The sequence below is a fragment of the Myxocyprinus asiaticus genome, chromosome 15, assembly GCF_019703515.2.
Source record: "Myxocyprinus asiaticus isolate MX2 ecotype Aquarium Trade chromosome 15, UBuf_Myxa_2, whole genome shotgun sequence".
NCBI classification, from domain to species: Eukaryota; Metazoa; Chordata; class Actinopteri; order Cypriniformes; family Catostomidae; genus Myxocyprinus; species Myxocyprinus asiaticus.
Window position 1 is genome coordinate 27,037,690 of NC_059358.1, and position 141,722 is coordinate 27,179,411.

General features: G+C 38.9%; 2 protein-coding genes across 7 annotated transcripts in view; one reads left to right on the top strand and one right to left on the bottom strand.

Moving 5' to 3' along the window:
* The window catches only part of LOC127452603 (uncharacterized), a 13,316-nt gene extending 9,452 nt beyond the window's left edge, over nucleotides 1–3,864 (bottom strand). For 2 of the 4 annotated variants that reach the window (XM_051718199.1, XM_051718200.1), the window contains exons 1-4: nucleotides 3,699–3,864; nucleotides 2,456–2,788; nucleotides 877–1,146; nucleotides 341–376 (exon numbers count right to left, since the gene is read on the bottom strand). In XM_051718199.1, coding sequence (XP_051574159.1) covers nucleotides 341–376; nucleotides 877–1,146; nucleotides 2,456–2,788; nucleotides 3,699–3,792 — 733 coding nt within the window. In that variant the 5' untranslated portion in view covers nucleotides 3,793–3,864. The remainder of the gene's footprint in view (nucleotides 1–340; nucleotides 377–876; nucleotides 1,147–2,455; nucleotides 2,789–3,698) is intronic. The other 2 variants (XM_051718201.1, XM_051718202.1) reach the window with 2 other exon arrangements.
* A 1,867-nt stretch (nucleotides 3,865–5,731) lies between these two features.
* On the top strand, nucleotides 5,732–119,909 carry LOC127452606 (nectin-2-like). Of its 3 annotated transcripts, XM_051718206.1 has the most exons (10): nucleotides 5,732–6,179; nucleotides 49,547–49,656; nucleotides 49,794–50,046; nucleotides 52,235–52,531; nucleotides 52,956–53,073; nucleotides 54,698–54,846; nucleotides 116,223–116,352; nucleotides 116,495–116,552; nucleotides 116,799–116,873; nucleotides 117,080–119,909. In XM_051718206.1, the coding sequence occupies exons 1-10, from the start codon at nucleotides 6,107–6,109 to the stop codon at nucleotides 117,275–117,277; spliced, it is 1,461 nt and encodes a 486-aa protein (XP_051574166.1). In that variant the 5' UTR covers nucleotides 5,732–6,106; the 3' UTR covers nucleotides 117,278–119,909. The 3 variants fall into 3 exon arrangements, with proteins under 3 accessions (XP_051574166.1, XP_051574167.1, XP_051574165.1); XM_051718207.1 differs by lacking the exons at nucleotides 116,223–116,352; nucleotides 116,495–116,552; nucleotides 116,799–116,873; nucleotides 117,080–119,909 and adding exons at nucleotides 73,834–73,890; nucleotides 74,385–74,701; XM_051718205.1 differs by lacking the exons at nucleotides 116,223–116,352; nucleotides 116,495–116,552; nucleotides 116,799–116,873; nucleotides 117,080–119,909 and adding an exon at nucleotides 62,533–66,387.
* Nucleotides 119,910–141,722: the final 21,813 nt, after the last annotated feature.

Consider the following 141,722-nt stretch of genomic DNA (forward strand, 5'->3'; position numbering starts at 1 on the left):
GTATTTTAATGTTTTTGGACTGGCCCCATTCACTTCCTGTAAGTGCCTTACTTTAAATGTGATTTTTGCTTTTGCCTTTTTTTTTTTTTTTCCTATTTGTTTTTTTTTTAAAACAAGGCACAAGTTGAAAATATTTTCTGTGGTATCAACATTATACATCAAATGCTGTCCAATGACCTTCACTTGTATTGAACCTGGAGCATTCCTTTTCCTGGGGCTTTTTTCTCAGGAGAAACATCTGAGAAGCAGGAGACTTAAGTAAATGAAGATGAGCCCTTCATAGTCTGGTTGTTGTCTAGAAGACGAAAAAAAATATATTAACTAATCAAGACTCTATTACCATGTGTCACATCTGTAAAATTAAACACAGTCCTCTCTGAAAAAGAAAGGAGACAGCAAGAATAAGATAGATAGATAGAGAGAGAGAGAGAGAGAGAGAGAGAGAGAGAGAGAGAGAGAGAGAGAGTTAGATGCTGTTTATAATGAGGCTGAGATAAAGCCAAGTATTAAAATATTTAAAAAATATTCACCTTAAAGGGAAAGTTCACTCATCATTCACTCATCCTTATGTTGTTCCAAATCAGTATGACTTTCTTTCTTTCATGGAGCACAAAATGAGATGTTAGGTAAAATGTCTCAGTCACCATTCATTGCTTTATTTTTCCATACAGTGAAAGTCAATGGTGACTGTTGCTAAAACATAAAAAAAGTCATACAGGTTTGGAACAACGTGAAGGTGACTACATGAGAATTTTTCATTTTTGGTGATTTTGAGAGTAATCTAGATTCTGTTACATCCCTTTAGACCAAAAAGACAGTATTGGGAAAGCAACTTATCTGACTGGCGTGTTTTCGAGAAGTATCTCCAAATCTCACCATTCACTGTAACGTTCACCCTGTGCTCTGAGACAGACGTGCCACTGTTACCATGGACACAGATTCTGCAGGTATAGACTCCGCTGTCTTTAATAGTGATGCGAGGCAGCTTGCTGAGCAGACTGCCTGTGGCATGGCTGATTTCTGTGTGTAGCTGCTCACCCGAGGGAGACACCCACATTCCCCAGGCAACCACAGAAGGGGGAGACACCTGAGCTGTCAATCTCAGAGTACTGTCCACTGTGACAGGGGGTGTAGGAGTAACTGATACTGAGAGAGAGAGAAAGAGATAGGGAGAAAGTGCTTGGAGATTTCAGTAACATTTTCCACACTCAAACAAATAAATAAATAAAAATTCTGGCAAAATTAAGATTTAAACAAATGGTTTAAATAAGATTTATTCAAATATTCTTAACTTTGTTAAGTTAAATGAGTTCAGTTAATTCCAAAGCAAGTGTACAGTAGTTGCTTTACAATGTACCAATGTATATTGTTTAAAATGTCTGAATTTTGTTTAACATATTTTAAATGTTTTACTGCATTAATTTACTTAAATACTACATATTTCTTCTGAGTTTGTAATATGTACATTAAATAAAGACTATTAAGTTCAGTTTGATGGAAACTTGTCATTGAACTAAAATGCATAAACCTTAAAATCAGACTGAAATATCTTTTGAATGCATCAAGGTCATAATATTTGATCTTGGTTAATATTAATTTTGACTATACATAAAAGAAATTAACTTTTCCATTAAAGGGCAACAATATTTTCCTCCTGGATTTGATTTTCAGGGGCAGTGGCATTTTATACCTTTATAGGCCATTTTATTCTAACCAAATAAAATATATAAGGTGAAGTATAAGTTATGACATAATCCTTTTATGTCAAATACAAAAATCAATCAATCGAGTAACATGCATTTTCAATATGAATAACTAGATTGAGAATTTATGAACTCTTACCCATAAAATTCTATCAACATCAAACCATACTTTATACAATAATATGCATCATTAGGCTTAAAGAGAGGATGTGCCATTTTTGCTCAAAGCCCCTGTAAATTTCTGACCCTGCTACAAAGGTGAACTAAAAATAAACAATGGTATATTTATAGATTTACATTAAACAAGATTAATAAAGTATTGTTCATTGTTAGTTAATGATAACAAATGCATTAACAAATGTTAAAGGGAAAGTTTATTCAAAATTAAATTCTGTCATCATTCCCTCACCCTCATGTTGTTTCAAACCCGCATAACTTTCTTTCTTCTATGGAACATAATAGGAGCTTTTAGACAGAATGTTAGGACTGGCAAGCTCAGTCACCATTCACATTGTATGGCAACAGAGCAGCATCAACATTCTTCAAAAATTATTTTCTTGTAAATTATTATTCACTTAAGAAAAAAGTAATACATGTTTTGAACGTCATCTGGGTGAGTAAATTATGACATAATTTTTATTAACTTTTATAACTATTTGACGTATAGAATTCTATTGTAAGTGTCACCGAGAAATGAGACACATTGAGACAGGTAAAAAGAATGTGGTGTTGTTCTGTAGCTTGCACTCTACATTTAATCAGGCCAAGCAGAACAATCCTCTCCTGTAGCTTCTTGTAACCCTGTTTTATCACACAGGAGTACAGGCCTTGAGTGGATGCTGTAGCGTTGAAACTTAGTGAGGCATCGGCACAGATCTCAAAGGTTTCACCGCCAAACACTGCACTATTTTGTCTATCTGTCTGCCGCTGGTTACAATTGGCTGATATCAGATTTGACCAGGTATCCTTTCCTGCTGACATCACATTCCAGATAACCATTACAGAAGATGTGAGCGGCGAATCAAAGCAGGACAGGGTGACAGATGTGCCCTCACGTACCATGACCACATCGTTCCAAACATTTCCTAAACAGACCAGATTTCTTTATGCAAGATGAGTCAAAAACAGGTCACAGACTCTTTTCGTGAAAAGCATGACATTTTTATTATAAAATATTGTATACTCAAAAAATGTATTTTAAGATTTCAATTTCATTAAAAAATTCCATCAAACTGAATTGAGTAGTCTTTAACAAAGTAAAACTAAATATAAAAAATAATAATAAAAATAATAATGTTAAAAAAATAATATAAAAAAAACATAAAAAAAAATAATTTTAGTTTTATTCATTTAATTTTGTTAAACATTTTACAATTCAATTTGATGGAATTTTTTTTTTTTTTTTCTGAAATTGAATTTTCTAAATTGAAATGAGTAAATCTTAAAAATATGCTAAAATATCTTTTGAGTGATGGAATGTTTAACAAGAGAGGTTTTTGAGAAACTTCTCTCATGTTAAGTTTTAGTACAGTGTAAGCTGCAGTTATCAAACATTAATCAGCCCTGGAATATGAAACCCAATCCAATTTGCCTCTGTGGTGCATTTGGATAATACAGAATTCCCTTTAAGCGCTTCTAATCCCTAATGTATTTTTGATTCCATTTAATTGGTTATACTAAGAAATGTAACTTTCAAATTAAACTTTTTAAACCTTAAGTGAAGACAGAAATATTCCAGTGGTGCTGTACAAATGAGCTTGTTATCTACACTTAGATATATTAGATCAAACAAAAAACTGTGCTTGAATGATTTAAGGTACAACTGTTAATAACATTCCAGTAAGAACGCAATTATCCAGTTATTATTTAGTGATTGCTGTTATGGTATTATAACATGCTTATAACCTAGTAATATTGCCTAATAGCCTGTGATTGTGACTAAAGTTTTAACCTCCTGCAGACTGGATTATATCATACTAGAAGAAATTTCCATACCTTTATCTGCCTCAAATGGAGAGAAACATACGCCAGAACAAATGAGAATGAAAGCAAGAGAATGGCTTCCCATGGTGCTGTTACAAAGCAACATATTCCTACATTCCTCAGTGTGATATGTTTATGTTTGAGTTTATTAGCTAAAGTGCATCAGTAATATGTCTTCTTTTCATGCATTTGACCACAAGGACAAGGCAGGAAAAGAGCCTGACACTCAGAGCAGAGAACAACCATGTGACAGAAACTGATAAATAAAACAAATGTCAACTCACACCATCATCTTCAACACACACAAACATAAAACGGAAGTAGTATCACAAATATGGAGGCTGATAAAACAGAACACACACTTATTGACATGCAGCCTTATAATGATGGCAAGATAGGTCAGTTCCTGCAGTCGCAGAACACAGACAGTAGTACAACTTCTCGCTTTTACAAGGAATACATTTGACCAAAGTAACACTCTATCATAGGAAAAGCTGATAACAAGCCATAAAAGTGAACAGTGCGGACTATTAGCCCAGAGTGGACAGTGGGAATGTAATTATGTGTGAGAGAGAGCATTCGAGAACGGATTTTGCGATGTAATCAGAAACGGACCTAAGCTTAGGGCTAAATGTCTTTACATCCCTGTAAATGTCTTTAATTAAAGCTAACAGACTTATCAGCACCTCCAAGTCCCATTACCACCAGCACAGCTTCTAATCACCTCAGAGCAAAAGAATGAGAAAGGGTCTAAAGAATGAAGATAAAAGTGAATGAAGAAAACTGAAATGGAGAAAGGATGGTCGGCATAAATGAGCAGTGGGAAGAGAAACATCAGAGAGAACAAACTAGGGCAGAGCAAGTAATGAGAGTCATTCTGTACGTGTCATTCTGCCAGCGCAAACAATCAGACAGATACAGACAAAGAGAGAGAGAGAGAGAGAGACAGAGAGAGAGAGAGAGAGAGAGAGAGAGAGAGAGAGAGAGAGAGAGAGAGAGAGAGAGAGAGAGAATGGGTAAAAAGATAGATGCTTTAGCTATGATTTAATGGGGTGGCAGAAGTGACAGGCAATGAATCTACTGAGGTAGAGTCAATCACTTCTGGTCATTAGAACAGGTCTTTCAGGGTTTAGTTTTAGGGTACCTATTTTTACTCATGTTCTTTTCATTGTGATTGGATTTTGTTTCCCTTGTCAGGATAAAATGCCTTCCATAGGATATACAATGAACACAATCAAATGTTCAGTAAGAGATATGGACATACAAGATGTGCACTGTGCTGGTTTTGAGAACTAAAACGTCACAGAAGCAGCACAGGAGTTTCACAGATCATCTGTAAACTGCAGTAACTGACTGTAGTGTACGGATGATACCAACAGGGGGAGCACTGGAGCTGCTTCTGTGTGTTCACCAACAACTCGACTACTCGTAACTAACTTTCCCAAAATAATTTCTTATTCCTTTGCATCATTTGCAAGTCAATGAAACTACTTATCATGTTAAATAACTCGATCTCTGTGCTTAAATTGGAAACTGAATATCAGATACAAAGACAAAGAGAGTGATTTTTTTTGTCATAATTATGTTTCAGACAGCCAGTATTTTAATAAGGCATGTAAATGTATTCGTTTCGAATTAGGAGCGTGCGGCGTTAACAAATAACATAATGTTTTGCCTTTTTGAGAAGGTTATTTGTTTTACATAAAAGTTTATGACTAAAATTTTAAATAAGCAGTAAACCAGGCGTTTATTAATTTATTCATGACGAACAGAGGACACAGCGCATGCGCGCGATGACATGAGCTTCAATGAACCTAACCTAGGGACTGTTCAAATAACATAAGTCGTTAGTTATTTCATTCTTGATAACACCAAATAACATTTCAGTAGTCTGAAACTGTTAAAGTAGTGGTCAAAACGCTCAAGGACTTTGGAAAGTACCGGAGAGTTCAATGCTTTAAAAGGAGCGTGACGTCGACGTGACATCACAGTTTATGTCCAATGAGCGCAGCTCCTCTGATAGAGTTTCAACAGAGTGCAAAACCACAGAGACTGGTGAAGAGACTCAACCGTCAGCGAAACCTCCAACTCATTTAACGGATATTTATACACCTGTAGGGCGCTCCTCGCCGACAGCTAGACCCCTCGGTGAAATTCTGGAGGACTAAAATCGGTTTATACGATTTATTAAGCGAGTTTTGACCCCACATTATTCATTGAACTCAAAAGGAACGCGCTGAATTCAGAGAGGCGCACGTAAACCTGAAGTTTTTGTACTCGCCGAGTCGATCAAGGGAACCAGAGCTTGCTCGTAACAGTTTTATCTGAAGTGATTGTCAGTGGACTGTTTCGGTAGATTTTTCGCGATCCTAAGCTGACCGAGTTAACAAACGGACAACAGACAAATTGGTCAAGGCAAGATGGACTGTCCTCCCTTCTCCCTGAAGAACATGTCAAGACTGTTTAGCGCACTCTTTCTCCTATTTGTTCAAGGTAAGAGCGTATTGAAGTAAACAGTAAAATAAATCACTAATTGTTGCGGGTTATAAAATCGCCGTTCTCTCTTTCAGTTTCATTTTAATAGATTACGCGCTGGCACAACTCGATACCATGACAGAAATATCCTTGTATACAGTCTTAATTGTTTAATGGCATGTGCTCACTTAACCCGCTGATCTCCAGTGACTGTGTTCTTCTTCGCATTTTCAGTGGGGAAGTGTTTGATAGTATGGAAAATAACTTTGGCGATTTGGTCCTTCATCTCGTCTCTTTACCCTGTAGATTGTACGTATGAGTTTGGTTTCGATAAACGCCATGTTTTTCTAGGTGTGGTCTTGAAGTGTGTTTGCAGGTGTGTTTGTTTGCGAAACTTATATAGGCGTCCTTCAATGCCCTCTCTCTCTCCTCCCTGCTACATTTCTCTCTAGTCTTAACGTCCCTTTGCGTCTTTTCATCCCCCACTCTTTCACATCATATCCTATTATTTCCAGATGAAAGGACATAAATGAATGTAAATGAATCTATTACGCTACATAAGCAACAGCGTGTTTCCAACATTGTAGGTTGTAGCTTAGTATATTGTTTCAATCATTTTTTAAGCTGTACAAATCACTTTTTTAGGCTGTTTTGTTTTTCTTTTGAATTTTAATCAACAAATTAATTTCAATAACAGTAGATTATTAATTTGCCGGAATATCACAAGAGCTGTGTTCAATTGGCTTTCGTCACGGCCTATTGTTTCGTCATAAATATTCACTCCACGCCTCGCTTTACCAGATATATATCGTTCAGCAGCTCCTCTCGTCGTAGATTCAAGTCTCGTTTCCAGAATGGCTCTTAGCAGTCTTTTTAATAATTCATTGGCCATGTCACGGTTCGCAGGTGCCTTACACCTGACAGAGCGCGAGCTGGGCTGGTGTGGGCGTCATGAAAAAACTGGTGCTGGAGTGTCCAACCGAGCGCATGTAATATTGCTAAACAGATCTTTATTCAGTTTATTTAATCAGTGGTATTTTGAATGTAGCCAAATGATCACCCATTTGTTATTTTGAAATGGATCTGACATGCTTCAAAGTTTTGTGACGTGATGGATAGCAGCCTTATTTGTTTACGTCACAATTTATTAACGCTATTTGTGTATTCGTTCAATACAACTAACGCTCAATCGACAACATTTATGGCATAACATCTTCTCGAGTGGTCTCTTGTTTATTTAAATAATAATAATAATAATAATAATTATATGTGTGTATATATATATGCGCTGTTATAGTAAGGCACTTACAATGGAAGTTAATGGGGCCAGTACATAAACATTAAAATGCACCCTGTTTCAAAAGTATAGTCACAGGACGTAAACACTGAGTGTTGACATGATTTTAGTGTGATAAAATCATGCATTTCTAGGCGTTTTTTAACTACCATGTTTACCAGATTACCAGTGTTACATTGTAATAATAACGAAGTTGTTATATCGGATTTAACTTTACACATTTAAGGTTAGTAAGCAATTTTATCGCACTAAAATCATGTTGACATGTAAAATGTTTATATCTTATTGCTATACCTTTGAAACAGTGTGTATTTTAATATTTATGAACTGGCCCCATCCACTTCCATTGTAAGTTTTTGTGGTAATAAACATTATGCCACAAATGCTGGAACATTCCTTTAACTTATTCATGTACTGGACCTCTTCTGCCTTGGCCCATTTCACAGTACATCAGCTGCACTTCAGGAGGAAAACTAGAATAACGAAACAAAGGATTTGTTTTATTTATGAATTGAGCAGCAGAAAGAAAGGGCCATGATTGCTTCACTTTACAGAACAGTATAAACAGGCATTTTCTCCCCCCACCTTCCTCTTCGCATCTGTTCAGTGTCCTGGAAGCTTTTGCCTTTATACACAGCAGTTGTGGAATATTTTAGGGGTCAAAGCATTGTTTTGTGCTCTTATTGACCCCTGCTGACACCCTTTACTGTGTGTTGGCTACAAAAAAGTCAGACCAACCTCAAGCCCATCAGGATTGTTTTTAAATAAAGAGAAAGGAAGCGGGTTTAAGCTAGTTTTTTGATCATATGATAAAACTTAAGCCCGTTTTCTGTTTCAAAATGGCTCCAGAGAGAAATGTATTCTGAGAAAATATCTGCACAATAACAGTTACTGATTGTGTGATAATACCCTCCTAGTGAACACAGGTTAAAAAATGCTTTAGCCCGTTGCCATGGAGATGCTGTGTTTTCATTGAAAGCGAGGGTAAGGGGGTCCTACTGTAGCGGCGACTATGGCTGAAAGCATGCAAGTGGTGTATATTTGAGTTTGAATGAGAGCGAGAGAGAGAAGGGGTTAGAAAATGTTAGGCTACTATAATGATGCGGCCTAACATCAGGAGGCCTGACTGACCTTATTCTAAACTGTGTGAGCACTGCAGTTACCAACACACATTGACATGTGCGCACAGTGATTGCGACAGTGTTTGCTCAAGTGCATATGGAGCTGGGTTAAACGGTGAAGAAGTGGTGAGAAAACAGGTGGGAGTGTCTTGCCTTCTGAGCCAGTCTCTCAGCTGGCTGAGCTCCATTGTCCACGGCTTCCACGTCTACACACACACACACACCAAGTAACAACATTGATTAAAAAGCAATACAGAATACTGTGTAGCTCTGTGAAAATTCATACATGTTATCAGTCAGTATATGTGTGGTCTTTCCTCTGAATATAGTTGTCCATGTTAATAACAGACCAATTAATTGGCCAAGCTGATAAATCTGCCAATTAAAGAGGTCATGAAATGCTCTTATATATATATATATATATATATATATATATATATATATATATATATATATATATATATATATATATACAGGTGCATCTCAATAAATTAGAATGTCGTGGAAAAGTTCATTTATTTCAGTAATTCAACTCAAATTGTGAAACTCGTGTATTAAATAAATTCAATACACACAGACTGAGGTAGTTTAAGTCTTTGGTTCTTTTAATTGTGATGATTTTGGCTCACATTTAACAAAAACCCACCAATTCACTATCTCAAATAATTAGAATACATCATAAGACCAATAAAAAAAAACATTTTTAGTGAATTGTTGGCCTTCTGGAAAGTATGTTCATTTACTGTATATGTACTCAATACTTGGTAGGGGCTCCTTTTGCTTTAATTACTGCCTCAATTCGGCGTGGCATGGAGGTGATCAGTTTGTGGCACTGCTGAGGTGGTATGGAAGCCCAGGTTTCTTTGACAGTGGCCTTTAGCTCATCTGCATTTTTTGGTCTCTTGTTTCTCATTTTCCTCTTGACAATACCCCATAGATTCTCTATGGGGTTCAGGTCTGGTGAGTTTGCTGGCCAGTCAAGCACACCAACACCATGGTCATTTAACCAACTTTTGGTGCTTTTGGCAGTGTGGGCAGGTGCCAAATCCTGCTGGAAAATGAAATCAGCATCTTTCAGCAGAAGGAAGCATGAAGTGCTCCATAATTTCTTGGTAAACGGTTGCAGTGACTTTGGTTTTCAAAAAACACAATGGACCAACACCAGCAGATGACATTACACACCAAATCATCACAGAATGTGGAAACTTAACACTGGACTTCAAGCAACTTGGGCTATGAGCTTCTCCACCCTTCCTCCAGACTCTAGGACCTTGGTTTCTAAATGAAATACAAAACTTGCTCATCTGAAAAGAGGACTTTGGAACACTGGGCAACAATCCAGTTCTTCTTCTCCTTAGCCCAGGTAAGACGCCTTTGACATTGTCTGTGGTTCAGGAGTGGCTTAACAAGAGGAATACGACAACTGTAGCCAAATTCCTTGACATGTCTGTGTGTGGTGGCTCTTGATGCCTTGACCCCAGCCTCAGTCCATTCCTTGTGAAGTTCACCCAAATTCTTGGATTGATTTTGCTTGACAATCATAAGGCTGCAGTTCTCTTGGTTGGTTGTGCATCTTTTTCTTCCACACTTTTTCCTTCCACTCAACTTTCTGTTAACGTGCTTGGATACAGCACTCTGTGAACAGCCAGCTTCTTTGGCAATGAATGTTTGTGGCTTACCCTCCTTGTGAAGGGTGTCAGTGATTGTCTTCTGGACAACTGTCAGATCAGCAGTCTTCCCCATGATTGTGTAGCCTAGTGAACCAAACTGAGAGACCATTTTGAAGGCTCAGGAAACCTTTGCAGGTGTTTTGAGTTGATTAGCTGATTGGCATGTCACCATATTCTAATTTTTTGAGATAGTGAATTGGTGGGTTTTTGTTAAATGTGAGCCAAAATCATCACTTTTAAAAGAACCAAAGACTTAAACTACTTCAGTCTGTGTGCATTGAATTTATTTAATACACGAGTTTCACAATTTGAGTTGAATTACTGAAATAAATGAACTTTTCCACGACATTCTAATTTATTGAGATGCACCTGTATATTAGTTTTATTATCTTCCCTGAGGTCCACTGATACTGTATACCCTGATACCCACCAAAACAGTCATAATTTAGTAATATATGATCATTTTCCACCCTGTTTTTTGGACTCTGTCTAAATGCTCTGTTTTGACTGGAGCTCCTCCTTTAATCATCAATGTAAATGGCCACTGTTCTGATTGGCTAACATCATGCAGCCCCTCAAATACAGCCATATTTTAAATTCAATCAGAAGAGAATGAACAACCCCACAATATTATAAAACTACATATCAGGGTTTACACAACACAGATCCAGCACATTGCATCCTTAATATATTAAACTGATCGTCTCAAGCATAACTGCACGTGAGAGGCAATAGAACCCATTATGTTCATTGAAGCTGTGTACCATGGAAGCGTCTGTTGCAGTAAACAGTTAACAGATCTACTGTTGTATTTTGCACTGGCGCTACTACTGCCAACAACAACACAAATAAACGATTTAGAAAGTTTACGTCGACGCGCCCGGTGTAGACAGCCTCAAGCCGTTGTGTCGCATCAACGGATGCGCCTGGTGTAGACAACAACATTTCAGCACCATAAACTTTCAAACAGTCATGGCATTTGAAATATTCATGAATGGAAATGTTAACTTATGTTTTTGATCGGGTCCAATTGTGTTTTTAACTGCCCCATCCTTCAATGACAATTCCTTTGCAAAGCTTGAATCGTTTTGTGACTGGTTCACAAGCAATCCACACTGAAATACGCTGAAGATACATTCAGATGATGCACATTGATAGTCCAAAGCACAATGAAGACGCACACATCCAGTTTCCAGTATCATACTGTACTGAGGTGCACATCGCCAGAAACGCATCAAAATGGTTAAAGACGTCCATTTAGTGTGTGTTTAAATACGCCAACAATTAAAAATAGCACAGATGGGCGAAAGAACAGTATGTTGAGCAGTTGTGCACACAACAACAAGTGGTAGCAGCTGAATGTAACCGAACATGCCTTTTAAAAAGCAACGCCAGAGACATGACAACAGTCAAAGATGTCTGTGTAGTCCATGTTTGTATACAAAAATAATTCAAAATATTCGAGATGGGTTCCATTTGATGTTTAGGAATAGTTATACCACACTAGGCCACACTGTTTTCCCCTGCTGTCTCTCTCTCTCTGTGTTTACGAACTGAGTCCCAGGGCCAGTGGGTGGGGCCAAGGGTGCAGTGGTGTAAAGTAGTCATTGATGTTGTTGCTGTAGAGGCAGTCATGAATTAATGAGTAACCCTAGTGACGTAGGGAAGTCGCGGAAGTGGAGAACGAGGTGTTTTGGCAGCTTGGTTTCAATAAATGCTTTTATTGCTTTGGGGATAAAGTTTTCAGTTCTGAAATTTACAGTAGGTTTTTATAGTAGAAAGGCCACTTATATGTCAAATATCAAGGAAAATTTGATTCTTCATGACATGACCCGACCCCTTTAAAATCTGGTGATTTTGAGATTATTTGCATTGGCTGATAACCATGGCATAACTTGGCCAGTTAACTGAAAAGTCTAAGTGTCAGTTCCTAAGCCTACCGACAGCAACCTGGTCTCATAGAATCATGTTACTATACCTGCATTTTTGTGAAATGGTTTTTATGTGTCTTGTGTTATGTATCGTGGCAGTTTCCTGGTGAAATAAACACTAGAGACTAAGGCTGCTCAATTATGGCAAAATCATAATCATTATTATTTTGGTCAATATTGAGATCACGATTATTTAACACGATTACTCATTGACTTTGGAAGCATATGGTAGTCAAATAAAGGAAAGCCTCCATTGCCATCATTTACAGCAGGCATGCTCACACTTCTGTGGAATGAGATTTACTTTTTCATCATGTTATTGCAGCAAGATCTACCATGTACAATAAAGGCTATACATTATCACAATATCAAAATGTCAGTAGTCTGTAGTGAAATTTAATGATTCTCAATACCAGCTTTAAAACCACAACAAATAATAACACTTAACTAATATGTTGATTATGGAAGAATGGTTTACCAATTTGGAATGCCCAATTCCCAGTGTGCTCTAAGTTCTCGTGGTGGTGTAGTGACTTGCCTCAATCCGTGTGGTGGAGGTCGAATCTCAGTTGCCTCCGCGTCTGAGTCTGTCAATCTGTGCATCTTATCACATGGCTTGTTGAGCGCATTGCATCCACATACAACTCACCGCATGCCCCACCGAGAGCGACAACCACATTATAGCGACCACGTGGAGGATACCCCAGGTGACTCTACCCTCCCTAGCAACCGGGCCAATTTGGTTGCTTAAGAGACCTGGCTGGAGTCACTCAGCATGCCTGGATTTGAACTCGCGACTCCAGGGGTGGTAGTCAGTGTCTTTACTCGCTGAGCTACCCAGGCCCCCTGGTTTCAAGTTCTTAATTATTCAAGACTAGTAAACAGCCAGTAATAAAATAACAATAAAAAAAGCAATGAATAGAAATAGATTAAAAGTAATAGAACAACAAATACAAATTAAGAAATGTCAGTGCTTTTTTTAACAGCTTTAAAAGTTTTTAACAGCAGTAGGCTATCAAGTATTGAAGTAAACATTCAGAATGAAATGCAACATAAAACTAGTACAGGTCTTTACTGTATGATTATAATACATTAATACTTTTTAAAGCTACTAAAGTTACCCAGTCAAGAGCAGTGACTCTTTTTTTTTTTTTTTCTCCGCTGTTTACGTTCACTTTATTTTTAAAATATAGCCAGTTATTTTTTCGTTATTGACGTTTTAATCAGTCTGCTTGTCCGGTTGGGCAAGTAAAATTCTTTCGCTTGCCCCTTCAAAAAACCACTTGTCCCGGACAAGCGTTAATGTCGAGCCCTGATTAAATATTGTATTCAACATTCTCTGATAACAATTTTTTCTTTTGCAGTATAGCTCCTAAAGTAAATGTATGTTGTTTTAAAGGAGTTTTAGATATTATTTTGAAAAACAAGCTAAAAAAAAGACTAATCAAAAACGTATTTTGTTCCAGTGTATAATGGGCTAAGACTACACTCTCTCACCTTTATGTTCACTTCGATCCTTCTTTAACTCACAAAAAAAACCAGCTTTCTCTTCTTAATAGAGCTGCGTATCGCTGACTTTCTTCATAAGATACACACAGCGAACGTGACATATATTGTGATTCACTATGTCGCAAGCCATCACGTTATAATCTAGCTGCAGCAAACGCGTGTGAGTGACGAGCATCCCGCGCCAGAGTGTGCATCAGCCAGGAGAAGATTATTTTCATAACCTACTTCCTTATTATTTGAACTTTAATAAAGGATGCTTTAAAGATATAACGCCAGGGTGTTTCATTGCGAAACGGAATGCGGCACAATAATGTTTTATTTTGATTATATTGTCTTCATAATTGTTGGAAGCCAAAATTGTAATTGAAAATAAAATTCGATTAATCGCCCAGCCCTACTTGAGACACAACAACAATGACAATTTTTATTCCCTTTCACGCACATCATGGGCGAATTCCAGACAGAAGTGAGCATCCCTATGCCCTACTCCCTCCGAAGGGCTGAACCCTTGAAGTGGGAACTCTGAAGGGAGCAGGGCACTCGCATCTCATGTGTGGCCGTTTGGAACACCCTTGATGGAGGGAGTAATGAAAGACATTTGTCACTTCCACTTTATCTTCCTCTGAAACGTTACCATGACAACGCAGTGCAGCTGTTCTAACAACAAGAATCTCTTATTTATCGCTGTTAATTTGTTGTTGCAAATAAATATACTTTTTGTAATAGTTTTTTTTAACATTACCTTTTGTGTCTTATGTAAAATTGCTTACTGTTGCTGTTTTAATAATAATAATAATAATAATAGTAATATATCTGTACATAAATGTATATAAAATACATGAATGAACGTTTCCCGCCAAAAGTTATTTGGTGCATGAGAGGTCTTAATAATAAATAAATTTAGACTAGGTTTAGACTAGCCTGCAGGAAAAATTGACCCTGTTTTTGGAGTATCTCTCTGTTTATGGCTGTCTACTATCTTATGTATGAGGATGAATGTAAACTGTGGAGGAGGAGAAGTATCTGTTATAAAAGGGCTATAGCGCTTGCCTGAGCGTTTGAACATGTAATATGTTCTGATCAACAACCTTGCTTTAAAATATACCCCAGGGTCATGTGATCATGAATGGTAAAATTACTTCCTCGAAGTGACCATTGCATGTACCCTTCGCTAACGGCCTTTTGGAAGGGCCCTTCGTGGAGGGCTTGAGTTGCCCAGTTTCGTTTGGAATACCCCTTCGTGTGATGTCCCCTTCCCACAGAAGAGCACAAAAATGCCGTTTGGAATTAGCCCCACGTGTTAACGGCTGCTTATCAGTTCATAAACACTTTTTGCCCTGTTCCACACATAATGCTATCTAAGGACATCTAGACGCTTTTACTAAAGTGCATGTCTTAAAGGTAATACATTTTAACGTTTGTATTAGATAACCAACTTCATTTACAAGCTTGTTCAAATGCAATCCAATTGTGTGGTAACTCGCCTGATAGTGTTGCACTTGCGATGCAAAGGATTGGGGTCCAGTCTTGATGAGCGAGTTGAGATGTTAGCTGAAAGTGTCATAAGCAGCACCTCAAAATGATATGGTTCCTTTAGTAATTGCTTTTTTCGTCTCACATTTGCTTTTATAATACTATGTTAGGTTTGGGTTTAGGGTAGGGAGGTATGGTTTGTTAATTTAAACTTGATAATGCATTAACCTTAACCTCATCTGTTTGGTTGAACATTTAACTCTCTGTTAGCACTACACAGTGGACATTTCCCCACAGAACTGCCGCAATACTTGTAAGGAAGCATGTTATCATTTTGCAAAAAAGGTAGTCACAGGCAATTTTCATGAGATATGGCTGACACACACCCTTGTCTTTGGATAATGTGCAATTTCTGATTTCAGATTTTTTTTGTGAATTGCGTAAATATTGTGTACATGATATGTAATTTTATTGTATGGGCCTATATCAATATGTATTGCCTATATCACATATACAATATAATGACATTACATCAGCCAACCTGCTCTCTAGTTTTAGCTATTAAAAGACCCATATCGGTTGACAACAAGTCCAGAGGCTGGTAAAAGGCTTTTCGGGAACTTGTGGCTGTGTATGCGGAGAGAGCCGTCAGTGATTTTGGATCTGTCGTTCTGGTTGGTTGTAAAGATAAGGGCAGGTTGGATGAGTGTAGGGGGAACCAAAGCTTTTAACACTTGTCGCAGAATTGTGTTTGACATGCAGCTCTGGGAATGCACTCTGCTCAAATCAATGACTGACCTTGTAATTAACATCAACCTGCACTACTGCTGTATAGACACAGGAGGGTTTCCCACCAACTCTCATATGATATTCACTGCAACGAAAAAAGTTTCATCTAACTTATAAGTCTGAGAAAGAGTAGTGACAGGTGAAATATGATAGAAGTAACTTGGTTTGTGGTCAGGGCCATTTTTGGAATTGCTTTTACTCTTTTTATTCATTTAGAAAATGGAACTAAAATGAATCTTGACTGGTCCTCAGAGCACTTAGAGGACATGGCTCTTTCAAGTATCTCTCTCTTTCTGCCTACCTCGCTCTATTCTTGTCGCTTTCTTTCTATTTCTCTGCTCTCTGCACTCACTGGTTCAGCAGATGTCAGATCGCAGAATGCTTTTACAGTTTTAGAGATTCATGGGGTTGACATGTCCAGTTAATTGGTCCTCATATTTTAGTCTTTTGGCTGGTGATGGTAAGTCAACCAACCAGTGTGTCTGTGATGAGAGGGTGAGAAGTGAACAAAAGTGCTACAGAAGGAAGAGAAAATGGGCTTCTCCTCTTGCCGTGGTTTACCGTAAACTTCAACAGTGCCATGTGATCTTGTTGTGGAGGAAAAGTTCACCCATTACATAGTAATCCTCTTATCATTGCAAACCAGTATGAATTTATATTATCCAAAAAACATAAAGTGAATTTTAAAGAATTACCTGGAAACTTTTTACATATAGGCTAATGAAAATGGACGTGGACTGATGCTGTGAAGTGTCAAAATGGAAAGGAAAAAAAAGCCTCATAAAAGTATTATAAAAGTGGTCAATACAACTTGAGTGTATATTCCAAGTTTTTTGAACCCATACGATAGATTTGTGTGAGGAACAGACCAACATTTAAGTTATTATCATGGAAGAAAAATTGTCATAATGGTGTGGAAGACAGGAAGGTTAAGTAGCCTGAATTTTCATTCATGTGTGAACTATTTCTAAGAATTGTAAAATAAAGACCCAATTTAATGAGATATGCACAAACGGATGGCAGCATGTCTTGCGCCACATGCTGGCTGAATTTGCCCCCTGTCTCATTGCATGCTGGGAGATCTGTAAGCCTCCAGGGGCCAGTTGGTCTTAATAGTGATATGTGGTTGCCAGATTGATGTGGGAATGGTGAGGGTTGCCAGATTCCTGGAGTAGGCCATGTCTACTCATAGGGAAAATGACCACAGATCTGCCCTCTTAAAAAGCAAGCCAAATGACATAAAAAGAAATAGGACATAATGAACGTCTATCCCATGTAGACAGAATGCCATCCAATTCGTTTTGATAAATATTGCAACCCTGAAGGTTTTTGGGATACTGTAACTATACCTTTAACAATGGTTCAAGGGTGGGAAATATCAACATAATCACCTCAGAATTTGGGGAAACATCAAATTGTCAATTTTACAATGAATATCTTAAAGAAAATTTCCCTTTCTTTTTTGTCCCTCTTAATTAGATCTACAGTGGTTTTTAAACACGCAGATAAAGGAAGGTGATGCATACAATTTTTAACGTCAGAATTTAAGGTTTATATAAATGTATCCAGAGAAGTATAGCCTATATTGTATAGGTCCTGTCAAATTTTTCACCATTTTTGAGCACTTTTTGCTTCTTAAAGTTCATTCATATAGTCCTTTTGGTGTGACAAATGTGTTTTAAAAGTAAAATTCTTAATGTAGCTGAAAAAAAAAAAATAGCTAAAAGGTTAAAAGTACTATTAGATGGAGTATAGCATGTCACAGTGCAGGACATGTTAACTATTTAATGTCAGTATCCCATAAATCAGATGATAAAGTAACTAAAAGAGATCTTTTTTTAAGTGAAATGAGCATGTGTGTTCCAAGAGGTTCAAAGAGGGAGGGAAGTGGGTGGGTGTAAGTGATTTTGATTACTGAAGAGGATTTTAAAAGCACACGTGCTTTCTCATGAATTTAACATGCTGGTGGTTTCAGGGACTATACTTTTTGCTGTTGCCAGTACCACAGCTTCACACAGCCGAGTGATGAGAGACATGGTTGTGTGAAAGGACGCGCTCGGCTGGGGATGTGGTGCCTCCTAATAAATGCGTAAGGATGACTTGAAATCCCCAGCAGAGTGTTGGATTATAGTGTGACTAATGCTAAAAGGGTCTCTGTCCGGCAGTACCATGCTCCATTTTATTATTTAATACTAGGGATGGGATAATATGGTTATCTCACCATTTGGTTCAATATACGATATGAGGTCCACAATTCAATATGATAACACTTAAATGACAAAGTATAGCAGAAAATAGTGTTTATTTTTTGAACATTTTTTTGCGCAAAATGCCCATTATAATTTCTCATCAAAATAAAGTTCTTTAATACAAAATATAAATGCTCAAAATTTGAATGATAAGAGTTTCTCATATACCTTTCATTACAAGAAAAGACCACAGACAAATGAGCCTTTAAAAAAGTGGGCCACTTTCAGGCTTATCAGGTGCAGAACAAGCAATAGAACTGAACACAGCCTGTCCTGAAAAATATGTGAAAGTGTATATTTATTTTTTAATAATTTATTATAATTAATCAATTGATTATAATAATCACATTTTAACTTTTTAAAAATATAAAAATTCTTCTTTCTATCAATTAATATTATATCTTGAAATCATATATATATAATAATGATATGAGCTGTCAGTGTTTGAAATAATGTAATAACATTAAGTTTACATTCATTTGTGTAACATGCGCTATAATGGTACTGTCACTTTAAGAGTTTAACGTGCATCTCACAGACTTGCACAGCTGTTGCGGTTCATTTATTAATGAGAGAGAAGTAGCATATATTTTTAGCATATCCATGCTATTTGTGATTAAAATGAATATTTATTTTTATTTTTTTAACTGACTGTAAAGAACAGAGAGGCTATTAATGGACACGTAATTCAATGAAAGTGAAGCGTGGGGTTTCATCTTTGGACACATTACATGGAAGAAATGGTCCGTTTTAATCTCAGGCAAATTTCGAGGTATTCCAGTACATACATTTCTAAGAGCTAAATTCAAGCACGGCACTTCAAGGACCTTTTGTGAACCCTGTAAATGGTGTAGTAAATGCACGATAGGGGTAAAATTGAGAGAGAGAGATTGATATTTGACTGGTCATTTCATTTATAATCACATGGACAGAAAACAATGTTTCAGATTTCAAAATATCGAGTTTTGCCTTGATACGGTTCGTCATTTTTTTTGGGTCGCGATATATCGAAATTCGATATATCATTCCATCCCTATTTAAAACACACACACACATACAGTGGGAAGAGATTTAGTCTTTATTAGGGATGTAACGGTATGACATTTTCACGGTATGAAAACCATCACAAAAAATACCTCGGTATCGCGGTATTATGGTGCTTATCTTATATACCTTTAATTTTAGGTTTGGCACATGTCTGATAAACACACAGAATTTTTTTTAGTTATAACAAGTTTTTTAACTTTATTTTTTATTTCTTTGGAACACTTTCTTAATCACATGACATAAACATAAGATAATCATAAAACAAGTTTAAAAAAAGTAAAAAAAAAAATGTTTGCAATAAGTCTAAAAAATGTAAAATATATGTCAAATCAGATTCATACTCTATATCAAGTCAGGGTAGGTTGTGATGCAAAAAAGTAAGCATATTTATGTTATCTGTGCTGAGGCGGGAGCGTTGTTTTAAGCATAATCCTTGTTGAATTTTGATAAATTACCCTGAAAACACAACATTATATTATATTGTGTAAATATATTGTGTAAATGAAATCAAGTTAATATATCTTGAGAAAAATATTTTTTGCATGTAATTTTGGATATGAATGTAATGGATGTAATTTTAAAAAGTTTATGAAATCAAATTGAGCCAAACAAGATACATTTGTGACCTGCTCCAACAAAATGAGACATAAGGATTTTCATTTTATTTTCATTTTTTTTTTAAATCATGAAATTCACAAAATAAATGTTATTTTGACAGTCTTTGCCATGACCACCAATCACTGTTTGTGCCTCAAGTTCGAGCAGCGTCACTGAGCAACACTCGCGGCCCGCGGGTGCATCATTGTATGTACGTTATTACAAGTAGCACAAAATGGAAAATCTCAGAGATTTTGAAAGATACAGTTTACATTACTAAAATGTTTAATCTGCATGCCAAATCTGTGTTTCAACCACGGGGAGTCGGCTTGTCATCTAACGCGCGACATTTACCTCATCTAATGCCCGTAGTTCATTATTTGACTAGAACAATAAATTCGAGAGGAGTATATTGCCAAAATGTTAAATATAATATTACATTTGTGCATTAATTTGCATATGTGAATTATATATTTTTCTTAATCTGTTATTGATGGCTGAGACTTTTCTCGTTCATTCAAAATGCGTTTTGGGGACAAAATGACCCAAAACGATGGATCAGGTCACATTTGTAGGTAATATATTAATGTTTTACCACGGTAAATTTGACTTTCTGTGGGTTTTATTATTTTGCAAATACATCATTGCCTTAGTCTTTCAAAATGTTACAGATAAGCGCTTAGAAAGCAACGCAACGTAAGCTTATAAATCAATTCCAAATAATGGGTAACTAGTCTTGTAAACGTGTATTGCATCTGCTTATGTAATGAGTTTTTCGCTTACATTCATGTCCACAAATTCTGTGGGATGGTGCTTCATGTTTGAAGTGTTTCCCGACTGAGCCGACACTTTTCTCCGACACATTTTGCAAATAGGGTGTCCGTCAACACTGATGTTGCCTCTTGTGTCTTTTAAATAACCAAAATACTCCCACACAGCGGACTTTATCCGCTTAGGTGGGGGGAAAAAGAGGCTCATCCAAGTCCGACATTTGGTTCTACACAGCGCTCATGTGCTGCTGTCTGTTGGTCTGACAGAGTGACAAGACATGATGAATGCGACTTTCTCATCTTTCATTTAAACTTTTTTTTTTATAGATTTTTTTTTATTTTTTATTATTAAATGAACCATTAGTAAATGGAAATATAATTAATTTACTTTTTTTTATTTTCATTTTATATATATATATATATATATATATATATATATATATATATATATATATATATATATATATATATATATTTCACACAATACCAACGGTATGGAAACCGTCTGTTTTTAATACCACGGTATACCATCATACTGTTACATCCCTAGTCTTTATAGACCCCATGAAATGAAAATTGGAGTTTTGTGGCATTTAGTCTATAGCTATGAAGCAATCTATATGCTAGGGTACCTCTAAAAGCTGACTAAACTAACCTTTAGCAGATATTTAAGCAATATCACATGAGTGAGAGCACTGTTGTTCAGTTTATCAGCATGCAAAAATTGGCCAGATAGTTCATGCATTTCTTCCCCGCCAGTGAAAATGGTTCCAAATAAAGTCAAAGCATCAAGCACAACTTTGCTTTCTTCATTGCTTTTTGTTGTAAACTAGTGGTGTTTTGTTTGTAAAAATGTGCATGTTTTTGAACAAATCTTTTTAAGTTCCATTGTTTTGGTGGTGAATGAATGTTTTTTTTTTTTTTTTTAAACAGATCAGTTGAATCAATGATTGAATAACTCACTTAAAAAATAAAAGACACTCAAATATGCAATCTCCCAAAATGGTCGCTGAACAAATCAGTGAATTCAGTCAATAAGAAATCAATAGTTTCAATAGGAAATGCATCAACACAGAAAAGAAAAGTGCACTCATCAAGCCATTTCATGGGGTCTTTAATTATATAATTATGCTACACGTTATGCTCCATGGGAGGGAACATGAAAAATGGTGTCTGCGATGAATTATGTGTGCGTTTTATGTTCTCAGTTAGTCTTGTGCTCAGTGACCTTCAGAAGCCCAATCACCATTCACAAGTCATTCGGTCACAAGCCTTAAAAGGGGAGGTGATTTTTGTCATATTAGCCTTAGTTTCTCCCTCCTTTCTCTTTTTTTTTTTTTTTAGGAAGTGACTGCAATAATATTTAGAAGATTGCCCTTCCTTTGTCCCCCCCCCCGTCTGTCCTTAGTGTGTCCATCTGGAGTCGGCTATAGCCAGAGGCAGACATGGAAGCTAGGCTTTGCTCTATTGATCCTGTATCGATCAGCAAGGCCAGCAATGCCCTTGTGAGTTGACACAGCTTATTGAAGACATTAAGCCCCTGCCCTGTCGGATTGACGTCTCTGTAAATTATAGTCCCTAGCTTCCAGAGGATGTCTGATCTAATGCCTTATCTTTCCTTTTTTATTTACTTTGAACTTTTTCTTATATCCTCACCACCACACATCATACTATCTTTTTTCCACTTTCACATCCTTTTCACACTCTTAATCCTTGTGCTCTTCTGTGGTTAGTGATGGCATTAGCACTTGTCTGTCATCGTTTCCCCTCTTCTTTCCTACCCCCCTCCTTCCCTCCTTTTCCTCAGTGCCTTGCACCTGGTCCACAGAAGGTCATGCCAGTCCACGATCCCACTTGCTTGACGGCATGATGGAGGCGGGGCTGGATGCGAGCCAGACAGAAATGGCCTTGTTTTTTGCAGCCACATTCCAGACCAGCTACAGTAATTCCTCAACAATCATAGTGAGCAAAATTATCTCATTACAAGATTCCTGTTAGCGTGAGTGGCAAAGTGCTCCTCGGAGAACGCTAATGTCATTAGCATGCCCAGTGTAGCGAGCTGTCAGGAAAAAAAACGTCAGTGACCTTTAAGATAATTTTGCATGTCTCCTGCAAGTTCTGTTGGGTACATTCGGTGAATGCTAGTGTATGCTCTCTGTAGTGTTTATAAGGTCAGTGTATTTGAAGAAATATTTTAAAATAACTAAGAACGAGATTGTGACTCAACAAAATGAAAAGAAACTCACAGTCTCTTGAGAATTTTCTCCCAAAGAGAACTGGAACTTTTCTAGGCGACTGTTTGAGAAAGAAATTTTGACCTCATTTTTGCATGCAAGCATACAGTGCGATCCAAAAGTGTGAGGCCAGATTTTAGGGTTTGAAAAATGTAAAGCAAAGAAACATTGTGACATGGCATGAATAAGAAATATTTAAGATTCTGCACTATTAGGTCAGTATCAAATGTAGCAAATATATGACTTTAGCCACATTGCCTATTTTGTATAAAAAGTCAGATGCTCTTTGAAACATTCTTAAATAATGCTGGATAACATGAATCATTAGGTTTTGTGCAAACTTGTGGAGTCCATGCCAGTTTGAATGCATGCTGTCATTATAGCAAAAACCAATGACTAAGCACATACCAATTACTAAGAAAATAAGTATTTCCTCAACTTCGGGCACTTTTTGCTCAGTGGATTTCTAGAAAGTCAAGTCTTGTTAAAAAAATTTTCCCACTAGCTAGTTTATTTAATTTGTCTACTAACAATGTTCATTGGTTTATGTAAATGAATTACAGGAGATTGATGCCATTTTTGTAAAAAAAAAAAAAAGGATTTCTGAAAGTCATGAAAATTCCCACCGCAGTGTCATTTCTAAAACGTCTTGAATTCTGTAATTGTATTTAATAGAGCTCCGTGGCAGAAATGGCAGTGATGTAAATTCAGTTTTTAAGGTTTTTGAAATAAAATGGCAGACTCCTTTGTCCTGCTAAGGCTAAATGCATAGCTAACATTTTACGTATCATAAATACACTCAATTAAATAATATTTTACACTTTATGCATAATTTGTCAAAATTACAACTTCATAGGAAGTGATACCCAATTAATGTATTCTGCTCACATATTATATTTCAATTTTCTTCAAACATGTCCTGTATTTTACCTGAAGCATGATCTTTACTGACACTTTTGTCAACTTGGTTAACAAGTACACTATTGCAAAAAAACTTTAATAGGCGCAGAATTATTTGGTGTGGTGTAAATGACGCCACAACTGTGGGAAAGTTGTAGTTTTTAAAACAAAAAACAATGGTTTGTGAAGAATTGGTTTATGATTTCACTCTGTTTAGATTGTCATAGTTTTAAACGTGATAAAATCCATTTTAAAAATACAAATTTATAGTTTATTATTAATGTCTGTATTCTGGATAAGGATAAAACCGCACAATCTGAACAGCACACACAGTAAAAGGCATGGTAAAAAGTTTCCAAGTCAGTTTTAATGTGACCTTCACAGATTTCATTTTAATACAAATCAACCCGTGGGATATGAAATTGCCATGAAAGTTGAGACATGAAAGTTGAAGAAACCAGTAATTATGTAGATAATGTAATTTGTAATTTTTTTTTTATTTTTTTTTATTAAATTAGAAAAAAAAAAAAAATCAAAATAGATGTATTTTCACTAGTGGTCTTAACCTATACTTAACATTTTTGCTGGGTAAGATTGCCTAACAATCTTTGTTTACCTCCAAGCAGGTGGTTGAGCTTTGTCCTGAACTCTGCTCTTCATTGTGTTCAAGACTTCCCTCTGTCATGTTTTTGGACTCATTCTCCTGCTCCTGTCAGCCATTTAACAAACGAGTGCAGTCCACCCTCCCACCAGTCCCCCTCTTCCTCTTTATCCCTCGTTTCTCACTTCTTCCATCTTGAGGATTCGCTCCACTTAACGAGTCTATCTTTCCGCTGAGATGTTGTCTCTCACTCTCCCGTGGCCTTCTTCCCCTATCTCTATCTCTCTCTCTCTGTCTCTGACTCATTCCTTTAGTCATGTCTTTGTTTCTTTCTCCTCATCCCTCGACCTCAGCTGTGTTGTTCCACTGTTTCTGTTGTGTTTAGTGGACATTGGCTGGATGTTGTTTAATCCAATTTGCTATTCAAAACCAGGATGGTTGATTCTTCTACACAAAGTCGTTGTAGGTTTGCGGCGACTCTGAGTCTTTGCTGTGTTTGCATTTATTGCTGTGACAGAGGAACCCAGGCATGATTTAACTTTCATATAAAATCATCCTTTCACAATAAAACCAGTCTCTTTCTCTTTTATTCTTTTACCTCTAGCCATTCGTCATTCTTGTCTCCTTCTGCCCTTTAGTACTCCTTTAAAGGAATGTAAATTTTTTTTTTTGCTCTCACCATTTCTCTTAAAATTGGGCCTGACCTCACTTTCCTTCTCCCAGTAGTCATTCTGTCTGCTCGTCTCTTTCTTTTCTTGCCGCATTACATGGTTCATGAAGGTTAAGACGCAGAGTCAATGAAACAGCACTTTATTATTGAACGAGTTAGATATATATATGTAAAGCAGAGAAAATAATTTTGTGATTCCAGTAACAGTCAAAATACTTGTAAGAACCAGTGAGAATTTGGTGACATCTGTGACACAATTTTTTTATTTTTGAGTGGGTAAACTCATATGCTAGATTAACTTCAAGCTCAGTGATGCGTCACATAGGAATGTACATACACATTACACACCAGTACAGTTCAGCTGATGATTATTTTAAATGGAATATGTAAGAGATAATGAACAGATAATATGGCCAAATGATTATCTTGCTTATTTCAGGCTACTTACCAAATATATAAATAAATGGACATGAACTATTGATTTGACTTGAAATTATTTTCGTATGTGGAAAGAAAGAGACCATGGAATTATATGGGAGACATAAAACTAGCACACTGTATGAGATTGGTTGCCTTTTGACCGCAAAATGAAGCAAGTGACAAATCGTAATTACGTTTTCCAGAGAGCCATATAATAAAATGCATTAGTGTATTGTTTGTATTGTGTTCCTCTCTAAGTTAGACACAATTATTCGTTAACATACAATGAGTGTCACTCTCAGCTCAGTTCCTCACTGATAATTTAAGGGAACATGAAATGGTGACCATGAAAGAACAGAGGACCCATTGTGTTTGTCTTCTAGAAACACACTGCTTTTGTGTTTTCTCAGCCGTATCCGTTCAAACAGGTAAGTGTTATGGCAAAGTTTGGGGCTCCACCCTTCTCTTCCTCTGCTCTCTAGAGGGCAGAACTAAAAAGAGGAGAATGAAGACAGAAAAAGTTGCTGTTGCCCTTTTAAGGGATGAATGGATAGTTTTCACCCTCTCTCTCCCATTTATGGCTCCCTGTAAAGCAAAGCAAAGGGAAACAAAATCTCTTACACCATCTCTTTGGCTCTGTGTAAAACCAAAAGCAGCCGCTGCCTTGCCTCACTGCCCAGTCAGTAGCATTTTTGTATTGAGGCCCCTCCTAATGAAATTGGTTTCAGACTGACTTCAAAGGATTTGACGTCATGTCTAATGATCTAGAACAAATTCAGCTGAGCTTTAGAGATAACAAAGCAAATATTTAGTGACTAAAATGTGAATGACTTTGTAGAAATAGTCATAAGTTAATTTTTTTTTTTTTCATTACACCATTTTTGTACTTTCCACCAACTGTCAGGATTGTGGGATATAATAGGCAACGAAGGATATATCTATGACTGTGTTTCCGTCCACAGATTTTTATGCGCATTTTGGCATATCACATAAAAACTGCTGGATGGAAACACCAAGATGCGAATAAAATCTACAATATTTACATAAAAAAAACATAGACGCTCATTTGAGGTGGATAATTTTTTTTTATTTGATAAGAATAAATGCGCATAAACTATGATGGAAGCACATTTACCCAACAACTCCTATTAAATTCATTAGGAAAACAAGATTGACTTTGAAAAAGTAATTTGACTGAACGAACATAGCACTACCAGAACTGTGTAATGTGCTGTTGCTCCACGACATGATACAAAGTACCTTACAGTGTTTTGTCTGCATGTTCTAAACCTGTGTGTTTTATTAACAAAAGAGTCACAGTGGCCACCGTTTATCTGAAAGTGGCGATTTTGGTCTTTTGAACATGGTATGGAAACGCAGCTTTATTCGCACATTGTTTTTGCAATTATTATGTTTTTTTTGTATAAATTAAATTCACAACAGAATTACAGTATTCTGCCCTAAAATTTGAGTCCCACTTGACATGATTTTGTTAGAGAAATCGCATTTGCCCCTAAAGGACTTAATTATCATATTAACAGATTTAACTTTGTCACAGCAACATTGGGTGATAACACCCTGAATGACTTTAAATGATTATAGCATGGGAACAACAGCGGGACCCCGAGAACCATCTCAGATAAAGGGATACGTGACCTTAGTTATCATTCGGTCGGGTATTTGTCTAAACAATTGGTATCACCACACCATTTGGGTACTCACACCTGGAACAACATCGTGCAACCAGTCCGTGAGATTGTTATTCTTTAATATCATGAAGAGCACAGTCTCATTTACATGATGGGCTGCATGTTATTTTACAAACTAGTTAAAAGGTTAGGTTTTGGAATGCTCATGGTTCAGTCTGACTCCACCGAATCCAAGTTGCAACATGTACATTGTCACTGCTACACTGGAATAAAGACTTAAGCATCTTCACCTCAAGATCGACACCTGTTGCTGTGTGTTTTATTTTTCTTACAATAGTTTGTTGCTTTCACAAGAACAACCTCATGAAAGCATCTTGGTCCACGCCCACACTAATCTGTTTTTGTCTTAAAACTCCATTTTCAGTTTTCGAACATATGGTTTTCAAAGTATTTGGTAATAGAGAGCATTTTCGAAAGTCTTCGTTTTTGGTGGAGGAAAACGCCATTCTAGTGTGGATGAGAAGCACCTAGTTGGTAAATCAATGCATTTTCAAACGAAAACTAATGTTTTCGTTTGAAAACTGTTCAGTTTACTAATGAAATAATTTCCCAATTATGTGGTAATAAAGAGTTTTTCAAAATCTCTAGTTGTGTCCCAAATGACACACTTGTTCCATGTACTATGCACTATTTTCAAAGTGTATGTGACTAGGAGGAGGGCAGGGCCGTGAGGACACCGGCCCTTAATCGGGCTGGTCAGCCGGGAGGGGAATAAAGACGAGCCGGAGGTGCCAGTTCGAGAGAGAGAGAGCGAGAGAGAGAGAGCCACATGTGGCCACTGTGTGTGCGCGTCTATGTGTTTTATGTTGTTTTAAGATCATTTCTGTCATTAAAATTTACATTGACTGTTCTGCCGGTTCCTGCCGCCTCCTTGCCCATCCCTTACTTGTTGCAGTGTAGTATCGTCCAAAGTGGGAATGTTTTTTTTTTTTTACTACACAGAAGCATGCACGGTTTTTCAGTTGAAGGAAGTGGCGTTTCAGATGCACGCGATGTGTTGCCTCTAGCGTGTTAGTCAAACTCTGTTCAAAACTTGTATCTCAAATAATGTAGGCCAACATATTCTGACAACTTGGTATGATGGTAAAGTATTCAACTCACATTTGCAAGGTGTTCTCTTTACAGAAGGTTCGTAGTTACCACATTCACCATTAATTACAATTATTTTGTCAGGCCAGCATCATAGCCAGGGAACTCCACCCTATCTGCTTCATAGGGCAAGCCATGAGCGCTGGGTGCATGAAGTGTCCACACTCGTTTATTTCGGTCTTCATCATCTGGGTACTCGTAGTACTCTTCTTTACTTGCATTTTCAGTGTGAACATACCACTACTTGCACTACAAAATGGCATATAAGTATGCGATTTGGGGCGTAGGTTCAGTTTTTGGTGGCGGAAAACATAAACATAGCTAAATCAATGCGTTTTCAAATGAAAACAGATTAGTGTGGACATGGCCTTAGTTGACAAGATGTTAAAGGTACACTCTGGAATTCTGGGCGCTCTATCGACATCTGTGGTTGAAACACAAAATTGCTAATTACTTGTTTTTTATTCTAGGCTTGTAGGCTTACTATCATGACTAGGAGTAAGGCAAGAATGCAGTTTTGAACACAGGGTTTTTATATACTGGTTCAATAATGGTAGTTTGTTATGAAAAATATAATGTGAAATCTTCCGTAGTGTACCTTTGAAGCGCCTTGTTGCCTTCCTAACTCTGTAAACTGCCTGCGAAGCCACCCTTTTTCCACTTTAAGATGCAGCATCTATGAATTTGCATTCAGCTATGTAAGTGTACACAGGCCTAACATCTGTGTATATCATGTTTATGAATAGAATAGACTAACATGATATGTGTTCGTTGTAAGTTTGGGAGCAGTTCTTCTGTGTTTTTCTCTGCTGTAACTGAGCCCTCTGGGCAACATAGACCTATAAGGGAATGAAAGAGAAAAAAGCCTTAGGCAGAGCAGAGATCGAGGGATGTAAAAACATCGCTATGTGATTAGCACTGGAACATTTCGATTAGGCAGATGAGGCTAAAAAGGACAGAAATCTCCATTCAGCCTTGTATTTATCTCTCTGGAAGGCTAACACTGAAAAGATTTATCTGATATAGTTGTAGATTATTAATAAGCTGTAGTGCTTGTGACCACCCTCCTCTGCCTGGTTCATCCCTCCCCCCTGCTGTTATGCCTCTTTCCTGATCATCTATACCTGTACCCTAGTCATTTTTCCCTCATGTCTTCCTTCCTCCCTTTACCTAAATATCCTGTTCTTTCCCCTCTTTCTCTCTGTCAGTCACTTTGTGTGGGGGAGGTCTATTGGTTCCAGGTTGTAGTGTTCTAGTTTTTCCTCTCCTGGGTTCCTTTGCTATACTGTGTTTATTTATTTAGATGCAGAGGGAAAGGGGGATGAATAGATGTGTGGATGGAAGGGGATGGATGATAGAGGGTAAGGAGAGGTGTCAGAGAGAGAGATTGATATTTTAACATTCAGGGGAAGTGAAGCTGACAAACACGCAGCTCTCACACAGTGTGGCTGTGCAGACGGGGTTCAAGCATTTTGAAATGGATTTGTACAAACAACCTTTTTGTGACACTCGGATATTCTTTTCTCACTTTGTGTGTTTGTGTGATTGATTTAATTTAATGTCATTCCTGAAGAGTTTGCTTTAACATTCTGCTTTTCACACATCCCCTATTTTCTCGCATTCCTCCTCCCATTCAGTCTTCACTTTGATGTGAAATTGGCCTGCGAAACTAAAACCTTTCTGCATTGACAATCGGGTCCCTGTAAGGGCTCAACAGTACCTTACAGATTCACAATTGTTTCTTGATAGTGAAGACATTTTGAAGATATTTTTTGGATGTTACAGTATTTAAAGTCAATGTGACATCAAAATTGACTTATGTTCTTTTTTAAAGGGATTGTGATTGTATATAATTTTTTCTTCTTCTGTGGGACACAAAAGGAGATGTTAGGAAGTATGTTAGCTTCAGTTATTGTTTACTTTCATTGCATCTTTTTTCCATACAATAGAAGTGAATGGTGACTGAAGCTATCATTCTGCCTTACATCTCCTTTTATGTTTTACAGAAGAAAGTCATACAGGTTTGGAACAACATGATGGTGAGTAAATTGATTTCCCGATGGATAAAGTCAAGTCCCGCCCTTCATTTTTTTCCCCGCTCTTTAAATATTTAATTTAGCTCTGAAATATATCACATTTCGGAAGTGAAATGTATTGTGAACTATGGATGTTAATGATTTATAATCGATTAATTATCTTTAATAATTTAATAGATTATGCTAATAGATCGTCGATTAATTAATTTCAGAAAAAAATGTGTTCAGTTATGCCAGCACATCAATACACTCATTTGCAGCTAGAGGGTGCACTGCCGCTTGCACGCTATATGTCACATCTTGTCCGCAACACAGAAGAAAAACCCCACAGATGTGCATCTTTCACTTCCTCTCTTGTAAAGATGAAACAGACTCAATGTAATCAGTGTTGTAGCGTTTCTCTGTAAATGAGCATTATGTTTTCTACAAAAACAGTGATAGTGTGTTAAAGTACAACATGAGACAACAAGCACACCTTGTTTCAACCTAACCTACAATTGCCAGTGTACAATTGTTTCAACCCAAACCTACAAATGTCAGTGATCGCCGGGAAACGCTAAGGTACATTCACCTCACCATCGCCAGAGAAGCAGCATTTTATGTACTGTTTACACAGCGTGTGATGATTTGACTTAATATCAAATAAAAAAATCAAAGGTCCAATGGTCCGAAATATTCTACGACCCACAACCTACAAAGTTATTATTTACAGTAATTTGTTAACAGTAAATAATTCACAAATTCATACTAAACACAGCTTAAATATATTAAAATACACTGAACTAAGAATATTTTTAAAGAAAAAGGCCAATACTTGCATTTCTTAAAGGGTTAGTTCACCCAAAAATGTAAATTCTCTTGTCATTTACTCACCCTCATGCCATCCCAGATGTATATGACTTTCTTTCTTTTGCTGCACACAAAGATTTTTAGATTAATATTTCAGCTCTGTAGGTCCATTCAGTGCAAGTGAATGGCAATCAGACCTTTTTGAAGCTTCAAAAAGCAGATCAAGCCAGCATAAACAATCCGTTAAACTCCAGTGGTTTAATCCATGTCTTCTGAATTGATCCAGTTGGTTTTGTGTGAGAACAGACCAAAATGTAACTCCTTTTTCACCATAAATCTTGACAGCAGTCTCCTTGGCGATCATGATTTCAAGCTTGATTACTCTTCCTATAGTGCCATCTAGTACTCTGCACATGCATCAAGCACTAGGAAGTGTAATCGAGCTTGAATCATGAACGTGCCTAGAGACTGCAATGGCAAGATGTGCAGTGAAAAATAAGTTGTATGTTGGTCTGTTCTCATTCAAAACAGATTTGATCACTTCAGAAGACATTGATTAAACCACTGGAGCCATATGGATTACCTTTTATTCTGACTTTTTTGCCTTTTTGGAGCTTCAAAGGCCTGGCCACTGGTGTTGTCAAAAGTACTTCGGTACCAAGACGATATTAAAGTAAAAAAGATGTAACGATACCTGTGTTTCTGCAATACCGGTAGTACCGAGCACTGACTTAATCAGGTACTAGCGCACAGTATTATTGACACAAGACTGCTTTAAAATGCTCATTTTGAGTGCATGCTCTGTTACTCCTTGCACTGAAATGGACAATTTATCAAATTAAAATCGTGACATGTCCTAGTGTGATTTATTAAACCGCTAAAGGCTGCAATCTAAGTGTGGAAGAGCTGCGCACTTTAAATGAATGTATAAATCCGACCGCTCATACATATTGAGAATCATTCACAACATGTTGTGTCAGATGACAGAGCAGAGCATTATTCTACTGTGAACCACGCAGCACATGTAAACTATATATAATAAAATCACAGCACGTGCACTTTAATCTCAACTCAACTTTATTTATTAAGTATTTAAAACGACAGAGTTGACCAAAGTGCTTCACAGTAATACAATTTAAGCGTAACATTAAAAAAATTACCACATACACAAACACCAGTAATCTAAAACACAAAATACAAACACTCCAAAATTTGTCAGACTCAAAGGCCAGTGTAAAGAGATGAGATTTCAGACGTGACTTAAAAGTGTCAAACTGTTTATCCGGAAAGTGAAGCTTCCGACAACAAATACACGTCATAATAAAAGCAAATTTCAAAATATAAGCTAGAGCCCTGAAATTGAAGAAATTGTGACAGAAATTACAACTGTATAGTTAAATGTAATATTCACTGTACTTATAATAAAAAATTAAAATAATAATAGTAAAAATTAAGCAATATATCACAAGCAAGACAGCTGTTGAATAAAAGTTTGGCAAAATAAATGCAATGACATGTAGAAAAGTTCTATTTTCAATTGTTAAAAGTTTTAAGAATGAATTGATTAGACACCATTTTGATGATGAAATTAAATTAAACCCTAAAACATGGAGTTCTGGAAAATAATATTAATAATAACAAAAATGAAAACAGGATTTGGTATTTTTAGCTTTTTTTTAATGCAAAATGTTATCTTTTAGAGTTTGGATTAGTGTGAGGTTATCGTAAAACTAATAAGCTTTATTTGGTCCCCATTAGTATTGGCAAGTAAATGTGTATGTGTGTATAGGTTTAGATCAGAGATGCAGTGAAAGAATGGCTCTTTGAGCTAGAGTAAATATTTTGGTAACCACACTGTGCGGAGGAGAGATCAGTCAGGCAGACTGAAAGCAAACAAAGCAGTGTTTGTATACTTAAAAGTCGCCATGAAATCAAAATGAAAGTTTTGCTGCTTTTAGTCTATATTTATTCCCTTTAAGGTCATCAATATGCTAGTGTACTTCCAAATGCTGACAAAATTCATTTTCAGTAGATATAAGCATTTCAAATCAGCAGTCTCTCTTACGGCTTGACAGACTGAGGCACAGTCATGACGACACAGATGGCATGAGAAACTTTGTCCAATCAAATGTTTTCTAGATCGAGAACACTCCCTGCCCTAGCGTGTCTGGCTGTGTTCTAACTGGCATTGATCATGCCTTCGCAGGGTTCTTCGAAAGGAGCACAATCCATGTTGTAGGGTCAATTCCAAACAGATTTTGCGATAAGAATCATGTAAAAATACGTTTTGACTTACCAGTGTCACCTTTCAGCCTTCTGAAGATCTTCGTATGGAATAGGGCATAGGAATGATGACTTCTAAATAGAACACGCTGACGCCGAAGCTGGACGAAAGGAAACTCGCTGGAGTTTATTTAATATTTTTCTGCAGACGGAGGTTTCTTGGATATACCGCTGGTGTAAGTGTTCTTTATTCTTTAGGCTTAGTGTATTGCGATTCAAAATGAGGACAAATTAGCTTCAACTCACTTGTTCTACTCACTGTATTTGCACAACGGCTCCAGCCTTGTCCTAACGCAAACAAAGTCCCCGCCCTAATTTTTTTTTCTAGTTCAAAACGCCGTTTCACTCAAATACATCACAATTCAGAAAGTTGGTCATAACTTCTGTTTCATGGTGACTTTAAGTGGCCGTCGTTATCATTCTAAAAAGGTAGGTGTGTATGTGTAAATAAATAGTAATGATAATAATAATAAAATCGTACTGCTGTCCACAAAAAGAAAACTTATCTGGAGGTTTGTGCACTGTGTGATTAAGTCTAAAGGAATACGTCGTCTATATTTAAAATCTTGTTCACACTGAACATTCGCAACAACAAATTTGGTCTTCATGTAAACAGGCCTTAAGACTCTGAGTGGTGACCTTCGAAATAACAGACTTACTACTGATGTGTGTGTGTGTGTGTGTGTCTCCATCCCTAACTGTTTATGGAGACGTTAACTCAGAGGGGTGCAAGGCAGGGGATAGTTCCTCTGTCACCATGGGAATGGTATATGCCCCCCCCAACATCACACCCAGTATGATTTGTGTGCGTTAAGTTTTCGCAAAGTAGATTTTCCTAATCTTTGTGACTCATTGAAATACAAGCTACTCTGTTAATAACAGTGGAGAAGAATGTTTCTGTGTGAAAATAATGTGTGTTTGTGTCGCAAGGTTCTCAAGCTGACTTGTTTGCTTCATGTGCAAAATGGTAGTTTAATTTTTCTCAGAAATCTGCATGTTCTGTTGTAAAAAGCACAGCCAGGCCCTTTGCTCATGTGAGGTGCTGTTCCTTCACATTTAGTCTCAGACTGATGTGTCCTACTTCTTGCTACTGCTGCCATGCCTTGACGGTGTTGCTGGGGTTGACAAGGACATTTGCGCGCGCGCACACACACACACACACACACACACACACACACACACACACTTTCCTTTGGGTTCCTTCATCTTAGAACTCACACAGGCCCTTTTTGTTCTGAATGTCAGAAAAGGGGAGCGACAGAGAGAAGAGAGGAACTTCAGCTGTCTGAGGGAGTGAAAGACTCACACAAGGGGAATGCAGAGCAGGTTACTCCAGTGACTGAGCTCAACTAAAACTCTCTCCTTTACCACCCCCCCCCCCCCCCCTCCATATTTCATCTGCCGCTAACCCCCATCATGACCATCCATCCACACACACACACCACCCTGTGTCTGTCTCTCTCCTCCGCAGGGCAGCATCTGTGAGCTGATGGCCGTGTCTCTGTGCATATGTGATGGGAAACAGCTGTTGCATTTCTCTGCTCACACTGCTCCCCCCTCTCTCCATCCTCCTGCTCCTCCCTTCCGTATTCCTGGAAATTAGAGGGTGATGGGTTTTATGACCATCTTTCAGGAATTCTTGGGTGCTATGGCTGATGATCATTCATAGATAATGAGAGGATCTCTTCAGATCTGCTCTGGAATGTGTCAGCTGGTGTTTTTGAGGAGAAGCAGATGTTGAAGTGATGAACCTCTCCTCTTCTCTCCTTTTGCCTCCATTCTCCTATCACCTCCTATCGTCTCTTCATTCTCCTCTCATCTAGTCTCATGTCCTTTCATCTCCGTTATTTTCTCCTCGACTTTTTCCTTCGTCTCCCTTTTTTCCTCTCTCTTCTCCTTTCTTCTTTCATCTCCTTGTTTAATTTCCTTTCTTCTTCTTTGTTCTCTTTTCGTCTCCTCTCCTCTCATTTTTTCTCATATTTTCTCCTCTCACCTGGAGATCCTGAAATTTCCAGCAGGTAATTACTAAGACACTGCTGCTGGAGTGTGCAAGAGCGGTCATGTGTTTGTAATTAGCCGTTTTTTTTTTTTTTGTGAAAGTGTGATAGGAAGAAAATCCAGGATGATCCATTCCTAATCAAAGGAGGTGGCAACTCTCCGCAGCCTCAGCTTAATCTCGCTCACATCCTTTAAAAGGAGACGCTGCAAGACGGCTGTTAAATGAGCTTAATGTCGTGCGCGTGCATGCATGCGTGCATGGATGTGTGTTCACTTTACGCCTTTTTGTATTTAGCTGTTTGTTGATCTTCTTAATATATATTGTACCTTTCTGTTAGATTTTCCCAGAAGTCAACAACACCGATGTGTCTATTCATTTAATCAACCCCCTCCTCATGTTTTCTCTCTTGCTTTCTCTCTCTCCCTCTCTCTCTTTCTATCTCTGTCACTCTCTTTGAAGATCAGAGTAATTATAGGGAGCTAGTTTAATTAATGAGGAGTGTTCGATCCTATGTGTGTGCGCGTGTTATCAGCAGATGCAGGTAGTGACTGATCTCCTGATTGATTTCCTCTGTTATTGTTCATAAAATGACACATGCTGCTCAAGGCAGATGATTCTGATTTAATTTCTCACAAAACAAGCTGCTCTGTTGCAGTATTATCAAGAGAAACAATATTGACATTTTTAAAACATGAAATCATTTCTGTTTGTTATCATCACATATGGTAGACCTAACCTCATTTGTTCTGTCTACACCATGCTAAGTGTGCATGTATGTTTACTAAGGTTCACAGGAGAGGAGCCCTGATTTGTGATATTTACTTATGCATTCTTCTGCTGTGAATTAGCAGGCCTTATCTCTATAAAATGATGATGATTTATGACAAAATTAGCTTTATATTGTACCACCCACACGCGCGCTTACACTCAAGTAGGTTTAGTGAAATTATTGGATAATGGTTCAGACCAGGGTTCAACAGTAAGGATGTTTTTCTGCTGGCCCAGTTAGACCAGTGGTTCAGATTTTTACTTGCTCTGCCAACATTTTGCTGGCCCCATCACAAAAAAATTATTAATTATTATATATATATATATATATATATATATATATATATATATATATATATATATGTATGAACAATTGTGGTGAGAAGAATAGCATCTCAGAATGCTATTCTGAGATGCGGTTTGGCACTGTTTTGGCGGCATGAGAGGGACCTACACAATATTAGGCAGGTAGTTTGTGTGTGTGTATACAGTGTATGTATATATATATATATATATATATATATATATATATATATATATATATATATATATATATATATATATATACATACACACACACACATATATATACACACATATACACACACACAGGGTTGGGAAGGTTATTTTGAAATGTTTTCCACTACAGATTACAGAATTGATGCTGTAAAATGTAATTTATAACATATTCCGTTAGGTTACTCAAGGTAAGTAACATATTCTAAATATTTGGATTACTTCTTCAGCACTGGTAGATTTTTTCACTTGTTTTGACTATAAAAACTCTGCCAGTACAGTAAGACAAAATACACATGTTAAAAATACATTCTCTGAAAAACCTAAATATCTTATGCAGTGTTGTTTCTAAAACAAGATCAATCAAATTGAATTTTAGATATTTTTACAGGAAAACAATACAAAAATGATCATCAAGAATACGATTTTTGCCTTAATATCAAAGGTCTTACTAGAAAAAAAAGAAATTATGATCCAGCTTGAATTTTCTTGATAAAAAATATGATCGTGCCTGGTAACATGCATGTAAAATGGCTAGAAATAGCATTTTAGCTTAACGTAAAGCTGACAATTTACACAAGGTTTATCTCTATTTCTTCTGCTCCAAACTTACTTCTCTGTCTGCTCGTATGAATGTAACACATCATAAGAAAATGTTTCACCGCTGTTCAAATGCACTTTGGATCGCATCATTTATATGTATAAATGTTTTCCATCTGAAAGGACTAAATATTAAATGAAACAAATGACAATAAAATGCAAAGTAATCTCTTCAGTAATCAAAATACTTTTTGAATGTAACTGTATTCTAATTACCAATTATTTAAATTGTAACTGTAGTGGAATACAGTGACTTATATTTTGTAGTTTAAATACGTAATCCTGTTACTTGTATTCCATAACTTCCCAACCCTGTATATATAATATATATACAGTTGAAGTCAGAAGTTTACATACACTTAGGTTAAAGTCATTAAAACACTTTTTTTAACCACTCCACAACGTGGTACCTTCAGGCGTTTGGAAATTGCTCCCAAGGATGAACCAAACTTGTGGAGGTCCACAATTTTTTTTTTTCTGAGGTCTTGGCTGATTTCTTTTGATTTTCCCATGATGTCAAGCAAAGAGGCACTGAGTTTGAAGGTAGGCCTTAAAATACATCCACAGGTACACCTCCAATTGACTCCAATTTTAATAACTTCAACCTAAGTGTATGTAAACTTCTGACTTCAACTATATGTATATATATTTCTTTTTTTTTTTTTTTTTTTTTTTTAACAGATTTTTATGTGTCAAATATTTAAATTGTAATTAAACTAGTGATCGACCAATATGGGTTTTTTAATGTCCGATGCAGATATCCAGAGGGCAGGGTCGCTGAGAGGCCGATACAATGCTTATATATCACACAATTTAATATAGTAAATAACAAACATAAAATTGCTCAAAATAATATTAATAAACTCTCATTTAGCACTATATTTACTCAATTTCACACAAAACTAAAAAATAATATTTTATTTTAAATGGTAGATAGCAGTTTCTTCAGATTCCTGTTTAGTCATCAAATTGTAGTAATTTATTTGCACATTAAGAATTAGTTAATATATTAGGAAGGAGGAAATAACAGTATACACAGTAGTCCAGCAACCATGGATGGCATGTCCACGTTAGCAATCCCATTTTCTCAAAAAACTACTTTATTTAACCAATTGTACATACAGTGCATAGTGAATATGACATTTAATTATAGCACACGTGAAGCACTTTTACCTTGGGCTGCATCTGAAAATGTAGGCAGCTGACTTGCTACCTTGCTGCCTAATCAGTTAATGGCTTAACTGACAGCTGTTTTGAATGAATGGAACTCTTAAGGAAGCTAATCTCCAAACAGCTTGAAAAGCAACTTATTTTCATCGTACCTCCATATACAGGCTCCGAAGGCAGCATTTTCCTGGTTTTGAGGACAGCCTTGAAGTTGCACTCACACGCTTGTGTGGATCGAGCACGAGCCTCAATCTCCTGACAGTTTAAATGGCCTGGATCGCCTACTTGGATTGTTACGGAGTGACTGTCATGATTTGTGAATGAGAGGAACTTTTGTTCCTGATCCTGAAGTTTTTGATTCTGGCTGATAGAATACGTGCTTCAGAGGAAGATATTAGATGAGCGCTCGACTCGAAGAAAATGCTGGATTTTCGTGAGATTTGTAAAATGACATCTGTTTAAACGAGATATCTGCATATTTGCAAATGGTATATAATACAAGTTTTATTGATATTTGTCTTTTATCATAAGAAAAGTTACAGGGAACTGTTGAGGAAAGGCTGATAGAATACATGCTTTAGAGGTAAATAAATGAGTGCTCCACAGGATGCTGGACCTGCTGAAGTTTTGTGAGGTTGGTTTATTACATTTGTTTAAACGAGATATGCACATATTTGCAGACGGTATATGATATTAGTTTCTGTTGAGGAGATAGAGGGAGAATGAAACAGGCAAACACTTTAACATTATGAGCTCAAACGCATCTGCCACGACACTGTGTTGCACACCAGTCTATTATTGTAGTAACACGATAGCACGCAACAACAAAACGATCCGTGACTGGTTGTTTACATGTCTCACTCGCTTCACATGCAAGCAGGCGATTTTCTGCGCCCTCAAGAAAAATCGGCCAAACTGGAAAATGTATCAGCCAATGCATTAAAGTCAGAATATTGGCCGATGCGATATATCGGTCGACCACTAAATTAAACATTGTTTTCTTGACAAAAAGTTACAACAGATAGTTTATTAATTTTTTTATTTGAAATAATTGCTGCAAATTACACAGCAATAATGATAACTATAAATCTATTCAATTTTATTGGAAAAACAATGTTCAGTGCTTCACAGAAAACCAAGTATTTAAGTTTGCTTGGCAGAAGGCACAAAAACACATTTATGATCAACGAATCAGGCCATCGGGTCATCTTTATTGTCAAGTCTTGCAGTGGAATGTGGCTTGATGTGAGGTAGCCTAGCAAATCAGTGCACACCGCTGACCCTACCTGCCTCCTCATTCTCACCAGACAGGCTGTTTATTGTCTGTGCGCTGTGCTAACAGTGGCCATTTAGCTCTTTAGATCTGAGTGTTTACTGACTCTCAGTGTGTTTACAGACGCTGTAATGAATGAACATTAAGAAAGCGTGCTGTGAATGCATCTGACAGGATGTGTGGACTTTGATCAGTGCTCAGAACCCATGTATTTTCAAATTCAGTGGCCCCATGACAGTGTTTGGACATTTTCTGGTTATCAAATGTTAGGGGAACATGCCCAAATTGATGAACTTCACCTGTGGTTACTCCACTAAAAATCACCTTGAGACAGCCATTTGTTTACAAAAATCCACTTGGTTTGAAATTTTGTTATCTAATGCAATGAAATGCACGCTCTTTTTTTCTTTTTCTTTTTTTTGGATTTTTCCCCTTTTTCTCCCAATTTGGAATGCCCAATTCCCAATGTGCTTTTAAGTCCTTGTGGTTGCATAGTGATTCGCCTCAGTCCAGGTGGCAGAGGACGAATCTCAGTTGCCTCCGTGTCTGAGACCATCAACCCACGCATCTTATCATGTGGCTTGTTGAGTGCATTGCCACGGAGACATGGCGCGTGTGGAGGCTTCACGCCATCCACCGCGGCAACCACGCTCAACTCACCACGCGCCCCACCGAGAGCGAACCACATTATAGCGACCACGAGGAGTTTACCCCATGTGACTCTACCCTCCCTAGCAACCGGGCCAATTTGGTTGCTTAGGAGACCTGGCTGGAGTCACTCAGCACACCCTGGGATTCGAACTAGCGAGCTATCGAACTCCAGGGGTGGTAGCTAGTGTATGTTACCACTGAGCTACCCAGGCCCCCAATGCACGCATTTCTAATTGTGCCGTAAGTGTCCAAATATATTTGAGGCCACTCTATATATTCAAATATGAATGTACATGAACTACTGATCTTTGTCAAGCAGTGTAAAATGTTTGTTAAAAACATATTTACAAAGGTTATTATTATGAAGGGTTAGGATTGGGTAAAATATTGATTTTACGATGCATCGAAATGTTTATTTGAATGATCGCGATATCGATTCTTACATCCCAAGATCGATCTTTTACTCTTATGTGGCAGCCCTTTACAATGCAAGTAAATCAATTGCATATGCGACCAAATTTCACGCTATGTGACTTGCAATGTCTGTGATTAGCCACTGGCTGGTAAATGCTCAGATTTCACTAGTAGTGATTGAATAGTATAGCGACGAAGAAGTTATTAACACAGAGATCCTTTCACTGTGTGTTGAGATTAAAAGTTTGGTTTGACTCGTTTTGTGTGTCCAAAGGCGAGATCCACACAATCCATGTCATTGACCAGTGTCTCTTTTAATACTCTTTCTGTTCTTTACAGTCAGTTGTTGATTAAAACCAACAAAAAATAGAAATATTTTATTCAATTAGACACGGATACGCTAAAGAAACGTTATATGCGCACACTGGCTGATGGCGGTAGTCTTAAAGAGACAGTACTGATTTAGCACATGTTCTACATATCAGTGTAAATACTTTTAAATAGTACAAATTATGCAGGTAAACAATAAGCATGTAACAAAAATTACAAATCTGTAAAACCTTAACACCTTTTTTATGTTGGGCTAAATTAAAATTCATTGACAACGGAAATGAGTTAGAAATTCTTTCTCTATTTCCTTTCATCAAGATTTTACTGCCTAAAATACAGTTATTTGAAGACAAACAAAGCCTTTTTTAAACTAATTATATCATCGACACATGGGTTTCCATAGAGGTTTTAAACAAATAATCAATGCCGAATACACGGCCCAGCCCGCGCTTCTCGCAGCGCTGTTTATGATAATTTGCTCGGCTGAGTGACTGATCTTGATAGAGCTGTTTCATTTTGCTTTTAGAATGTTTGCAGTTTGATATTTCTCATACGCAACAAAAAACGACAGCAGGTAATCAAGAGAGTTGGCCAACTTTGTAGTCGCACCAGTGAGACCTCTTGCAAAGTTTAATCAAACTGTTAGGAATAATGGTCAAATTCGGATCGGGAAATCTGTATCAATACCCAGCCCTACGAAGGGTTAGCAATTCATGTGATTTACTCATATTACATTCAATAATCTAACTAAACAACAAAGCACAAGAAAGGAAGACCAAAAAAAAAGTCATTCTTCACCCCATATCAGCTCTTCACAGGGTTATTTAGGTAAATGCGAGCTTGCTGTGAGGTTGTATTGCACCCGATTCAAACCTTGTATAATGTGATTGGCTGCAGTCTCTTAGCTATGGCTGAAGATTCTGTTATCTCTTTACTTTACCCAGAAGCAACTACCAGAACCTGTTTGCTGCTCCTGGAAAATTCAGGAATCCAATTACACACCACACACAGATGGAGGCGTGTTTGAATGTGTGCTGGGGAAGAGAAGTAAAAAGAAACCAGAAGTGTTTAATTATCGGAATTGTCTGGTATTGTTCAACGGGTAGTCACATGATCCTTTAAATGTGGCTACATTTGCATTATATATATATATATATATAGTATGTTTTGAAATTATGAGCTCAGAATAAAGGAAGTTCTTTGCATCAGGAAGTTGTTTGCATCAAAGTTATTTATGACTGATGCAAAGCGGAAATTTGGTGGCTTTTTTTCTCTGGTCCATTCAATGCAACACTGTTTGATGTATTTTTACATTGACGTAATGCATTTTGTGATGCCACTTAATATGGTTAATATTGTAACGTCATTGTAATGCAATTATGTAGACTTTAAAATATTAGTTCACCCAAAAATGAAAATTCTGTCATTTACTCACACTCATGTTGTTCCAAACCTGTATGACTGTTTCCGTGGAACACAAAAGGCAGAATATTAGAGCCTCATAGTCTCAGTCACCATTTACTTTCATTGCATATTGTTTTTTTCTTGCAGTGAAAGTAAATGGGGACTGAGACTATGAGGCTCTAATATTCTGCCTTTTGTGTTCCACAGAAGTAAGTAATTCAGGTTTGGAACAACATGAGGGTGAACAAGTGATGTCAGAATTTAAATTTTTTGGGTGAATAGTCCCTTTAAATATTTCTAAGCTTATTAAAATATTTTGCTGTTCCTTTGACATTTTCAGAAATTTCATCCTGACAAGGAAAGCAAAGCCTGTCTGTCAACAAACACACAGATCTGAGAGTGCTCTCAGATTAGTTTTGAGATTACCTCAGAGCTCTGTGTGTGTTGAAAGGTTTAGGGTCTGTGTGTGAAGCGTGTATGGTTTTCATCATCTCTAATCTTAAGGATATGAGCACACAAACAGCAATCATTCTTCTCTTATCTTGGATCATCTGATTGGTCACCCTGTTGGAAGGACATTCTTGTTGCTGGCCAACGACATTTACGATGTGCCTATGATTTACAGCTGTTACAAACAGCTGCAGTTGCAGCCCAGAATAAGTGCAAGCAAGCGAAGGCAGCATTGCCCCCCCCAAAAAAAACCAACATTGTTTACATGTTATCTTTTAGTCCTTGCAAAAAACATATTTTTGTTCTTTTCTTTCTCTCTCTCTCTCAATTCAATTCAAACAAGCTTTTATTAGCATGACTGTTGTACAGTATTGCCAAAGCAATGACCATTAAAAGAAAATAAAGTATAAACTAAATATGTGGAGAAAAAGAAATGTAAAGAAGGATGCAAGGAAAAGAAAAATGAATAAAAACAATTAAACAATTTAGAGCATACACATACACATGCACATTTGATAATGTAACTGTGTTATTGATTGCTTAGTTTTGTCCAGTGGTTGTGGTTTCTCTGAGCCTGTGGCAGGCTGCTACATATGTAGCTGCTGTTAATAAAAGGCTTGAGTGTTCTAATATGTGACTCAATTTTGTTTGATTTGGTTGAGCCATAAAGTTTGGTATTATTTTCTCAAATTTTGGGAAGAAGATAGATTTAATGTTTTAATAGTGGTCACAGTGTAGCAGGGGTGGACTGGCCATAGGGAGAACCGAGACCTTTTCCCGGTGGGCTGGCCCGCCGAAGGAGGCAGCGATATACAGAAAAGGACAGCAAATGCTTTTACAGATTTGGGTACGCAGCGTTTCTACTGACTCTTTTTCCCAACTTGAAAATTCTTGTGATTTCAGTGGTCCCCATACCTCACTGTCATACAATAAAATTGGCTCAATTATTGCTTTTAGGTTTTTTAGCCAGATTTGAATTGGAATCCATATTGGATTGTTTGTTTAGTCATGTAGAAGACTCTCATTGCTTTATCTTTCAGTTCATTCACAGCCAGATTAAAATTACCAGTTGAACTGATTTGTAATCCCAGGTAAGTGTATGTGTGCATGTATTAGAGAACATTGATTTCTAATTTAAAAGTAAGGTGGGACTCAATGGGCAACCTTGTCTAATGCTTTGTTTCTGGGGGAAAAAATATGTTCGTCTATTTCCTATTTTTACAGCAAATTTGTTGTTTCCATACATGTCAAATGTTTTCCCAACAATTCCACTTTCTAGTAGTTTTAGGAAGAGTCCTTCATGCCAAATGGAGTTGAATACCCCCCCCCCCCCCCCCCTCTCTCTCAATTCAATTTCAATTTAAAGTACTTTATTAGCATGATTGTGTTTACATACAATATTGCCAAAGCATTAATACACAAAACAGATAATGGCAAGACAAATAATTATAATAAAACAGTAACAAATAACAATAACAATCGAATTAAAGTAAGGTGCCAGGTAATGAATAAAATAAAATAAAAACTATAATAACAATATACACTATACAATATAAAATAAGCATGATTTAATAAGACATTATGAACAAAAAAACAAAACAAAAAAATACTCTGACTGAAGTACATTAAGGCAGTGATTGGTTTCTGATGGTGTGCATTTAAAAAATGAATCTCTCTTTCTCTCTCTCTCTCTCTGTCTGTCTGTCTGTTCAATTCAATTTCAATTTAATTCAGCTTTATTTGCATGACAGTTGGAGTGTAGTATTGCCAAAGCATTTTAAGGTTATTTAAATACAAACTCTCTCTCACTGTCTCTCTCACTCTCTCGCTCTCTCTCGCTTGTTCTCTCTGTCATAAGTGTAAGATGATTAATTTAGCCTGTAGGATAGAACTCTTAGTCGTCCTGGTCATGTGTCACTCCTCTGAGTCTGTGTGTGTGTGTGTGTGTGACTGCACGTGTTTGTCTATAGTTGATGATTTGTGCTTCATTACAAACTGCACATAACCCTCATTTTCTCTCTCTGGCTTCATTAGCTTCTAATTGTGTGCATGCACGGTAAAAGGGAACAGGGTTACGTGACGACTGCGTGAAACTCTGTCCTCACAGTGTATGTGTAATGTGTAATTTAGACTCATTTGAGCTTTTCTAAAGACCACACGCTCGGTACAGAAATATCTGATGAAAATGACTGCACACATACTTGCTCATGGTGTATTTGAAGCACAGTTAAAGGGATAGCTTACACAAAAACGAAAGTTCTGTCATCATTTATTCACCCTCATATTGTTTCAAACCCATATGACTTTCTTCCATGAAACACAAAAGGAGATGTTAGGTAGAATGACAGTCTCAGTCACCATTTACTTTCATTGTGGATAGACGGCCTGTCATTGATGGGTCAAATTTATCTTGTTTTTCACAGAAGAAAGTAAATCGTATGGGTTTGGAACGAAATGAGGTTGAGTAAGCAACAAAATAATTTAAAATTTTGGGTGAACCACCCCTTTAGAAACAGTGCTTTTGCATCAGAACTGTGGCCTTGTGATTAGATCATGTGCTCTAAACACATTGAGCCTTAGTTCTCAAGTGGGAGATCAAGGTTCAAGTTTGGCCTGCATCATGTCAAGATCCCATTCTCTCTCTCTTACCATTTTCTAGTCCCCCTTTACCCTTTTCTGTCAATAAAGTGACGTAAAGGCCCCAAAAACAGAATGTAGCTTCACACCTCCAGACATCTGCGTATACACACATAAACATGTTTACTGTACACACAAACACGCACACACGCACTCCCCATAGACCCCCTCCAGCTGTTCATTTCTGAGTCTGTCTGTCCCCCCTCTCTCTCTCTATTCTTCTCTCTGCTCACATCAGCTGTGTCATGAATGATTCTCATTCACCCACTGGACATCTCCATTTTCCTGCTTACCATGCATATGCTCAGATTCTCTCTCGGTGAGTGTCTGGTAATGAGCGCTGCGGGTGTGTGTGTGTGTGTGTGTGGAACCTGTATGCACCGTCATCTGTCCTTGTGCTAAAATGAAGGTCTACACACACACACACACACACAGAAGCAAATTGCTAGTCAGAAGGTGTTGTCGCCATCTAAACTCTCATTCTGAGAGCTCGTCTATCACCCCCTTCACTGGACAAAGCTTTTTTCTCCTAGGATGGAGGAATGAGAAGAGTGAGTCTAATGCATTCACAAGGCAGAGGTGTTCCCTGTGTGTGTAAAAGAAAAGAAAAAAAAATCTGATTTTTGATGAAATTACACAGAAAATTACTTGAGTAAAAGATCTGCATGATAATACAAGTAATGCCTTTTTTAAATTTTTCTGGATTCCATGTTAAATGTTTTAAATTAAATGCTATGATCAAATTGTTTAATCAAATACATACTGTACATCTTTAATCAAATGAAAATATAATATTCAACAATATAGAGCCAATAATAATATTTCAATATCTATTATTTCTGGTTAAAAAAAAAAATAAAAAAAAAAGCCTAATTTGTTCTGTGGCACACATGTGACTGTATATTTCATTAAATGATAACCTTCTGCTGTTAAATGATCACACTTGGTCATATCGAGACTTTTTATTAATTATTATTTTCAAATGGTCTTTGATTTCATCTCAACTCTCACATTACATTACATTTTGCTAATGGCAGCATACTTTAATATGGTACCGAAATTAATAAGATGATATCGTACCGTATTACATTTTTTGGTATTGCGCTATGTTTTTGTTTAGTACTGGTATACCACGCTGACCCTAACTGACACATTGCCTCTGTTTCTTTTTCACTCTTTTTTTGAAGGAATAGTTCACCAAGAAATTAAAATGATGTCATAATTTAATCACCCTCAGGTTGTTCAATACCTGCATGCTGGTATTTTTCCATTGAACACAAGGGAAAATCTTTTCACTGCTTTTGCCATCTAGTTCAGAAATTAAGGGGGAAATTAAGTAACAAAAATGCCCCTGAAATTCAAAATATAGGGGCAAAAACATGCCCTCATAATGATTTCCTCTATTTAGGCCCAGTACATATTATTGTAAGTATATGTTGATGTTGATTGTGTTTTATAGGTAAAATGTAATACATTCTCAGTCGAGATATAGAGAATTTAGTTAAATCGATTCAATAAATGTAAGTATTTGACATTAAAAGGATGACACCTTATATTTTTTATTTGGTTAGAAAAAAAAAGCCCTATAAAAGGTATAAAATGCCCTTGAAAATTAAATCCAGGGAGCAAATGTTGCACCTTAATCAAAGTTTAATTTCAGACCCTGCTTGCCATACAACATTCTTACTGATCATGGCTGTGGAGCTACAAAAAAGGACAAAAAGCACTGTAAAAGTGTCATTTAAGTAGTCTATACAATGTGCCCATTATATTCCAAGCCTTTGTGTGAAGAACAGACCAAATTTAAGTCATTATTAAATTTATGTCATAACCTTGCCCTCCCTCAAAGATTGCATCTAGTCTGCATTTGCGCTAGAAATAAAAAAATATGTGCCATTGAAGCGTTTAGCAAGATGAAGATTATCAGTGAATAATGACTTAAAATTGGTCTGTTTCTTGCATAAAGCTATCATATGGGTTCAGCAGGTTTGGAATATAGTGCACAAGACAGATGGACTACTTTTATAGTCCTTTTTTATGGTGCTTTTTTCTCTTTTGAAGCTTTTCAGCCACTATGAACTGTCACTATGAACTGCATGTCATTGTATAGCAAGTGCTGAGTAATAATTCTTAAAATCATGTGAGTAAATAATGAGAATTTGAATTTAGAGGTAATCTATTGCTTTACCTGGCTGCTAGGCAGAATGCGGTCTCCATCTCTTCTGTACTTTCAGGTTATTATTGGAAATCTGTTTCTTCCCCCTACACTACCGCCCTTCTTTCCGTTTGCAGTTTGCACACCATGTACATTGAGGTGAGAAGTGTGTGTATGTGTTTAGTGTTGTGATGGACTGCTGACTCCTACACATCAGAGTAATGACCTATCCATACACTCTATACACAGAGAAAAGCAGAGAGGGAGATGTTCAATAACAGGGCTCAGCTGTGCTAAAGGCTCAGAAATATTTGCCCCGGTGGACTCGAGCACGCACAACCTCGTCTCTCTGTCTGAGCTCCTGCAAAAGTCAAAAAGACATGCGTGTGTGTGGGATTGAGTTGGGATTAAGAGTTGCTGGAAAAAAAGTTTACTTTTTCAACCTCCCTCTTTTGCTTGCTTTTTCTTTCACTCTTTTACACCCTCAGAGTTTTGATAAGGATGGGTTTTCTCGATCGAGAGGGATTTAAGAGTTACAGCCTTTTCAGGTGTTCAGCAGACTAATTTGTCTGACAAGTTTTTATGTCCACACAGGGATTTTCTATTTCTCTTTCCGTTTCTCTTTTTTTCTGTCTTCCACTTTTTCTGTTCGACAATAAGTGTGCATAATACTTTCTCCCAACAAAGTACTTGTAGTTTTTATTTTTTAGCATTTTAGTCACTTTTATTGATACACATGGGAAACCAGGGAATATCAGGGAGTTCAAAAATAAAATGTGATTTACAAGGCATGGACATTAATTCCAAAAGATTGGTACTTGACATGTAAACAGAAATCTGTCCCATACTCTCTTTAAACTGATTCCTAAAATCCTTATCCAGAGTTCAAAAATAAACGGAAAGTTCATCGAAAATCTTTAGGCAAAAAGTGTGGGAACCTTGCATATAAAGTGGGTAAAGACAGGAAATTATAAGGAAAAGTATCGAAGATGGAGGTGAACCAGGAATGGTCGCAAGTCAGATTCAAACTTGCTTCACCATATGACCATCATGTTTACCGTAGCTTCAATGGGTGACATGAGTGCTGCACACTACAGCCAACTAAGCAGACAAGACTTTGGAATGTATAGTCATATTATTTGGAAAAAAGAGCTTTAGCTAAATAAATATGTCATGAACTATTTCAGGCCATTTCCATTTTGATACAGGCTTTATCCAATTTCTCAAGCTTGCAGCTTAACCCAGGCTTTTTTACTTGCCACCCACTTTCTGAAAAGGAAAGCTCTGCCCCTGCCATCATGGCTCAGTGCTCCAACCACTATGCTACGGCTCTAACATTTACAATACTCGCATGCCACTTTACCATGCTTTGTATGTAATTGTCACTTCTTTACCACGTAACAACCCCACTGATGTGTGCGTACACACGCTCATGCACTCTGAATGCATTCTGTCAGGGTTGTGTTGGATGATGAATGCTTCGGGCCGAGAGGAGGCTGGAGATTTTTTTCATAGATACTTTCACACATGCTTGCACACATACATTCACATTTAGACTCTCGCTCTCTCACACACCCTGGCTGAAATCAGAAGCATTGGCCTACTTGCTGTTTTGTTGTAACCTCATTTACCATTTGTCATTTCAACATCCCTGAACTCTTCGACTGCTCCAGAATTCCTTGCTGAATTCCTTGCTCTTTTTCTCACGTGTAAGGTGGGCCCGGGTCACCTGAATTTAGCTTTACTGAATTTAATTTAAGTTAAGTTAAATTACTGAATTTAAATTAAGTTTATTTGAATTCCTGTTCTCACAGTGTTTTCTCATTTGTCTTTCCAGGGTCATTGGCTCAGCGAGTGAGGGTGGAGCCAGAAGTCGTGTCATATCCAGGTCAGACGGTGACACTGCGGTGCCAGTTTCCAAACCCGGGCGGGACCCAGCTCACTCAGGTCTGAAATCAACTGTTACGCTTCCTGCCAATCTTAAGTAGAGCCAACAAACCTAATGAACAATAGTAGTTTATTTCATGGTAAGAACTTGTGAAGCATTCTGATGGGCAAACATCCATGTGTTCTCTGGCATGTAGGTGTCATGGATCCTTGAACCCTCCGAAGGAGAGCGAACCAACATTGCAGTTTTCCATCCAAATTTTGGGGTCAGTTACCCAACCCAATCCCCTGTTGCAGGGCGTGTCAGTTTTTTGTCAAACTCGCCTTCTCTGGACAATCCGTCCATTCAAATCAGAGATGTGAAAATGACTGACGAGGGCCGATACATCTGCGAATATGCCACCTACCCTTCCGGCAATGAACAGGGCGTCTCTTCGTTGATCATGCTGGGTGAGTGTGATAAAGATAGGAACACACACGATAGGAAATGATTTCAGGGCTGCAACAAAAAATCAATACAAACGATAAAATGATGAATAATAAAATGATTTGACAACAAATTTAATTATTGATTATTTGTTTACGGGATTCAAAGGAAATAATGACAGTAAGGGGCCATTCACACCGAATGTGGGGCGCATGTGTTGCGTCCGTCTGTGTTGGTTTTCAGTTGTTTTTCTATTTAAACGTGCTAGACCAGTGGTTCTCAACCTTTTTTTTGATGAATGACGCCCCCCCACTTCATTCCCTAATTTTAAAGTTTTGTTAATAAATTCAGCAGGCTTACGCATAAGAAAGCTTGCATGTCTATGCAAGCTTTCTATATCTGGGGCCTATAAAATGAAAATGTGAAGACAGAAACAAATAATAAAAGTGGTATTGTTATTATATTAAAAAACATAAGTGAAAAGACCAATATTATTACATATTTTGTCCCACTGAAATGCTTATTCTACATTATAGCATTGATTTTGTGTTGGATGTAGATGTAAATTTAATGGTATCAACAACAGTAAGACTATCTATAACATCTATAAGAGTTGGAACTCCTTTCATCAGGTTCTTATTGATTCAAATGAGTCATCTCTTGGAATTTCTATTTCTATTTCATCTAAAAAAAAAAAAAAGTGTATTTTGCATTTGACCTTGCATTTTAATGTATTTATTTATTTTTATAGTTTTAACAGTGGTATTTGTAACAAGACCATAGTAAGCACATGGAAGCATGGATCTTCTTCACTACCATGGTTAGATGTTACATGATTTCTATAAAACAAATTATGGCATTTTTGTAATTACAAAAAGTAGGCCTACTCTAAACAGGTAAAAACAATAAATACAAAATATAAACATTTAAAAGTTGTAACAAACATTTATTATATTCCCTCACTCCCCTAATGTAGCCTATGACAAATTCAATAGAGCTGAAGTAGTGATATGATAAGATGTATTATGAATCTGTTTCTTCCTAAAGTACAGTTTTAAGGGTGGTCATGTAGAATTCTGTGCCGAATTCAGATGTTTTTTGTGCTTCTTAGTGGTTCTCGCAACGCTGCAATGATCAGAGGTGCACGTTTAGGAGCTCGAGACCAGTCTGTGTGTAAAAATGGCACCTGCTTTGCGCTCGCGCTGCTCTGTCGATTGAGCCGTATCCACCTACAGAGCCATACAGGTGCATTAGCGGAGGTTGTGAGTTCCTCTGTCTATTTGACGCTGCTAAACCAGATACTTCAGATGCGTCGCTAGATTTCAGAATCAGATGAACTGCGGTACAAATGCATACCAACCCGTATAATGGAGTCTAGATAAACATTTTAATGCAAACAGGAACTTCACGATAGATTTGATTAACATGACTGATAAACGCCCCCCATTTGTAACCTAACGCCCCCTTCTCTACTAATTTGCTCTTAGCGCCCCCTGGAATTCTTTGAACGCCCACTGGGCCGTTGAGAACCCCTGCGCTAGATGAACATATCAAACTATATAGCATGCATTTATACATTTATACATTTGTCGTCACTTATGTGCATTTATAGTCATTTTACAATGGCTTCAAATGTGTCACAGATACCCATTTTAAAATAACCCATTTTTAATTGATTAATCAATTCATCTGAAAAAAACAGATTAATTAATCTGTCAATAATTTATTATAAAACAGCCATTAGTTGCAGCCCCATTTTGCTCCTAAGAGCATATTTGTGTGTGTGCACATGCTCATGTCAGTGTCCGTTTGCAGGCTTAAAGGGGATTTATAAATGGTATTGTCAGATCAATTGTCCTGCTTTTAATGTGTGTGAAATGTGGTAGTAACCTTGACCGGGCTTTCACTTGCCTTCCCTCCTCCTCTCTCTCTCTGTTCTATTGATCTTCCTGCTTATCATACTGAGAGGCCGTCGCTCCCTTGTCGTTCTCCGTCTCCCCTGCTTTCTCCTTTCCCTCACTTTGATTACTTTCTACGAGCAAAACCTGAGTACAATGTGAGCGCTGTGCTAGTGTGTGGCAGGACAAGCCAAGCTCTGATCTTCCCTTCTCCACTTCCTTTCCTCATCCTCCTCCCTCCTCTTCTCATCCTCCCTCACTCAAGTATACCACGAAATAAAGGTCAAGCTCTCCCTCTCTCTCTGTCCCACAGCTAAACCAAGGAACATGGCTACTACCGTCACAGTTAACGCTGGCAATACCCCGGTCATCGTGGCACGCTGTGAATCGTCCAATGGCCGTCCAGCAGCAACCATTTCTTGGACCACAACGGTTAATGGAAACGCGACGACACCGGTGAAGACGGACAATTCAGATAACACGGTCTCCGTCCAGAGCGAGTACATGTTGATACCACAACCCTCGGATAACGGCAAAGACATCAGCTGCGTGGTGTCACATCGAACCATGCCCCAACCCGAGACCTTCCCAATGAAGCTTACTGTTGAATGTAAGACTTCAGTTTTTAATCAGACCATCAAATACATGAGCACTGATCCAAATTACTCAATTGCTGACTGCAGCCCTATTTCTGCAGTTGAGAAATTGCTTTGTAGTGAGTCACGTCTAAACTGGTCCAGCCAATAATGTATCTACAGCCACTAATGTATCTACAGAATATTCCAGATATTAGTAATGGTCATGAAGCAAATTACCCCAAGGCATTACAGTGCTGGTTATACCAGCAACACAAGATAAAGGCCAATGAGGTCATCTAGAATCATGTAGTTTGCTGACTAACCGTATTAGTGTTTGATTTGCTGAAGACTTCAGTTCTTCAAGGCTAAACTCCTTCATGAAGTCTAGTTATCATTCAGAAAAGCTTTGGCAGAGTCGTTCGATCCACCAATTCAATCATTCTCTCTCTGTCTCAGATCCTCCCCAGGTGCAGATTGTTGGGTATGATAACAACTGGTACAAGGGTCGGACAAGTGCGTTTTTGACTTGTCAGGCAGATGGAAACCCCGCCCCCACCACTGTCACCTGGAGAACGTGAGCATTTCCTTTGCTTCTGCCCATTCAGATTACAGTGGCCCAAATTCAGTGTTGTTTGGACACTTATTGTATGACACACTTAAAAATGTATGAATTTCCTTGGATGGGGAAATATCAATCCAAGTGGCATCTGCAAACAAACAATTCTATAAAACTTTTATCAGAACTTACTTTTCCTGTTTAGCACACCCTGTTTGCATAAAGTTTGCATAGGTGCCCTAACAGAGTAACCAGAACTATGGAAATGTTTCAATAGGTTTGGCAATCAAAAAGTGCCTGAATGCTTTTTCCTAGTTTTGAAAAGTTTTATCATTTTATTTATCATTTATATTTATCTTATCATTTTCTTTTTATGAAATAATTCACTTGAAAACCTCAAGTTTCAGGTTCAATACCAGTGAAGCTTAATCTTGTCCCTTCTTTTCTGTAATAAAAGCAAATCTCTGGGTTACAGTGAGGCACTTACAATGGAAGTGAATATGGCCAATCCTTAAATGTTAAAATATTCACTGTTTCAAAATTATAACCACTAAACGTAAACAATATGTGCGTTAACGTGATTTAGTGTAATAAAATCACTTACTAACCATTTCTGTATAAAGTTATTCTCTGTTTTACAACTTGCCATGACGACGTAACGCTGTAAACAATAACATTCTAAACCGACCGTAAAAACTTAGATTTGCACACATTTTTTCAGCTCAAATAATACACAAGGGCCACGTTCACTCAGCAGCAGAATACGGTTGTCAGAGACCTGTTTTGAGTGCTTAATACGGTTACGTTCACACACAGTTCGGCAATTTACGAGACTGAAAACCGCATTCTATAACCGAACTCACACCCGCAAATTTTCTGGTCTCACAACCGCATTCTCTGCAATCCTGTGCTGTGTGAACGAAACCACACTGGACAACTAGTTGTTAGTTACGTCATGTACAGTGAGAGACACTGCACTGTATACACGTGTGTCTTGTGTGTTTTACGTGGGGTTTCGTGAACCCAGAGATGAGCTGTGTGTCATCTGCCGCTGTCTTCCTTCGGCTGCAGTGCTCACGGGTGCGAGCCGCGCGACACAAAAGCTGCGCTCTGCACTCGGTTAAAAAGCATTCAAAGCCGCTGTCAGTTAATTATGATCTGATGAATGAATTCACGCCTCAGTTGGACTAATTTATTTAATTATGCAGCGGCAATTGTTATAAGACATGCCGGTGTTATGGACGACGCCATCTTTAGTCACTATCACTATGGTTACAGCTGTTAGAAAATGGTTGTGACTTTGGTTGTTCATTCATACAGAAAGTATTCGAGTCGCTACTGTAAGGTGTTATATGAATGGGACATTTCAAGACTCACACCTGTAAGTAAATACTGTTGTCTATCAAAAACACTGACTGTGTGAACTTAACCAAGTTTTAACAGAAGAATTATGTAATTAATCATATTTCTGCCCTTTAAATCCTCCAAAAATGTGCCCCATTCACTTCCACTGTTAGTACCTTGATTTTTGCTTTTTTTTAAAGAAAAGGAGGGACTAGTCAAAATTATTTTTTGTGGTTAAAATGGTGAAATGTTCTTAAAAGGTTAATGTTGCTAATGTTGTGTGAATGTTGTCCCACAGTTTGTCGGGACTGATGCCTGACACAGTGCAGGTGCAGGAGAATCGTCTTGCTGTGGTGAAGGTTGACGACAGCATCAACACCACCTTCATCTGTGAGGTCAGGAACAGTCTGGGATCTGGCAGAGATCAGGTCACCATCCTTGTAAGAGGTGAGTCTGTCTGCACAAGACATTGCGTGGTCTCTTGTGGGTTATTCATCACACAGATGCACTTACACTTGAGTGTTAGGTGGTGACAGGGGACATAAGTTGGGCAAATTAGCAGCTAGATTTCAGGCCCTTTAGATTTCAAGAGCTTTACATAAGGCAGTTTGTTGGCACATTTCTTGTCTGTCTGTGTGCTGTTTGTCACTTTTTTTTTTACTTCAGCCTCTGCATGCACTGTCAGCCCTTTGTGCATGTGGTCTTTTTGTGACTCTGTGGTTTCCTTTTGTCTGGGCTTTTTTGGATCTGGAGTAATATGTCTCAAACTGTGACACAGCTGAAATAGCATATTTTAGTAGACAAAAATAATTTCATGAGTAATTTACAGTAATGTGGAATTATGAAGTCCTACATGCTTTAGAGACTGTTACTAATTTTCTGTGTTTTAGAGACCGTTTAGGATACTTCATGACATGTAGTATCTTAATATTTTTGTATTCTCAATGTGAGTTTCTATTCACATTCTGACTTGCGCGTAACTAACATTTTTCTTCTAAAAAATCTTGCCGTGTTGATTTTGTTCTTGCCGTATTTTCGTCAATAGTAAGTATTAATTAAAATTGTTTAATTATAGTCATGAGGCATCTTTTTCACCTCGTCTTCATTATTCATGTCAAAATCAAAAAAATATATTTTTGTCAGTTAATTTGTTGATGATATTAAAGGAATTGGTCCCCCATAAATGAAATTGACTCCCATAATTTACTCACCATCCCAGATGTGTATGACTTTCTTTTATTTGCTGAACTCAAATGAAGATTTTTAGAAGAATACCTCAGCTCTTTTGGTCCATACAATGCAAGTGAATGGTGGCCAGAATTTTGAAGCTCCAAAATTCACATAAATCAGCATAAAAGTAATCCATAAGATTCCAGAGTTTAAATCCATGTCTTCAGAAGAGATATGATAGTTGTTGGTGAGAAACAGATCACTTTTACATTCTTCTGCTTGTATTTTTGGTGATTCACATTCTTCATGCATATCGTCCCCTACTGGGCAGGGAGAAAAATCGTAGTCGTATGGATTACTTTTATGCTGCCTTAATGTGCTTTTTGGAGCATCAAACTTTTGGCACACATTCACTTGAATTATATGGACCTACAGAGCTGAAATATTCTTCAAAAAATCATAATTTGTGTTCTGTAGAAGAAAGTCATACACATCTGGGATGCCATGAGGGTGAGTAAATGAGTAGAATTTTCATTTTTGGGTGAACTATCCCTTTAACATCGTTGAAGTGGGGTTAGGTTGTGTGCATCTGTATTTGGACAGTGTTTAGGTGGATTTGGGTAGAATTTCTGACCTCTGAATGCTAAATAAACTCCGCCTGCCTGCCCTTGAACACGTCCAGGGTGAGTGCTGTTTGATCACTGTCATGTGATCCAAACTCATCTCTCTCTTGGCTTTTTTCCTGGGCTTTTCTGGCCCATTCTGATGTCTTGTGACAGGCTGATGGAATGAAATATAGACATGGTTGACTGCGGAGGGACTGAGCTTCTTTAGTGCCGAGCAAGGGTATGGATCTATATAATGGGGAGAAAAGGTGCTTTACTCTCACAACTTTGGTTTTAAATCTCTCTACCTTCCTCTATCTCCCTCTTTTTGGTCTCTCTCTCTCACACGTCAACATATCTTTGCTTTAAGGCAGTACTTTGCTCATTCGGGGGAAAAAAAAATCTCCTACAGTACTTACCAAACACTGTATACTAACAATGTCTTGCCTTCCCCCCTCTTTTGGTGTGACCAATAATCTAATGGAGGGAAAGCGAGAAAGGACAAGCAGGAAGAGAGGAGGGTGGAGCGGATGAATGCTGGTGGCATTTAACCCCCCCTGAGAACATGCGGCTCTCCCTCGTCTCCCCCATCACACGTGCATCCTTTATCCTCTACTCTTCCATCCGCATCACTTTCATCCTTCATCTCTTCGGCTCTGCTTCAAACTCTCTTGAGCCAATCACTTCTGTGCCTTCCAAACCTGCCATCCCCCACCCTCCTTCTGCGACCATCTCCCCCAAAAGAGGCTCTCGGCGAGGATAAGTCACTCTCTGCTGTTTCAGCTTCCAGCCTCTTATCCTCCACTCCTCTATCAAAGGAAGAGTGAGAATCTCCTGGACTGAGAGAATGAAAAATGCTAATCAGCCTCATAATGCAAACAGGGAGGGAAATAAACACTCACATAAACACCTTTTTCACCAGCCACTCAGTACGTTTACATGCACTTGCAAAGTTCAATTACTGTCAGACTAAAACAATAATTATTCATGTAAATGCTTTTGTCCAACTGAAATCATACAATTTGTCCGATTTAAGTCTGACTTACAGATCTAGATAATGTGATTGTAGCTTGGTTTCGTCCAGCTTGTAAACACAGTTTTGGGACCACAATTGGCCTCTGAGTTATACACATGCTCCGAAAGACAAGTAACTCACGATGTGTTTTCAACTCTGTGTATTTGTCATCCTTTCTTCAAATATTCGATTGTGCATTGTGTCGTGCACTTGGATAGATAGATAAAGTCTGAAGCTCAACTATGCAAAAAGCTGCTGTAGCTTGATTATAACTGCATATGTAAATGTACCAACTGCAGTGGGCAACCTGGACATCTAGGCTATGCTTTGCAGACAAATGCTAAAATTAGTTTGGGACAGTAGTTTAGTTGACATTTGCAGTCTTTAAGAATCACTGTTCAATAAGAATGGTTTTGGAATCACGTGATCCATTTGGACGCGTTTCTTAGTGGCTGTTTACATAAGACGCATTAAAAAACAGCTAGATGGTGTGCAGTGGAATGGAACATAATGCGGGGATCTCGATATGCATTTATAAATGGACTATTTTAAACTTAACATGGCTTCTTAAAACCACAACGCCCATGGTGGGATGCTTAATAAACAGCACAAGGCGCAACTCAACAGCCAAAGCTGTTTGTCTCAATGCGTATGGTTGTAGCGGCATTGCTTTAAAGGGGATGAATTTAAAGATGTAACTTTTCCAAGAGGGTTTTACCAAGCAAACAGTCTAACAGGTGTAGCACAACACACTGCAAGCAGTCTAATTAAAGCACCGGTGCTACAAATATCTGAAAAAAATAAGAAAACATGTAGATAAACTAACTTACTAATTAACTAGTCGGTTGTTGGATGACTAATAAACTAGTCGATCATTGTGACCTACACTAGTGAAGTGTAGGATTTCATGTGCGAGTAGCTGTGGAGAGAGATGTGCTTTGCGGTGAGCAGGCAGGTGCAATTGAGTGCTGGGGAAGTGTTGGTTAACTGTGAAGTGGCACGCTTAAATGCAGCCATGTTGACAGCCATGAAATGGCCTCTACCTTCCCGGTTGCATTGTGGTCTTCGCTCCCAGCAACAATCTCCATGGCGACTAAGGTCGGCCCGCACATATCTTGTCTCTGTGTTTCTCCTGAAAGTGAGCGTGCGGTACAGAGATACCTCCAAGCATGTTTTTGAAGTCCACCTCTGCTTGTGGGCAGGAACCTCAGCCAGAGCCGAGAATCCAACTTCCAATCCAAATCACTTCTTAGCTCTCGGCCTGATGTAGCTCTCAGGCAGGCAAGGCCAACCCAGATTCAACCTCCCTCTCTCCCTCACCCCACCCCCCAATTCATTTTCAACTCTGAAGATTTTGCCATGTTCTTGGTCCAGCTGCCATGAAAAAAAAAATCTCCTTTTCTGCCTTGTCCCTCTCTCTCCTGTCCAATGGTGTGTCAGAAAAAAAGAATAGAAAAGGAAGTGAAGCATTCAGAAGTGATTGATTTTTTCCCCCCTCTCCTCTACTTGAAAAAAAAGCTAGAAAACGAAGGCTTCATTCATCCACTTCATTCAGCCATTCACTTAGACTCTTTCAGAGCTCTAATATGTACATTTATTAATATCCTGCCAATGCTTGAAGGAAATTTTTTTTTTTTAACAAAATAATTATAATTAGTTGTGATTGCTAAGGCAAACAGCTCTATTGCTATTGCTCATTCTGAAGGCCAGAAACATTCAGTACGCAAGTTCTCAAATGCTTGGCCAACGTATTGCAAATGCACTGTCCCGTTGGACGTGTTTGCGCTCTTGCCTTGGTGTGGCAGGAACAAACCTCAATACTAAAGTGGATGATATTGTTATCAAATGTTTGTGCAATTAACCTGGATGCATTATTATTTAGGCTGCTAGCTGTAACCTGTTGCTCCACCATGACAGTAGTTCACTTGAATGAGAAAATTGACCATAGATGAAAACAGTTTGTGTTAATGTCCGCTATAGTGCACTTTAAAGGGAATGTGTATTGTGGTCTGACATTTTTACAGTAGAAGCGTTCATGTATTTGAGTATGTTTCAGGCCCAAAGTAGTTAGCTTGTGCAGTTTGTGCATGGAGAAAAACCACCCTAGCAAACTCATAACAACGTCCTAGCATTGTGACTTTTGCACAGGCAAGCGACACCCACATTTTCTTCAGAAAATGTACGAATATAGTTCTGATTGTTGTTGCCCTCAGTGGAGAATGCTTGAAATCTGTTGCAGTTTAAAACAAACATTATTTTTGTCTAGGTTATTTTTCTCCATTAACCAACATCTTATGGAGTTTAGTGTTCCTTGCCACAGTCGCCTTTGGCTTGCTCACTGGGGTCCTAAATACAATTACTATTTAATAATTTAATTTCTATACACATTTTACAATCATATTTAATCAAACTACACAATGATGACTCTTAAGTCTTTATAGATATTACAGTTTCATTTTCTATTAATGCATGATTTTCTGTAAAGCTGCTTTGAAACGATGTGTGTTGTGAAAAGAGCTATACAAATAAAAATGACTTGACTTCCTTCAATGCTGTTTTGTATGTGAGCATAAAGTCTTACAGTAATCAAATCATTTAGGGGTGTGTGTGTGTGTGGCTGCTATATGATCAGACTGTCATGTATAATTCAGTGGACTAGGGCAGGCAGCGAGAGATTGATTCAAAGATCAGAACAACATGAAAGAGTGGGAGGTGACGGTGTGTGTTTGTGTGTGTAGGTGTGTGTGTAGGAGAGACAAGACCACATTGGGTGGCTAACAGGGAAAATGGTGACTGAAGCACCAAGACATTCGAATACCTCCTTAGTTAGATGTGTCTTTGTGCAGGATTATGACAAAAATCATAAGTGTGTATTATTTCCCTGTTGGTTAGATTAATTTTTATTGGTAGAATTTCAGTTAAGATACTTAATTTGTGTAACGTTCTTTATGTAAGCAGTACATACTAAACAAGCTGAGAACTGTGTTCCTGAATTACTTAATTGCTTTTTTATACATCATTATTACACGGCTCTCTTGAATACTCGATTCTGATTGGTCAATGGTGCTATCTGGGTGTTAGCTAGCCATCTTTCCTGCTTCTCGGATCACTGTGCATTCCCTACAAGTAAGCTAATAAAATAATTTCAACTCAAATCAACGTTTCATGTGCATTTATTTATTTATTTGGCAATTAGTCTTGTAATAAGATACACAGTGTGCAGTCAGATGTTCATTAATTACAAAATAAACACCAACAGACACAAACCGGAGGTGAATTTCAGCTGTTCAGCGATTTCTTTCTTGCCACATAATCAAAAAATTTCAATACAAATCAATATTTTACGTCCATGTATTTATTTAGTTAGTAGCCATGCAATAAGTGGGATAATGTACAGTCTGGCTGTTGTTATCACAAAATAAACCCCTTCAGAGTGATGCAAGACCCCTCCACTTCGTGTTGGGATCCTGATCACCCTGTCGGAGTTTATTTTGAACTAACAACCGGCTGACTGTACATTATCCCTTATTTATACTTCATATTGTGCCTCTTCGTTGCATGATAAACAGTATTTTTCACATTTTTAATAAATTGCACACAGATGAGAAACGGACATGTCTGTGTTTAATTACCATGCTTAACCACAGCAAAAAAACAACTAATTTTAACATCGGGAATGGGCTTTTATGGAATGTGTAGTTGGCACTTTTCATGAAAAGTTTATTGTGAAAGCTGTAACTGTAATCTCGATTATTCCTTCAATTAATTGTGCGACCCTAGTGTGAGATACTCAAGAAAAAGTGTGAGTTGACAATCAATTAATAAGATAAGAGTTTTGATCAATGATGTTTGTTTTGTGTGGAGTGTGGCATTTGCTTGTGCATGTTTGCTTGTGTGTGTGTGCTAACACATGCATTGCTCTCTTTCAGCAGTGCTAGTCACGTCTTCACACACTCTTTTCGTCTCTCTCACACACACATACACACACCCACTCATCGGGCAGTGAGGAGAAGCTGCTGTGTGCTGTTGTGTATTTGTGGCTTCAAGGCTGATGTGTCTGTCTGCTCTCTCCCCCTGTCAATCCAAGCCTCCTCTCATACTCCTTCCCTTCTCTCATCCGTCTGTCTATCCATCCATCAACAAGCCATGCGTCCATTTGTCTATCATCCTCTCTCCTCTGTTGTATGTTGAGGCTGCATGTTGGTGCTGTGTTTCCCTCTTTATTGTGCGGTGTGATCTCTGCAAACTGGCCTTATAAAAAGAAGTTCCCCTCAAGGAATTGGACAGAAATGTCACCTTCCCACGTGCACCAGCATGCAAGCACGCACACACACACACACACACACACATGCATACACACACACACACACACACACACACACACACACACATACATATACATACAGTATTTGCACTTATAGTTACTGCAGCAGAGTCTAAGGAACTGGAAATCATTCCCCCCTCCATCTCTTATAGATTTAGTTAATCCAAAAATGAAAATTCTTATGTTGTTCCAAACTGTATTAAGTTCTTACATGGTACACAAAAGAAGATATTTTGAATAATGTGCTGGTCACTTTATTTTCATGCTTTTACAATGAACGGGGACTAGAGCACTTTAAGCGTAAAAAAAAAATGCAAAAGCACCATAAAAGTATCATAAAAGTGCTATCGTACAATAACTGTGTGATGAACAAACTAAATATAAGTTATTCACTGAAAATCTTGAGATCCACCCTAGCTCTCCTTGTAGCGTTCATGAGAGAAGTTGTGATGTCCTATTTTTGAATTACCGGTAATCATTGTTTTAAATGTATCTTTTCAATGAATCAGTTGATCTGGTTCACAAAAGCAGTCTAAATGATTCGTTCACAAATTGGGCTGATCTGTTTAACTCCCTGATTTAATGATCTGGTCGCAGCAGTTCTAGAGTTAAGAACTCACTGGAGGGGAAGATTATCAGTGTATAACGACTGAAATTTTTGTCTTTTTCTCACAGAAAGCAATTGTATGGCTTCAGAAGACTTGGAATATAATGCACAAGTCATGTGGATTACTTTTATGGTGCTTTTTGTGTTCTTTTTGAAGCATGAAAGCTTCCTTCCCCATTAATTGTAATTGTATTGAAAAGAGTGACAAGCACAGTCTTCAGAATTTCCACTTTTGAGTTCCACAGAAGAAAGTCATACAAGTTTGAAACAACATGAGTGTGAGTGAATGATAATAGATTTTTGGATGAACTATCCCTTTAAACATTTGACCTCTCATTTCCCTTTCATGTAGCTTGTCTAATTCTGTTTCTCTTATTACTTTTCATTTCTCTTTTCGTCTTTCTATCTCTAGAACAATCTCCTCCCACCTCAAATGCGGGTGTGATTGCAGGCGTGATCTTCGCGTGTCTCCTGGCCGTCTTACTGATCAGTGGCCTCACCTTCTTCCTGGTTACCCATAACCGCCGCCAACAACATGGATACCGCGGCACTGGCAAGCCAACTGGTGCTCCCTACGACTCCTTTACTCGCCTCTTCGGCTCTGCCAAATCCAGCAAAAACGGCACCGGAAACACCGGAAACAATAACACGCCTATTTACAGAGGAGAGGTGGGGCTTAACGAGAAAGCGGCCAATCAGGGCATGCATCCAGGGGGCGTGACTCTGCTTGAGACTACACATACTCACACAGCGGAGGATATCCTGCTTAGTAGAGAGATCGACGATGTAGAAAGGAAGAAATTCGATGAACTGATGGAAGAGGATGAGCGATACGACCATTTCACCGGAGGTGGACCCATCCTACAGCTCCGTCCACATGACGATGAAATTGATGATGATATGGAGTCCCAGAGGGACGGCTCTGTGATCTCAAGGACTGCTGTCTATGTTTAAGAGGAGAGAGAGGTTCTGTGCTGGTGAGCGATGGGACTGAATAAAGAAATAAAGAAAGATTGCGAAAGAACACTGGACCTCTTCCAAAAGGAATGCATTTCTTCCTCTTAAAGAATATTAATTTTAATGTAAAAACAAATTATGGCATCAAACACCATGAGAGAAAGGATTAATGGATGGATTGAATTAACGAACGGATGAATTAATACCTGGGGATATAGCACAGATTAAAGCATTGAAGGAACGGGTAAAGGAAATAGAGACTACTAAATGCATAACTGTCAGGCTTTCAATTCCTAATTATTGCTCTAGTTGCCATGGTGACACATTCTGAGAGAACTTTAATACAAAACTTCAAATGTTGACTGTGTAATATTTATGAAATGAACACATGAAGTTGTAAGTAATTCCACTGCACTTATGTAATCAAAATTTTAACTAATCTATCGATCATGATTTAAGGACTTCAGACTTGATTCACTCAACACAGTTGAGTTTGGTTAGAGCACACTTATTCGGCCTCTTCTCTACATTTCTCGCTCTTTCTTGGCACAAGCTGTGGAAGTTGGCTTTGTGTATTTGTGTAGATTTTGAAGGAGTCAAAGATGGATGGTGCTTTTTATCTATTACACACTAAATCAATCATACTGCTATTTTCCTGTCTAATACTGGACTAGCCACGCCTCTGTGACCTTCCTTACTGTAATTCACCCTCACACACCCATCCAAGTGTACAGTTCACTCTGAGCCACTCATTATACTGCACTCAATGGCTGAATCACGTGACTTGAATCTGGGGCTAATCAAATCAAATGTTAATGAATGATGTGTTCGTTTTCACCCTCAATCCGTTTTATCAGGAAAACGATGTTCTAGATGTGTTCAAGGCATCGTGAGTGTGTTTAGGTGGTGAAAGGTTATTCCTGCACATTTATTACTTCCATATGCATTGGATAAGGACTGTTTTGATTAACCATATTACTGTAAGAATAAAAACAAGGCATGTCAGGGTTTAAATGTCACATTGTAGGAAGGACTCATTTAATATGTCAAAGTAAATATATGTTACAAATATAGTAAAAAAAAAAAAAAAAAGACATTTTCTTGACAGGCTTTTTGAGAATCACAAATATTGTAAAGTAATCTGATAATAAAAAAGAAAAGGGGTCTAGATATTTGAACTAGAAAATAGTTTTGCAGTGTTAATTAATAAAGTGATATTGAATCCATTTATGTACATCTAGCAAATCAATAGTTATAACTATACTCCACGTCCAGAGTGGTTACCATGGCCACATGGCTAAATATACCTCTCCTCTAACAGCGCAGTTATGCATCACTTAATCAGTAATTTCCTTGTTTTAGTGTTGTTCTTCTCAGATAGGTGAAATTCACTGCCGAGCAGGGGGGTATTAAATGAAGAAGCTCTTTAATGAGTGAACAAGAGAAAGGTTGTGCATATAGTTCAATGTGAGGTGATTGTAAACTACTGTATGTACACATTTTAGTTTTCTTACAAATGAAAAATGTCTATAATTCTAAATGTTATAAATATGGAGACGGGGCGAGATGGATATCCACGTAGAATGTTGCACATGTCTTCCACGGCTCTGTGTGTATCAATAAGGCGGCTTGATATATAAGAGCAAATATCACATAATTATATCAGTAATCTAGTGTCGACTGTACTAGTTTCACCTGCTCTAAACAAAGGGTTCTTTATACACTTTCACATGGTAAGGCTCTCTATCGTGTGTGTGTGTGTGTGTGTGTTAAGTGGTGTCTGACTCTAGGGCAGTGAGTTATTCCTCAACTCTCTCAGGGTCTCATACACACGTACACAGTATGATTTAAACTGGACATCACACACACACACACACACACACTGTCTCTAAATCATTTGTCAGGCCAGCTGCCCTTGAGTCTATATGTGTCCCTCTCTGTTTCTGACCATGAGAGGGCACACTGGCTACTCTAGTGTTGTTTTCCTGGGCTGTCGTCTTGATTCATTTGCCCTATTAAGGCGATATCTGGATCAATGCCATTTAAAAGAGTTGTTCTCCTCTTTGAAAAGGTGGTCAGTCTGAAACGGGCCAGTTCAGTCTCAATCCTGATACACTGACAGCTCTGATCTGCCTCCAGCCCGGCAGTGTGACTGGCACTGAATAGGCCAGGCATCAACACATCCTAGTTTACATCCTTATTGAAAAGTCAGACTGCAATCTGTCCTTTCATGTGACTGGGAGAGTAGAGGAAGTGATGTCGTCACTCGTGCTCAGAGAGGCAGAGCGTTTTAGCTCCTCATTAGATGAGAACGCACTGACCTTCCAGCTCGCCATCTCCACCAGGAGTTCGGTAATGAAGGAATTGATGCCTTGAGAATATTAAGGAAGTCACCTCTGCGGTGGAAGTTTACGTAGAAGACAAGTGAATTACAAGAGTGTGAAATCTTAAAGGGACAGTTCACCCTGGAAATTCTTTCATTGTTAACTCATCCTCATATTGGTCTAAACACGCATGACCTTTTTTGCTCCTTGTACGCAAAAAGAGATTTTAAACAGAATGCATGTTTTTTTTTCTTCTATACGATGAAAGTGAATGGTGACTTAGGCTGTCATTCTGCCTAACATCTCCTTTGGTGTTTCATGGAAGAAAAAACAAACAGGTTTGGGACAACATGAGGGTGAGTAAATGATAGCAAAAATTTTCATTTTAGGTGAACTCTCTTTAAATATGGGATGTTACAGTCTCCTTAATGTCGCTGTCTGTCATTTTCTGGCTTAGATGTTTTTCAATTCTTACACACACCCACACACACACATACATTTAAAGCCTTAATATCACCTGTCACAAACCATCCTTTCTGTGTATATAATATAAATATATAAACATATGAAGAACATAAGACAAACAGTGAAGTCACTTCCTTGTGTATGGACACGTCAGTGCTGTGAGCATGGATGCATAGTTTTGTTTTAATATCAGTTGATTTTACTGATTTTTTTTTTTTATCTGTGCTTTAGTTGTTTTTACTCGAGTGATTTATTGATGCCTGTAATGTGTTTGTGCTGTAAACTGTTGAGCAATGCTTTCTAACGGACACAGAAACACATCTGTACTAAATGCTTATCCACATTGCATTACTTTTAAGTTTTGTTTTGCTTGTCTGAAAATGTTTTTGAGTTAGTCTTTGTAATTTTGTCCTTTTTTTATTTGGTTGCTATTATTAAAGTCTTACCGATATTTGACAGTGATCTTGGTATGTGCTGAATGTTCTGCGGCTCCATTAAATCCCACATGCTTTGTTTCCCTGCAGACTTTTCAGTCTGGGTTTTTGAGTTGTGAATGGTGAGTGAATGCTTAGTTAGCTGTGTATGTGTCTTTCTTGATAAGTCACCTGTCACAGGTACTGCAGACTGAAATGGGGCTAAATGGGCTATGCAAGAGAGTGACTCACGTACATGTAAATGTCTGTTTTTGAATACTTGCCCATTGTAAAGCAAAATATGCAGGTATGACCGCTAAAGCACACAACTTTCTAGTTATTATTTTGCTCTGCAGTTTGACTATTTGTTTTGTCTGTGCTTTCAGTCATATCACTGTATCAACGTATTTAAAACAACAGTGCACTTTCAGAAGTATTGCTGTAACTGCGTAAAAAATTAACTAATTAAAAAATGCACTTTCAGAAGTGTTGCTGTAACTGCGTAAAAAATTAACTAATTAAAAAGTGCACTTTCAGAAGTGTTGCTGTAACTGCGTAAAAAACTAATTAAAAAAGTGCACTTTCAGAAATGTTGCTGTAACTGCGTAAAAAACTAATTAAAAAAAGTGCACTTTCAGAAGTGTTGCTGTAACTGCGTAAAAAACTAATTAAAAAAGTGCACTTTCAGAAATGTTGCTGTAACTGCGTAAAAAATTAACTAATTAAAAAGTGCACTTTCAGAAGTGTTGCTGTAACTGCGTAAAAAACTAATTAAAAAAGTGCACTTTCAGAAATGTTGATGTAACTGCGTAAAAAATTAACTAATTAAAAAGTGCACTTTCAGAAGTGTTGCTGTAACTGCGTAAAAAATTAACTAATTAAAAAGTGCACTTTCAGAAGTGTTGCTGTAACTGCGTAAATAATTAACTAATTAAAAAAGTGCACTTTCAAAAGTGTTGCTGTAACTTTGTAAATAATAGACTAAATAAAAAAAGTGCACTTTCAGAAGTGTTGCTGTAACTGCGTAAAAAATTAACTAATTAAAATGTGCACTTTCAGAAGTGTTGCTGTAACTGCGTAAAAAATTAACTAATTAAAAAGTGCACTTTCAGAAATGTTGCTGTAACTGCGTAAAAAACTAATTAAAAAAGTGCACTTTCAGAAGTGTTGCTGTAACTGCGTAAAAAATTAACTAATTAAAAAGTGCACTTTCAGAAGTGTTGCTGTAACTGCGTAAAAAACTAATTAAAAAAGTGCACTTTCAGAAATGTTGCTGTAACTGCGTAAATAATTAACTAATTAAAAAAGTGCACTTTCAAAAGTGTTGCTGTAACTTTGTAAATAATAGACTAAATAAAAAAAGTGCACTTTCAAAAGTGTTGCTGTAACTGCTTAAATAATAAACTAACTAATTAAAAAAGTGCACTTTCAAAAGTGTTGCTGTAACTGTGTAAATAATAATTTAACTAATTAAAAAAAGTGCACTTTCAGAAGTGTTGCTATAACTGTGTGAAAAACTAATTAAAGTGCACTTTCAGAAGTGTTGCTGTAACTGCATAAAAAAAGTGCACTTTCAGAAGTGATGCTTAACTGCATAAAAAACTAATTAAAAAAAGTGCACTTTCAGAAATGTTGCTGTAACTGCGTAAAAAACTAATTAAAAAAAGTGCACTTTCAGAAGTGTTGCTGTAACTGCGTAAAAAACTAATTAAAAAAGTGCACTTTCAGAAATGTTGCTGTAACTGCGTAAAAAATTAACTAATTAAAAAGTGCACTTTCAGAAGTGTTGCTGTAACTGCGTAAAAAACTAATTAAAAAAGTGCACTTTCAGAAATGTTGCTGTAACTGCGTAAAAAATTAACTAATTAAAAAGTGCACTTTCAGAAGTGTTGCTGTAACTGCGTAAAAAACTAATTAAAAAAGTGCACTTTCAGAAATGTTGCTGTAACTGCGTAAAAAACTAATTAAAAAAGTGCACTTTCAGAAATGTTGCTGTAACTGCGTAAAAAATTAACTAATTAAAAAGTGCACTTTCAGAAGTGTTGCTGTAACTTTGTAAATAATAGACTAAATAAAAAAAGTGCACTTTCAGAAGTGTTGCTGTAACTGCGTAAAAAATTAACTAATTAAAAAGTGCACTTTCAGAAATGTTGCTGTAACTTTGTAAATAATAGACTAAATAAAAAAAGTGCACTTTCAGAAGTGTTGCTGTAACTGCGTAAAAAATTAACTAATTAAAAAGTGCACTTTCAGAAGTGTTGCTGTAACTGCGTAAAAAATTAACTAATTAAAAAGTGCACTTTCAGAAATGTTGCTGTAACTGCGTAAAAAATTAACTAATTAAAAAGTGCACTTTCAGAAGTGTTGCTGTAACTGCGTAAAAAACTAATTAAAAAAGTGCACTTTCAGAAATGTTGCTGTAACTGCGTAAATAATTAACTAATTAAAAAAAGTGCACTTTCAGAAGTGTTGCTGTAACTGCGTAAAAAACTAATTAAAAAAGTGCACTTTCAGAAATGTTGCTGTAACTGCGTAAATAATTAACTAATTAAAAAAGTGCACTTTCAGAAATGTTGCTGTAACTGCGTAAAAAACTAATTAAAAAAGTGCACTTTCAGAAGTGTTGCTGTAACTGCGTAAAAAACTAATTAAAAAAGTGCACTTTCAGAAGTGTTGCTGTAACTGCATAAAAAAACTAATTAAAAAAGTGCACTTTCAGAAGTGTTGCTGTAACTGCGTAAATAATTAACTAATTAAAAAAGTGCACTTTCAGAAGTGTTGCTGTAACTGCGTAAATAATTAACTAATTAAAAAAGTGCACTTTCAAAAGTGTTGCTGTAACTTTGTAAATAATAGACTAAATAAAAAAAGTGCACTTTCAGAAGTGTTGCTGTAACTGCTTAAATAATAAACTAACTAATTAAAAAAGTGCACTTTCAAAAGTGTTGCTATAACTGTGTGAAAAACTAATTAAAGTGCACTTTCAGAAGTGTTGCTGTAACTGCATAAAAAAACTAATTAAAAAAGTGCACTTTCAGAAGTGTTGCTGTAACTGTGTAAATAATAATTTAACTAATTAAAAAAGTGCACTTTCAGAAGTGTTGCTATAACTGTGTGAAAAACTAATTAAAGTGCACTTTCAGAAGTGTTGCTGTAACTGCATAAAAAAACTAATTAAAAAAGTGCACTTTCAGAAGTGTTGCTGTAACTGCATAAAAAAACTAATTAAAAAAGTGCACTTTCAGAAGTGTTGCTGTAACTGCGTAAATAATTAACTAATTAAAAAAGTGCACTTTCAGAAGTGTTGCTGTAACTGCGTAAATAATTAACTAATTAAAAAAGTGCACTTTCAAAAGTGTTGCTGTAACTTTGTAAATAATAGACTAAATAAAAAAAGTGCACTTTCAGAAGTGTTGCTGTAACTGCTTAAATTATAAACTAACTAATTAAAAAAGTGCACTTTCAAAAGTGTTGCTGTAACTGTGTAAATAATAATTTAATTAAAAAAAGTGCACTTTCAGAAGTGTTGCTATAACTGTGTGAAAAACTAATTAAAGTGCACTTTCAGAAGTGTTGCTTAACTGCGTAAAAAACTAATTAAAAAAAGTGCACTTTCAGAAATGTTGCTGTAACTGCGTAAAAAATTAACTAATTAAAAAGTGCACTTTCAGAAGTGTTGCTGTAACTGCGTAAATAATTAACTAATTAAAAAGTGCACTTTCAGAAGTGTTGCTGTAACTGCGTAAAAAACTAATTAAAAAAGTGCACTTTCAGAAGTGTTGCTGTAACTGCGTAAAAAATTAACTAATTAAAAAGTGCACTTTCAGAAATGTTGCTGTAACTTTGTAAATAATAGACTAAATAAAAAAAGTGCACTTTCAGAAGTGTTGCTGTAACTGCGTAAAAAATTAACTAATTAAAAAGTGCACTTTCAGAAATGTTGCTGTAACTTTGTAAATAATAGACTAAATAAAAAAAGTGCACTTTCAGAAATGTTGCTGTAACTGTGTAAAAAACTAATTAAAAAGTGCACTTTCAGAAGTGTTGCTGTAACTGCTTAAAAAACTAATTAAAAAAGTGCACTTTCAGAAATGTTGCTGTAACTGTGTAAATAATTAACTAATTAAAAAAGTGCACTTTCAGAAGTGTTGCTGTAACTGCGTAAATAATTAACTAATTAAAAAAGTGCACTTTCAGAAGTGTTGCTATAACTGCGTAAATAATTAACTAATTAAAAAAGTGCACTTTCAAAAGTGTTGCTGTAACTTTGTAAATAATAGACTAAATAAAAAAAGTGCACTTTCAGAAGTGTTGCTGTAACTGCTTAAATAATAAACTAACTAATTAAAAAAGTGCACTTTCAAAAGTGTTGCTGTAACTGTGTAAATAATAATTTAACTAATTAAAAAAAGTGCACTTTCAGAAGTGTTGCTATAACTGTGTGAAAAACTAATTAAAGTGCACTTTCAGAAGTGTTGCTGGAACTGCATAAAAAAACTAATAAAAAAGTGCACTTTCAGAAGTGTTGCTTAACTGCGTAAAAAACTAATTAAAAAAAGTGCACTTTCAGAAGTGTTGCTGTAACTGCGTAAAAAACTAATTAAAAAAGTGCACTTTCAGAAATGTTGCTGTAACTGCGTAAAAAACTAATTAAAAAAAGTGCACTTTCAGAAGTGTTGCTGTAACTGCGTAAAAAACTAATTAAAAAAGTGCACTTTCAGAAATGTTGCTGTAACTGCGTAAAAAACTAATTAAAAAAAGTGCACTTTCAGAAGTGTTGCTGTAACTGCGTAAAAAACTAATTAAAAAAGTGCACTTTCAGAAGTGTTGCTGTAACTGCGTAAAAAACTAATTAAAAAAAGTGCACTTTCAGAAGTGTTGCTGTAACTGCGTAAAAAACTAATTAAAAAAGTGCACTTTCAGAAATGTTGCTGTAACTGCGTAAATAATTAACTAATTAAAAAAGTGCACTTTCAGAAGTGTTGCTGTAACTGTGTAAATAATAGACTAATTACATTAAAAAAGTGCACTTTCAGAAGTGTTGCTGTAACTGCATAAAAAAACTAATTAAAAAAGTGCACTTTCAGAAGTGTTGCTGTAACTGCATAAAAAAACTAATTAAAAAAGTGCACTTTCAGAAGTGTTGCTGTAACTGCATAAAAAAACTAATAAAAAAAGTGCACTTTCAGAAGTATTGCTTAACTGCGTAAAAAACTAACTAATTAAAAAAAGTGCACTTTCAGATGTGTCCCTGTAACTGCATAAATAATAAACTAATTAAAATAGTGCACTTTCAGAAGTGTTGCTGTAATATGGTGTAATAAAAAAAAAACTGCAGGTTTATCTGCATTAATTACAAAAAAGCTACATTATTATTATTTATTATTATTATTTTATCCCCTTTTCTCCCAATTTGGAATGCCTAATTCCCACTACTTAGTAGGTCCTCGTGGTGGCATGGCTACTCACCTCAATCCGGTTGGCGGAGGACAAGTCTCAGTGGCCTCCGCTTCTGAGACCATCAATCCGCGCATCTTATCACATGGCTCGTTGTGCATGACACCGCGGAGACTCCGAATGTGGAGGCTCATGCTACACTCCGCAATCCACGCACAATTTATCAAGTGCCCCATTGAGAGCAAGAACCACTAATCGCGACCACGAGGAGGTTACCCCATGTGACTCTACCCTCCCTAGCAACCGGGCCAATTTGGTTGCTTAAGAGACCTGGCTGGAGTCACTCAGCACGCCCTGGATTCAAACTTGCGACTCCAGGGGCGGTAGTCAGCATCAATACTCGCTGAGCTACCCAGGCCTGAAAAAGCTACATTATTAAAGTACACTAAAACCACATGCACTATAAAAAGCTTAGGAATGTGGTTGAACTGGTGTTGGAGTTTCTCCCCTTTAGGTTATGAAGTCATGTTATCAACAGTAGCGACAGTCTCTGCATCCTTCAGCTATGCAGGAACTCTGCCCTCAAAAAGCCTCTTTGTTTACACAAACTTGACTGATCTCATATCTCAACAGGTTAAAATTTAACCAAGAGCACACAAGAGGCAGTTGCAAAAGAGGGGGGAGTGAAACCGAAAGAGTTAGTATCATAATCAGTGTATTCAGCTGGTAGAATCCCTCTTCAATGGTTAACAGGTGACCCTGATTGTGCCTGTTAATATTATAACAGACTTTTTTCCTCCAATAGTAGCTGTGCCCTAGATTCTGTCTTTTCCCTCTCTTTCTCTTTCAGTTGATGGGGTCACAGTCTCTGTACTCCTGGCACACTTGTCACTGTCGTTTGGAGTCTGAGTTTTTTTTTTTTCTTGGTCATTTAGCCATCTGCCTGCTCTAATTGCTCTGAGTTGCAACCTGGCGTGAGGACCAGCTGCCTTTTTCCTCTGTCATTTTTGTGGGTCTCTCTCTTTTCCTCCTACAACACTAGCTAAATGTATCATGATAATGGCCTTATGTTAGTGTATAATGGTGTGTTCCACTTGTCCTGAGACACAGTCATCGGCTAGCACAGCTGTGAGTTTATTTTGTACACAATTTAGCTGATGGATTAAGAAGTCAGACTGACTGAGTCCTTTAAGTCAAGTCATTTCATTTGGTAGCCATCTTGGTAACGATCCTGGGCAAGTATTTTCTATTAATGTCAAGTACAGCTCCTATCTACATGAATGACGAAAGTTGGAAATATCCAAAATGCTTGTCAAGATTAAGTTTCAATAACATTTCAGATCAGCAAAAAATTCAGACAGATATGTGTCAAACATTTTTAGCTCAAATGACGCTACAGAACTACACCAGTAAGGCGGTTAAAACGCAACCTGGGGCTGGTTGCATAAACATTTCCATTAACATAATACTTCGTCTAACAACTAGTCAAATTAACTTAAGATGCCAGTGAAAGCCTGTAGCATAAAATCGATTGTAATGACCAAATCTTGTGATTTTAAAGTAAATAATAAAAAACAAGGCTTGGACCACATTAACAGAAAAAGTTTATAGTGTCAATCCGTCGATTGCCCGAACTGTCAAAGATGTGCACAAATGTTTCAATAATATGGTGAAAGAGGAAAAAAAAAAAAAAAAAAAAAATATATATATATATATATATATATATATATATATATATATATATATATATATATATATATCTCCAGCAACAGGAGGAAGACCAACAGCTAAATTAAAAAGGACAAAAGAGCTGATGAATAAAATATACGGTGATATCGGCAGGACGTTAGTGGTGTAGTGCCGAATTTTGACTCCCTAGTATCCCTATGTTTAGGGGTAGGTGTAAGGATGGTCTTTATAGGGGTAGGGACCAGTGAGGTTAGGGTTAGGGGTGGGTGTAGGGGTGGGCTTTAGGGATAAGGGCCGGTCATGTAGCAAGGAGTCAGTATCTAGCGGGCAGTCAGATTTTGACACAACACCTGCTTCAAAGTATACTGTACAGTATTCTCGCTGTTTGTATTGTGCAACTTTGTTCTATGCCAAGTCTTGTAGCAGTTAGCTAACTAACGTTATTCTCCGCTCTCTTTACAATGTTAGCAAGTCAAGATGAAGATGCTCCAGTGACTAGCCAGGACCACACAGCGAAAAATGAAGGTAAAGCTCTTGGTTAGAGTTGCAAGCATGTCAGGGTTGCCAGCCGTATAACCCGGGATGGCCTGTCAGAAATCACGAATAGATATTTTAATGCAAACTGATGCAACACTTTCCATAAATAACATCAATGCAACAACGTGTATTCAGTTTGAATGTGAGAAAAGATTTCTGTTACATAAAATGTGCATGTATTTTTATTGTTATAACACCATAAAATTATTCAATACCATAATATTACCATCACTAATTCGTTTTTGGGTTTCCAGACACTGTGATAGTATTCCACCTCCTGTCACATATTGGGTGGTAGAAAGTTGGCAACCCTATTCAAATGCCTATTGTAGAAAGGTGTCCGCTTTCTGTCTGACAGACTGCATGTAGTGGCAACCAAATTCTAGCAAACAACTCAACTTTCAAAATTGCAACAAAGAGTTTCTATCTCTCCCTATGTACTTAATTTTTTATTTTAATTAATTATTTATTTTTTAATTAAGATGTTTCGAACGGCAGCCAGGTGCCACTTGCTGGAAGCAGCTCGGGAATGGAGACACAGAAAGGCCCTCCAAACAAGATCACCATGAACCACATACTGGAAAAACATTATGAAGTGTTGACATTGCAAGAAGCAAAACTAAAATTAGAGATACAAAAACTGGAATTAGAGAAAACCAAGCTGAAATTGGAGCTGCAGAACCTTGGACATGAACAGTAGATCTCATTTATCGTTACAAGAATTATTCAATAATTTTACTTATTTTCCTGATGACTTCACTTGTTTAATCCAATCACATTAAAGAAATTTTTAATATTGGCCTATATCATTTTGATGTTTTTAAGTAGTAGCATTTCAGTAGTTTGTAGTGATCACAAAATAATAATAATTTTAATTATATATATATATATATTTAAATACACTTGACTGAATTGTTTCTCATGATCTTAAAAATCTTTTGATCTGAAGGTGTATGATTAAATGTTTGAAATTAGTTTTGTAGACAAAAATATAATTGTGCCACCATATTAATTTATTTCATTATAAAACTAAAATTTAATAATAAAAAAAAAAACATTTTTGAAATTGATGACTTGGACCAAATAATAAAGAAAAGCAGCCAATAAGTGCCCAACATAGATGGGAACTCCTTCAGTACTGTTTAAAAAGCATCCCATGGTGATACCTCAAGAAGTTGGTTGAGAAAATGTCAAGAGTACATGTCTGCAAATTCTAGGCAAAGGGTGACTACTTTGAAGATGCTAAAATATAACACAGTTTTGATTTATTTTGGATTTTGTTTAGTCACAACATAATTCCCATAGTTCCATTTATGTTATTCCATAGTTTTGATGACTTTATTCTAAAATGTAAAAAAAAAAAAAATTATAATAAAGAATGAGTAAGTGTTTCAAAACTTTTGACCGGTAGTGTATATATATTGGTTTGATAAATTAAGAATAAGATGTTTCAGGCACATTTTTAGTTATTATTTCAATTTCTTCAGTTTTACAGTTATACAGAGAAAAACTTTTCCACAATCATTTGCCGAACATAACACACAGATCTAACTTGAAGCCTCAATGATCTCCAAACGTTCATCAAGCACTTGGTCTTCATCTAGGTCTAGGAGTGCAAGATCTATGTTAAAGGGAAAGCTCTTAAATCAAAGTAGAGTCATTAGGGTAAATGTAGCTAGAAGTTCCAATTACGGACACTTTGTACATATTCTTACCTTGCCATGTTGTGTAGAACAACGCAGGCACAGAATATGTTGCACACCCTGTCTGGTTTCATTCTGAGCTCTCCATGCAAACAATGAAATCTCAGTTTCAGGACTACAATACATGTTTCAATAACACTCCTTGTTTTGGCACAGGCTGTGTTGTAATGAGTTTGAGGCACTGTGTGGGCTCAAAAAAGGTGTGAGAACCAAGTTTTCATTTGAAGGCGCCTGAATCCTAATATGTGTTCCATCGATGGCTCCTACTACATTTGGAATTTCAGCAATGTTAAAAAAAATCCATCTTCAACTTATTCAAAGTAGAGATGTCAGTCAGATCCTGTGGAAGTCTGTCTGAGAGCACACAAGAAACTCGATGTATAATTTTTGATTCTCTAGACTTGTGTACCCCAATAAAGTCTCCAACTGCGTTTATAACATCTTGTGGCAAAAAAGCGTAGAGCTAGTCATATTCGTAGCAGTGGAGGGATGCTAAATTTTCTTGAAATATCAGGCCTCTAGTGCTCCTCAAGGTCAGATGCCAATTCCAACATTTTATTTCTTGAAAATCTTAGTTTCTCAGTGATTTCTTTGTCAGAAAGGTCTTCCAATGGGTTTGAATAGTCTTTGAAAACCCTTTCTCTTTGTAATGCCCATTCATAAACCCAAAGGTTAAAGTTTGCCATTGCAGAAGTCAAAAACTACTTTTGTGAATCTAGCTCAGCTGACAGTTATTTCCATGGCATCATAGAATGTAAACAAAAGTCATACATTTTGGTCTTAAATTAGACCGATCTAAGTTTTTATGCAACTGACAGAAAAAGTTGAGACCCGTTTTAATGAAAGTCCAGCTAACTTGTAAGACTAGTCTAAACAGATTTATGCAACTGGCTCCTAGTCTCATATCGCATTACATTTTTGCAAAAGGAGTTTTATGTGGTTCGTTATACATATTTTGTCAGTTTCCTGGTGAAATGAACAGTAGAGGCAATACAACAACAATATATTTTGTTCACTTTCACGCAAATCACAAGTAAATGGCAGATTATCAGTTCGTAAACACTTTTCACCCTTTCCTCACTATCTTATGACATAAACAAAATTGTACTATAGTGCATGGTGATAAGTAGTTGTAAGGTGATACATTTTTACATTTCTGTTACATAGCCAACTACACTTAGAAGCGTTTAATAATGTGATTAAGTTGCGTGGTTGCTCAACTGATAGAGTTTTATATTTTCAACACAAAGAAACAGGGCATGAGTCTTCGACAGAATGCAAGTCGATGCGTAAGCCGCACTAAAAAATGATGTGGGTGATTCAGCAATTGCGTTTTCATCTTCCATTTGCTTTTATGACACTATCAGTTAGGTTTAGGTTAAAGGTTTAAGGTAGGGACATCAGTTTTGTTTATTAATTTTAACTTGATAGAGCACTAACCTTCAAAAACTCATCTGTTTTTCATCTCACATTTGCTTTTTATGATCGTATTGGTTTGTTTAAGGTTTTGGTTAGGGAGGTACGTTTTGTTGATTTAAAACTCGATAGAGGATTAGCCTTAAAAACGTCTTTAGAGAAAGATCTGTTTGGTAAAACATTTAACTCGCTTTTAGCTTTTTCATTTGGAACTGCCGTGAGCAATTTAATGACCCACATGATTTCATTTTTCAAAAATGTTGCAACGGTCACATAATTTTTAAGAGATTAGGCTACAAAAACCACGATTACCTATTTATGGCCATTCATAACTTTTCATAATTCATCATTTTTCCCAAGCAACCTATAAATCGCAAATATTTCATTATAATATTGCAGATGTGTTACCAGTGACAGATTATTTTTGGAAGGCTCTTAGTAGTGTGAAAATACATTTATTTTCCCTTATCTGCTGCCTTTGAATAATCAGTCACATGACATATTACCGGAACTGAGTACCCATGAAGCAAAAATTCTGGGGTTCTTACGCCATCTGAACAACTGCTGTCAAGAAGAATGGGAATGCTAGCAAATAGCAAACAGAGCATTAAGATTTCTCCCATTCATGTTTGGTCCGTTTCCTCCTACTTACACTGTCTCTGGTGAGACTTAACATGGACTGAACTAAAGGGCAGAAACTTCTGAATTACTGAAAAGCTTGTCTCATATGTCAGAACAAAACAAAGATACTAGACAACCCCTCCTTGGGCTTTTTGTCCACTGAAACAAAAGTCATAGCACACCCCCATGAAGGTTAGGAGTTCACAGTGCCACAGGCTGAGTATTAAAGGAGGAAATGCTGTGTCATTGCCAGGCTGTGACTGAGGGTATAAGCGCAGTCATGGGATAGATGCTGGCTAAAAGAGAGTTCATGAGATCATGCACTGCTATACAGCCCGACAACACACTTCATCCCCCTTCTTAACATGCACAAACACTCAAAACTATTCAGATGTGCAGTTAATAATGAGTCTGTACCAAAGGCTCTAATTTTATTCCCTGTCAGGGAGCTGGATGGCTTTGGAAAGATGGAAAAAGAGAGAGGAATATAGTATAGAGTGAAAAATCGAGGATGCTGTGGTGTGATGTGGCCCCGAAGCCATGACACTTCCGTCATCTGTGGTGTTTCCGTGAATTGGACGTGCTTGTACATGCACCCGCACTCAGTGGGAGATTGGATTGACCCGTGTTGCCCTGAGCTGTCAGGCTGTGAGGAGCGTCTGGTGTCTCCTGTCTCCTATGGTCACCCGGAGGCTACAACATTACACATGGATAACAGATGAATAGATAGATTAGGCCCAGTGGGGGTTCTTCTTGTGGCCTGTCTGACCTTATCAATTGCTTTGAGTATGGATGATTGATCAGTTGGTTCTGGAGAGTAATTCATGATTCTTTTGCCCCTGTTCCATGACGTTGTTTTTACCATGGAGAGACGATCCAGTGACCTTTTAGACACACTGGCATTTAAGGGAAATGATTGGTTGATGAAGCCGTATGTAAAGAGGGGACAGAGCACATAATCAATCAGTAGGGATGAGAAAATAAACTTAATCTGACATGTCGCCATAGTAACACCAGTATCCTATGTTGACTGTAATCGTTATCGTCTCTCGGTTGTTAGCTTTTTATCTGTCTCTGTTTTTTAGCTGTCTGTCAGGTATGCTTCCTTCAAGTCCTCTCAGGAAGTTCCTACTTAAGATTTCGGAAGTTGTTATTATGATTGTAATGTGCATTCTGGTTATTTCGGTTAGAAAAAAGGACGCGTTGGCCAGTTTCTTTCTCACTATTTCTGTTCATGTCAAAGACAAGCTTTTTAGCTCTGGTTTAACTAAATGATGTGCATTAGGTGTGTAATTGATGCTTAATGTGTGAATTTTATCATTCTTGTGTTGCCACAAGCCTCTTGTGCTGCTCAATGTCTGTGAGACATTTTATTAGATTGTGATATTACTACAGTAGTCTTTTGAGAAGATTGTTTTATTTTGCTGACACAGTTGAAAAGGTTTTTAACAAATCCGGCAATAATACATTTTTATTAAATAAGGATCTGAAATATCGTATAATTTAACCTGGATTTCACCATGAAACTCGCCAAAGAGTCTAGCATGGCATTAAAAGCGAACAAACTTGTGTTCCCACAAACAATCATGGGAAATGTAGTTTTGTTGCACAAGCCTGTGGCTTAATGTGTAATATTTTCTGCACCACTTTATCACTATTCTTCATCAGCTGGACATAAAATGTGTATCAAAAAATAGTGAAGTCAACATTCACACCTAAACCTTATTAATTAGACCAGTATTAATTAGGGATGTGCCAGGGTGGTCAACTAATTGAATAATTGTTCAACAACCATCTAGTTGATTAGTGGGCTCAACTAATATTATTTTTAGTGGTGGTGGTTTTAATTAATTTGGAGATGCCATCTTTCGTAGAAAGTTTTTTCGTGATTGTAGCTTGCTGTGCTTAACAGTGAATATCAGTCAGCATGGTAAAACATTTTGCTAGAAGTTTTGTCTCTTTAATGCTTTAGGTATAGTCCTTTTATGCACCACTGCTATTTCAGTCATCAAAGCGCCGCATCAACATTACATTTCAAGACGATCACTGCCAAACGTTAAATCCTCAGCTGTAAGTAATGCTCATGTACAGTATTTGTGAGGTGCTTTGGAGAGATTAAAGTTATTTGCTGATTCTGTCTGAAACTGTTGAAATAAATAGTTGCAGTAAAAAAGATTTAAACTGCTGGATGTTGTGAACTAGATGTTACGTACCCTCAGTCTTTCAGTTCTGCGCTTTTGAATGTGAAGCGAGGATCAACCTGAAGCACTCGGGTTACACTGAAGTGCGTCATTCTGCATTCAGGATGTTCATAATTGGTTTTGTGCTTCTCTGTATTGGAGCCTTTCTTGTTTCTTACTTTTCTTACTTTGATAGTTTTGTGCTATAACATGGTATAGTTATTTAACCTATTTATTTGTTGAATATCCATTAGTTACCATGTTGAAGTGCTGCGTTTAGCATCTATATATCTCTCTGAAACGTGTCTGATTGGGGTCACATGAACATAACTGAGTCTAAATATACATGAATCCCATAACACCAACTAGTCGACTAGTCATTTGGACAACACACTGACTAGTGGATTATCAAAATTGGTGGTTACTTTTGAACATCCCTAGTACCAATTTGCTTCTACCATGATTCTTTAAAGTACCCATTAATTGACTTGACAAGCACAGATTTTTTCCTGTGTTGATGTATTTCCAATTGACACAGGAAGTTAGGGCAGGACATATTGAATGGTTCTGCTTAAAAAAAAAAAATATATATATATCCAATAGCCTTTAGTTTACTTCACTATCATGAACTATGATTTGTTACTTGGTATCACTAGTCAGAGGCATTGGGGGAGGGATATCCTTGTTCTAGAGAGTATTTGATTGGACAAAATGCAGGATTGAGTCATCAAAATGTGAAGAGTGTAAATTATTTTTGGTCCCTATTACAAGGAGGCAAAGACTGTACATTAATGTATATCTACTAAAAGTATATTTTGTCAGCGTTTGAGAGTATACTAGCAGAGTGATTCTCAACCAGGGGCCCTGGGAGCAAAAGGGGGCCACAGCAAACTTCCAAAGGGATCTCAAGATGACTTGAATTATGTAAAATAAATTATTTAAAATAACTTCACAACTAAAACCCCTAAGAAATCAAGATTGCAATGTAAACTATTGTGTTTCTCACTCAAAAAGGCTGAGAACTACTGCATAGCAAAACTTGTATTTAAATTTCATAGGAGTCTTTAACTGACATGAATCTGCAGCCATACGTGAATACCAGGGTTACTGGCGATACAAGAACACCCTCCTGTATCACATACTTTTAGATCTTCCAGATATTAGACTCTCATGGAGACCAGTCTGGATACTTGACCCAGTTCAAGGAGGAGCAGAATTCTGTATGGAAGAGTGGAGGTGGAGAGAGCAGTGGATCTCTTCTTTGCCAGCAAATGACCACCTTGTTGCTGACCCAGTAATGAGAGTGCCTGGATGTGAACTGAGGTGGAGTGAGGGGTCATGTTGAATCTGTTTCGCACCGCCCAAGGAAGGTGTGCCTCTCTCATCTATAAGTGGGGAGCTGCAGATTCCCCAGCTTATAACTGTGGTGCACCTTGCCAGACAACTGATCACATGTAAATGTGTGCCCAATAAGATGCTTTATTGGTGGTCTTCAGGCGCTACATGAAACAACTCCTGAGGCAGTGCAATATCTAACTGACTTGGACTTTAACTTATGACAACTTTCCATGTAATGCTGGCTGTGTTCTTTTACAAACTGCTTAATGTCAGATAAAAAAAAAAAAAAATGACATTCTTGCAACTTGGAAAGTCTGAATCTTTAAGAAAATCCCACTGGTAATTCTGACATTATCAGAATGTGCTCTTATCTTATGAATATGATCGTTCTGTCACGTTTAGGCAGCAGTAGTCTTGGTGACTTGCTGACTGACTTGCTGACTTTGGGGTTGTCACAGGAAAGGTGGCTGGAATGATTGATATTAAAGATATCCCAGAGATGGAACATGTCTGGCCCTCTGCCACAACAGCAGAATGAGTGTAGGACAGAGAGAGGACGGACTTGATAAGCTAGAATGAGGGAGGGCTTTATATATCAAGAGAGTGATGGGCAGAGAGGGGAAAAAATTATTTTCTTCCATATTTCATCTTTCCAGCTTTATTTTCTTTCTTTCTTTCTTTCTTTCTCGATCTCTGGTCTGTGTGATGTCAACCTTGCACCTGTTAACACAGACCCCATAAAACTAGCCAGATCAGAGACTCTCTGCTCTGTCTCTCTCCGTCTCACTCACTCTCACTCTTTCTGCCCCCTCCCCTGAGAGATGGCCCACCTGCAAAAACAGAGTGTGAGATGAAAAGAGGTTGACTGTTTTCAGTGCATTCTGAGTGGACACACATACACACACACACACACACACACACACACATGAGGACTCTCCATAGACATAATGATTTTTATACTGTATGAACTATAGATTCTATCCCCTAACCCTACCCCTAAACCTAACCCTCACAAAAAACTTTCTGCATTTTTACATTTTCAATAAAACATAGTTTAGTATGTTTTTTAAGAGATTTGAATTATGGGGGCACTAGAAATATCCTCATAAACCACATTTATAGCATAATACCCTTGTAATTACCAGTTTGTAACGTAAATTTCTTTTCTCGTAAACCACCCAAACACGCACACACACATGCACACTTTTCCTTCTTTCAAAAGGCAAGCACACATTGCCACACTTGTATATTGAGGTGGGTCAATGGGTCGCTCTTACAGACTGTCCCACATACACTTTAATTATAAATAGCATTTGTTTGTCATTCAGTTTTTATTTACTTTCAAAGGGGTTACAATAACAAAAAGAGTTGAACCACTCTCACAACTCATAACAAGAGCAAAAACAAGAACAACAATATATAACTCCCATTAAAATACAATACAATAAAAATAAAAAATATGTATTTCATCAAATTAAAAATATAATACAAAACAGTCAAATTAAATTAAATTAAATTACAGATAAAAATAACATAAAAATTAAAAGACGTAGTTTTAGAAAATTAAATAATTTGCATTTGAAATCCACAGGCAAGATTACAAATTTTGAAGATGCATCTGTTTTTTCCTCTCCTGTCTTTTCCTCTTTTTTTTTGCCAATCCCTCCATCTTTCTATTTCACTGTCTCTTTTGCTCCTCCCATCTCCCACCCGTCTCTCCCTCACTCTCTCTCTAAGTCTCTCTCTCTCTCTCTGTTGGAGAGGTGGTATACTGATGAAGTGATATGGATGAATGAGTGTGGGACTCTTTGAAATAATCCATCTGACAACCCAGCGGAGTGCATGTTTCTCTCCTTTCCTCTCTCTTCTTGGTCATCTCTGCAGCTTCAGTGCTGCTCACTTCTGCTTGACTGGCTCAAATCCTCCGTATGACTCCAGCAGTCGACCATTCCACAGCATCCACCGTTCAGCTCCATACTAAAACCACTAGTCCAACCATACACCAACCATACACTCCACTGCTCAATATCACATTAAAACAGCCCACTGCACTAAACACTTCACTACCCAGTCCAGTATCCAGATTTTATGACTGTACGTCACTTAGTGTCATTATAGCAAAATGATGGTTTATAATGTAATGCCACAAACTGCTATTTTTGGCAGTGAACTCTAAATCTTAATGTTTAAAGGAATAGTTCACCCTCATGGCGTTCCAAACCTGTATGCTGTTATTTGTTTCTAGGAAACTTAAACAGTAGCTTCACACAGCTCTTTCCATACAACAACAGTTTATAGTGACCATGTCTGTCAGTTTCCAAAAAGGATAAAATAAAAGTACCCCCACCATAAAAGGAGTCTTTTTTTTATATTATATCATATCATACCATATCAAATCATATCATATCATATCAAATCATATACCATATCATATCATGTTATTATATTATATTATATACTTATATATATATATAAGATTATCAATGAATAACAATTTAAATTTTATTCTATTCCTCACACAAAGCTATAATGTGGTTTCAAAACACTTAGAAGTCGTATGGACTACTTCCTGGTGCTTTATGGTGGGTTATTTTTTTGTCTTTTTTATCTGATCAATATATAAAGGAAAACCATAAATGCACAACTCAAATGTAAATTATTGATTGACCAATGTTTCTGCCTTTTTTAGTATCTTGAAAAATGCTGGTAGCCAAAATGTTGGAAAATAAATAAGCTTGCATTTTTAGTTGTGCAGTTATATATATATTTTTTCTTTATATAATTATGCAATAACTTATACCTCTACATTTAAGCTGTTTACTCAAGGGTTTTACTAATTTAAGTGTTTTGTTCTGATCAATAAGGCATTTATTTTCACTTATGAACATGAATAGACTAATAATATGCAAATGATGGAGAATACAAGTGACATTATTTTGGTTAATTCTTGGGCCATCACATAGATGTGCCAACCCAAGGGACTCATGCCCGATCAACACAAACTGACAGCCTGTCTTTAATGCTGTAAACACAGACGAGTAGAGTAATACAAGAAATATCAGCACTCTTGGAATGCTGCTTGCCCAGTCAAATTAGAGGACCAAAACTTATAGTTTTATTTAAAATTATTTAGCATTTAGCAGACATGGATTTGGTATTTAAAACTCTTGAATTATGAATTATAAACTTTCAAACAGAATACAAAAGATGGGCTGAGCATCTAAAATGCTTTTCGTTATTTTAAACAATCTTCACGGTTACAGCTTTTATTTACAGTTTGTTTCCTCTGCGCAACCATTTCCACACCATCAAATAAAGTGAACACAATGACACACCGCACACAATTCTTCATATCTACACCCAAACACAAGCACTCAAAAAGATCTCATCACCCTCCAGTGCTCACACACCCAATTGATTGTGTCAGCCATATTCATAGACATGATTCTACAGGACAGCAGTGCCACGTTTCAGCCAGAGTCCTCTCCTGCAGAGTCAATTCTACGGTCCATGCCTGTGTTTGTGGACTTCAAATCAACTAAAGCACTGATGGCTGATTGTCTGGCTTAATGTGACGTGCTTTCCTGAAATTTGAAGGGCCGGTACTGAGCTACAGTACCTTGCGCAGTCTGATGCATACGGGAGCATTTGTGCAGAAGCGTCATGCCCATTCTAACTGAGGGGCAACATGTCAACTCAAAGAAAAATATTCTCAAAGAAAATCTTTGATAATTCAGTTGCATAATTAATGTAGCGGGGAGAAGTGTATGTCTAAAACAAAAAAATCACACATGCACATGTGTAAACTTGGTCAGTCCAATCAAGTCACACCTTACGCAGATCATTTTTTAAACTGAGATTTGGTCATTATAATAATATCTACCCACCCTCATGTTGGTCGAATATTTTATGACTTTTTCCTGGGGAACAAATAGAGATATTTTCAAAATGTCAAAGCTAATAGTACCTTTCTAAAATTCAAGGTCACTTTACAGACCCAGAAAATAAATGTGAATAATGAAAAAAATGAACAAAAGTTTAAAAGAAGAAAAATAGAATAATCAGCAGAGTGAAATAACCAGGAAAATAAAATGGAGCAACATAATTAAGAAGGAAGCTATCACCGTAACAAAGGAAAAAAGAAAAACAGAAAACAGAAATCGAAAAATAGAAATAAAAACTAAATCAACTAAACTATAAATTGAAAATGTATGCTGATCACTGGCTTTCAAGTTCACCTGCAATTTTGCTTGCATTATCTGAAAGTGAAAGTTAAAGTGGAGATTTAGAGTAAAAAGTACTTAAATAATGTTCTGTTTCTCACCCACACCTATCATATTGGTTCTGAAGACATGGATTTAACCACTGGAGTCTTATGGATTACTTTTATGTTTCCTTTATGTGATTTTTGGAGCTAAAAGTTCTGATCACCATTCAAAGATTGTATGGACCTACAGAGCTGAAATATTCTTCTAAAAATCTTTGTTTGTGTTCTGCTGATGAAAAAGTCATATACACCTGGGATGGCATGAGGGTGAGTAAATTATAAGAGAATACATTTTTGGGTGAATTATCCCTTTTACAAAACAATATCTGCCTACATGCTAATACATGCTAATTGAAAACTGTACCACTAAACTAACACATTCCAGTTTCTTATTTAGAACTACCGCGTTGTTAAAAGGTGGTGTTTCCCCCTTTGGTTACGTTTTGTCTCACCCAATGAAAAAGTGAACCAGGAATAATACTGATGCCCCTTAAAAAAATTTAAAAAAAAGAAAGGGTGCATGACAGCTCTGCTTTGTCTGTTTGCATATAAATGTTTATGTGCTTTGTTTGTGTGAGTATGTGTGTAAAAGAGAGCTATGTCTTGTATTAGGCAGGTTGAGCTGGAGGGGGAATTCAGTAACACTTGACCTGTTTCACTGAGTCACAGAGAGCAATGGAAGGAGAAGATGGGGGAAGAGAAAAAGACACTGAGACAGAAAGAGAGAGGGACAGAGTATGAGGGTTCTGTGGTGGGGTAAAGGCAGATAAAATGAGAAGGGGAAAGCAGAGAGAAAGAACAACAGCTGGGAAGGCCAGTGGGCAGAGAAATGACACTAAACCCCCTTCTCTCCTTTCCGTTCTTTCTTTCTGTCTCTATCTCCTTCTATATTCTCTCGCCTTCATTGCCTAGCCTTTTGGCTCTTCCTCTCTCTCTCTCTCTCGATGCCCCTGTCTTCATCTGATTCCTGCAGCTGGAATGGGCAGAGTTACTCTACACCAGGGGTTTTCAAAGTGTTAAACAGTGAGCCCCCACCCCCCTCTCCTTATTTATCAAGTATTGTCCTCTAGTGCTATATTATTCAGAATCATCAGGCGTTTCAGGTGTTGGAGTAATTCACCAATAATGATTAATAACATTAAATTCAGTCTGACAGACTCATTCAACAATGCATCATACACTGAATGAGTGATAAATATTTGGCAATAAATATTTCTATTAATAATATGAAAAAGTATTTTGCATAATTTTTAAAATATATATTTTTTAAATAGACCACCTGTTTGTCATTATGACAATGGGATTATTTAACTTTTTTCACCTATATTTGTGATAAAATCACATCACATGAGCTTGTCTCCATCTCTGTGTTAATCAAACACATTTAGACACGTCGACCCGATATCATGTTGAACGTCCTGATTTTATTCCACATTTTCGGATTTTCTGCATCCTAGATAAACTTGTGTAGCTATGTTTTCCACTGTGGTGACAGAAGAAGTGAGTCGCATCAGATATTCTTAGCTGACCGTTATGTCATTTGATTTGCTCACGTCTCATCGGCAATCATCAGAATATCATTCTTATTCAATATGAATTTAACCATGTATTATACTGCATTTCCTGTAATCATTACCAGCCAAATGCTGAGTTTATTCCTCAAACTCCGGAGAGATTCGCGCTCACGCAACCGGTACAGATGTGCTCTCACATGATATGCATGAGTTCATGACATAGAGCTACTGTCTATTAAGCTAAACCATGGTCTACTAAGTCAATTGTTTTCATTTATCTTCACCATACATTTTTATTGTATTTATTTATCTTTTGATTTTACTTGGTGAATTTATCATAACTCTCCGCGCCTCCCCTGACATGTTTAAAAACGTCATGGTTACTGGTGTAACCTCCGTTCCCTGATGGAGGGAACGAGACGTTGGTGTCGATGTAGTGACACTAGGGGTCACTCTTGGGAGCCCGAGACACCTCTGGTCTTTGATAAAAGGCCAATGAAAATTGGCGAGTGGTATTTGCATGCCACTCCCCCGAACATACGGGTATAAAAGGAGCTGGTATGCAACCACTCATTCAGGTTTTACGCTGAGGAGCCGATATAAGGTCCGGCCATTTCAGCGGGTAGTTCAGCGTTGTGGCAGGAGGGACCAACGTCTCGTTCCCTCCATCAGGGAACGGAGGTTACACCAGTAACCATGACGTTCCCTATCTGTCACTCACTCGACGTTGGTGTCGATGTAGTGACACTAGGGGTCCCTATACAAAACGCCACAAGGCTGAACTGTGTTACGTGAACTGGCGGTGTGTGGTGGGCAGACTTACTGTGTGCCTCATAGCCAGCACACCAGGTCGACACGTAACCTCCCCCAACACAGTTATGAGTGTCGAACGGCCCTTTTTGGGGACAAGTCGACTACCCAGAGATAGAGACAGGCTTAACCCAGTCATGGCCTCTTTCCCCTTCTCTTTTTCCACTCCCTAAAAAAGAAGGGGGATTATCCGACTGGGCCGCCAGGTCTAGTCGGGGGGTGTCCCTCCCAAGGGGAGGACACCGCGGAGACCACACCTCGCCCCAAGAGAGGGGGGGATATTTAAGTGGAAGAATACATCACATGGTCTTTCCAACCATGTGGAGAGCCTTCAAGGTAGATCCTACCCAATGGGGGAGGAGTTACTACAACATGGAGACTGAGGGACTCTGCCCAAGGAAGACGCAGTTTGCCAGTAGGGAAACGAACTAGCGGAAGATATAGATCGCATGGGGTTAGCCTTACAGGGAACCGCCACATGCGGAGCACCTACCCCAGAACCGGGCTCTTAGTTAGCGCGTGTACTGGGCCGGCAGCGAGTCTCTCCGAAAACTCGACTGCCACAGGGCTCGGAGGAAGTCAACCAGGGAACAACCTTTGTGAACACTACTGGGAATTAACAGCGCACGTCTTCAGCTCAAAAGGAGGTGGAAGGCGCTATGTGCAAGCGATACACCCGGCCGGCTATCCCGGGCTTATCCGCTTGTGTTGCGTGCCACTACCTGGGACGAAACCGGTTCCACCCGGAGGTTGTAGAACCTTGCAAAGGTGTTGGGTGTTGCCCAGCCCGCTGCTCTGCAATGTCTGTTAGAGAGGCACCTCTGGCCAGGGCCCAAGAAGCCGCTACACCACGAGTAGAATGGGCTCGTAGCCCTACCGGGGGCGGCATGTTTTGGGCGAGACATGCCATAGTTATGGCGTCAATGAGCCAGTGGGCGATCCTCTGCTTGGAGACAGCGCTTCCTTTCCGCTGTGCACCGAAGCAGACAAAGAGCTGCTCAGAGAGTCTAAAGCTCTGCGTGCAATCCAAATAGATGCGCAAAGCACGCACCGGACACAGCAACGCCAGGGCTGGGTCTGCCTCCTCCTGGGGCAGCGCTTGCAGGTTCACCACCTGGTCTCTAAAAGGAGTGGTGGGAACCTTGGGCACATAGCCCGGTCGGGGGTCTCAGGATGACGTGAGAATAGCCCGGACCGAACTCCAGGCACGTTTCGCTGACAGAGAACGCTTGCAGGTCACCTACCCTCTTGATGGAAGTGAGCGCAGTCAGGAGGGCAGTCTTCAAGGAGAGTGCCTTAAGCCCAGCTGACTGCAAAACTCAAAGGGGGCTCTCTGTAGACCCTGAAAAACTACAGAGGTCCGATGAGGGAACAAGGCGTGGCCTGGAGGGATTCAGCCTCCTGGCGCCTCTTAGGAACCTGATGATCAGATCATGCTTCCCTAAGGACTCACCGTCGACTGCGTCATGGTGTGCTGCTATGGCAGCAACGTACACCTTCAAGGTGGAAGGGGACAGCCTCCCTTCCAACCTCTCTTGCAGGAAGGAAAGCACTGATCTGACTGCGCACCTCTGGGGGTCTTCCTGATGGGAAGAACACCACTTAGCGAACAGACACCACTTAAAGGCATACAGGCGCCTCGTAGAGGGAGCCCTAGCCTGAGTGAATGTGTCTACCAACGCACGTGGGAGACAGCTTAGGTCTTCCGCGTCACATCCAGGGGCCAGACATGGAGATTCCAGAGGTCTGGGCGCGGGTGCCGGATGGTGCCCCTTCCCTGAGAAAGAAGGGCCTTTCTCAGGGGAATTTGCCCGGGGGGAGCTGTCACGAGGAGCGTGAGGTCCGAGCACCACGTCTGGGCGGGCCAGTAGGGTGCTTACCAGGATGACCTTCTCCTCGTCCTCCCTGACCTTGCACAGGGTCTGTGCGAGCAGACTCACTGGGGAAAATGCATATTTGCGAATGCCAGGGGACCAGCTGTGTGCCAGCGCGTCTATGCCGAGGAAGGCCTCGGTGAGGGCGTACCAGAGCGGGCAGTGGGAGGATTCTTGGGAGGCGAACAGGTGCACCTGTGCCTGACTGAATCGACTCCAAATCAGCTGGACCACCTGAAGGTGGAGTCTCCACTCTCCCTTGAGGGTAACCTGTTGTTACGGCGCGTCCGCCGAAGTGTTGAGGTTGCCCGGGATGTGAGTGGCTTGCAGCGACTTGGTGCTGCTAACTCCGTTGGAGGAGACGGCGGGCGAGTTATGACATACAGCGGGAGCGCAGACCGCCTTGGCGGTTGACATATGCTACCGCTGCCGTGCTGTCTGTCCAAACTAGCACGTGCTTGCCCTGGATCAACGGCCGGAACCTCCGCAGGGCGAGCAGAATTGCCAGTAACTCGAGGCAGTTGATGTGCCAACGCAGCTGCGGACCCGTCTAGAGGCCGGCAGCTGCGTGCCCGTTGCCAACAGCGCCCCAGCCCATTTTGGAGGCGTCTGTCGTGACCACGACGCGCCTGGAGACCAGTTCTAGCGGAACACCTGCTCGTGGAAACGAGAGGTCGGTCCAAGGGCTGAAAAGACGGTGACAGACCGACGTAATGGCCACGCGGTGTGTCCCGTGGCGCCATGCCCGTCTCGGGACTCGAGTCTGGAGCCAGTGCTGAAGCGTCCTCATATGCATCAACCCGAGTGGGGTGGCCACCGCCGAGGATGCCATATGCCCCAGGAGCCTCTGAAAATGTTTCAGTGGAACCGCTGTTTTCTGTTTGAACGCCTTCAAACAGGCCAGCACCGACTGGGCGCGCTCGTTCGTAAGGTGCGCCGTCAAGGAGACTGAGTCCAACTCCAAACCGAGAAAAGAGATGCTCTGAACCGGGAGGAGCTTGCTCTTTTCCCAGCTGACCCGAAGCCCTAGTCGGCTGAGGTGTGAGAGCACCAGGTCCCTGTGTGCGCATAACCTGTCTCGAGAGTGAGCTAGGATTAGCCAGTCGTCGAGATAGTTGAGAATGCGAATGCCCACCTCCCTTAACGGGGCAAGGGCAGCCTCTACGATCTTCGTAAAGACGCGAGGAGACAGGGACAGGCCGAAAGGGAGGACTTGTACCGATACGCCTGACCCTCGAACGCAAACCGCAGGAAGGGTCTGTGTCGAGGAAGGATCGAGACGTGAAAGTACGCATCCTTCGGGTCTACCGCCGCGAACCAATCTTGATGCCGGACGCTCGCTAGAATGCGTCTTTGCGTCAGCATCTTGAACGGGAGTCTGTGTAAGGCCCAGTTCAGTACTCGCAGGTCCAAGATTGGCCACAACCCACCGCCTTTTTCCGGTACAATGAAGTAGGGGCTGTAAAACCCCCTCTTCATCTCGGCTGGAGGGACAGGTTCTATCGCGTCCTTCCGTAGGAGGGTAGCGATCTCCGTGCAAGGTAGCAGCGTTTCCATCTTTCACCAAGGTGAAGTGGACACCGCTGGACCTGGGCGGATGCCCAGCGAAGTGAATCGTGCAGCCGAGTCGGACGGTCCGGACCAGCCCTCGCGACGGACTGGAAAGCGCAAGCCATGCACCCGAGTTCCGCGCAAGGGGGACCAAAGGGACAACGTCATCGGATGTACCGGCGGGTGGGGCCTCGCGGCGGGGCGGAGCTTGAGGTGCCACACCACATCGTGGCCGTGCTGAGTCCGAGGACATTGAAGCACTTACCTGGCTCCTTGTGACCACCCCCGGAACAGCCTGGGACGGGGGAGGAAGAGGCCTGTCCTCATGACCCGTGGAGACTGTCACATCGGGGGCGGATTTGTTCCACAGCTGGGCGCTCAGGGCGGGAGACCGCCGCTGGAGCGCCAACCTGCCAAATGGAGTGGTGGACGGTGGTCGTGATGCCAGCCGTACACACCGAATATGTGACCCAGGGAACAAGGAAACCACTCTTGCGGAGCTCTTGAGTACTGCAGCCACTTGGGCATGCAGCGCAATTAAATGCAAAAGGTAACAAAAAGATCTGCTTACCAGCTCCAGAGCAGCGGGTTTCGTTGTCCCTGGGTCGCCCGTCTCAGGGGCGCTTCGAAGACCTCCGTGGGTTCTTCGGTGCCGGCTGTGAGACGGGTGGCGTCGGCTTCCTGCGGTGGGCTCCACGCCGGGGCCGGGCCGGAGGGGCGGGCTGCGGCGGAGCCAGTGCAGTCACCGCAGGGGGACGCCCTCGGCGATGAGTAGATGGGGGGATCTTGAGCCACGCCGGGGCAGGACAAGCCGGCTAGCATCCATCTACTGCTCTACCATCGAGAACTGCTGGGCAAAGTCCTCGACAGTGTCGCCGAATAGGCCCGCCTGGAAAATGGGGGCAGCAAGGAATCGTGTCCTGTCGGCCTCACCCATCTCGACCAGGTTGAGCCAAAGGTGGCGCTCCTGGACCACTAGTGTGGCCATCGTCCGCCCGGGAGACCGCGCCGTGACCTCCGTCGCTCGGAGAGCGAGGTCGGTCGCCGAGCGCAGTTCCTGCATCAATCCCGGGGCGGAACTACCCTCGTGCAGTTCCTTTAGCGCCTTGGCGGACTTGCAGGAGAGCCATGGCGTGCAGGGCGGAGGCGGCTTGTCCAGCAGCGCCGTAGGCTTTGACCGTCAGAGACGACGTAAACCTACAGGCCTTGGACGGGGGCTTTGGGCACCCACGCCAGGTGGCGGCGCTCTGCGGGCATAGGTGCACCGCGAGCGCCTTTATCCACCGGGGGATTGCCGAATAACCCTTGGCCGCCCCACCATCGAGGGTAGTGAGAGCGGGGAAGCTGAAAAGATCGGGACCGGGCAGTAAAAGGTGCCTCCCGCGATCTTGTCAGCTCTTCATGCACTTCCGGGAAGAAAGGAACGGGGCGGGGCGTGGCTTTAAGCGGCGCCGCGAGCCCAGGAACCAATCACAGAGCCGCGAGGGTTCAGGGAAGAGCGGTGAAATCCACTCTAACCGACGCTCGCGGCTGTCCGGGAAAGCATGTCGTCACCTCCGCGTCAGCCTGTGACTGGGCGATCGACCCCGAAGGGAGGAGCCCAGCCGAGGCTTCCGACTGGACGAGCCCGCTCTCCGATGCTGCGCTCGAGAGCTCATCACTTTCGCGGGCTCCGAATAAGAGGTCGAACTCGCCGTGAGACGAGCCGGCGGACTCACCCGGAAGCCCGATCGGGGCAGACGAGCGTGCTGGGGAATGGGAGTTCCGCGGGGGATACCCGGCGGAGGCGGTCCCATTGGGGTCCCCAAATCGCCCCCAGTGCTAGCCGCGCTGGCCTCAAACCCGTGGGTAAAAGGACCGAGGCGGGAGCCTCTGGGGTGGCTCGCTTCCTTACGAAGGCGAGCCGCGACCGCAACGTTGCCATGGACACATTCTCGCAATGAGAATGTGACCATCCACGAACGCTGTCTCCGCGTGAGCAGTGCCCAGACACGAAAGACAGTGATCGTGACCGTTAGAAGGCGAGAGATAACGAGCACAACCAGGAATAACACACAATCGGAAAAGCATCTTTAAAAAGACACGTCTTTAAAAAGACGTTCCGTGTGCGCTCTTTTAGAGAAATATATACTCTTTTAGAGGGGAAAAATGCTCTTTCAGAAAATATACTCTCTAGTTTTTCTGCCGAAGCGCCCAGGGGCGTTCTCTGCAGTGCACCAGTGCAGAGGAGGGAGAAGCCGCTGAAATGCGCCGTCAGATCCAGCAGGTGAATGAACAGTAGTATTCAGCTCAATGAGCATGACCGTTCGGCTCCGAAGAGAAAATCTGAATGAGTGGTTGCATACCAGCTCCTTTTATACCCGTATGTTCGGGGGAGTGGCATGCAAATACCACTCGCCAATTTTCATTGGCCTTTTATCAAAGACCAGAGGTGTCTCGGGCTCCCAAGAGTGACCCCTAGTGTCACTACATCGACACCAACGTCGAGTGAGTGACAGATAGGGAACCGTGGTTCTACACACACATACACCAATCAGCCACAACATTAAAACCACCTGCCTAATATCATGGAGGTCCCCCTCGCGCTGCCAAAACAGCTCTGACCCATCGAGGCATGGACTCCACAATACCTCTTAAGGTGTCCTGTGGTATCTGGCACCAAGAAGTTAGCAGCAGATCCTTTAAGTCCTGTAACTTGAACTCTTTGTCATGCTCCTCAAACCATTCCTGAACTATTTTTGCAGTGTGGCAGGGCACATTATCCTGTTGAAAGAGGCCACTGTCATCAGGGAATACCGTTGCCATGAAGGGGTTTACGTGGTCTGCAACAATCTTTAGGTAGGTGGTCTGTGTCAATGTAACATCCACTTGAATGCCAGGACATAAGGTTTCCCAGCAGAACATAGCCCAGAGCATCACAATGCCTCCGCCGGCCTGCCTTCTTCCCATAGTGCATCCTGCTGCCATCTCTTCCCCAGGTAAACGACGCACACGCATCCGGCCATCCATATGATCTAAAAGAAAACGTGATTCATCAGACCAGGCCACCTTCTTCCATTGCTCCATGGTCCAGTTCTGACGCTCATGTTCCCATTGTAGGCACTTTTGGCAGTGGACAGGGGTCAGCATGGGCACTCTGACCGGTCTGCATCTACGCAGCCTCATACGCATCAAGCTGCGATGCACTGTGTGTTCTGACATCTTTCTATCATGGTCAACATTAAGTTTTTCAGCAATTTGTGCTACAGTAGCTCTTCTGTGGGATCAGACCAGATGGGCTAGCCTTCGCTCACCACACGCATCAATGAGCCTTGGGCACCCATGACCCTGTCGCAGGTTCACCGGTTGTCCTTCCTTGGACCACTTTTGGTAGGTACTAACCACTGCATACCGGGAACACCCCACAAAACCTGCCGTTTTGGAGATGCTCTGACCCAGTTGTCTAGCCATCACAATTTGGCCCTTATCAAAGTCGCTCAGATCCTTACACTTGCCCTTATTTCCTGCTTCCAACACATGAAATTCAAGAACTGACTGTTCACTTGCTGCCTAATATATCCCACCCCTTGACAGATGCCATTGCAATGATATAATCAATGTTATTCACTTAACCTGTCAGTGGTTTGAATGTTGTGGCTGATCAGTGTACATGACATACAAGCAACCCTACATGCACTCGCATTACTGCAAAGCCAAACTGCCATGTGCTAATGTGTGGTTGTGTGATGGCGGGTACATTTTGAACACATTGATGGATAAGATACGGGTAGTCTCGATGACACACCCACTTTGTCAGGCAAACTATTTTAAAAGTTGATTGAACTATCAAATGTAGAAAAAGTTGAGATTACTTAAAAAAATCAATAAACTCAATTCCAAAAAATCTATTCAGTGTGATCAACTTAAAATTTTAAACTGTGAAAAAATACAATGTAAAGTTTGGTATTGCAGTCAGAAAGTACAGGCTTTTGAGCGTGCTCAGTTTCATCACAGAAGAAGCCATTTGTGGCTGAATAATTCCCCTCTGGATTGATCTTACTAGCTGATAACATACTGCACAATAACTGCATAGTGGATTTCCTGTGGAAACTTTGTGAACTTCAGTGAAGTGAAAACTTCATGTTAACTCTTGTAAGTCTATTAAGGCCTGGGCTCCCACAGACAAGGAAATCAGGAAATATCAGGTAAAACTTTAAACTTGTGATTTTGATTCTTAAGGATCTTCTCCAGTAGTCATGGAAAGGTCCTGTAAATTAATGGGTCAAATGATGTGTGAACTTCATATTGTTGCATCTGCCACTGAGCATGCCAATTGGAGAAGCGTGGAGGTAATACCCATAATCCCTTGCACATTAATTAATTTGTGTGTGTTTGGTCAAAGTATGGTAACATATGAGGACATGTAACTAATTTTTGTTTAGAATTAATAGAGGTTTTGTGTTTTAGTAATGACGTCTTGCTGTAAAAAGTTCTGTTTTATTTGAAGTCACCATCAGGGTGATTAGTGTTCGCTTTGGTTTAGTTTCTTCAGTTTGTATGTTGACATAACTATTTGAAAGTGTTTGCAATGATCACATGCACATGAGTCAGCCCTACTACTCTCTTAACAATAAAGATTCTTTATCAGCATGCATGGTTCCATGAAGAACCTTTAACATCCATGGAACCTTCCCAAAAGATTGTTTGTAGTGGAAACATTTTTTTAGACTAGAAAAAGGTTCTTCAAAAAGGTTCATTGAAATATTATTTGGGGGGGAAATGGTTCTTCTATGGCATTGTTACAAAACACCCTTTTTGAAACCTTTATTTTTAAGAGTGTAAATGGTGTCCTGGTAGGGCTGACACATTTAGTGGAAATGAAAATCTGCTTAACAAAGAATACCTTGTTCCAAACCTAGAAGTGCAAGCTTGTTGAACTTGTGTTTACTTGTTGAATCACTGTTATTTCTGAGTATGTTGGACTTAATTTATTTAGTAAACTGAAAGCACAGACCAATGTAGGGCTTTACTGGTTGTTTAGATCAGTGTTACTATCAGAAATAATTAATAATTATTGCTTTAGTTATTAATTAATATTTAAATTAATTAATTTAATCTAACTCATTAAAACCTCATATGGGGCTCCAGTAAATGTAGTGCGCTACATTTAGGAGCGGGTTTGGTTATTAGCAATAATTAATAATTATCAAAGATAATTATTAATAATTAAAATCAATAGAAAATTGATGAGAATCAATGTTAGCTTTTTTAATCCTTTAAATCAACAATTATCAAAGATAATCACCAATCATTAACATTGATGAAACATTAATTAAAATTAACACTAGCTTATTGATCATTCAAATTCAACAATCATCAAAGATAATTATCAATTATCAAAAATCAATAGAATATTAATAAGGATTAATATTGCCGGGGCACCACCCTGGAATCGGGGACTAATAACCAGATAGTATAACAGTCTCAATATTAGATTGTTTTCTTAGGAAAATCGACATCCGAAGAATATCGATTTTTGGGAAAAAACAATGAATGAAGGCTTGAATCCGAGCACTGACATCCGTCAGCATGACACTGGTGTATGCAAAACAAACCAAAACACTTCTCTTTGTAATATAACAAAGTTTATTTATGCAGTCATATCAATTAATAATTAATACATTGCAGTCAATAAACTTCCGACTTACAACTACAAACTAAACAGTGATATGATTAGATATGGAAATCAAAATAATCCTATAACACATGAGGGTGTGTGTGTGAGAGAGTGAGTGTGTGTGTGTGTGTGTGTGTGTGTGTGTGTGTGTGTGTGTGTGAAAGGAGGGACGCGCACAAAATGGCAGACGTGACTCTTGTGGAGAGTATGTCACGTGAGACTTTGGGCCAGAGAATATGGCCGCGATTGTGGGCAGAGAGAAACCAGTCAATGGTAGCTTAGGGACAAAGCTGAGCTTTATCACGAAGCTATCTACTAGCCAAAAATGTGTGCGAGGGGTCGCGTGTGTGTGTGTGTGTGTGTGTTTAGTACGAGAGAGAAAGAGAATAAAGTGACGGCCCCAAAGCCGATTTCGCGATCGTGGGAGAGAAAGCAGCTGTTAGTTTATCACTCAGAGACACGGTGGACGGCTCGTAAACCGTCCCGCGGTCTTTGATTCTTTAATGGATAAACTCAGTGTGCCGGTCTCACCCGCGATGGCGGAAATGCACAACAGTCCAATGTGGTTGGACTACAATACAGCAAATCTTACTCGTGATAATTAATACCCTGAGTGTTAGCTGCAATGAGCGGACTAGGTGGTCTGTGAACTGTATAAGCAATAACCTTGATACACAAGAATAACACACTATAATATTCTATCTCTGCCCAGACGTAAACCTCTTACTTGAATCGCATGAGGATGCAGAATGTGTGTTCATCCGTCCTTTAACTTCAACTCGGTTCCTCGAGGCTCGGGTGATGACAGGAGGCCGTTTCCTCACTCTGTCGGTGGGCGGTACGGCTGCTGATTCTCGGCAGGCTGGCGGATAAATCAGCGACATCAACTTGATTGAAGATGGAAGAGAAATCTTTAATCTCTTCACTTCTGCAGGCAAACGGATGAAGATGCGGATTGCTCAGCGGTCTCCTTCGGATCCATTAGAGTGTTCGGTGGAACACAGAGTAATCTCAACTCGTCCAGCGAGATGGAGATTGTATGGCCACAGTTTCAAGTCAGACATTACTTCCTTGTGCCACGAGGCTACACCTGAGAGCAGCGATGAGCTACATCTATGCACGGCGAGCAAAGTTGCTGGAAGCAAATCCCGGAAGCATTTCAGAGGTATTTCTACTCCTGATGACGTCATGGTTGAGGGGCGTTCTGTCGTGTGCCTCATCCAATAGGAGTTGAGAGTTCGATCCTTTAGTGAGCAAGGCTTCATGGGATTTGTAGTCTGTTTTGGACTCCCTTTGTTTGATTTTGGCGTGGTTTTTATCAGTAAGATTTATGACTTGGTATGTGGGCCTGAGTTAGGTTTTACGACTGTGTTAGGCCTGCCTTTGTCTTCTATCTGAATACATGAGGTCCAACACCAACTTAAATTGTTAAATTGATACAACTTATTTGCCATTAAGTTGAGAAAACTCAAAAAAGTCCTGAAGCTGGTTGCCTTTATTTTTTATTTTTCTTTCAAATTTAGATTTTTATTGTATTGCACACAAACGCACTTGTGAAAATAGGAAGATCCAGTCAGATTGCCCAGTGGTGCCACTGATATCATATAGTACAAGCAATCACTGTGACGTGTTCTGGTACCTTAGGTCCACTCTAAGACATGGTTTCTTGTCCCGTGTAAACCAGGAAGTAATAAGTCATTAATAATGTTGATTCAAGCATGATTCAGAGGTTGCATTTTTGATCAGAAATCCAAGTTTTACTCCATTGACGGTATGGTTAAGGGTTGGGGTTTGGGTTAGGGAGAATGGTTAATAAAATATGCATTACTGTTGACTGTAGTATGTTATTTACAACTAAAAATACAACACACTTTTGGCACCACTCTGTGGACATTTACCTCAAAAACAGTAAGCACAGACCGATTTCCACAGTAGAACGTTTGACCTCCTGTTGCCGAATTTACAATGTGATCACTCTGCTTTGTTTTCTGTCGGTAAAATAATCAGTACTTACATTTCCGATATTTCTTCTGTTTTGGACTGCCAGGCCATCATGAGTTTTTTCCCGTGCCGGTCTATTATTACGGTATGGTGTCATCTATTTCAGATTTACCCGCCCCTAAACATCACATAAAAAAGCTAATTAACTGGCTTTACATGTTGGTAAGATGGTCTCCTTCTGTCTAAATGTGTGATTCTAAGCGAGAATAAGCTGCAAAGTGAACCAGACTTTGTGTTGTAAGTCAAAAGTCTGGCTAGGCGAGACAAATACACATGTTTCTTCCATCGTAAATCTTCCATCAATGTCATTTGATAAGGAAACACTTTTGACTGTTACTGCACCAGAAAAATAGGCATTACAGCTATTAAATGTATAGTAGGTCTCTGTGTATGATGAAGGTTGTCATTTGTGAGCGGCCGTTTGTGATGTATAAGTGGACATTGCTTACTCCGTCTAACTGTGGTCATGGCCAAAGCTTTTCAGACAAAGATCCTGCAGAATGCCCTGCAGCCCAAACAGAGCAGGGAGCTCTGCGACATGCTGTATTTCAGAAATAACTCCTCATCACTTGACGGCCACTCTCTTACTTATTTATTCAGCAGGAGCTCATGACAACCACACACGCTCACAGCCGAGCTGAGCCAAATCACACAAATGTCAATCTGGATCAACGGGCTGTCCAGAAACAGTCATGCACACTCCTTCTCATAGTTCAGTCATCTGTCAGCCATTTTCAGATGCACTGCATGCTGGATAAATGTCTTGGTTCCTATTATTCTAAGTTTTATAGGGCAGATCTAGCTGTTGCTTCCAGTCAATTTGAGCCGCTAACCCATTTCTTTAGGGTTATTAAAAGATAACACTTGTATGTGCTCTAGGCTGCATAAAAAAACCGACCCATTCATTTAAAGCTTGGGCCCCAGGAAAGGAAATACCAGATTGTATGATGTGCTTTGTATAAACTGGCAAGGGTGGGTGGGTCCACTTCTGCAAAGATTTGAGTTTCGGTAGTCTGACATTCCTGTCATTACTTTCTATTCTTTTTCTCTATATTTATGTATCTTTACAGACACAACATATAGATAAGATTAATAGACAACTGTATAATACTTTGTCTCAGAGCTCAGACATAAAGAGATTGCCTTACATCATTTTGTCTCCACCTTCCAGTAATTATGGCCCAGATGGCTCACCTGTAGCGCACTGCTCCTGCTTCTGGTTATTGCATTAGCAAAAGTCACATGAGCAGGTAGATGGCAGCAGGTGTGGGAAACCCATTATAATGGCCTGTTTCCTCATACCTCTCAAATTATTTTTGTTCTTAGACAGAGACCAGTGTAGCTGATTTTGTTGGCCATTGAGAGAAACATTAGCCATTAAGCCCATAGCTGCTGTGAACCTGACATTTCCAAAAATGACTAGTGCCAGTCAGTCTCTGACCTAATGCAATTTAACCTAAAATAAACAAATAGGCTATTTTTCCAACACTGAGATGTCAGGTAGAGTCAGTGTTGTGATTGTCTTCGTGGCCTGCCTAATCAGCTGTTACAACTCTGACAGTGTTTTCTGACAAGAGCTGAGGGAGAAAATTTTTTGGCACATTGGCCAAAACACATCTTAGCGCTCAAATCTTTTCAATTGCTGTCATACTCTAAAAAACAATGTAGACATAACAATGCATTTTTCAGCTCTCTTGTGAGCTTGATTTTATTGAGTTGACTGATTGTATTCAGGGATGTTTTTGCCAATATGTAATTTAACCTATGCTTTTATCAAAAGCGACTTATGGATTACAGGCACAGTCCCCCTGATCAACCTGGGGGTGATGCTCCAGGAAGATGACTCATAAATGACTTTTTCACCATCGAGCTGAACAGTTCTGAGCAGGTTAGATAACCGTAACGGTGCTGGCCTTCAGTGATGTGGTAGTTACTTACTTATACAGTATGCCATTTAGTGTGTTAAACTACTAGGTTATAACTTGGGGTGGTGCAAGCAGTGAAAAACAGCAGTTCTGTTGAAATGCCTCAGTTTGTCTCTGTATATTAGATGAAGGGAGGGATTAAGGGAGGGAAATTAACTTTTCATGAACTGGATGGGGGAATATTGATTCAATGTTTTTGTCAGTGTCACTGCACTCATGACAGACTTCACTCATCCCTCATGTGCATCTCATCGCTGTGTCTTTACTTAACGCTGTGTATTGATTAGTCTTCATCCACTGACAGTCTGGAGATATCCGGGAGACGGTTGCCATGGCACTACACTGCAAGATCCACCCTCTGTCTCCGTAGCCGCTGTGACAGAAGGGTACAGTGTGGTAGGATGGTCAGAAGATTTTGTTGGTTGTAAAAACTCTTGTGTATGCACATGCATTTAGTGAGTCTGAGCTATTATGTGAAAGCATTCAAGGGATAGTTCAACCAAAAATAAGAATTCTGCCATAATTTAGTCACCCTCATGTCCTTTCAAACCTATATGATTTTCTTCTTATGTGGAGCACAAAAGGAGATGCTAGAGAATGATAGTCTCAGTCACCATTCACTTTCATTGCATCTTTTTAACATAAAATTAAAGTGAATGTGAACTGAGGCTGTCAGTCCTTAACAATCTTAAAAATGTCTCCTTTTGTGTTCCATGGAACAAAGAAGGTCATTCGGTTTGGAATGACATAAGGGTGAGCAAATTACAGAGTTTTTAATTTATGGGTGAACTATAATTTTAATGTAATATTTTGTTGATTTATGAAATGTCAGAGTCTTTAACATGTTGCGTTTATTGCTTTTGTGGCCTCGTTCATTTTTATGGTGAGCATATTTTATGATGGGAGATCACGTTTTGATTTATGATTTTAGTTATTGAGGTTGTGATGGTGTTTGTTTCTGCAAAAGTGGGCGACAGCACACATAAAGAAATGGGACGGGGTTCAAACCCACTGAAGAAATCAAGCTTGAATCCATAGTAAATTTAGTCCTTGAAAAAATGGCTTGAGTTGAAAACATTGAATGTCTCGGATCAAATGATTGCTTAATTAAGTTAATCTAATTGATGTGCTGCATATAAAGCAAGCTGACAGCATGAGATCACTGAGTTTAACTCTTGCCAGGCTGTCTAGCAAGAGTCATATCATTCAAAAGCACACATTTAAATAGTTTAGCAGACACACAATGAAGTTTGGACACAAGACAAGTGCATTGTATGAAAAGTGAAAATGGTAGAATATTAATTGCATAAAATCAGCATCATAATTCATTTATTTGCCACTGCAGGGATACTGTGCAATTTGCCTTGATTGACAGTGCAAGAACAATACGGTACAGTAGAACAATACAGTATAACACAACATGGTAGAACTACAAGTAGAACACATTCCACAATATACAATGGCACAGTGCATAAAGACAGAAATGACATGGGACATTCTGACAGGCTTGACAGGCAAGTTACATATGTGTTACAAAAATAGTGTAAACACAGTAAAATATAAATAAATAAAATAAAAAAAGATGTCAAATTGCTTGTCTCATGACAAAACAATGTAATTGAATATCATTGCTTTTAAATTCAATGGACAAAAAGAACAACCCACCTAAATTATGGAATGACACATTTGACATAAACAACATAATGAGGACAACCCAACTGTCCCCAGAATTCAAACGGCTTCGTTAACATACTAAACAATTTTCTAATTAAGGCTATCGATTTAACATTAATTTTATGCAGTTAATTATATAAAAAATAATGCTTCAAAAAAAAAATTACGCAATTAATCATGCCCCCTGACCATACATAAGTTCTGTAATAGTAATTTTTAGAGAAATTTAAAGCTGAGGTATGAAACTTTTTTAATGTTAAGATATTTTGTCCTGTCTCAGCTTATAATGCAGAGACAACTATAAGTAAGTCATTTGTAGGTTGATTTAATTGGAAACTGTATACAATATGGGCTCTTTTTAAAACCACTACATCTTAAGTGTAGTGCTATGCGATACGTCAAAAGAAATTGGTGGTGTAAATGGGCTGTACGCATGTATTAGAAAAATAAAATATGGACCATTTGTATTTTAAGTTCTTTTGCACATTAAATACATCCTTGACAGTACGTTCTCATCTATGACAGTGACACGCTCCTTAAATCCACATGGAAAATATGGTGACGTCAGGACTTAATGGATGTAGGCTGCATTAAATTAAAAAGAATTTAAGTGTAATTATTCATATTGATCTTCTGACACACAAATCATGGCCAGTATTAAAATCGATAGCTTGTCTAGTGATCGATAGCTCTTGATATCATATGCTGGTGAAATCCCCAAACTGCAAATGGAGGAACTGAGTTTAGACTTTGCACCGAGAATACATGTGGTTCTCAGACATCATAGCGCAATTACTTATTTATCTGGAAAATAGCAAATTGCTATTTGTGCCATTTCATTAACTTACAGTACAACCACAGTTTGCTTCACATACTCCCACAGACACTCCCACCCATGGCCACTTGTGCGTTACTTTGCCACAAAAATTTTCTTTGAAAATAATGTTTATTTTTGCAATTCTGTTTGGTGATGCTAGTGGCACAGGATTAACACTTTTCAGATTAAAGTTTGAAGTAAGTCTCACAGTCATGTTTTTGTGATTCGCAGTTAGTAGGGGCAGTCAGCGCAAATCCAGCTGTACCGGCAACAAACCGTCAGCTGTTCAAAGACAGCTGAACAACACATAACTCCAACTATGTTTAACTTGGCACAATGTCCTAAAAACATGCCATTTATGGCTAGAAATGATGAAAACTAGAGAAACGCTCCAAAAGTGCCCGTCTGACACATGTGTATGTAAACCAATGAAAATAGCGTATCATAATAGCATAAAATAGCGTAACATAATTTATGTGACAGCACAAACATGCCTGAAAATGTAGCACTGCAATTTCCATAGTACAATTCTTAATTTTGTGGGACAGATCTGGCATTCATCGCTCCACCACTGCAATTCAGATTCCTGAATGGATTTTTTTTTTTTTTTAATGCTGAAAGCAGGAACTAAAATCGAAAATGTACTAAACTTTTTACCGAACATATCCAAAAATGGGAACAAAGTGATTTTCAATTGTTCCAGAGCGAAAACGTTATTTTTAAATGCTGGTATTTTAAAAATTCCGTTCCGATAATTTTTTCATGAAACCAAAGTCTAAAGGGTTTATCACAGTACATTTTTGGAACTACACCACTTCATGTTGCCCATAAAAATGAAACATGTGCTTTGATCCTGAAGGAAACTGCTGCATCACACACTTCTTTGCCTAATTGCCGGTTGTGGATGTCACATTCTGTGAATGAAGACTTTTTTAACAACCATGTACAGTATAAATACTGTATAAATACATGCACTGTTAATCTAGATACAAGGAAAACATTATTAGAGGTAAAAAGTCAATTTCTCAGTTGTTTCCAAGTCTTCACTGAATTCAGATGCACAGGTAAATGTCTAAACCTGCTGGGCATTACTGCCTGCCGCACCTCAGCTGGTGCCTTCAGTTGTCCAGCTACAGGGTCATCAGCTGGGAGCCACCTAACACGGATGTTTCACCCAATTAATCCCAGAACATCTCCTGGTGGTGGGGCAGCGGTCAGGGACGTCTCCCTGCAGCAAAGCGCTCCCACAACATGATGCCGCCACCCCCATGCTTCACGGCTGGGATGGTGTTCTTCGGCTTGCAAGCCTCACCCTTTTTCCTCCAAACATAACAATGGTCATTATGGACAAACAGTTAAATTTTTGTTTCATCAGACCAGAGGAAATTTCTCCAAAAAGTAAGATCTTTGTCCCCCATGTGCACTTGCAAACTATAGTCTGGCTTTTTTATGGTGATTTTGAATCATTGGCTATTCCTTGCTGAGCAGCCTTTCAGGTTATGTCGATATAGGACTCGTTTTAATGTGGATATAGATACTTGTCTACCTGTTTCCTCCAGCATCTTCACAAGGTCCTTTGCTGTTGTTCTGGGATTGATTTGCACTTTTCGCACCAAACTACGTTCATCTCTAGGAGACAGAATACATCTCCTTCCTGAGCGGTAAATTGGCTGTGTGGTCCCATGGTGTTTATACTTGCGTACTATTGTTTGTACAGATGAATGTGGAACCTTCAGGCATTTGGAAATTTCTCCCAAGGATGAACCAGAGTTTTTTTTCTGAGGTCTTGGCTGATTTCTTTTGATTTTCCCATGATGTCAAGCAAAGAGGCACTGAGTTTGAAGGTAGGCCTTAAAATACATCCACAGGTACACCTCCAATTCAGTACACCTCCTATCAAAAGCTAATTGGCTAATTTCCTAAAGCCTTGACATCATTGTCTGGAATTTTCCAAGCTGCTTAAAGGCACAGTTAACTTAATGTATGTAAACTTCTGACCCACTGCAATTGTGATATAGTCAATTAAAAGTGAAACAATCTGTCTGTAAACAATTGTTGGAAAAATTACTCATGTCATGAACAAAGCAGATGTCCTAAACGACTTGCCAAAGCTATAGTTTGCTGATATTAAATCTGTGGAGTGGTTAAAAAATGAGTTTTAATGACTTCAACCTAAGTGTATGTAAACTTCTGACTTCAACTGTATACAAACATCTCTTCTTAATAAAACGTTTGTTTTCCTTCTTTCTGCAGGTGGTAATAGTGCTGCATTAAATTTGCAAACAGTCAGTTCTGTGAATAAAGTGCAATATGCTATCAGCCTAAATTACATGGAATGGTGTGTTTGTGCTGAAAAGAATCACACTGACTTAATAAATTTAATTAACTCATATTGACTTATTAAATACATACAGTGCTGCACTATTTGAGCTAATTTAGCTCCTGGTTAAATTAGATTGTGGGTGGTTCGAGAATAAGGTGCAGGTTTTTGCAATGAAATACTGCACAAAAACTGGCTGCAACATGCAATTCATATAGACACACTGTGGATTGTATTATTTGCAAAAGGGATAAAAAGCATGTGGGGGAAAAAACAGACAGGCCTGGTGTCGAGTGGCTCAAACTAAATGATCCCACAGCACATAAACGATAGAGGAAAAAGGAAGCAGTTGGAATGCATGAAGAATGGTGGGGAAATTGAATGAGATAAAAACAAAGATTATATTGCTGCAGCATTACTGGAGTAATGATAAATATGCTTCTCCCAAACTTCTGTTAGGAACTCTATCAAAGTCCTAATGATTGAGCGAACACTGCGGAAAAGTGCGGTTGTTGCCCTTTCATGCTTGATGAGCTGTGTAAGTCAGAATGTGGGTGTTTATGGGAGAGAGAAGGTATGAGACATCACAAGTTTAAATATAACCTTGATGACTGAGAGAATACTGGGGAAAGCAGAAAGTGTGGTGTTTCCTCAACATTTAATTAGCAGTACATACTGTATGTGTGTTTAGGAGAAACAGTCTGTGCGAGATTACAAGTTTAAAAATAATTTTGATGACTGGTAGGACACTGGTGAGAGCCATTTTTAACACTTGAAAGCAATTTGTGTTTGTTTGTGTTGGTAAATTACTTCTGAAATGTAATAGATTGAACATTTAGGTACTCCAGGTAATCCAGTTACTTACTTTATTGGATTAATTTGTGTGTGTGTGTGTGTTTGTGTGTGTGTGTGTGTGATTTTTCTCCACTTTTCTCCCCAATTTGGAATGCCCAGTTCCCAAAGTGCTCTAAGTCCTCGTGGTGGCGTAGTGACATGCCTCAGTCTGGGTGGCAGAGGACAAGTCTCAGTTGCCTCCGTGTCTGAGACCATCAGTCTGTGCATCTTATCGCTTGTTGTGCGCGTTACTCTGGAGACATAGTGTGTGTGGAGGCTTCACACTATACTCCACGGCATCCACGCACAACTCACCACACACCCCACAGAGAGCGAGAACCAATTATAGCGACCACAAGGAGGTTACCCCATGTGACTCTACCGTTCCTAGCAACCGGGCCAGTTTGGTTGCTTAGGAGACCTGGCTGGAGTCAATCAGTTAAATGTAGCCTATTAAGTTGGCCAATTTGAATTTGCTAATTGTCAATCCCTGCATACCCCCGTACCCCCTATTTTTGAAAATCAAGACCAGGGACTAAAAACGGTTCAAGGAATAGAAACAAAAATAAAAAATGAACTAAATGTTTAGCAGAACGTAACCGAAAACCAGAACAAAGTGATTTTCAGTTGTTCCGGAGTGAAAATTTTATTTTTAAATGCTTCTTCCACCTTCTGGAGGTTTCCTTACAGGGATGTTTTTTTTTTATTATTCTAAAAATGCAAAACTTTTTCTTTTAGATGTAGAGCAGGTTAGGGTTATTCAGTAGTGTTTATGATCTGCTTTATATAAAAAATGTCTATCTTTAAAGAAGTCTATGGTCTGTAAATGTGTGTTTGAGGGACAGGTTTTGCCTACATTCTGAGGACCGGATGTCCCTACAAGGATAGTGAAACCTGAAATCACCTACATGGGAGATATAAGGAAAATATTATAAGTTCAATATAAAAACATTAGAAGTCAAATGGAAAGTACCCACCATGATAGAAAAACTGTTGGGTGTGCATGCTGGATGAAAACAGAGTGAATTGGACATTGCTGGTCAGAGGTTAAAATCAGTCTGTGTCAGAAACAGAGTTGAAAATATTGAAAAATTGCCTGTGTGATGTCAGGAAATTTTCCAAACTGTGGGTGTTTTGGGAGCAGTGACCTTGGAGATGTGGATCCAGCAGCCTCCTCTTGTGGCTACTGTCTACTGCCTTAATACGCAGCGGCAGAAACCTTACTGCCTCCCCGGAGAGACACACACATGCACACACTGAGACTCAGTGTCGCTGACATCAGTTTAATCCTCTGACAGTTTAAATGCATGGGCTGAGTCTGGGCCTCAGCTGTGATAAGTGCTGGGCTGAGTGTGATGAATGAGACTGCAGAAGATATACACACACACACACACTTGTGGTGATTGTCATCATGAAGACTGATAGGGTAAGTCAGATTGCATGGAATACATGCAGCACATTACAGTGCTCACTGCAGCTCCAGTGAAATGAACGGTGACCTGTTGTAAACAGTAAATCCATTCAAAATCAGATGTAGAGAATGCATTTGATAAACCCTTCAGCATGATGATTACACATTGGCTGTATCCAAAACTTAAGACAGCTGCCTCATTGCCTCACTGTCAGTGACTTCAGACAGGGTTTCAGACAGACTTCCAAGGCACTGTAAACTCATGTCTAATGATCTAAATCAAATTTAAGTGAGCTTTAGATAACTAAGGAAATATTTAGAATTAATTTGCTGCTTACAACCACTCTTTCAGACACCATTTTTATTCTTTTGTGAGTGACGAGAAGGAGGGCTTGGCTGGGCCGAGAGGATGCATGCCTGGTGCTGAGTTGCCCAATCAGTGGGAGAGGGATAAAGGAGGAGCCTGGGACGCCAGAGAGAGAGAGAGACACACGGCCGATCTGTGTGTGTGTGTGTGTGTGTGTGTTTATGTTGCTGTGTTTTCAGTTTGATGTTCTGTGTAATCAAAGTCTTGTTGTTTATTCCGGTTCCCGCATCCTCCTTTCCCGAACTGTTACACTGGTGCTGAAACCCAGGAAAGGAGGAAGAGCACATTGTCTGGGAAAACTCACCACTGCTGTCTGCCGGGAGATGGAGGAGCCGCTGCTGTCTGCTGGGAGGCAGAGTGGCCGTGGACGTCTAACAGAGGACAGAGGGTTCATTGCCATCTGCCAGGAACTGCTGCAATCCGCCAGGATGCGGAAGAGCCGTTGCCATCCGGCAGGGGATGGAGGACCCTCTACCATCTGCCGGAAGGCTGAGGAACCGCTGCCATCCACCAGGGGGCGGAGGAATGGCTGAGGACCGGGTGGGCAGCATGCCGTGGGAGCCAAAGAAGAACCTCTGTCGCCCCCCCCCCCCGTCTCCCACTCTCTTTCCCTCTCCCCTCTTTCTCCCCTCGTCCTTCCCAGGAGGCGGGGAAGACCAGCCGGCGACAGAATGGCTGAAGGGGCAATCGGAGTCAGATCGGAGGTTTCCCCGGCCTGAATCAAGCGGTGGGGGTATGTGACAAGGAGGAGGGTGTGGCCGGGCCGAGAGGATGCATGCCCGGCACTGAGTTGCCCAATCAGAGGGAGAGGGATAAAGGAGGAGCCAGGGACGCCAGAGAGAGAGAGACACACACGCGGCTGCTCTGTGTGTGTGTGTTTGTCAATGTGTCATTGTGTTTTCAGTTCAGCGTTTATGTTAATTAAAGTCTTGTTGTTTGTTACTCTGATTCCTGCATCTTCCTTTCCCGAACTGTTACATCTTTATTCATTTTATATTCTTTCTGCCAAATGCCTGAACTGAACTGAGGGATGACATAGGTAGCTAAATGAATGCAACATTAAAAAAATACAAACAAATAAAAAGCACATGAAAAATGTTAATAAAAATGCAACAAATAAAAGCATCTTAGATTTGGATGCACCTCATTGCATTCTTACCTCCAAGACCATCTTAAGATCATGCTGGTTTACCAGTTTTACAAGCTGAATTTTGCTGATCTACCATCTAGACCAGCTTGGGAATGTAAGCTGGTCTTTTTAGGGCTGACTGTGAAGGCAGCATTTTTCAGCTTTTGAATACAGCCATTCACTCTCATGTGTTCACCTGAGGCAGCTTTTAAAGCACGAGCCTCAAGCACACCCAACATGGATCTGCCGTGTGTGGGTTAGAGGCGATGCGAGGTGGGTTTGTCTTTGTTTTCATTGTCAGATGTGTCATCATTTCTGTCTGATCCCTCTACCTTTCTTTCTTTTTCTCTCTCTCTTACTGTTATTCAGTATGCAATGTCTCATGGGAGTCAAGCTCTGATGTCAAATTCCACTCAGTCAGAATGGATGCTGATAATCTAACTCCATTATAAGCATGGATCTGAATGCTTGGCTTCCCTTTAACAAATGCACACACACATACACACACAAACACACTTTCTCGCTCTATTTGTGATCTTGCTTTGACAGAGCATCATATCTACGGCCATAATCCCTCTAATTGCTTATGGCTTTTCACATTGACACGTCCATAATTCACCTTAAATTGTTTATTCAACAAATGAATCCCATCAACCTGCCACTTTAGACACCCCGTGTGAAATAGGATCATCGTGGCAGAGATGGGTCACGTGAGCCGATGCTAATCACCATAACTGAATTACTGCATACAGTGCTTTATTGAGCCCAAGAGCTTTCGTAATGCTTTTAGTTTCATTAACTCTGAACTAAGAGCAGAGGCCAGGGAGAAATGTAAACAAAAGTTGGGGTTAGGTAAAGAGAAAATAACATGGCTTAAGAATGACCTGAGGGTGAGTAAATGATGGCAGAATTTTAGATTTTAGGTGAACAATTCCTTAAACTTCCCTGGGACTACAGTTGAAAATTTGCTATAGTGGTTAAACTGGCACAGATACAGAAATTTTTATTCATGTGCTCTGTCCCTGTAAAACTAAACTGAAGAAAGTAAACATGACAAAGCCAACTTTGTGACTGTGACATAAAGGGATAGTTTGCCCAAAAATGATTTACTCAACCCTCATGCTATACCAGATGTGTATGACTTTCTTTCTTCTGCAGAACACAATTGAAGATTTTTAGAAGGATATTTCCGTTCTGAAGGTCCATTCAATGCAAGTGAATGGGTACCAAAATTTTGAAGCTTCAAAATGCACAAAAAAGCAGCATAAAGGTAATCCATACGTCTCCAGTGGTTAAATTGTTATCTTCAGAAGGTATATGATAGGTGTGGGTGAGAAACAGATCAATATTGAAGTCCTTTTTTACTATAAATTCTCCTCCCTGCCCAGGTGGCGACATGCACGAAGAATGTGAATTGCCAAAAACAAAAGAAGGAGAATGTGAAAGTAAAAGTGGAGATTGACAGTAAAAAAGGACTTAAATATTGATCTGATAATAAGAGAATTTGCCTAAGTTTCCCTTTAAGTTACTGTATATATCAGTGTCCACCATTTAACACTCATACATGGTTGTTCTGTCTGAGACTCAGAGCTGTGAAAGACTGGAGTTTATAAACGGAGATGTCAAGTTGATTGATTGAGTTTTTCCCCATCAGTGTTCTTTCTTGTGTCATTCCTCCACATTATACACCAGCATATGCACGTCCACTCATACTCTTCCCTCATTCTGCCTCTGACTGCAGTGACCTTCACTTCATCCACACACCTCATATTCTCTCTCTCCATCTCTTTCTGTGGTTGTGTTATACTGCTGAAGGCTTTTCTTCCAATGAATCAGCTGTGTCCATGATTGTGTTTTCAGATTTGAGTGACGTTTTGCTCATTCTGTTTAGTGACAGGGTTCACGCTCTAGCTTGTGTTGCGTGTAATGCTTTGTTTATGTTTGGTGTATAATGATATGAGTTACCTGCTCGGCTGTCATCAGCTCAGAGATTTGAGCCATCCCCAGCTGAACCGAGTGAGAGAGGAGAGGAAAGAGCGCTTTAGGATACAAAGGACAGATTGACAGTGCGAGACAGAAGGAGCAAAAGAATGACATGTGATTGACAAGGCAAATATTCAGTGAGACGTGACGTGGGCACATCACATCATCCAAGTCTTTTTCAATTCCTCGGCCCTACAAGAGAATTACGCCTTCTGTCCTTGTAAACCGGTCTGTCTGGATGGCCAACATTCTCTCTCTTTTTTTTTTTTTTATCATTCTTCTGGGCTCGTCTCTCTGTCTCTCTCTCTCTCTCTCTCTCTCTCTCTCTCTTTCTCTCTCTTTCTCAGGCAAGGGCGTAGATTTGGCTTGAACATTGGGGGGTTACAGCGTGGGGTGGGGGGGGGTTGTACTTCCTTATTTTGATTATTGGTGGGGCTTACCTCCCCCCATTCCATCTAAAATCTACGCCCCTGCTCTCAGGCCATACTCTCTGTTCCACTGATATCTCTATGTTGATGTCTTCTGTGGAAGATCTCCAGCGCAGGTACTGAGCCGCAAGCCAGACTTTAATCCTGCCTGTCAGCATTACACCTGCAACATAATTTGAGTGATTTGAGAGAGCATAGCATATATATATTCACAGTTTATACAGCACTTTTATGGTGGTGACATCAGAAAATACATGGTACGACCTGGAGAACGAAGAGTTAGATGCAATGAGCTTTCATAAAGCTGTAGCGCCATCTAATGTACATTGAAGTTACTGCACTATGATACTGTTACATTCAGTGAGCTTTGTAGTCTTTTGTCATTTCATAAATGTGATGGTGGCTTGTGACCCATTTACATGTGTTGCTGTATGACATTTCATAATAATTGTAATCATAAGTGACGTTAGTACTTTTGTAAGCTATACTACGTACTACATGTGCCTGCCATTTGATCTGAACAGAAACAGGAATGTCTGAGTATTACCAGCTTACTCTAGCTGACCATATTTTATAGTAAACATTATCAGATATTTTGAAAATCCTACTTTATTCTGACTTTGCATGCAAAAGACCTAGATAGGAATTATGTAATCAGATCCTGCTGAGAAAAAAAAAACTAATATTGCTGGTCACAGCAACAGCATATGTTGTGTTTGGATGCTGGTAGAGCTTCTTAACTAGCTTAACGAGCAAGAGTTCCATACATCTTACCCAGAAAGACATGCTGGTTTACACCCCCCCCCCCCCAAAAAAAACTCTGGCAATGGTGGTTGCCAGAACTTTACCGTAAAAAATACAGTGACAATCTCAATGGTATGGCACTGTGACAGCTGTAGACTTTGTTAACAGCCAACAAAAAATGTGTCCAAGGACCATGGAAATTGACGCTTTTCACCTGTCAGTAATTTTGCTCGTTCTCATGTGTTGCATTGCATTTGAAGCAGATCATTGAGGCTATGATTCATAATGTTTGTCAGTTGAGGTCTATTGTGCCACTGTTGAATTTGATAGTAACAGGAACAAACAGTGCTGCTCTTTTGCTCGGTTTTGGTCTCAAAATAATCTTTGGAGGGCGGGGTTTTGGAATGAGGGGCATGGCTAATTCAACGGCTCAGTCACCTGTAAGCTTCAGAAGGCTAAAATTGCTTACAGCACCTTTTAAGGAATGTTCCGTGTTCAATACAAGTTTAGCTAACTCGACAGCATTTGTGGCATAATGTTGATTACAACAAAAATTAATTTTGACTCATTCCTCCTTTTCTTTAAACAAAAAAGCAAAAATCAAGGTTACAGTGAAGCACTTACAATGGAAGTGAATGTGGGCCAATATTTGGAGGGTTTAAAAGCAGAAATGTGAAGCTTATAATTTTATAAAAGCACTTGCATTAATTCTTCTGTTAAAACTTGTGTATTATTTGAGCTGTAAAGTTGTTTAAATTGTAATTTTTATAGTCATTTTCAGGGTTTTAGGGTTTGTTGACATTACATCGTCATGGTAATGAAGTTGTAAAATTGGCTATAACTTTACACAGAAAAGGTTTGAAAGTGATTTTATCACACTAAAATTATGTTTACATGCATATTGTTTATGTCTTGTGGCTAAACTTTTGAATTTTAGCGTTCAAAAATTGGCCCCCATTCACTTTCTTTGTAAGTGCCTCACTGTAACCTCGATTTTTGCATTTTTTTAAAGTAGAGGAGGAACGAGTCAATTCATTTTTAATAAACATTATGTCACAAATAAACATTATGTAACAAATGCTGTCAATTGAGCTTAACTTGTATTGAACCCGGAACATTCCTTTCAAAATTAGACTTGAAAATTTTGTTGCCTGTATATTATAGTTCACAAATGTTTATATATCATTAAATGATACAGTGTTGATAATACCAACCTACTGGAACTACACTGTTTTGCACAATTCAATATTTAGTTAACCACCATAGTAACACAGGTAGTAAAGCAACAGACCACATGAAGACGTAAATTTCATCAGGAGTGGCCCTTTCAGGACAAAGGAAGGGCTAATAAATATGTACAGTTCAGACATTGCACAGTGTTACCCACACAAACATAAAGGGTAACACACATGATGATAAAATAATGCAATAAATATTCATTTTCATCTTAAAAAAAATAAATTTGTACAGTTGTAAGTTTACATTATTGCCTTGCTAAATATAATTTTTCACTGTATATAAAGGTAACTACAAGCTAACCAATTAACACTGTTTTACTGTAACACTTAAATTCTTTTTCCATTAAAATACATTTTTAACAGATTGGACAAGTATTAAAATTCATACTGGTCTAAACTGGTCTTTTCAGCAGGGGAGATGGATGTAGCTTCTTTCTTGGCTTGAAAGATCACAACGGTAATGTTAAACTGCATGGAAATGCATGAATATGTATGATTGTTATGTTTCCTCCTACAAGAGAGAGAGACCGTGAAGGTTTTTTTGCACTGTACAAGACATCAGCATGACATGTTGTGGAACCTGAGATTTATCTAATCTAAGGAAGCTAGATCTGCTAAAACATAATAGCACAGAAGAAGATAGGTGCTGCTTTACAAACAACTTGAACTTGTATAGATGTTGTGCTATATAGTGGAATATAATTTGTGAGATATTAATAACAGTGGAACGGTATGTGGAACACTTCAATCCGAGTGTTGGTGTTGCATGTTACGGCCTGAATCTGTGAAACTGGTTGTTCATGTTTGAAGTCAGTGTCAGAAATGTTGCAGAGAGTTAATGTAAGACTGAACTTCCATCTTTCCAATTTGATTTCTTCAGTTTGGCACATTTAGGCATGTTGCTGCTGACCTTTTGTAGATAATTATAACTGCAGTCAATGTATTGGTTATAATTCTGGGTGCAAGTGTTGTAAGTGTTAAGGATTATGTCCTTCATGAACTTTTGTGAAGTGTTATTGTGGGCAATGAGTCGGGGTGGGAGTAGATTTTTGTAATCTCTGTGTACTGTAAGTGCTGATGCATTTGATGGTAATATAATTTTATTGTTATTTTAAATATTTTCCTCAAAGTCCACTTATAATATTATTTAAGGTGTCTGGCACGAGCAATGGTTGTAATTTAGTTTTACATGACAATTTTCCACCCTTTCTCTGACCCTTAAAATAAAAAAATTCCTACGGTACTTTTAAGACAAATGTGTAAAAATCGCTGTCATCTTTGCATGTGAAATGAGTAACAATGCTGTTGGTTTGTTGTTGGGTGCAATGTGTTTGATATGCCGCAACCTTCATAATCTTGTGGAAATCTTGCATTTTATTGTGACAGTTTCACAAAACAGTCCCTGCAGAAATGTGCCACACCACACCAACTATTATATGAATATTTCGAAACATTCCTTTAAGGTCAGACTCATGGTCAGTGACCTTGTTAAAATTTAATTAAGGATAATATTATCGTCTTCTTCTGTTGTTCAGAAATAAAAGGATCTGTCCTTCTTTCTCACTATAGGGTTAGTTCACTCAAAAATGTAAATTCTCTCATTTACTCACCCTCATGCCATGTCAGATATGTATGTCTTTCTTTCTTCTGCTGAACACAAACAAAGATTTCTAGAAGAATATCTCAGCTCTGTAGATCCAGACAATTCAAGTGACTGGTGCCCAGACCTTTGAAGCTCCAGAAAGCACATAAAGGCAGCATAAAAGTCATCCATACGACTCCAGTAGTTTAATCCATGTCTTCTGAAGTGATCCAATCGGTTTTGGGTGAGAACAGATCAAAATGTAACTGCTTTTTTACTATACATTTTGACAGCAGTCTCCTTGGTGCTTGAAATCATGATCGTGCCTAGAGATTGCAATGGCTAGATGTACAATGAAAAGGAGTTATGTTTTGGTCTGTTCTCACCCAAAACCAACTGGATCACTTCAGAAGACATTGATTAATCTACTGGAGTTGTATGAATTACTTTTATGCTGCCTTTATCTGCTATTTGGAGCTTCAAAATCCTGGCCACCATTCACTCTCATTGAAATGACCTTCAGAGCTGAAATAATTCTTCTAAAATCTTTGTTTGTGTTCTACAGAAGAAAGAAAGTCATATAAAAATGATGAGAAAATTTTCATTTTTGGGTGAACTATCCCTTTAATTCACTGTGATTGGACAGACTTAATTACTAAACATCAAAAGACAACTTGCATGTGTATTTGTGGACATTCATTTGTTATTGTATTCATCGTTGTGACATCACAACCATGATGATTTTTAATGAGCTATATTTGGTCTCACAAATGGTCTTTGTGGACTGGATTAAGAAGTTTTGATATCTAAAACACTGAAAATGTTTTTTTTTTTTGTTTTTTTTTTAACAATCACAGAAAATTCCGTTTTCCCTGATATTTCCACTTTAAAGGCATTTCAAAGGTCAAAGTCTCTCTCTCTCTTTCTCTCTCTTTAGAGACTCCGCTGCCAATTAAGGGTTCCACCACAGGAAGTATTATTGGTGGGATTCTCGGTGTGATCATCCTGCTTGCCATCATAGTAACCACCGTGGTGATGGTCCGCAGACACCAGAGGAAAAGTGCAAAGTGAGTGTACTTTCATCTCTCTCTTAGGGTAGTAATCATTTATTCTGACTTGTACTCTACTTAGTTAAAGTTACCTATGAATGTTCTATCAATGTGTACCACTTTACTGATTGTCTGTGTGTGTTTATGTGTGCATTCACAGCAGTCCGCCCAGTCACAAGCCTCCTCCTCCAACGAAGTCCTTTTCCAATGCAGACAGAGTGAGTAGAGAATAGTGATATACTGCCAGTGAAAAGTTTGGACATGGCTACTCATTACTCAATATTACTATTTTCTAAATTTAAAATGGTAATCAAAACTATGAAATAACACAAATGAAAGTATGCAAATCTAACCTTGATAATTGCTTCTTTTTTTTTCTTTTTTTAAATAATTGTTTCTTGGAGAGTGTATAAAGATTGTACAGAGCAGCAATTCACCATGAGCATTTCCTTTTCATGTTGTAGCTGATCATTAGTAGACCTTTGGAGTCTGATTCTCATCAAATGTACTATAAAACAGAGAGAGAACAACCAATGACAGTAAGAACCCATTTCTCTCTCTCTCTCTCTCTCTCTCTCTATTCCTCTAATCCTGCGTGGGATTTAAGATGGTTAATCATACATGTTTAATGGCATGTTCATTTTCCATGCATTATTCAGACTTATTATTCACAGATCATAAGCATCTCTAACATGTGCTTTCTCATCACCCTCTAATCAGTACACTGCGATTTCTAATTTGACAGGATCTCTCAGGATACCATGATGAGAATGATCATGATGAGCCTTCACGTCACAGTGCCTCCTGTTCCGGGGAGGAGAAAGAGGCTCTGTTCCCTTGCAATGATGACAGAGATATGGATGGAATAATGGGAGAGGAATATTACATCACATCCTCTGTTACTAGAGGAAGTAGCTTCATGTCTTCAGCTGTGATAGTTTAGAGCAGGAGGATCATACTGAACCATATACACACTGTACATGAAGTGTCAGAAAGAGACCCTCTAAAAGCTGTGTTAACCCAAAGGGACACCCCTGTTTTTATACTGTAACATGAGCACTGTGATTTATACTGTTTTCAATTGTCAAATTGCCAGTCTAGGGACAGTTTTTGGATTCTGTTAATATGAAATACATAGGTATTCGTCATAGGCTTTTTTTTTTCTTCTTTTTTTTTCAAAGTTACCCAAACACTGTAAGGCCCCTGTTCTACAGGTGCTCATTTTGAGAGAATGAAGACATTTTACTGTGACTGCTTTCATGTGTGCGCACATGTACACTACATGGCTAAAAGTATGTGGACACCCCATTCTAATTAAAGGGATAGTTCACCCAGAAATGAAAATTCTCTCATCATTTACTCACCCTCATGCCATTCAAGATGCATATGACTTTCTTTCTTTTGCTGAACATAAATGAAGATTTTTAGTAGAATATCTCAGCTCTGCAGGTCCATTCAATGCAAGTGAATGGTGACCAGACTTTTTAAGGTCCAAAAAGCATATTAAGGCAGCATAAAAGTAATCCACACAAATCCAGTGGTTAAATCCATACCTTCAGAAGAGATATGATAGGTGTGGGTGAGAAACAGATCAATATTTGTGTCTTTTTTTACTGTCAATCAATCTACACTTTCACATTCTTCTTCTTGTGTTTTTGGCTAGTTGCATTCTTTGTGCTTATTTCCACCTACTGGGCAGGGAGGAGAAAAAGCAAGTTTATACAAATGAGTTTAAACGAGACTTCAAAACAGGCACAGATTCAGCAGATCTAATGTCCTAGGGCAGGCTGTTCCATAATCGAGGGGTCTTCACTACAAACGCTCTATCACCTTTTGTTTTGTATCTGGATCTTGGAACAGCCAACAGTTCACGACAAGACAATCTAAGATGTCTAACTGTTTCATAAGGTCTTAAAAGTTCTGCTAAATAATCTGGCACTGCTGCCAAACCATGTAATGCTTTATATGTAATTAATAAAACTTAAAATCAACCCTAAAATGAATTGTTAACCAATGCAAAGAAGCTAAAACTGGAGTAATATGATTAAAATACTTAGTTCGTGTCAAAAGTCAAGCTGCATCATTTTGCACTGATTGTAGTTGTGCTAAAGTGCATTGATTTAAAGTTTAAAACATGGCATTACAATGATCTATAGGCGAGATGAAATAAAAGCATGAATAAGCTTCTCTGTATCCCTAAAACTCAAAACATGTCTAAACTTGGAAATGTTCCTTAACTGGTAAAAACAAGACTGAACTAACTTCCTGACATGATATTCAACATTTAAATTTGTGTCAAAGTAGATGCCCAGTACTTATCTGTTTCTCACCCACACCTATCATATCGCTTCTGAAGACATAGATTTAACCACTGGAGTCTTATGGATTACTTTGCTGCTTTTATGTGCTTTTTGGACCTTCAGAGTTCTGATCACCATTCACTTGCATTGTGTGGACCAACAGAGCTGAAATATTCTTCTAAAAATCTTTGTTTGTGTTCAGCAGAATGGCATGAGGGTGAGAAAATGATCAGAGAATTTTCATTTTTGGGTGAACTATTCATTTAACAGGATTGTCTTGGCCATTAATGCTATGGCATACAATGACTTTCTAGACAATTGTGTGTTTCCCGTTTTGTGGCAACCGTTTGGGGATCGCCTTTTTCTGAGGTTCATAAAGAAAAGTGCCTGACCACACTGATAATCTTGGTGTCTGAATAGGAGCAAACCTCTGCAGCCATGTTCCAACATGGAGAACCGACTCCATAATGCATATGATTTTGAAATTAAATGTTCAACAAGCACACATGGGTGTCCACATACTTTTAGGCATAGTGTAGATGTAATCACGCACATATGTTTATATGTCTATGTGCATATAATGAAGGATTATGTTTTAGTTTACAAGTGCCATTTTTAGGTTGTGTTGAATATGAATGTGTAATATTACTAAGATAAAACCTGTATTTTTAGACAGAAGGGCATAATGAGCCAGTGATCAACACTTATTTTACTGATTGTGATTTTAAGGGTAAATAATATTGTTGTTATTATTATTAATATTATTAGTCACATGATACATTTCTGCTGTATACTGTAGCAATTTGACAGCAGGAATGTGTGTGGCTTCTAACTATGCCAATGAAGACAGAAAATTTTCCTCTCAATAAGAAATCAAAACATCATCTTGATTTAAGTCATCAAGTCTCGGTTTTTATTAGTTTGAACATGTGCTTTCCTGATTTCCTTCGTCCTGTTCCTAAACTAATTTTTAACTGTGGTTGCCTTATAAGATTTAAGATTTTGTATTGATTTCTGATATTTTTTTAGGACAGTGATGATTTTGGGACCTGATGACTTTTATTTTTATTTAACTGCATTGATTTCTGATTTTAGTTTGTTGCTCTAGATTATTACTCTTTGTTACATTCTTTTATTACTGTGCTGCAATTGATTGTTTAGTCTAAATAAACTGCAAGGGTAGAAGGGTGATGTGTTCTCCCATTTACATTTCTCTCTCTCTCTCTCTCTCTCTCTCTCTCTCTCTCTCTCTCTCTCTCTCTCTCACTCACTCAATTCAATTCAATTCATATTGCTATTTTGGTAGGACATATGTAAATACAAATTACCAAAGCATTGTAAATCTCTCTCTCTCTCTCTCTCTTTCTCGAATTAAACCAATGAGTCAATGGATGAGTGCCTTACACTTTATCTATATGTTTTGTGTTATGAGTATCATGTTAAACAAGTAAAAGGTAAAGGCTTCCAAGCATACAAATTGTAGGCCTAATCATACAGTTCTAACATTCTAATGTGTATTCACAGATTATATCCAGATTACTAAATGTTCTAGCTAATAATTTCTTAACCAGAATCATCCCATATTCCAGTATTCTACTGAAGCTATAGTATACAATGAGTTTCAGTTACTTTTAAATATATATATATATATATATATATATATATATATATATATATATATATATATATATATATATATATATATATATATATATAAGTACTTTAAAAATAGTTTAGAACATTCTTGTTCAATTTGATTTTTAGGTCAGTATCACCAAGTGTACCAGTAAGAAAAGGTATTCCATTACAGTTAGGATCAATTCTGTCTCTAACCTATCATTCTGGTGCTCAGTTAAATCGAACTCAGCTAATCACGTTTCATTTCATTTTCCAAAAGTAACAAAACCAAAAGACTGTGAAGTTGCACCAGCAAGCATTACTCACTGTAAGACTGTACTCAAACCACAGGAGGTCGCTTTCACACAGAAGACCAACACCTGGAGCTCCTGCTGCTGTTCAAACACTGAATGCACTTCCATGCTAACCATTAGACTCACTGGTAATCGCTTTTTCTATAACTTTAAATAATGCAAAAGACTGATTTAATATAGTTTACAGATTGGATAACCTGCCCGTAAACCATAATCTTTCATAGTCTAAAATCATGCAAACAGCACAGTCATGCTAAGCAGTCAAACAAGTTTGCAGTGTTACAGTTAGTTTGTGTGCTTAAAATGTACAATATCTGTAGAACACGTAATAACAAAAATGAACGGTAGATTAAATCTTAAACTGCATGTTTAATAGATGTAGACAAATTGTGGTGGATTGATATGCTATTGAATATTGTCAAGTTTTCACATTGCAGACGTGCTCAGCTGTGAGGATTGTGTGCTCAAAGATGCTGTAACCAAACTGTTCCATCATCCACTTCAGCACTACCTCTTTTTAATTTACTGGCTGTCATTATAGAGAGAGGGTGATAACTGAAGGACCGAAAGGTGACCAGATCTCTCAAACTTTCAAGGGGTGTTTGGTGAGTATGGATGTGTGTGAACAACACCCAGGAGGACACCCTCATGTTCACACACATCCATACTCACCAAACACCCAAGAACAACACAAATAATTAAAGATTGCAGAGTGAACTGCCCCTCTATCTCATATCTTGTAGAATGAAAAATTTCATGATTGGAGTAAAAGGAAAGGTCATAAAGTTTTTCGTACAATTGTCTTGAAGTAAGTTGTATACAAAATTGGAGTCCAAAAATGCTTCTAGTGAAAATGTTTCTATTTTTCTCATTTAATATACTTGTTTTTTCATAACATTAGACTATCAGCATTCAATTGAAGTAAAAAAGGAAGCAAGGAAATCAGACCTTTCGTACATGATCAGTGTCCTAAATTAGCTAACCAAGAAATATTGCAGAATCTTAAATATTTCTGTCATTTTAAGTTTTCTTTATTTTTCTCTCTTCAAAAAATCCTAAAAATGTCCTTTCTGATTATCTCCAGGTTTGGATAAAATTTTCAATCCCAGGGGCCTGGGTAGCTCAGCGAGTATTGACGCTGACTACCACCCCTGGAGTCACGAGTTCGAATCCATTGTGTGCTGAGTGACTCCAGCCAGGTCTCCTAAGCAACCAAATTGGGGATAAGGGGTTCTTGCTCTCAATGGGGCGCGTGGTAAATTGTGTGTGGATCACGGAGCGTAGCATGAGCCTCCACATGCTGTGAGTCTCTGCGGTGTCATGCACAACGAGCCACGCGATAAAATGCGGGGATTGGCGGTCTCAGAAGCAGAGGCAACTGAGACTAGGTCCTCCGCCGCCCGGATTGAGGTGAGTAACTGCGCCACAATGAGGACCTACTAAGTAGTGGGAATTGGGCATTCCAAATTGGGAGAAAAGGGGATAAAATTTATATATATATATATATATATATATATATATATATATATATATATTAAATTAAATCCCAGATTGCCAGTGTGGTCTCAGACTTTTGAACCCCATTGTATCTTACTTTCATGTTATTTGCTTTGACGTAAAGTCTTGTGTCCTATCTTGGCAGAGTGCCTGCTGCAGGAAACAGAGCTGATAAACTCAACATGCCCAAATAATCCAAAATGTTCCTGCCAAAGCCCTGGTTGGCTAGTCCATGGACAGCTGTTGCTAGGCAACCAGTGACATCACCACAGCAACAAACCTTTTTTCATCAGAAGACAGAAAGTACGAGAGAAACAGAGTGAAGAAAGACGTGTCAGACTGAATATTGCGGTGGTGGGTTCATTTGTCATTCATTTGATGACTATCTTTGAATTAAGAGCTGCTTGTTAAATAGTGATGCACCAATTTTAAAATTCTGGGCAATATCAATAAGCTGATAAATTTTTTCATGTTATGGCATGATAACAAATAAATGCCAGTATTAAAAATCTAGATACACTACCAGTCAAAAGTTTTGAATCACTTGACTGAAATGTTTCTCATGATCTTAAAAATCTTTTGATCTGAAGGCGTATGCTTAATGTTTGAAATTAGTTTTGTAGACAAAAATATAATTGTGCCACCATATTAATTTATTTCATTATAAAACTAAAATTTAATAAAAAAAAAATAAAAAAAAACATTTTTGAGATTGATGACTTGGACCAAATAATATAGAAAAGCAGCCAATAAGTGCCCAACATAGATGGGAACTCCTTCAATACTGTTTAAAAAGCATCCCATGGTGATACCTCAAGAAGTTGGTTGAGAAAATGTCAAGAGTACATTTCTGTAAATTCTAGGCAAAGGGTGACTACTTTGAAGATGCTAAAATATAACACAGTTTTGATTTATTTTGGATTTTGTTTAGTCACAACATAATTCCCATAGTTCCATTAATGTTATTCCATAGTTTTGATGACTTTACTTTATTCTAAAATGTAAAAAAAATAAATAATAAAGAATGAGTTAGTGTTTCAAAACGTTTGACCGGTAGTGTACTTGCTCAAAACTAAATCGTTTACTTGTTTAAGCTACATGAGAATTTTTGCACCATTATAGTATACCTGTACAGTGAGAAAGATCGAGCTATTCTTTTAAAAATCTGCTTTTATACTGTTTTATTTACAAGAAAAAAAATGCATTTTCATTGTAATAGATCTCTGGAATGCTCCGTGGCGATTTCTCAGGGCCAGCAAAGCCTTCTCTGCTGGCATAACATGCCATATAAATAATTCTCATTTACCTTTTTGCCTATGTATTTTCAATCGCTTTGAACTCCTAATTAATCTACAAACGAATAGCAAAAAACAAAACAAAAAATTATCCAATCAGAATTTATTCCTCGATGCTTACAAGCAAAGTGTGACAACTGTTTCACAAATCGCATGCCCGAAGCCGAGCTCATTAGCCGAAGCAGTGTGTGAGTCTGAGCTCCACCCCCTCAGGCCTTCAGAATTTCCACAGAATCCCTCAACAGTGCAAATGAATGAGCAACTGAAGTCAGACTGTCAGATTCATCAGCCAATCAGATTGATTTATTTGTTCTTGGTGGGTGTGGTCTTTAGGATATATCCCAGTCCAGGCCTTCTAGCTGGCCTTGAGTGACGCAATCACGCTTTAAGTGACATATGTAATTTGAGAGTGAAAAGCGTAAGATCAAGCTGTCTGACCAGTCGGCTGTCATCACTGCTGGTATTGCCGTTGAGAAAGAGATCCTTATGGATTTAAAAACACGAGATCTTCTGCGTGACCTGTGATTGATTAATTAAACAGGAAAGGAGGACTGATTTTCACTTCAAGTAAACTGGTTTAAGTGCTTTTTGCATTGTTATATCAACATCAGGAGTTTTCTAAGTGTAAATTAGGCTGCTTGAGCATTCAGTATCAGATCAAGTTTTGAAAAGTAACCTTGTACCCTGATGAAACAAAATGTATTGCAAGCAAAATTTAAATCGCAAATATTATTAGAGAGCTTTTTCTTGGTATTAGACCTCCTTGGTTCTGGCTTTCATTCGTGGACGTGTTTTTAAAATGTCAATTGGTATTATTAGTTGGCTGCCAATGTATGATGGGCATACGCGGTCTTATTCATTGTGAAACTGTGTTTTCTTAATGGCATGAATCTCACTGAAGGCCTAGACTTAAAATGCACGGGCCGCGGCTGGGAATGCTGGTTATCCACCTTTTTCCTAAGGGTCTTACTGGGGAAACGAGTGTGGGTGGGACTTCCGGAGGCCATTCTGTAGCATTCCCTAGCTCTGTCTGCAATCATTTTAGACACTTTTTTTTTTTTACAGGTGGTAATAAGATGCGTTTCAGATGATCCGATCGCAAATGCGCTAAATATAGTTGTAAACAGGGTGCAAAATGTTTTGTGATTGGATCACAAAAACACATACAGAGGTAGTCAAACACCACATCCCATTTGAGGTTTAAAACGGTGTCCTGATGCGTCCCGGACAGCAGCGAAGCACCACCTCTCACCAGTCAATCACCCGCCAAACAAATGTTTAAAGTTACATGTGGAAATAACTGTCTGATCGGAAAACTTGAAAAAGTGATTACATACCCAAGTATGAGAACTTCACAGCTCTTCCTCAGTGTGTCTGTCTGATTTGAACATGCAGGGTAACAAGATGACAAGCACACACATCTGAAGCTGAACTAACACAGGTACTCCACTAAAACAACTGATAATTTTGCTTGAAATGTTGCGTTTGTGCTTAGATTAAATCTCAACTGCATCTGGTAGAAACACCATGCCGGTTTTGTTCACGCTTTGTCTTTATGATTTGATTTGCAGTTTATGTTCAGTAACACTCTGGTATAGTGATTGATGTATGTCCATATGAAATCATATTCGCTCTCCTCAAAATCCCAACACCGCAATGAAAGAATGAATGGACGTACGCCGCAACAACAGCTGTGTTTACTTGACAACGGAAGTAACGCCCACATTTCAGGCTAAGCATCATGGGATGTAGAAAAAAGGTGGATATAGTCCTTGAAAAACTATTGATGACTCCTGTTAGAGAGCAGAGATCAGAGAAATATAACCGATATTGCACCTAATCCTAAAGATAGCGCTTTTAAAGGATTGAATCTTTGCCTTAATATACCTACATCCCTTTCAGTTTGTGCCAGATAATGGCAACGTTTTAACTAATTTTAAATAGATGTAAACGATCATCTACAATGTAATAGTCAATACCAGATCCGATACTAACCACTACCAGTAAATTAAAATAACTGAAATTTTCCAATATCTGCTATGCATGATCATGCATCCGTATTATTATAACAGACATATTTTGAGCATTTTTCTGATTCAGCAGCAGACATGTGCAAGTCTGTCTGGTGCTGACTGGGTGAATGGAGGAATGGTTACTGTGGGTTTTAAGTGCAGTCTGGTTTATGACTACTTTCCAGCACTTAATCTAATATTCTAGGGTGTAAACAGCCCAATTTGGGATGCATCAGGAGTGCTGAGTAAGCATATTGTTGTATCAAACTGAGAAAGATATTTATAAATATCTAAATAAATTAACCTTGGATTGACTTGGATTTTTGCATAAATTGGTCATATCTTCAAAATAAGTCCAGCAAAAGACAAACACAGTCTGCTTAAACAAACAGCGCACAAACAAAGATAAGTTTTCATGTCTTTATTAAACATACCATGTAAACATTCACAGTACAGGATGGAAAAATATGTGAATCCCTTGGCATTTGACTTCTCTAAAAGCTTTTTGGAGTCTGCAGTCAGGTAACCTGGAGTCCAAAAAGTGAGTCGAGATTGAAGGTGATGGTCATGGCCACCTTCCCTAGAAAAGCACACTGTGGCAGCGGGGGCGTGGTCAAGCATCTCTCCGGAGAGAGAGAAAGCGTAAGGGCGCTTACACCTGAGTTAAATTATGTCTAACACCTGTCTCTAATTTCAGTGAGCATGGGGAGAGCGGCATAAATAGAGCCACACTGCTGGTAGACGAGAGAGAGCCTGGGCATCAGAGACCCGATTGTGGAGCGAAGAGCTTATTGCAAAGTTGAGAGTTTTGTTTTGTGAAGTAGTTTGTGTATTTTTAGACTGACTCATTGAACAACGGAAAAGCCCTGCGAGTGTGTATCTGCCACAAAGAGGAAAATAAAAACATTTACCTGAACCAGGAAATCTGCTTCTCGCCTCCTCCTTCCACTGAGGAGTATTACACACACACATTTTGAGTTTGCTGTTCATAAAAAGCATTGCCTGAACTGTGCCTCAAACAAAATATACTTTTTGATCAATGGCCAATTTATGCAGAAGGCAATGGTAAATCCAAAAGTTCACATACTTTTTCCTGGTATTGTACAATCATTCAGGATTTGTGTGCCTTATACAGGAGTTTCCATTACTTGTGGTGTGTTTTTCCCCAATAGTACTTATGGAAACTCTGCGGGTACAAAATGTCTAACAAGTCTTCAATACAGTGTCTTCCTCTCTCCTTGACTAAGCTGTCTAAAAATAAATGAGAAAAGAGGAGGATGAGCAGGCGGAGAGGATGAAGGGATATAAGGAGGTTAAAGACGGTGCAGGTGGAGCTCACTTTCCTCTGATCCTTCCTTCCTCTCTGCCAATCACAGGCCACTGTCCAAGTCACCATTTGTAACTGTGTGACTGGGTGTACTAATCAGCATGTGTCTCTCGTTGTTCATACTGTGCGATGGACAAAATCCACTCCACCCTTTCTGACTGTAACCATGTGTCTGACTATGATGAGCATGGCAGCATGTGCACTGTTGTCATGGCTGGTGAGTAAAGACTTTTTCCACATAGAGTGCACTTACCAACACAAATACAGTTAACACAACTCTGCGCATAAAGTCAACATGAAATGGCATTTGCAACCCATTTTAATTATGTACTATGAGTGCAATCCAAGTGAAACATGATATTCAATGAGAAGAAAAGTTGGGCGGGACTTGATTTTGTCCTTTGGGGGATTGATTGGATCATGAAAAGTGGGCGCCATTATCCAATAGCTTGTATGGCCTAGGTGATGTCTGTGGAAAAGGAAAGTCAAAACAGTGGCGGAGCAAGTCATTACATTTTGATGAAAGATTATGAAGACAAACATTTTTTTCTATAGAATAAATTGCACTGTTAAGTCATTCACAATAAGATCAGGAATGTGTATTACGAATGTAAATAGGGTAAATATGGATTTCATGTTGACTTCAAACAAATGATTGTCACAAACACAAGATTTGTATTTGTTATACAATTTATTTCAAGATACAATATATGAAGACGACTGAACCGTAATTGGAGATAACCAGGGCTCCAGGATCGTATTACTGATTACACTGAACAGGGCTGAGAACTCTGAGTCCAGTGCTAATTTTTCACATTTGAGAGGGATAAGCTCATTTATGATGTCGAGAGAGGTTTGGAAACAGTCTGCAGTGAAAGAAATATTTAGAAACAAATTCATATTTGTAAAACCATCTGGAACAGCATCAGAAAAATTGACAAATATTCACCATCATTGTGGTTTCTATGGTAGTACAGTACATTACCATTTAAAAGTTTGGAATCACTATGAAATTTTTATGTTTTTAATAAAAATAAAAAATTGTATTCACCAAGGATGCTTTTAATTGACCGATAATTACAGTAAAGACATTTAGATCCTTACAAATTACTTTTTCTATTTAAAGGATTCATGAAATGGAAAATCAAAATTTCCTTGATATTTAGACATATAAGATGTAACTGTACTATAAAACCATACTGTAAATTTCAGAACTCAAAACTTCATCCCCAGTCTAAAAAGAGCATTTACAGTTCCCACAAACTGTGTGTTCATGACGTCACGAGACATTGCTCAGTTGTATTTACATGCCCCACAACATGTGCCATCGCACCCTTGTCCCTGAACACTGGCGTTAAGTTTGTATCATAAACAGAGAGGGAGTGAGACAGGCCTAGTGTGACCAACTATTCCTGAACACCAAAGGGGACCCATCTGGACTATTTTGGATAAACTTTTCTAACCGCTCAACACCTCAAACTTAGATTCATCCATCCATACTAATTTCTAATAATTTACAATCCAGTCTTTAAGTTCTTTTGCTCATTCTACCCTTTTCTTATTATTATTGTAAGATGTGTCTTTTTCTTTGAAATTCTGTGTAAAAGACCAGCATCCCAAAGTCTTCACCTCACTGTTGTTGACAGAATTTTTGTTTGTCATGTACTGGTCACTGAAGCTGCTAGTTTAGGATCTGTGAGGGATCTGTTTGTCACACTAGAGACTCTGACTTGTCACTGCAAATAAAAAAAAATAAAAAATCTTAGTCTTGTTTTCCAGTAAAAATATCTAAATATTCTTAAAACAAGATATATTTACTTAACACGCAAAATGTCATAAGATATTAAGTCTTGTTTTCAGAGAAATCTCTGAAATCTCTGCCATTGGACCCTGCCATTGAAATAGTCCCTTTGGACTCAAGATGGCGCCGAGTATGGCTGCTGCGTTGTGAGCTCCGACACAACATAGTAGTGTTTTGTTTGTTTTGTTCACAATTCTTATGCTTTTTGTCTTGGATGTTGTCTAACTTATTGTCTAAGACAGACAAACACTTTTGGACATTGGTTCAGCAATTTCACACCGTAAACCGGACTTCACATTCCTCAATGCCGACCCGCTGTTTGTAAACACGCAAGCGGAGCCCTTTGTCTGGGCAGCACGGCCGCGGAAACGCAAAAGGAAAAGGGGAAACAGAGCCGGCATTCTCATCAGAGTAAGACGCCGCGCAAATCGACCCCCGCTACCCAGTATTTTACTGGCAAATGTTCAGTCTCTGGATAACAAGCTCTGCGAGCTGAAAGCGCGGATCTCTTTCCAACGAGATACAAGGGACTGCTGCATTATCTGCCTTACGGAAACTTGGATGTCTGCGGAGATTCCAGACTCCCGCGGGGTTGAACCCGCGGGGTTCTCTGTGCACCGAGTGGACAGAGCGAAAGACCTCTCAGGTAAAAGCAGAGGAGGTGGTGCATGTTTTATGATCAACAAATCCTGGTGTGATCAGAGGAACGTACATTCTATCAAGTCTTTCTGCTCTCCTGATCTGGAATTTCTTATGCTTCTGTGTCGACCATTCTGGCTACCAAGGGAATTCACAGTGGTCATTATCATAGCTGTGTACATTCCCCCACAAGCCGACACAGACCGGGCACTCAAGGAACTGTATGGGAGTATAAGTGAGCAGGAAACCACGCACCCTGAGGCCACGTTCATTGTGACCGGGGACTTTAATAAAGACAGTTTAAAATCAGTCACACCAAAATACCACCAGCACATTAGTTTCAACACACGAGGGGACCGGGTTTTGGACCATTGCTACTCTCTCTTACGGGATGGCTACAAATCCCTCCCCCGCCCACCATTTGGCAAATCGGACCACTCTTCCATTCTGCTTCTGCCCGCTTACAGGCAGAAATTGAAACAGGAAGCACCCACCCTCAGAATGATCCAGTGCTGGTCGGACTAATCAGACTCTACGCTACAGGACTGTTTTGATCACACGGACTGGGAGATGTTCCGGTCCGCCTCTGATGACGACATCGAGCTTTACACTGATAGCATAATGTGTTTCTTCAGAACGTGCGTAGAGGACGTGGTTCCGACCAGAACAATACGGATCTATCCGAATCAGAAACCTTGGATTAATAGCGATGTTCGCGCGGCACTTAATGTGCGGACCTCCGCTTTTAATTCCGGGAATGTGGGGGAGAATAAACAAGCCAGTTATGCCCTCCGAACAGCAAAACGCCAGTACAGGAGCAATATTGAAGGACAGTTTAACACCACCAACTCTAGAAGCATGTGGCAGGGAATTAACATCATCACGGACTTTAAAGGGAATAAAAACTCCGCCATGAACACCGCTGCCTCTCTCCCGGATGAGCTAAATATTTTTTTTATGCTTGTTTCGAGGGAAATTACACCACCCTCGCGGAGAGAGCTCTCGCGGCTGAAGCTACAGAGGTTAGTTCACTCTCCGTCTCTGTAGCGGATGTAACCCGATCCTTCAGACGGGTGAATATCCGCAAAACTGCGGGCCCAGACGGCATTCCGAGCCGCATCATCAGAGCGTGCGCGAACCAGCTGGCTGGTGTTTTTACGGACATTTTCAACCTTTCCCTCTCTTTGTCTGTAGTCCCCACATGCTTTAAAACATCCACCATTGTGCCTGTTCCAAAACAATCAAAAATAACTTGCTTAAATGACTGGCGTCCTGTTGCTCTGACCCCCATCATCAGCAAATGCTTTGAGAGACTAATCAGAGATTACATCTGCTCTGTATTGCCTCTCCCTCTTGACCCGCTGCAGTTTGCTTACCGCAACAACCGCTCCACTGATGATGCCATTGCATCTACAATACACACTGCTCTCTCCCACCTGGAAAAAAAGAACACTTATGTAAGAATGCTGTTTGTAGACTACAGCTCAGCATTCAACACCATAGTGCCCTCCAAGCTAGATGAGAAACTCCGGGCTCTGGGCTTAAACAGCTCGCTGTGCAGCTGGATCCTGGACTTCCTGTCAGGCAGACACCAGGTGGTTAGAATAGGCAGCAACATCTCCTCCTCACTGACCCTCAACACTGGAGCCCCACAGGGCTGTGTTCTCAGCCCACTCCTGTATTCCCTGTACACACATGACTGTGTGGCAACACATAGCTCCAATGCCATCATTAAGTTTGCTGATGACACGACGGTGGTAGGTCTGATCACTGACAATGATGAAACAGCCTACAGAGAGGAGGTGCACACTCTGACACAATGGTGTCAGGAGCACAACCTCTCCCTCAACGTCAGTAAGACAAAGGAGCTTGTGGTGGACTTCGGAAGAAAAGAGAGAGAACACAGTCCCATCACCATCAATGGAGCACCAGTGGAGAGAGTCAGCAGCTTCAAGTTCCTGGGTGTCCACATCACTGAGGAACTCACATGGTCCATCCACACTGAAGTCTTTGTGAAGAAGGCTCATCAGCGCCTCTTCTTCCTGAGACGGCTGAGGAAGTTTGGAATGAACAGCCACATCCTCACACGGTTCTACACCTGCACTGTAGAGAGCATCCTGACTGGCTGCATCTCCGCCTGGTACGGCAATAGCACCGCCCACAACCGTAAAGCACTGCAAAGGGTGGTGCGAACTGCCAGACACATCATCGGAGGTGAGCTTCCCTCCCTCCAGGAAATATATATAAAAATATATAAAGCGGTGTGTGAAAAAAGCTCGGAGGATCATCAGAGACTCCAGCCACCCGAGCCATGGGCTGTTCTCACTGCTACCATCAGGTAGGCGGTATCACAGCATCAGGACCCGCACCAGCCGACTCCATGATAGCTTCTTCCCCCAAGCAATCAGACTTCTGAACTCTTGATCTCCCACGATCAAATACATCAGCACTGCACTTTATTACTCTTACTCTTATATCTCACACTGGACTGTCATAAATTATATTATTATTATATTATATTCTCTCTTAACAACTGACTATCAACCGACAGCCTGAATGTCAATACAGTACAATACTGTACATTCTATATATACTATATATACTTTTTTATATATTTTTATTTTTTATTTTTATTGAATAATGTGCATCTATATAGTGCATATTGTATACTGTACAGTGTATGTTATTATTTGTATATTGTTGAGTGTAATTATGTGTATATCTGATGTTTAAATTGTGCTGTGTTAATTTGATGTTGTTGTAAATTGGTACGGTCTCATCACTGTCACGACTGCTATGTTGATCTGAACTGCACCCAAGAATTTCACACACCATTGCACTTGTGTATATGGCTGTGTGACAATAAAGTGATTTGATTTTTTTTTTATTTACATTGGGGTATGAATAAACTTGTTTTCCCTTTGAGTTAGATTTATTTTTCTTACCCCATTGGGAAATAGTTTTTTCTTGTGTTAAGCATAAACTTCACTAAATTTAGTTAGACTTCTTTTAAAACTAGACATTTCTTGCATTTTGCTTAAGTAAATTTATCTTGTTTTAAAGTGTTTAGATTTTTTTTTTACTGGAAAACACGACAAAAATGCTTATCAAGAAAGGATTTTTTGCAGTGTTGTTGTGCATCTGGGTCATTCATTTCTCTCTCTCTCACTCTCTCTCTCTCTCTCTCTCTCCCTCCTTCTATCCTTTTTGACTATTTCTAAAGCTAAATTTCTACTTGCAAGAAAAGCAAGAGTACACAATACTACAGGAACTGAAAAAGACACTGTATTGCAATTAGTGCCCGACCGATATATCGGTCGGCCGATATTAGCCTTTCACCGATATATCAGTATCGGCATATATTTTACCAATGTGCACCGATATGAAAACTTTTTTCAGAACATATAGTGCAGAAAACAATGCTTTAGAATTGGTGTCATAGCATAATTTGTCCAGCTTTTTGCAGCTCAGCAGACAACGGTGCGGTGGTGGATTGTGTCTGTTGAGTGTTGATTTCACACTATGTTGTTACCTAGTTGGTGAGGCACAATGCTGGAAAGTAAATAAAGTCCATCTTTTGCTCTCTGTGGTAACGAGCTTATAGCTAACTAGCAAACCATGTAGCTACTTTCATGCCTTGTCAGCGTGTAAACATGGATTCACAAACTGATTTGTTCAGGATTCACAGTTTGGTACCCCCTTCAACTGAACAATTCCAGTCATTGCATTTATAAAATGTAATATTTTAAAGTCTGGTTTTCCAGACATTAAAATAGGATACGTAATAAAAGTAGATTTAATAAATAGTATATTTGCCCTGTGTAAATAATAATATATAGGAACTGTATCTAAAATAAATAAGGGGTGATAAATACTAATACAGCAGGCTGGAAAAATAGATATTAATTCATTTTAATATCCTATATATATATATATATTTTGGATATGTTGAAACTTGACACCGGGCGACACACCCTGAAAACTGCACCGTTAGATCAGTTTCATGCTGAAGAACCGTTTAAAAGTAAGTTGTTTTTTCTCTCTCGTAAATGTAAATGAGTGTAAATGCCAACACCATCATATATGTCGAAAGGACTGATGCCTGTCAACCAAAACATGAGCTCATTGATGTCATTAAATGAGTCTGGTTTTTTATTCCATCAGTTACTCCTGGTCGGAGTCTGCCGTAAATATTTAGTTTATATGTAGGGTTACGTTCTACCTAAGTTTGATGGTGCAACGGTCAAATATTTAGTAGAGCGTAAATTGTGACTTAGTGCCCATTTACACCACAACTAGGCTAAGTTGTAACTAGGGATGAGCACGAGTACTTGGGTACTCAGACATAGCAGCAAAGATCGATCATGAAAACGATGATCGATAGTGATCACACATGATGTGACTTCACTTAATTCAAAATTCAGTGACAGTTACCTTACAACTCAACACACAAACAAAGAGGGAGCTTATTTTTAATTTTGAGATTGATTATGTCGTGATTTTGAGGGGTACATTGATTGTCAGAGACGTCTCAAAGCAACCAAACTGATATACGACGCTGCAATGCTATCATTATTGTAATAAAAAGAGAGTGTAATTCATGTGTTTTGAACACCTGTCTCTACAAAACGTTTGCTAAACACGTTTTATTATAATTTTTGACTCGTTAATGGATATTATGTAATAAAAGTAAATGTTTGTCACTGACCGTAAACCTCCCTGCCCTGTGTGAAGTAACACGCACCTGCATCTCGACGAAATGGGAGCTGAAGATTTCTGCACGAGTTTCCAAGTTAGATGTCCAATATAAAGAGTCATTCCATTGCACTTTCCCCAGTTGAAAGGTGGAAATTCAGACTCTCTGAGTTGAATGGAACACTTCATGAATCACAGCAACAACAATACAGAGCATCGCGGCTTTCCTCACAAGAGCGAACATTTGGGGACACACACATACACCAGGCACGTGTGGCAGTGGACTCAATGCGCTGAAGCAAAACATATACAGCAGGCAAGTGTTTCAAACAGCTAGATAGAGCGCAGCTAAATGGAACACAATGCAGTGTCTTCAAACTGAACTTCAATTTAGCACGCATATTAAAAATGTAATGGTTATGGCGTCTCCTGTTATTTGAAAATAGACGGTTCAGACAGTCACTAAAAAAACTGGTGCGTGCTTACTAAGATTACTACGGTAACCTGAAGGAAGAACAGACAGATGTGCGTTGGGCACATTCTTTCAGAGTGGGACAGCGAATCTTCACATAATGATAAAATATGATGCATTATATTTTTAATCTTTTGTACATTTTGTAACATATTATTTTATAACAGCCTATAATAATGAATAGACGATACACTGGAACAAGGCACAATGCAGCAGCCATAGACGTTTGTCAGACATGTTATTATATATACAGTTATGAACATGTAATTGCCCCTCGAGTACTCAACAAGTACTCAAGTAATTAGTCCGAGTACTCGAGTAGACAAAATGAGCAAAATGCCCATCCCTAGTTGTAATGTATGTATAGCTGGTGCCGCCGGCCCCTGATGTTTATTTAGCTATTTATTTTATTTTTATTTATTCTTTATTTAAATGGTCAGCCATTGACTGATACTAAACATACAGTACTGATTTTTTATTTTATTTATTCTTTATTTAAATGGTCAGTGTTGGGCCTCATGTATTCAGATAGAAGACAAAGGCAGGCCTAACACAGTCGTAAAAACCTAACTCAAGCCCCCACCTTCCAAGTCGTAAATCTTACTGATAAAAATCGCGCCAAAATCAAACAAAGGGAGTCCAAAACAGACTACAAATCCATGAAGCCTTGCTCACTAAAGGATCGAACTCTCAACTCCTATTGGATGAGGCACACAACAGAACGTCACCTCAAACCATGACATCATCAGGAGTTGAAATACCTCTGAAATGCTTTCGTGATTTGCTTCCAGAGACTTTGCTTGCAGTGTGTGGACGCAGTTCAACGCTGCTCTCATGTGCAACCTCATGGCACAAGGAAGTAACGTCCGACTTGAAACTGTAGCCATACAATCTTCATCACGCTGGACGAGTTGAGATTACTCTGTGTTCCACCGAACACTCTAACGGATCCGAAGGAGACCGCCGAGCAATTCGCATCTTCATCCATTTGCCTACAGAAGTGAAGATTTCTCTTCCATCTTCAATCAAGTCGACATTTCTGAGTTCTCCGCCAGCCCGCCAAGAATCAACAGCCGTACCGCCCGCCAACAGAGCGAGGAAACGGCCTCCCGTCATCACCCGAGCCTCGAGGAACCAGGTCAGAGTTAAAGGACGGAGGAAAACACATTCTACCTGTGTCCTCATGCAATTCAAGTAAGAGGTTTACGTCTGGGCAGAGATAGAATATTATAGTGTGTTATTCTTGTGTTTCAAGGTTTTTGCTTGTACAGTTTACGGACCGCCATGTCCGCTCGTTATTAATACTCAGGGTATTAATTATCACAAATTTGTTTTGCTGTACTGTGGTCCAACCAAATTGGATTGTTGTGCAATTTCGCCATCGCGGGTGAGACAGCAACTGAGTTCATCCATTAAAGAGTCAAATAACGCGGGACTGTTTACGAGCCGTCCACCGCGTCTCTGAGCGATGAACTAACAGCTGTTTTCTCTCCCACGATTGCGAAATCGGCTTTAGGGCCATCACTTCTCTCTCTCGTACTAACCACACACGCACGCGACCCCTCACAAACATTCTGGCACACATTTTTGGCTCGTAGATAGCTTAAATGCTAAAGCCCAGCTTTGTCCCTAAGCTATCGTACAAGCGTATCCCATATAATTGCAATGTCCATACTTCATTAAATAACACAACTATTTTGAACTGTTTTAATAATAAGAAAAGTTTCTTGAGGACCAGATGAACACATTAGAATGATTTCTTTTTTTTTTTTTTTTTTCATTAACATTTTTTATTGATTCAAAGAAAAAACACAACAGAGAAAAACACAACATATACACACTGAATCAACATTTAACTTTTAACCCTCATTAACATCCCTCCCCAAACACCAACCCCACCCTAGCCCAAAGAACACATCTGTGGTCACATAAAATAATACACACACAAAAACAATAAAATAAAAAATAAATAAATACAAAATAACATATATAATAAACAGGCATAATTAAACTAAACGTCTCCCTCCACATCCCTTCCCCTAGAGTCCTCCAAAACTGCCAAATACCTACCCCACTTAAAATAAGTCCTCCAGCCCCAGCCTTCCATCTATCATCTTCTCATAAGCCGCCATCCTCCCCATCTCCGCACACCACTCCGGAAATGGTGGTGCTCCGTCTGACTTCCATCCCCTTAAAATAATTTTCCTAGCAATCATCACGCCAGTCAGAACCCAATTTTTTTATATATTTGTCCCCCAAATTTATAACTTCCCCACTGCCCAAAATGCAAAGTCGGGGGCAAAGTAAAATTTGATTGCCCAGAATGTCACGCAAATAATTCTGAATCTTTAACCAAAAATCTTGGATTTTAACGCATCCCCAAAAAACATGGGTTGTGTCTCCAACTTCTGATTGGCATGGCCAGCAGGTGGGTGTGTCTTTAAGACCAAGCCTATATAATCTAGAGGGGGTCCAATAAAATCTTTGTAAAATCTTAAATTGCATAAGGCGAACCCTTGCATCTCTAGATGCAGACTTGACATTTTTCAGAATCTTAGTCCACACTCCATCCTCCAATACCAAATTCAAATCTTTCTCCCATAATCTCTTAATAGAAGTTAAAGCTCCATCCCCCATACTCTGAATTAACAGGGAGTAGTACACTGATGCCTCATGACCTTTTCCAAAAGCCGCAATCACCTCTCCCAAAGCATCTGCCTCCTTAGGGCGGTGTGTGCTACTCCCAAAAATAGTACAAAGCAGGTGGCGCAATTGTAAATACCTATAAAATTGAGGTCTGGGGATCCCAAAATGTTGGACCAAGTTTTCAAACGATCTCAACACTCCACTTTCATATAGGTCACAGAGTGTAGCAACCCCCCTCACAATCCACTCTGGCCAGCAGAATGGGGACTTGCCAATACATATTCTTGGGTTCTGCCATATGCTCGAGGCAACATTTAAATAAGTGTCCAATTTAAACAATCTGGACACTTTAGTCCATACCGAGTGTAAATGCGAAATAACGGGGTGTAACTTAACTTTTCCGATTAGTTTGATAGAGATGCTTTGTAATGGCAAAATAGAGGCAAGAACTGCCTGTTCAATAAAAAACCAGGGAGGGGCTCTTTCAGGTGGAAGTGAACAATGAGCCAAATGTCTGAGACAGAACACATAGTAATAAAACAAAATCTTGGGTAGGCCTAGCCCTCCTTTGTCAATCGGCCTATGTAACTTATTAAAATGCAATCTGTGACGTTTACCATTCCAAATGAAGGACTTCGCTATGCTATCAAATTGCTTGAAATAAGAGAGGGGGACATCTACAGGGAGAGACTGTAGCAGGTAGTTAAATTTTGGAATACAATTCATTTTAATAACATTAACCTTCCCAATCATAGATAAATGTAATGAAGCCCACCTGCCCACATCGCTCGAAAATCTATTTATTAAAGGGTAAAAGTTGACACTAACTAAATCAGACAAATTTGCTGGGAATAAAATCCCCAAATACTGAATGCCCTGTTTGGGTCATTGGAAGGCGCCCGGCTGGAAAGCCGTTACTGTTCAGTACGCTGTCAGAGCCAAAGCTTCGGATTTAGACCAATTAACTTTGTATCCTGAGAACTTGGAAAAGGAATTAATAATTCTGTGGAGGCAAGGCATAGATCTAGTCGGTTCAAAGACAAATAATAAAATATCATCTGCGTAAAGCAGAAGCTTATGCGCCACACCTCCTGCCACCACCCCTGTGAAATCATCCTCCCCCCTTATCGCAGCTGCTAATGGTTCCAGGGCAAGACAGAACAATAAAGGGGAAAGAGGGCAGCCCTGCCAAGTGCCCCTATCTAGAGTAAAATAATCTGAAATTAATCGATTTGTTTGTACCGCTGCTACAGGGTGTCTATAAAGTAACTTAATCCAACCAATAAATGTACTCCCGAACCCATACATTTCCAAAATCTTAAAAAGATAATCCCATTCTACCATATCAAACACCTTTTCGGTGTCAAGTGAGATGGCAGCGACCGGAGATTGATCATTTGCTACTGACCAGATGATATTGATGAGATGCCTGATGTTATCAGAAGAGCTATGGCCCCGAATAAACCCCACCTGATCTATATGTATAAGAGATGTCATAACCTTACTTAATCGGTTAGCCAAAATTTTTGACAATATTTTTACATCTAGTTGGATCGGAGATTGGACGGTGCTTTGTCCTTTTTAAGAATCAGACTGATCCGGGCTTGTGTCATGGTTGGAGGAAGCTTTCCATTCTTTAATGATTCAGTATAAACTTCTAACAAAAGTGGAGCCAGTTCTGTAGCATAGGATCTAAAAAATTCTGCTGCAAAACCATCAGGCCCCGGAGCCTTGCCAATGGGTAGGGGCTTAATTACCTCGTCAAGCTCCTCCAAGGTTATCTCAGAATCAAGAGAGTTTTTTTGCTCAATCATCAGTTTAGGAAGATCTAATGGTTCCACAAATGTTCTAATATCTTCATCAGTAGACGAAGATGTGGAACTACAGAGATCAAGATAGAACTCTTTAAAGGCATTATTAATATCAATGGCTGAGGTAAAGATTTCACCACCAGCAGATTTCACTGAGGGAATGATAGAAAGAGACTCTCTCTCTGCTTTATATATCTATCCAAAAGCTTCCCTGCCTTGTCACCCGACTCAAAGTATGACTGTCTTGCCCTGAATAACCATATAATACCGCGACAAAATAGTATTATATCTATATTTCAATCAGGTAAATTCTCTGAGGCCATCAGCTGACATACGGCGCTTCAGCTCTGCCTCGGCACTTTTAATATTCTCTTCCAACTCCACGAGTTCTCGTGCTTTGGATTCTTTGATGAATGAGGCATACTGTATGATCCGACCCCTAAGAACCACCTTAAGTGCCTCCCAAGGCTACTGAGGACCAGTTGGTCTCCATATAAACATTGATTTCAGACTTTAACATTTGTTGGAAATCAGGATTTTGCAAAAGGGACACATTAAGGCGCCAACTATATGATTTCTTTTTCTCTGTATATGGCAACACCTCTAAACTCACCAGGGCGTGATCTGAGACTAAGATATTTCCAATTGAGCAATCAACAACAGATGGAATGAGGGATTTGGATATCAAAAAAAAACAAAAAAAAAAATCTATTCTAGAATAAATCTTATGGACTGATGAAAAAAATGTATAGTCCCTACCAGATGGGTTCAAAAGTCTCCAAATATCTGTAAGACCAAGATTTTTACACATCCTGTGAAGTGTCAATGTTGCTCTAGGGGGTTTACACATTTTTGCTTCACTATGATCAAGCACTGAGTCCATCAAAAGATTAAAGTGTCCTCCCAATATTATATCATGAGGGGTGCCAGTGGTTTGCAGCATCCCTTCAAGATCTATAAAAAAGCCCTGATCATCAGAGTTAGGTGCGTAAATATTAGCCAAAATCAACCTTTGCCCTTGAATTTCAGCTAAAACAATGACTCTCCCTAATTTATCTTTAGTCTGTTTGAGACATTTGAATTGTAGATGTTTATTAATCAATGTAATGACTCCCTTGCTCTTACTTGAGCCAGCACTAAAAAAAAATGTCCACCCCATATCTTCCCAAATTTTTCAGCTTCCTGCAGGGAGAGATGTGTTTCTTGAAGAAACACAATATCATATTTCTTACGTTTAAGAAAAGTAATAACCTTCCTTCTTTTTATGGGGTGCCCCAACCCATTTACATTCCATGTGGAGAGAGATAGTACAATCATATTAACATTTGACATTTTGATATAGTAGAAAAAATAAATTGTGTGTCAAAAAAAAAATTATACAGACCACATTCCCCATTAGTGAAACAATCAAACCCCGAGCTTCCCCCCGAACAAAACAAACAGAAAAAGGAAAAACGTATGCATTAACCCCGCGCACGAAAGCGCCAACCGGCGACGATCCCTCTAAACTCAAAAGGTCCATGAATGCCCACGAGCCCCCACGACAACTTTGCCATCGGATTGCTCAATTTTGCCTCACAAATTTGTGAGGCAAAATTACATAACAGAAAATACTTTGTAAAATAAACCCCAGCCAATAGGAAGAATGAAAACAAAGAATGTGTATATTCATTCACAGAACTGTCTCAAAGGTGTGATCTTCCACAAAACAAATTCCAGCTGATATAAAACCGTTCAGATTCCTCGGACAGACAAACGAATGTTCAGTGAGCCAGCTGTTATGAGTTCAGCGGATGATGTAATCATTCCAATGTCCTGTAAAAATACTCAACAAAACAAACTCCAGCCAGCAGGAGGAATAAACAAGAAGAACGAACAGATTAATCCACAGCTGTTCCAAAGGAGTGTTATTCAATAGAACAAGCTCCAGCCGCTAGGCGAAACCAATACAAAAAGAAACAAAACCGGTATCCCGTTTCCCCGGATGGTCGAGTCAATTCACTCGGAGGCCGCATAAAAGTATATACCATAACTTACACAATCCGTCAACTTTATAAAAAACATCCTTTGTGTGAGCATGTAGATATTTTGCAGTCATCCATAGTGTCCACTCTAAAACTGGCCGGGAACTTCAATGCAAATGTAATCTTTCGTCAATGCAAAAGTTTCATTAAAGAAAAGTGTTATTCACAAAACAAGCTCCAGCCACTCCGCGGAGCCAAAGCAAAAAAGCAAAAAAAAGAAACCAAAATGATGCCCAGCTTCCTCAAAAGCCAGAGTAAGTACAGCGAGTCGACCCACTCACATGAGAAACACCCAATGGTTTACTCACCCATTGATGCAATAAAAGACATTGCCTTATTGGGACATGTAAATACTTTGCGACCGTCCTTCGTTTCTATTCTCAGTTTGGCCGGGAACATCAGAGCAAAAGTGATCTTCCGCTGATGTAAGAGTTTCTTACATTCCTTGAACTGATCGCGTTTCTCTCTTGTCAAACTCGCAAAGTCCGGGAACAAGAAAATATTATGGTTCTTCCAAGAAAGCTTCCCTTTGCTCCTCGCCTGGCGCAACACATGATCTTTATCGGATGATCTCAGAAATCTGGCCAGAATCGATCGGGGCCTATCTCCCTCAGCAAATCTGTGAGCTGGGACTCTGTGAACTCGCTCGATTTCCAGCTTGTGGCCTGTTATGTCGAGCAGACTCTGGAAAAACTTGTCTAGGAATTTCACCATATCTCTGCCCTCCTCATGCTCAGGAATTCCAACAATTCGAACGTTATTCCTGTGGCTTTTATTCTCAAGATCTTCAAGCTTTTCAAGGAGATGTTCCAAATCAACTTTGGTTGTGGGTGGATTAGCGGTTAATTCCCTCTCCGAAGATTCCAGACAATCGATTCATCTCTCAACATCAGTCACTCTTGTAACTAATTCAGAGAATTTTATTTCCATCGCCGTAA

Coding starts and splice junctions, on each gene's coding strand:
- LOC127452606 (XM_051718205.1), top strand. CDS start 6,107: ATGGACTGTCCTCCCTTCTCCCTGAAGAACATGTCAAGACTGTTTAGC. Junction 6,180..49,546: donor CTTTCTCCTATTTGTTCAAG/GTAAGAGCGTAT, acceptor TTGTCTTTCCAG/GGTCATTGGCTCAGCGAGTG. Junction 52,532..52,955: donor AATGAAGCTTACTGTTGAAT/GTAAGACTTCAG, acceptor TCTCTGTCTCAG/ATCCTCCCCAGGTGCAGATT.